At 42.4% G+C, this 121,896-nt stretch overlaps 2 protein-coding genes across 2 annotated transcripts; both read right to left on the reverse strand.

The window, feature by feature from the left end:
• Positions 1-3,715: 3,715 nt before the first annotated feature.
• On the reverse strand, positions 3,716-17,165 carry LOC124132455 (visual system homeobox 2-like). The gene is made up of 5 exons (XM_046496364.2): positions 16,688-17,165; positions 14,688-14,778; positions 13,378-13,501; positions 5,723-5,903; positions 3,716-4,770 (listed from the first exon to the last, which is right to left on the reverse strand). Exons 1-5 carry the CDS (start codon positions 17,019-17,021, stop codon positions 4,523-4,525), a joined length of 978 nt encoding a protein of 325 aa, XP_046352320.2. The 5' UTR covers positions 17,022-17,165; the 3' UTR covers positions 3,716-4,522.
• A 20,304-nt stretch (positions 17,166-37,469) lies between these two features.
• LOC124132379 (inversin-B-like) lies at positions 37,470-112,760 on the reverse strand. Its single transcript, XM_048403265.1, has 17 exons — positions 112,455-112,760; positions 106,528-108,365; positions 85,648-85,838; positions 81,399-81,618; positions 76,294-76,549; positions 70,952-71,188; positions 67,812-67,886; positions 63,451-63,649; positions 60,063-60,196; positions 52,830-52,996; positions 48,074-49,034; positions 44,552-44,601; positions 43,195-43,284; positions 41,550-41,734; positions 39,719-39,846; positions 39,009-39,218; positions 37,470-37,955 (listed from the first exon to the last, which is right to left on the reverse strand). Exons 2-17 carry the CDS (start codon positions 106,954-106,956, stop codon positions 37,867-37,869), a joined length of 3,621 nt encoding a protein of 1,206 aa, XP_048259222.1. The 5' UTR covers positions 106,957-108,365; positions 112,455-112,760; the 3' UTR covers positions 37,470-37,866.
• Between the last annotated feature and the right edge of the window lie 9,136 nt (positions 112,761-121,896).

Below are 121,896 nucleotides of genomic sequence, written 5' to 3' on the forward strand. Positions count from 1 at the left end.
GCAATTGCGATCGATGATATGCATCAACCAAGTCAGCGAGGTTGACCACCCGATGAATTTGTTCTATAATCTATATTCGCCATGGCTCGGGACTTACAAAATTACCTCAAACGGGATTGATAATTCTTAATTTCCTCGTAGCTTGTAGTTTAATCTGTACCTTATATAGGTATATAGTCATAATACGTATATTTTACCTGCTAATGACACAATCCACTGGACAGTTTGACCACATCGAAAAAATTCGTTGTATATTCAAAAGACATAATCTACCATCGTCTTAACAAGTGACTTATTTGATTTGAAGTTTGCATTAGATACTATGTTGAGCTTTCACTGATCTGAGAGTTTTAAATGAATACATAACTTCACGGTTTAGGAGTTCGTCTTTGGATTGGCGTATTTATAAACAAGTCATACCATGAAAACACACAAATGATGAGTATTTGTTTATTATAATCAAATCACTATTTACATCAACCAAGTGTATAATCACATAATCATCTTAAATATCACAATATATTTACATTCCATTCTATTCCGTGTAAATATGTAGAATTAAATACTTTGACAAAAGAAGTCAATAAAGAAAGATGTTCTTGGTTATCTGACTGTCATATTGCACCTCTCTATCAGTAGATTTCATCAACGTCAATGGAAGAAATGTATACCTTCACTTGAAAGCAAATGCATGTAAGTTAATATTTGAAACCCCGTCCCCAGTCAAAAGAATCTTTTGGCTAAAATCACGTCTTTACAGGGCTAAACAAATGTTGTACATAAGTCAACATAAACCCTTCCAGACACTTCTGCAAACAAGTAGTAGGCTTTCTCCTGATGGTGCAGAGAGATGACGTCAGTGATGACGTCAGTATCATTTGCGTAATGCTTGTAAAGCTTGACAGTCAAATTTGGGAAGAGGTGGAATTCTGACGTTGAAAAATATGGTGAAGACGGAGGATGTTCACTGAATTCACTGCCAGTCATATATATTGCAGCCATGGTGACAACAGACGTAGGGACAAGTGCATTGTCCCGTTGGGAACAACCTTTAGTGGGTTTTCCACGACGTTTAGGCTTAATATTCTTACGCAGGTATCTGAGCAGAATCGCATAATATTGGCTATTAATTGTGTGACCTTTCGGAAGATAGGCCACCAGCAGGATTCCTTTGGAATCCAGAAAACCGAAGCCATTACATTGTCAGCTGATTGAACAGACTTTGACTTCTTCTTCGGAGATGAAAATGTTTCCAAGAATGGTCAACAAATGGCTCATAAAACGACGTAAATTCTCAAAGGTATCATCCACAATCATATTTTATCACCATTTTCCTTATATTGGATCACCTTCTAGTCTCTCTTCTTCTCTTTAAATCATCTTAGCAGTAACAAAGAAAATCCCCTAAAGTTGGCACCGAGTCTGCCTAGATTCCATCAACAGAGCATATTAAGTAACTTTGATACCTGCAGACATATGCTGCCAGGTTGTGTGAGCATGGAACGTATTTTACCCAACACAAGGACTAAGGCTGTACTATACAACCTTCGTAGTTAGGCTCAGAACATTTCAGTCACCACTCCCATACCTTGTCTAAATTTACATACATTTACATGCATTTGTCTCCATTTACAACATTGTAAATTTTGTAAAGGGGGTGTTTTAATCCAATGTGTGTCAGTCATTTACTGAAGAAAGAGGTGATTATTCTGACAAACAAATATACCGGGACATAATTTTGTACACATAATTTAATCTGTTACCAAATAAGTAGGACGATCACGATGTGAGCGCTGTAAAACATGGCGGTATGTACACCTCGCTTTGATCAGATGTATGCAGTTTTAGCATTGCGGTGTATTAGATATACATAAGCTTCCATAAAATGAAAGAACTATAAGAAATAAGCTTTACATGGGTTTTCATACCTACACTGACAAATACGTATCTTCTAATACATTTTTAATAGGTTAATATAAATTGTCATTGCACGAGAATGTTTGCCGAAACAGATTCAGTTTGGCGTAAAGGGCAAAATAGCTGTGGAATTTATATGAATGGACCACTGAAAATCAGTGATGACACAGGTGTTCCCGAAAAGGGTAAGCATGTCCTGCCCTACCGGTAGCACCCGCTATTCACACAATTTACATAAAAGTATTTATTGCCTGACACCGTACAGCAGTACTTCTGCCATGCGACATCAGCCTGTAAATAAACCAGACAATCCAGTGACACGATAGAACCATTACTGATTTTGTTGAAACTAATAAAAACGATGTGGTAAGTTTGAAGTTTGTCTGCTGTGTACAATTGCAGAGTTTTTCCTTCATATAAGTGAAGAAAAACGTTTAAAAAGAAGCCATGATACAATGTATGCTGTACCAAGAGGTGCACTTTTTAGGACTGATATGAAAAGTTAGTTGCAACAGGGAACGTAACGGGTATTATACATGTAGATGTACGGGTAATGTGTATGAACTTTGAATGTATGTTATGAAGGGAACCCATTAACGAATAATCTAATGATCAATACACCTCTCGTGTCCTCGTAAACGAAATGTAAGGATATACATCTTGCATGTTTGAATTAATTGTATATGACTGCATTGATTTGATGTTGCATTAGGTGCAAAAAAGTTCATTAAGATGAAGCACATTTGAAGTAATAATTTAATACGATCTACGTAATGTATATGTAAAGTATGACGTAATAGAAACGTCATGCCAAATGACCCCACACACGATGACGTCGTGTATTGATTGCCGACGTGATATGGCAATAAAAGCATTAATTTTCAAAACAATCCTCAAAAAAGAAGACTTTAATTCATCACTGCAAAAATGCCCCAATCTCATTAAAATCAGACCTCAGTCCTTGCTATCGCTAAACAAAGATCTAAGGACATCCCATTAGGGGTCACGTCAAAACGACCTTTCATCCGACCAATCAGAACGTCGCTTACCAGATTAGGAAAGTGACAGTTGGAATGTGATTTCTAATCATTCAACATCGAAAACTTTAACTCCGAACGATAGTTACGGGTTTAACGACTGAATCCATACAATCTAGACCATCTATCAGCCATTCCAGAATGTTCTTTTGTTCAGGTTTCAAATTTGTAATCGAGAATTTGTCAAAATATGTTTCGAAGCGTAGTCGCCAATTTGAAATTTGTGCCGTAAAGCACGAGAAAGCTGCCTTCTGATTGGTCATTCCATTGGTCGGTCAAAGTTCGTGCAAGGTCGGTCTGACGTGACCCGTAATGGGATTTCCTCAGATCTTTGTTCAGCTGTAGCGAGAACTAAGATATGATTTTAATGAGATTGAAAATGCCCGAAACTATGTGAGTTATATTACAATTAAGTAGGATGTACCCATTAACGGCATACCCAGTCCAAGTGGGTTGGTATCTGTGTGTCGGGTTTCCATGGTTACTACATGTAAAACCTTTAGTCCGGACCGCCTCCATGGTCTAGTGGTAGAGCGTGCGCCCGGAGAGCGGAAGGTCCAGGGTTCGATCCCCGGCCGCTTCATACCAAAAGACTTTAAAAGATGGAACTTGTTGTTACCCTGTCTGGCGCCCGGCATAAAGGGCTAAAAGAAGGACTGGTCGACTCGGAGTCAGTATACTGTGTCTGAGTGGGGTATTCATGTTAAACTGCGGCATGGTATCTCAGTGAGCTAACACTATAAATCGGCATTAGTCCGGACTAGTACAAGCAGCATCACACACACGTACATGCACGTCGCTATATAAGTGCAATAATCTTGGACGCGACGTTAAACCCAATTTTACCTTTTTAGTCCGGAACGACACACCGTCCAGCCAAACAGATGAATAACAGTATGGTGTTATTTACAGTTACACACGATGCACCAGTATTAATCCCATCAAAATCATGTCAATAATATCCTATCAAAGGGAAAATCTGAAAAGTTGCTGTGACAATCTGTTGTTTACCACGAACGTGTTACATCACAGCGTAATCAATTTGATCATGGATAGAATTTATAAATCCTGACACGAGTTCATTTATGAATCTCGATGCTAATCATTCCCAAATGCTGCATATAGCCTCTGGAAAGATAATCCAGGGGAACAGCGTCGGTAATCTTTAAGAATGCCTAATGCTTTTTGGACGAATTCTTATCAGATTTCACTGATCGTTTGCTTTCTGGTTTAGTCCTTGTCGACACCCTGTACAGGGTATACACCGTTCTTCACTCAACAGCTTTACAATAATATACATGTATGTTTTGTCTCAGTCGTGATAAGCGCAGAACGTTTCTTGGAATGTTCTTCAGCCATATGCTATTTTTCTCAGCATAAATAAGTGACATTGAATATATAATATGGCATATTCACTGTGTTACCAGCAAAACACTCGACAGTTCCGTTTCTTCTTCTCAATTATCGATTCTTGTCTGATGCTCCAACTGACACTGTGTCATGGCCCCGACAAGGTATCTCCTAAAACATTGGACCACCAAGAAGAAATTGTTTCTTATAGTATAAAATCATTTCTCCGTATCAGTGCCTGTGGAGAAAGTCCTGAACAGCTTGGCACTATGCTCCTGTGCCTTGGCCCGTAAGGCGTTGATACTGTCTGTGCGAGGGTCAGGATTCAACCCCAGCTCCACGTCAACCCGGGGGTCGGGACTGCCCTTTGTCTTTATAGCGTCGGTAGAATCTGGGGTCTCTTGGTTGGAATCCTTTTCATCCGACTGAAAACTCCTGGCAGCGTCATTGCACTTCCGGTGCATACCTGAAACACGTCATGCGTTTATTAGTTGCCTTATTTGAATATTTCATTATGACTAAAATGATCAAAAGAGCTTTGCTTACAAAGCTATACTGAACTATAAGCGACGTTCCGGTGTAGGTTATAACACGGTTATCAAAGCAACGGTGTTAGAACCTCCACCAAAACGTCGCTCCTAATTGTAATAAAGTAAGTTGTTCATCCATATATCTTATCCTTGCTTAGTACTCCAACTTCTAAATGCCTCTCAAAGAAGATGAGGTATACAGCCCTTCAGGAAGTAGGTGAGGTGAAATGGGGTTTAACGTCGCGTCCAAGATTATTGCACTTATATAGCGACGTGCATGTACGTGTGTGTGTGGCTGCTTGTACTAGCCCGGACTGATGTCGATTTATAGTGCTATCACACTGAGATACCATGACGCAGTTTTAACATGAATACCCCAATCAGACACAGTATACTGACTCCGAGCCGACCAGTCCTTGTTTTAGCCCCTTAATGCCGAGCGCCAGACAGGGTAACAACAAGTACCATCTTTTAACGTCTTTTGGTATGACGCGGCCGGGGATCGAACGCCGGACCTTCCGCTCTCCGGGCGGCGCTCTACCACTAGACCACGGAGGCGGTCGTTCAGGAAGTAACATTGGATCCAAGGCAAAACAGGTTCCATTGACCCAACGATTATGATAAGAACCAGGTAGTGTAGTTTGTAACTTCACTGATTGAATGTCATGCCAACGGCGGATAATTGCCCATGCGGTCATCCAATGGTTGGTATATCCCAGACATATTAGCTACAGGCCGCCATTATATAACCATGATATTGCTGAGTGCGGCGTAAAGAAACTTTCACACACTCATGTTAATAAACACTGAACTATGTATCTATTTTGTACATTTTTTCAAGCATTCATTCAATATGATGAAGACTATGTCGTGTCCATGGTTACTCACTTATAAGCCAAGGAGCGCACGTGTCCAGTGTTCCTTCATCAGCAGCTTTTGCAATGGTTTCCGGAAGCGGAAGTGAGTGTCTGACCATCGCTCCATACAGCCCGTACTCCGCCATTATACTGCTTCGTCCCCACGTCTTCTCCGCTTTCCGCCATTTTGCACGACGATTTTGAAACCAGACCTGAAACAAGAATTATGTACTTTAAAACTGAGGTAGTTAATATTTAATCAAATATATAATTATGATTGTTCAGATCAAATTTGTGCAATATTTTACGCAGCCTGTATTGGCAATCTTGTCAATCGAAATTGTATTTCTATATCATCATATAACAACAGAAACACTGTAGCCAGTGCCTTGTGTGAACTGAAACATTGAAGCGAGTGCCTTGTGAGAAACTGAGACACTGTAACTAGTGCCTTGTGAGAAACTGAGACACTGTAACTAGTGTCTTGTTTAAAATTGAGACACTGTAGCTAGTGCCTTGTGTGAAACTGAAACACTGTAGCTAGTGCCTTGAGTAAAACTGAAACACTGTAGCTAGTGCCTTATGTGAAACTGAAACACTGTAGCTAGTGCCTTGTGTGAAACTGAAACACTGTAGCTAGTGCCTTGTGTGAACTGAAACACTGAAGCTAGTGCCTTGTGTGAAACTGAAACACTGTAGCTAGTGCCTTGTGTGAAACTGAAACACTGTAGCTAGTGCCTTGTGTGAAACTGAGACACTGTTGCTAGTGCCTTATGTGAACTGAAACACTGAAGCGAGTGCCTTGTGTGAACTGAAACACTGTAGCCAGTGCCTTGTGTGAAACTGAAACACTGTAGCTAGTGCCTTGTGTAAAACTGAAACACTGTAGCTAGTGCCTTGTGTGAACTGAAACACTGAAGCGAGTGCCTTGTGTAAAACTGAGACACTGTAGCTAGTGCCTTGTGTGAAACTGAAACACTGTGGCTAGTGCCTTATGTGAACTGAAACACTGAAGCGAGTGCCTTGTGTAAAACTGAGACATTGTAGCTAGTGCCTTGTGTGAAACCGAGACACTGTAGATAGTGCCTCGAGTAAAATTGAGACACTGTAGCTAGTGCCTTGTGTGAAACACTGTGGCTAGTGCCTTGTGTGAAACTGAGACATTGTAGATTGTGCCTTGTGTGAACTAACACATTGTAGCTAGTGCCTTTCGTAAAACTGAGATCCTGTCTCTATGTAATTTGGGCAATGATAAGCTGTTAAATGTATATGCTTTTAATTTTAGTTTGGAGAAAAGTAACGTGATGTTTGAGTAACAGGAATCCCATTTGCAAGGATTACAAATTTCCATGAGACTCCGGGTTCCCTGTGCCACAAGGCTACCCAGTCTCCACTAGTCTGGTCGAGAGAAAAACAGCCTTTAGTCTATCAACTCAATTTATGATTCAAATGCAAAACGCCAACGCGACAGAATAATCGACTATCTACCGAAACACGTCGCATAAGGTTTAAAAGGCAAAATAATGATGAAAACTATATGAATGGATCACGGAAAATCAGTGATGACACCAGGTGTTCGTAAAAAGTGAGGTGAGGTGAAATGGGGTTTAACGTCGAGTCCAAGATTATTGCACTTATATAGCGACGTGCATGTACGTGTGTGTGTGTGGCTGCTTGTACTAGTCCGGACAGATGCCGATTTATAGTGCTAGCTCACTGAGATACCATGACGCAGTTTAACATGAATACCCAAAAGAGACACAGTATACTGACTCCGAGCCGACCAGTCCTTGTTTTAGCACCTTAATGCCGAGCGCCAGACAGGGTAACAACAAGTACCATCTTTAAACGTCTTTTAGTATGACGCGGCCGGGGATTTAACCCCGGACCATCCGCTCTCCGGGCGGACGCTCTACCACTAGACCACGGAGGCGGTCGTTTGTAAAAAGGGTTCGCATACCCTGTAGCACCCGCTACTCACACAACTTTCCTGAAAAGGTAAGCGTTCGTTGCATGAGGCCGCACTCAGCATAAGTCCTGCCAGACGACGGCGGTCTGTGAAGATACTTAAGACGCGAGCAGACAATCAAGTGATTGATATCATGAGCAATGATCCACGTCGTTGGCGTAGGCGGCACGCTGTCAACCACGTCAGCAAGCCAACAACCGATCCGTTAAAGTAAGCGCGAGTGAATAGACTCACTGTTAAAGGTCATGGAATGAGATAGCACACGCGCCATATTGACAAGCAACGTTTGGTAAATTCCTAAAGATTTGGATATGCGTTAAACATGGAACTTTCCCCATTAGGACTTGAACATTGTGGATTCTGTTTCCGTAATGGGTGCTATTGTACTGAACATAAAATGTAGGTCAGTTTATGTATGGTCACAACAAAAATAGAAACTGTATAAGCTTCGTTTGTATGTAAAGGTAAGATGATGCCATATTTCTTTGGATTTAAAGAGTATTGTCACATGTAAGTATGTTTTGTCATACATAATTGGAATACTGATACAGTATGCTTTGCAGCCATTTACTTCAGGGATCAGGTTTAAGTATGTTAATTTCAGTACACAAAATCTGGATTAAAAAATCAAATCAATGACAACATACCCCTAATTAAAGGTAACTTACGATGACGACACAGAATAAGAATTTACCTCTATTACTAATATGAAACATAATTGCCCTGGAAATCAGATAACGAAACAAACAAGAGAAAAACACGTCGTGGAATTGACACATGTACATTTCAGTGATGGCTGTAATTAACATTATTTACTGGAGGTCTATTTCACTGATGATTTATGTGGCTGTCTCTTTGCAGGTAACTCTACCACTACACGGGCCGAACAGATGGGGAGACGAGGAAGAGATCAGTTTCGAGGACTAGTTTATAATGTAAGAGTGTCTCGCCCAACTTCATTAGCAGGTAATCGAAGGACTCACGATACCGAGCTGACGTTTGACATCGGTATCCATCAATCCATTTGAAACCTATAGGATGCTGGACATCTATAGTACATGTTGGCCAGTCCTAGTGGGAGAGACAGTGTTAAGTGTTTTTTATTAATGGACTTAAGACCTAATATGTATTTTAACATGAAACAGACTTTATTCGTGTCTGATAGGAACATGTATAAGACATGTGTTCAGCCAACTGACAACATGCCGCCTCATCAGTATGTTTCGAATAAGGCATGTATTTTAAACTTTAAAAGTCATTAATAAATGAGTGACGTAAATCCTCGGCAATATTCGGATATGCGAGGTTCAAGGCCTTGAAGCCCCCCGCCCCCGTACAGGATGGTTCTATGAGGTCTTGTGGAGTCCTGGTGATAATACGCACTGCTTTGAACTGGACCATTTGTAATTTGTAACAGCGCCAACAGAGTTTCAGGATTGAAACCGCGCTAATATAGTTGTATTATTCCCGAGGGCGCTAATATAGTTGTATTATTGACGACCGCGCTAATATAGTTGCAGTATTGCCGACCGCGCTAATAAAGTTGCAGTATTACAGAAGGCGCTATCATCGTTGCAGTATTGCTGAGGGTGCTTATATGGTTGTATTATTCCTAAAGGGGGGGGGGGGGGGGGTGGGTGGGTTATATAGTTGTATTATTGACGACCGCGCTAATATAGTTGTAGTATTGCTGAGGGTGCTTATATAGTTGTATTATTCCTGAGGGCGCTAATATAGTTGTATTATTGACGACCGCGCTAATATAGTTGCAGTATTACAGAAGGCGCTATCATCGTTGCAGTATTGCTGAGGGTGCTTATATGGTTGTATTATTCCTGAGGGCGCAAATATAGTTGTATTATTGACGACCAAGCTAATATAGTTGCAGTATTGCTGAGGGTGCTTATATAGTTGTATTATTCCTGAGGGCGCAAATATAGTTGTATTATTGACGACCAAGCTAATATAGTTGCCGTATTGCCGACCGCGCTAATATAGCTGCAGTATTGCCGACCGCGCTAATATAGTTGTATTATTACTGATGGCGCTATTATCGTTGCAGTATTGCTGATGGTGCTCATATAGCTGTATCATTGCCGACCGCGCAAATACAGCTGCAGTATTGCTGAGGGCGCTATACTGCTAATAAAGTTGTAGTCTTGCCGACAGTGCTAATATAGCTACAGTATTGCTGATGGCGCTTATATAGTTGTATTATTGCTGACCGCGCTAATATAGCTACAGTACTGACATATAGTCGTTGTATTGCTGATGGCGCTATTATAGTTGTAGTATTGCTGATGGTGCTAATATCGTCGTAGTATTGATGATGGAACTAATATCGTCGTAGTATTGCTGATGGCACCTATATCGTCGTAGTATTGCTGATGGCGCTAATATCGTCCAAGTATTGCTGATGGCACTATTATAGTTGTCGACTGCTGAAGGCGCTAATAAAGCTGCAGTAATGCTTATCTCAATGGTAAAGCTGAGGGCGCTAATATAGCTGTATTATTGCTGAGGGCGCTAATATAGCTGTATTATTGCAGAGGGCGTTAATATAGCTGTATTATTGCTGAGGGCGTTAATATAGCTGTATTGCTGATGGCGCTAATATAGCTGTATTGCTGAGGACGCTAATATAGCTGTATTATTGCTGAGGGCGTTTATATAGCTGTATTGCTGAGGACGCTAATATAGCTGTATTATTGCTGAGGGCGCTAATATAGCTGTATTATTGCTGAGGGTGCTAATATAGCTGTATTATTGCTGATCATGAAGGCGCTAATATAGCTGTATTATTGCTGATCATGAGGGCGCTAATATAGCTGTATTATTGCTGAGGGCGCATTCAATCATGTACTCATGTGGTGCATTCAGCCAAACTATTAGATTAATATCTATACAGTAATTTACAATAGTGAACGTGTTCCCCAGTCCTTAAGATGTTGAAAGTTGAACGGATACGTGAGTTTTTGTAGATTCCTTAACACTCGGGACAATTAACCAGAGACCACCATTGTTACAGGCAAAGTAATCATCGAACGTCATTAGATGATAACGGAGAGTCGTGATTCAGTCGTTCAACTTCCTTACATTTATTTCATCCAATCAATTTCCTCTTTTTAATATACACAACAGCCTTAGCAGATTCTAAGGTAACTCAATGACGTCATCGCACTCGTGCCTGTCGTTCCCATATTGGCAGGTGATGGTGGCAAGCACGAGATTCGGATGACATTTGAATAACAAATCTATTAATTGAAATCACATTAGCGTGCGTAAAATCGCGCGAGAATACAGCTAATCTCGTTCCCAAATTGAAATTTGTAAACACGTTTCTCACTGTGGTCTGATTCGGAATCCGCCCGCCCGTGCTCATCGTGCGTTCTGTCTCTAGAGACTACTTCGCGAATCAATGAAGTATAATTGACAAAACGAATATTTCTTTGGAAGCGTTTGATCTGAAATTAATCAATCTCACACAATAGTCACTCTGAGTGATTAACTCATCTAATATTGAGGCCTAAATCGCTCACGTGCCGGTCTAAGCGCCTGAAATATGTTTCCGCAATTGCTTTATTTGCGTCGTTGCCTTAATCGTGCCTCTGAGACTGCCATGGGGCCCGTTCTCGCTCAATCATTTAGTAAATGTGAGAAAAATCTTGCGATCATTTTCCCGTGTTTGAATAAGTAATGCGAACTTCCATCTGTAAAATTACCCTTGTCCCTCTCAGGGCCGATGAATGTTTTAAACTTGATTAAGAGATGTCGTTATCTCATTTAAAAACGACCCCGGTAAAGGGGGGACGTTTAAAGGTATGGCAAATACCAGTTACTATTAGAGGTATTAGGAGGGAGCGATAGCTGTGGCTAATAGCAGTCCTCCAGTTGATGTAACCTCTCGTACTCCAAGTACGGGCTTTTGGGGATACGGACAAAACGAGCGTTGGTGTGTCGGGGCAAGACGGGCGTTGGTGGGAGGGGAAGAGACGAGTGGTGGAGTGGCGACAAGATCGGCGTTGAGGTGTGGGTGGGTGTGGACAAGTCGGGCGTTGATGGGTGGGGTACACGACGAGCGTTGGTGGGTCGGGACAAGACGGGCGTTGGTGGGTGGGGACAAGATCGGAGTTGAGGTGTGGGTGGGTGTGGACAAGTCGGGCGTTGGTGGGTGTGGGACAAGACGAGTGCTGGGGGTGGGGTGGGGGCAAGACGAGAGTTGGTGGGTGGGGAAAAGATCAGCGTTGAGGTGTGGGTGGGTGTGGACAAGTCGGGCGTTGATGGGTGGGGGGGTGGGGTCAAGACGACCTGGACGGACTTGACACTGGTAATCACTCATAGTCAAAGAGAACTCTAATAAGTAAAAAAGAGGTGGAAACGATAAACGGCATAATCGGAGGTAACGTTCATTAGGAATCATAAACGTTTGTATTGCTTGTCATAGAACAACTCAAATTTCCGATACATTTCTTTTAGGAGTAACTGGATACAGATTAACAAGACTTTTGATTAAAAAATAACTGAACTTTTACAAATCACCAATTTACACGTGTGCACATGTATGTAATCTCACCCGTAAAGATACCAGGGCCCCCTTCCACACAACGATCGTAGCGAAACGACAGTCGTAAGTCTATGTTATGGTATGAGAGTTGAAATATCCTTCGCGCTACGGTAGCCTTGTGGAACGGACCCCACGTTTGTTTGTTGTTAAACGCCGCACTCTGTAAGTAACTGATCTAGTGATTGACATCATGAGCATCGATCTACGTCATTGGGATACGATGACATGCAATCAGCCACGAACCCTACCGCCCGTTCCGTTTAGTCGCCTTCTACTACAAAGATAGGTTACTGGATACCCGCATTCTTACGTGGGATCAGGACCTGTGAAGATCTCGGGTTAGAATAGGTCTTCAGCAACCCATGTTTGCCATAAAAGGCGACTGTGCTTGTAGTAAGAGGCGACTAACGGGATCGGGTGGTCTGGCTCGCTGACTTGGTTGATGCATGTCATCCTATCCCAATCGCGTGGATCGATGCTCATGAGGTAAATCACTGTTTTGTCTGGTCCAGACTCGATTATTTACAGACCGCCGTCATATAGCTGGAATATTGCGGATTGAGGTGTTAAATAACATAGTCATGCAAAGTATGTATTGTTACTTTCTGAACAAATTGAAATTCATGGTCACTATAAGATATATAAAACTCACTGATTTTTTTTAAAACTGGGTTTCTAACTCACAAAGTAAAATCAAATCTGGGTATATGTTTTATCTGCATGTATAGAAAATAAAGCGACAAAACCCTTTCCATATCCAATAGATATCTCTGCATCAAGCAGTGTCGTTTTGAATTCATGTATGTGCAGATAATATTTGTAAAGTTATCGTAATTAAGGTTAGGTTATTTCTTGTCTTAGCAATATTCCAGCTATATGACGGCGGTCTGCAAATAATCGAGTCTGGACCAGACAAAGCAGTGATTTACCTCATGCGCATCGATCCATGCAAGTTGGGATAGGAAGACATGCATCAACCAAGTCAGCGAGCCTGACCACCCACCGTTAGTCGCCTCTTAGACAAGCATAGTCGCCTTTTACGGCAAGCATGGGTTGCTGGAGACCTATTCTACCCCGGATCTTCACAGGTCTTTCTTAATTAAACATCGACATATTTGAGTGGGCGGAATATACCGAAAGTATCTGAAATTACCTGTATCCGATCTTCCGGGAGATCTGTCTTCATAGCAAGGACTTCTCGTGCGTACACATCAGGATAATGAGCCTCTTTAAAAGCCTTCTCTAGTTCATCAAGCTGCTGACTTGTGAAGATAGTTCTGTGTGTAGAATAAAAAGAGTTATGTGAATGTCGGGTGTAGTTCAGACAATGAACGCTTCACAATAAAGTATACAGTAGACTACGGTTATAACGAACTTAAAGGGGCAACTGATTTTAGTGCGTTATAACCGTAGTTAATTAGCACATGTATAGCATGTACAGTAAACTACGGTTATAACGAACTCAAAGGGACCATTATTTTTAGTTCGTAATAACCGTAGTTCGTTATAGGCATATATACAGCATTTATACAACAAATGGTCGGGACTAAAAAATAAGTTCGTTATATCGGTCAGTTCGTTATAAGCGTGTTCGTTATAAACGTACTATACTGTATACAGCAGTGGCCGGGAGAAAATAATATGTTCGTCATATCTGTCAGTTTGTTATAAGCGTGTTCGTTAACAACGTAGTTTACTGTATACACTTTCGTAAAGAAGGTGAACAATACATTAGCCAAAAGAGTAAAATATATAAACTGATAAGCAATGGACATCATATATCGTGTACACTTGCCAATTAATTCATCTGACCATGATAATATTTAATGTCCTATTACAAATTCATATTTTACATATTACTCGCATATCGATTCCTACTTATTACGACTGTAAGATATATGCATATATCGCATGCGCATCAATGCTATGATTGTTCAATATTCTCAGGGCCATGCTGGTTTTTATTCTGAATAAACTCGGTCTGAATATTAAAAAAAGACCAAACGCTTTCTATAATCGTTAGAAATATCTGCTCAAAGCAGCGTCCATTATACGATTCAATTATAACATACGCATGTGTTTATGAATCAGAACAAAAAGTGATGATACCAGGTGAGCGTATCCTGGCCCACTGGTCACCCGTCACAAACACATGCAAAGGCAGGTTAATATTTCACCCGAAAACACGGGGTCACACGGTACACTAAAAAGGGAATAGCATCGGACTTGTTTGTCATTGAAGCTTCAAATTTGGAAACGTCATCCATGTGTTTGCCGTAAATCTTTCGAAAAGGAGAGTCTATGACAACTTCATAACTGATGGCAGTATCAGAGCGGGTGTCTGTATGCACACAATATAGACAGTGCTATGGAACAAACAACCATCACTGATCACTGGCCGGCCTAGACGGAACTGAACTGAGCGCAGTAGTCTGGTAAGGATAAATCAAAATGGCAAATTACCTGTGCCTTCGCTTTTTCTTCCTCCTGTTAGCAAGGAGAGATGAATTGTCCAGTTTATCAACAGTGCTGTCCACTTCACAGTCGGAGGTTTCTGCAAGAAATCCTCTCCGCATAAGTAAATCAATTAATGCTCATAAAATCACGTCCCTACAGCGAAATTTCATAGTTCGCAAAGACAATATTAATAATAATAAACCTGTTTCGAGGCAGATCTTATGATAATCTGGGAAATAAGATTTAGAAAACAAGCCAGATGACAAAACACATAGGATAGCATGCTACAGAAGATGGATAATCGCATTCCAAACCGACTTGGCTATTTCATAAGGGATTAAATGAATGAAATACACCATCGCCCTTGCAGCTACTGTCGTGATACTGTGGTAGTATTATTCATATTATATTCATATATTTGTTCGGGTATCGATGCAGAGCTTCATCAATTCATGTGTCTGATCAATATCTCAATACAATTGCTGTCCGAGTTTATAGTAGCAATAACAGGTCTCAAGCGACCCAGATTGATCGAAACATATTTTTCGTTTCAACACTAAGACCTAAACATTATATTCGAGACTTATTTTTCTCTGGCGTTGACGCTGAATATTTACATCACTTTGTTCGTTTTCTCATAAATTCAATCACCAGTATTAATTATAAATCTAATATATTCTTCACAAAGGATAATATTTTCAGAAGATAATGATCAACATGTAGCGAATCGACAACATGGCAAATAAAGATACAGATTTAAAAAAATATTATATATAAAATATCTTTTCCGCATTATTTAGAAAATTCAAAATAATATCACTTGGTTTCGCTTTATCTTTGCATACACGCTAATGCATGCACGATTCAACCTTCCACCTGAATAAAAGGCGACAAAAACCGTATCAAATTTCCTTTTTCAAGAAAAACAATAGTGATGGCAGGAAGAAGAGTTATATTTCTGCGGCTGCCTCGGGTTCTTCTTCCATCCCGTTGCTATAGCAACGGATACATAAACAAAGACAAAACGCTCCTTTCCCAACGTCTTGGTACCAAACTTGCAGAATGAAGAATAACTTGTACACAGGGCGTCTTGATGTTTTAATCACTATAACCTGTAATGTGACATTTTGTGTGATATTTACTGATATAAATAATTATTTGATTAAATGTATAATTAATTTAGATCATTGTTCTTGTGTACATTTTGTAACTAAGATGTCACGCATTTTTTACAGCGAAACATACTCCATACCACTATATCAGGCATTTAAAGAATAAAATACATACACATCGGATTAATATATCAGGAACATAGAATCATTAGTAGAAGCGTGTTTTATGTTTTCCTATTATTACTGCAATTGTTATCAATATGTTCTGGCGCCAGAACAATCGGTTGTTGTATCTTAGAAACTTATCACATAATTATCTGACAGTGATTGACTTATAGCGTAAGATCAAACCAGATATTTCATGATACATGTTTATAAAGTAAACATGTTCCTAACTGTTTATTTCTCATTCTCGTCTAATATTTATAATTTTTCATCACCCCCCCCTTTTTTTTGCTATTCCGTTGCATGAATTATGACTCAATTTACAAAAGCTTCGTTCAGAGCATAAAAGGATAAATTGTGTTTAAAAAAAATAAATATCATAGATCCATTAGCAAATTGACATAAACATTAACTATGTGCAGTTTAGTTTTTTGAAAAATGTTTTCTTAAATTTGAAAAACTAAACGAAATCATCAATAATCGTGGACCGATATTTTGTTAATTTTTTTGCTGTTAAATTCGGAGATATTAATACTGAAAATACCTGCCAGTTAATCATTAGAAAACCAGACCGAACTTTGCATAAACAATCTTGGAAATAAACCCGCCGTCAATCAAATATAATATATTGATAATTCCATGTCTGAAATCCGACAACGAAACCCATCGTTAAGCAGTGAGACTAAAAGGATTACAAGATTACGGGTTAAAGAGATAATCGTAGCTCACCTGTCTTATCACTTCGACTCGGCGCCAATTTATCCCGCTCATTGTCGTCTGTTGATGATAAATGGGGTTTCCAAGACGGAGCAGACGACACATCTTTGAAGCTCGTGCTAAAAGTCGAAGGTAAAAATGGCGACAGGTAGAGTGACACCGGCGATGGAAGATGTCCCTGGAGAGAATTGTCACGTAAATCAAAATCCTTTCCGTGAAGGAACTGTTTAAAAGAAAAATTACTGCCGCACATTCCAAATCCAGGTTTAAAAACCGGAGCGGGGAAACCGGATGCAAAAGACCGGGCCCCGTTTAGGGTAAGAAACGGTGAAGGTACAAAATTCATGTCCAGCTCTTGTCAAAACGCCCTCTTCATTCACAGAATGGCCGTGGAGAGGCTACAGCCTTTAGATAGTGTCTCTCGCGATAGATTTGAGCGACGGTGCAACTAATGGAATGGTTGTCGCGGGATAATTGTCCCCGCCTCGGTTTCCCGGTCTAAGCATTGTTCCACTAATCAATTCCAACCCCCGATTCTACGACGTGCTCGCGAAAACTGTCACTCATTCAGTTTCCAATAGTCCGTCTGCCATCTGCAATTAGCCATTATAATCACAGCGCTATAATGTGCCTTATTGGGCATAGAGGCTTATATAAATTTTTGTTCGCGAGCTTGATTTAATTTGCGTTAGGCTATGATATTGAAATGCTTTACAAGGGCTCACAATGCCATGAGAACCACAGATTCCATTCATTCCTAAATTGCTAATAATTATTTTTCGCCCGTGTCTTTTTTCTACATATTGGCTCTAATTAAGTTATGCATATTGCCCGTTCGCTCGCCAGGCGCTTTGTTATGACCCGTGCATTATCTTACAAATTATATCTTGTACTGGATTAATGAACATTATTTTTGTGTTCCAGTAGGGTTGAGGGAAACGGGGAAAAAGGCGGAAATTCATCGAGAGGAAAATATTAGTCTGATCCAATAAAACCTTGTTAACATCAAGGTTATTGTAGCAAGGGTAAGATCACTAATATATAGCGTGATCGGAGCCAACACGATGTAAGCCACGCGCTGGGAGAAACACATTATCCTGACTGCCTACCGATATATATAGAAACAATATGCTATACGACAGAATAAGAACGTGCAAGTTATATCTAAAACTATATTTCGCTGATGAAAAATAATGTATAAAAAATATGTTAGTCCAAAATAGTAATTAATGAAACCAAGACTACTACTACTACTACTACTACTACTACTACTACTACTACTACTACTACTACTACTAACAACAACAACGACAACAAATGACAATAATAATAATAATAATAATAATGATAATAATCATAATCATAATAATAAAAATAAAAATAATAATAACAACAACAACACTGCTACTACTACTGCTACTGCAACTGCTACTATTACTGCTACTACTACTACTACTGCTACTGCTACTACTACTGCTACCACTACTTCTACTGCTGCTACTACTAATAATGCTCAAACGAATAGAGTGATTTTCTTCATCTTTACAATGAAACTACTAAATGTTAAACGAATAAAACATAGTGTTTTTTTTTCAAAAATGCTCTAAGTAACAATTAATAAAGTTCATATGAGAATTTGCCAGTACTAAGTATATATAGCGGAATGGATATCATAGCCATTCACGTCTTGCTCAGGACAGTAATGACTAATTGGTTAAATTTCAGAAGGCATAATACCAATCTACAATTTAATATCTGCACGAAACGTTATCACTGATCTTCACAATGTATAGCGTGACTATATTCCCACGATGGTTCTTTCATCTGGTAAGATTTTGTACCGAAATACGAGAATAACGAGAAAATGTTTGCGACATAAGGACACGATCTTCTTGTCAGTGATAGGTATTAATCTTAGATATCCTATTATATACATTCATTGAAAGTTAAAGTACATTACTGATATGTTATATGTATACAGTATAAACAGATTGGCGACGTCTATTCTATTTGGACAATCGAAAAACATGTTTGCAGTAAAGGGATAGGCAAAGGTTTCTACAGTAAGCTACGGTTATAACGAACTCACTCACAAGGGACCACTAATTTTAGTTCGTAATAACCGTAGTTCGTTATAGGCATATATACAGCATTTATACAACAAATGGTCGGGACTAAAAAAAAGTTTGTTATATCGGTCAGTTCGTTATAAGTGTGTTCGTTAGAAACGTACTTTACTGTATCAGGAGACTACCGGAAGATTGTAATGAAAATGCTTTCCGGGAATGTAATCTGTAGGGAGACAAAAAGACAAATGTGGGTTCGGAATGTGTTCGGGTTGGATACTAACAGAGGGATGCTATACAAGATTCTCCAGACTACGAATTCTTGTTGGATACTAACAGAGGGATGCTATACACGATTCTTTAGAGTAAGAATTCTGGTTGGATACCAACAAAGGGATGCTATACACGATTCCTCAGACTAAGAATTCTTTTGGGATGCTATACACGATTCTTCAGACTAAGAAATCTGGTTGGATACCAACAAAAGGATGCTATACACGATTCCTCAGACTAAGAATTCTTTTGGGATGCTATACACGATTCTTCAGACTAAGGGTTCTGGTTGGATACTAACAGAGGGATGCTATACAAGATTCTTCAGACTAAGAGTATTGGTTGGGTACTAACAAAGGTATGCTATACAAGATTCTCTAGACTACGATTTCTGGTTCGATACTAACAGAGGGATGCTATACACGATTTCTCAGACTAAGAATTCTGTTGGAATGCTATACACTATTCTTCAGACTAAGATTTCTGGTTGGATACAAACAGAAGAATGCTATGCACGATTCCTCAGACTAAGAATTCTGTTGGGATGCTACACACTATTCTTCAGACTAAGAGTTATGGTTGGATACCAACAGAGGGATGCTATACAAGATACTTCAGACTAGTATTATTGTTTGGATACTAATTTAATGCTGTACAAGATTCGCCAGACCCATCCCATCATACAAAGATGGAAAAAAAACCTCTGTACCGGACGAAACAGACTAAGGATTGTGTTGAGTATACGACAAAGGATGCATACAATAATTTGTTTGTTGGTGTTTAACGCCGCACTCAGCAATATTTCAGCTATATGACGGCGGCCTGTAAATAATCGAGTCTGGAACAGACAATCCAGTGATTGACATCATGAGCATCGATCCACGCAATTGGGTTACAATGACATGCATCAACCAAGTCAGCGAGCCTTACCACTCGGATTTGACACAGCGGGCCTACCTATATCGCTTAATGCTAACATGGAAACTTGTTGACGTTATATTAATGAAGTAGGTGACAATCTCATCCATTTTGCAATGATATTTGAAAGCACCGCTGGTATTTGTACACAAATGCAACAATGCACCTACAACTGATAAATGTAATCCCTCAATTATAACATCAGTACTGATATTGTACACATAACACAACTCCACATGAGGTGAGGTGAAATTGGGTTTAACGTCGCGTCCAAGATTATTGCATATATAGCGACGTGCATGCACGTGTGTGTGTGTGGCTGCTTGTACTTGTCCGGACCAATGCCGATTAATAGTGCTAGCTCACTGAGATACCATGCCGCAATTTAACATGAATACCCCACTCAGACACAGTATACTGACTCCGAGCCGACCAGTCCTTGTTTTAGCCCCTTAATACCGAGCGCCAGACAGGGTAACAACAAGTACCATCTTTTATGTCTTTTGGTATGACGCGGCCGGGGATCGAACCTCGGACCTTCCGCTCTCCGGGCGGACGCTCTACCACTAGACCACGGAGGCAGTCCAACTCCAAATAGAACAGTGGGTAGGGTTATGTATGATTCGATGACATATCTGTTTTCAAATGAAAGTCTACAAAAAACACATCAGACACAATTCATGGGTCAAGTCTTGCTTGACAACGGCAAAAGGATCTATACCGAAACGTCGCCTTTACAGTATTAAAGAAGTTGTTATCCATAAATTGTGTCTACTTTGTCAACTTCTAAGTAATGCCTATCAATCAAAAATGAAAATTGAGAGAAAATTGAAAAGATCTAAATTATTTGTGGAGGAATTTTAAATGAAGTTATTAAAAGTTTGGACCGGTGTTACCTAGGCGACATCAATGGTGTAACCGTCTACTTGATCTTGGTGTTTGACAAGACTGATGTCAACGCGTTAGGTATCACGTATAACATATAGGCAAGTCAAAGAACTGATGCGATGGGCAGCGTATTAAGCACGTGAACTGACATGGTGACTAGTGATAGACTTAAGAATTATATTTTTATATACCAGCATAAACTTATATACCGCTGATAATTGAGTGACAATATTCATGCTTCTATACGCGTAAGCTCCATTCCTAGCGAAATCCTGGATAAGTAGATACGATAAGATTCATGGATAAGCAGGTTCCAATAAATAACGATATTCCACTGTATACATATATGTTACCGTTTGTAACATAAACGTAAAATGTCAACGCCAGAGAATCACCAGTCTCGATTTTCTGCAGTAACATATTCCAAGGCAAAATACAAATGACACCAGCTGGTTTTCGCGAAAAGGGTAAGCGTGTCCGATATGCACATGTTCGAAGGAAATGACATTTCACTGATCGTATAATTTAATAAGATAGAAAATTAAACTAAATCATCAAATAAATGAGAAAATATTTCCTTGACAAAACGGCGTACAGGAAACCGGCATCTACAGGAAAGGCCAACATGTGACATGTTGCATTCAGAGGATTCTCGTTAACTCGAACTCGATTAATCCGATATATCGTTGTTGTGCATAGCTATGTTCTTAAGTCCAATATCCGCACTCCAAATCTCGAATAAATAGATGTACAGTAAACTACGGTTATAACGAACTCAGGGGACCACTAATTTCAGTTCGTAATAACCGTAGTTCGTTATAGGCATATATACAGCATTTATACAACAAATGGTCGGAACTAAAAAAAAAGTTCGTTATATCAGTCAGTTCGTTATAAGCGTGTTCGTTATGAACGTACTTTAATGTATTGTCGATGGTTTTGGAATTTTAACTTGTTGACGGGTGCCAGCCATGTGGCAGAAAACGCCCACCATTTCGCGAACACCTGGTATCTTCACTAGTGGTTCATAAACACACGCTTATACAGTCGGGACTGTAAATTGGAAAGGGTTTTGTCGCTCTTATTATCCTCAAACATGTTCATTCTGAAAAAATATCAAAATGTCGACCCTTCTGTCACCAAGATTGTTGTATCGTAAATGATGGAATTAAACCATTTCAACAACACTACAGTCTTCCAGGCATATCGAACGTTGTTACATTCGTTGCAGTGAATGTCTTTTCAACATATTTGCACTGATAAGCGAATATATTTCCGTTAATAACACTTTTCGCGAGTTTACAATGACGTGTGTGTCAGTTTTCTTACAATCCATTTGAACTTCAAAATTTATGTTGATTATTTACTAGTATCAACACCTGGTGTCATTACCTGTATTTGAACAGCAAAGAGGATACACTAGAACAGATAATCGTCCATTACGCGCATATGTGGTGTTATTTGACAGATTTGGTATGATTAAATAAATAATTGTGAACACCAGGTGTCTTTAAACATACAACACCATTTTGTAACACAAATGACCAAATACGATACCAATAGTAAAGTGTTGTCACACGTTTCGATAATACCTGTGTCTTAACTGGTGTATTTGAACACTGACACCTTGCAATAATTACAGTTAATTTGAAATGTAAATTATTACGAACACCGGGTGTCATCAATTCTGGAGTGCATGTCCACGTGCCATAAATGCGTTCGGTACATATAACCTTGACCCAAGTTTGAACATGCTATTGATATTTGATAGTGCTATGCTCTTTTCAACGCGAATAAGAGACGCTATCCTTGTGTTTAAAAATGAACCCAATGTTTACTTAGTGTAATTGCAAGTCAGGCGTGTCAGCATGGCAATGGACACTAACTTTTGTCAATACATGTACGTATTGTCCATAAAAACAATTTCTTCTGAAACTCATAACACCTATTTAAAACAACGTGGTCTCGAAAACTTGTGACAGGACCTAACTGGGAAAATTATCTGTATAAATATTTAAGGTCTTTGTCCTGACAATTTCTCGGATCGTTCAATCAAGCATATGCACACAAATAATTATCTGATAAAAGAAATGATTTTCTTTGAAATGGAATAACATTTTCAATCCGGTACACGAAAAAAACAGTGCCTAAAGGACATAGCTAAGACAACAGTAATAACTCGTTTGAACTGTTAAAAAATGAATATAAATTCTTTATTTCTAACTCGTCAACAATTCTTGCATCCTCGGGCTCTGTGCTTCAGCGCAAACGTTGGCCAGCTTTCAGTTTTCAAGAGGGCCGAACGGTTTTCTTTGGCCTTTCATTTGTCAAATTATTCGAGAAAAGGATCGTACTTTTTCCTTTTCTTGGAACAGATTTTACAGTCTTTTTAACCGCTAAAATGGGTGTAGAATCCAATTTGTCCGGCCGGTAGAGGAGACTATATAATGGCTTCTTTATTACATTTGATCGAAATGAAATCAAGACCAAGCTTGTGCCGCATAGTCGATGGTAATGGTATTAGGCGGTGTCAAAAACGGGGCACATGAGACGCTTAAACTAGAGCTAATGTGTAAATGAATAAGCTCTAATCTAATACAAGGCTAAAACAGAATGGATTGTAAACATACAAATCCCTCTCATAGCGCGGTACAGCTCATTTGAGCAGGGAATCGACTCACGGTCGTCCGGATTTCATTTGAGAACGTCTACACGGAAAATGACCTAATCTTTCAAACTATGCCTCATCGAGTTGAGTGAGAATCGTTGATTGTTTCGCCTGGAGCCTGGTCTTGAGGCAAGGGCCGTTGCTACAGTTTATTTGTTGTTTTGATAATTTTCACAAGTTTGCGCATAGAAGGACACTCAATGAAATGCATTTCTGTAGCTTCTTTTCAGCTGATGGCTATGCCAGCATGTCGGTACGACGGGTGAAGACATCTCGGCTGTTTTGGCTCCATGTTTACAGTAGGACACTGCTGTTTGGGCAGATCTAATTTATTTTGATTGAAAAATCGAATTATATTTCATAATATGACTTCTATGAGTGATGACAGCATTCATTTGTGAGTGCATCTTGCCTTTCAATTAGATGAATACTAACCTGGTTATCAAATAAAAATACTGTTCGGGCCATGCATTTCTTTGAGTATTTTCCGGCATAGCCTCGCGAAACACACACAGTTAAATCAGGAACCGGCTTTCTGACATGTGGATACAGTTATCCTGTTATCCCGAACAAAAGGGGAGCTTCGAGGTATACAGCGTTATCTAAATACGTGTAATTTCAACTAATCGAAGTTCGGGACGAGTTTGCTTAGAACCGTGCTGTAACCCTTTATACTGAATATTGGCGCGTATTATGAGAGGTTGATTTCAGGTCTTATACGAGGGTAGATATGGGTTAACTTCGGGATAACCACGTATGAGATTTCAAGATATTGAGAAAACCCTCTGGAAACCGGCCTGATTCTTGAACTTAAAGCCTTGTGTCGTCATGGGTCAATGTGCACTCGACTGTGGCAAGATTGCTTTTGTAATTTGTACACAATTAAATTGTTTAAAGACCAAACAAATAAAATGTACGTATTTGGAGATTTTTTGTGAAAAATATGGAAGCAGGACGATGCTTTCAATGAATTTCTTGCGAAGATGAGATAATGCAATTTTAACGTTATCATGTTTAAATATTTTGATTTTGGATGTACTTGTATAGTGCCACGGTGAGAAACTATCTAAACGATCTGGGTTTTTTCTTTGTTCTTTGAGTCATTGTTTGTTTGTTGTTTAACGCCGCACTCAGCAATATTACAGCTATATGATGGCGGTCTGTAAATGAATCGAGCCTGGACCAGACAATCCAGTGATTGCCATCATGGGCATCGATCCACGCAATTGGGATCGATAACATGCATCAACCAAGTCAGCGAGCCTGACCACCTGATACCGTTAGTCGCCTCTTACGACAAGCATAGTCTTTAACGACAAGCATGGGTTGTTGAAGATCTATTCTACCCCGGTTCTTCACAGGTCTCGATTTATCGAGTTGATTGAAACTGAAACCTTGCTAGTTCAGAAACCCCGTATTGTGGACGATGTTTATATTGAACCTGTACACAGACTTTTACTGGCGTTAATACATACCCATGATATCACTGGGAACGGTGCCTTCCCGATTAAAGTGTTTCACTGTATAACGGTCCTACAATTGCATTCATTTCATGCAGAACAATGATAACATACCACCAGCATTTGCATCAAGTACGAGTCATATATGGATGATTAAGAATCAGTTAACACCGAAACTGTTCTTCTTATCACAAAGTGTGATACCCTGCTCGCGAAACAATGCAGGTCACAGGCGTCACCGCTCAAACTGTCCTTTCCTGCCGCGATGTCATACAGGAACACCAACATTTATATCGATATCCTATAGAAACACCAACTGTTCATATCGATATCCTACAGACATACCAACTGTTCATTTCGATGTCCTATAGAAACACCAACTGTTCACATCGATGCCCTACATGAACACCGGCTGTTCTTAGCAATGTCCTTCCGGAACACCAACAGTCCATATCGATGTCCTAAAGAAATATCAACTGTTCATATCGATGTCTTATAGGAACACCAACAGTCCATATCGATGTCCCACAGAAATATCAACTGTTCATATCGATGTCTTATAGGAACACCAACTGTTCACATCGATGTCCTACATGAACATCAACATTTATGTTGATCACCTACGGGGACACCAACTATTCATATCAATGTCTCATAGGAACATCAACTGTTCATATCGATGTACTACAGAAATGCCAATAGTTCATATTGATGTCTTAAAGGAACACCAACTGTTCATATCAATGTCCCACAGGAACACCACATATGCACATCGATTTCCCATAGGAACACCAACTTTTAACATCACATATAGGCATCAATTTCCTATAAGAACACCACATTCAACAGCAAATATAGACATCGATGTCCTATAGAAACGCAGACTGTTGATCCGATTGTCCTTTAGGAACACCAAACCATGAAGCCAATTTACCATAGTAAAATAATTGACATCCTTGTCCTATAGAAATATCAATATGTAGGCATCGACACTCTGTAGGAACACCACATGTAGGCACCGACGCCCTGAAGGGACACCACATGTAGGCATCGACGCCCTGAAGAAACACCACATGTAGGCATCGACGCCCTATAGGAACACCACATGTAGACATCGACGCCCTATAGGAACACCACATGTAGGCATCGACGCCCTATAGGAACACCACATGTAGACATCGACGCCCTATAGGAACACCACATGTAGGCATCGACGCCCTGTAGGAACACCACATGTAGGCATCGACGCCCTATAGGAACACCACATGTAGGCATCGACGACCTATAGGAACACCACATGTAGGCATCGACGCCCTATAGGAACACCACATGTAGGCATCGACGACCTATAGGAACACCACATGTAGGCATCGAAGCCCTACATGAACACCATATCAAGATATCGACGCCCTATAGGAGCACCACATTTAGACATTGACGCCCTATAGGAACACCACATGTAGGCATCGACGCCCTATAGGAACACCACATGTAGGCATCGACGCCCTATAGGAACACCACATGTAGACATCGACACCCTGTAGGAACACCACATCAATACATCGACACCCTGTAGGAACACCACATCAATACATCAAAGCCCTATAGGAACACCACATCAAGACATCGACGCCCTGTAGGAACACCACATCAAGACATCGACGCCCTGTAGGAACACCACATCAATACATCGACGCCCTGTAGGAACACCACATCAATACATCAAAGCCCTGTAGGTACACCACATCAAGACATCGACGCCCTGTAGGAACACCACATCAAGACATCGACGCCCTGTAGGAACACCACATCAATACATCGACGCCCTGTAGGAACACTACATCAATACATCGACGCCCTGTGGGAACACTACATCAATACATCGACGCCCTGTAGGAACACCTCATCAATACATCGACGCCCTATAGGAAGACCACATCAATACATCGACGCCCTATAGGAACACCACATCAATACATCGACGCCCTGTAGGAACACCTAATCAATACATCGACGCCCTATAGGAACACCTCATCAATACATCGACGCCCTGTAGGAACACCTCATCCATACATGGACGCTCTGTAGGAACACCACATTGATACATCGACGCCCTGTAGGAACACCACATCAATACATCGACGCCCTGTAGGAACACCATATCAAGACATCGACGCCCTGTTAGAACACCACATCAATACATCGACGCCCTGTAGGAACACCACATCAAGACATCGACGCCCTATAGGAATACCATATCAAGACGTCGACGCCCTATAGGAACACCATATCAAGACGTCGACGCCCTATAGGAACACCATATCAAGACGTCGACGTTCTGTAGGAACACCACATCAGTACATCGACGCCCTGTACGAAAACCACATGTAGGCGTCGACGCCCAAAACTTAAAGACACTCTCCAACACATTGTCAGTGGATAACCGGCTTTGGCACAAACACAGTATCTTAAGCGGCATGATGGTGTGGCGCGATCTTTTTATTACCGTCTTCGCCATGCTTGTGGTTTTGACACAGAGGTCCATCCATGGTACGACCCGGAATATGGAGAGGGCGTCATGGAAAATCATTAATACACAATTCTTTGGAATAGGCGCGTATACAGCCTCAGACCTATCCAGGCCAACAAACCGATCTTGTCCTTTTTGATATATTCAATGAAATCATTGATATCATTGAATTATCTGTCCCTATTGACTCTAGTGTGATTGACGAGATTCAGGAAACACATGGCAAATATGCAGACCTCGATTTCGAAAAGTCACGCTTGCATCCCAAGTACCAAGTTGTCCGACTCCCCATTGTTCTGGGTGCCTGTCTGGGCTGCGTGTAGGGGGGGCAAGGGCCCTGAGCTGATGATGAGCCTAACCAGCCTGACTGTGCCAGGATCACCCACAGGTCGAGATACATGATTTCAAAATACGTATTATATTGTTACCAATATTTACATTTCTAGTAAAACAACAAAATAGAACATTGAGCGTGGGTATATACATATATAATTTTGAAAATGTTTGTGTTCATATTAATGCAGTAGAGAATAACATCATATGAGATAACTCGTCATACGAGTAGGTTCATATACGGCCTGCAATTGACATTTTGTTTCAATTGTTAGGTATATATATATACTAATGTATTCGAAAAAAAGACAAAGGACAAATTGCAATAAAGGCAACAACGTCCATGCTGGCGAATATTATTTTGTATCCCAGTGTCAGTTATAAAGCCAGCATTGTTCTTATGCGAGTTAAGTACCTTGTTAACGTACTTGTGACGAAGTGTATATTTGCGGGGGCTGTGCACACTTGATATACCTCTTTGTTCTTATAATGAGGTTTTCTTATCAAACGACCGTGGACTTCAGGCAGAAGGGGCGTTATTCTTAAACTGAATAATTAATCAAATATGTCTTCAATGTGTTCATGCCACATTAACAATATCTCTCTGGGCAATGGTCTCTTCTATATCATATTCTGTCATTATTTGCGGCGAAGAACACCCTTGCACGAAAACCAGCGGACTGGTTTAGAAGGCTGAACCGTTCCTAGCAAGGCAATCTTCACAGTGGCATGGATGTGAGGCTTGTCAATGTACACTTCTTGATTTTTAATGCCCTGTTCACCCCTAAAACTGCCTCAGTCCCGAAAGGTGAGATGGTGTGAGTTGGGGTTCAAGATTATTGCACTGACATAGCGACGTGCATTCAAGTGTGTGTGTGTATGTGTGTGTGTGTGTGTGTGTGTGTGTGTGTGTGTGTGTGTGTGTGTGACTGTGTGTGTGTGTCTGTCTGTCTGTGTGTGTGTCTGTATGTGTGTGTGTGTCTGTGTGTCTTTCTGTGTGTGTGTGTCTGTCTGTTTATGTGTCTGTCTGTTTATGTGTCTGTCTGTCTGTGTGTCTGTCTGTCTGTGTGTGCGTCTGTCTGTCTGTGTGTGTGTCTGTCTGTGTGTGTGTGACTGTGTGTGTGTGACTGTGTGTGTCTGTGTGTGTGTGTGTCTGTCTGTCTGTGTGTGTCTGTATGTGTGTCTGTGTGTGTGTGTGTCTGTCTGTTTATGTGTCTGTCTGTTTGTGTGTCTGTCTGTCTGTGTGTGTCTGTCTGTGTGTCTGTATGTCTGTGTGTGTGTCTGTCTGTGTGTGTGTCTGTCTGTCTGTCTGTGTGTCTGTCTGTCTGTGTGTGTGTGTCTGTCTGTCTGTCTGTCTGTACGTCTGTCTGTCTCTGTGTCTGTCTGTGTGTGTGTCTGTCTGTGTGTGTGTCTGTCTGTCTGTCTGTGTCTTTGTGTCTGTCTGTCTGTGTGTGTGTCTGTCTGTGTGTGTGTCTGTCTGTCTGTCTGTGTGTCTGTCTGTCTGTGTGTGTGTGTCTGTCTGTCTGTCTGTACGTCTGTCTGTCTCTGTGTCTGTCTGTGTGTGTGTCTGTCTGTGTGTGTGTCTGTCTGTCTGTCTGTGTCTTTGTGTCTGTCTGTCTGTGTGTGTGTCTGTCTGTGTGTGTGTCTGTCTGTCTGTCTGTGTGTGTGTGTGTGTCTGTCTGTCTGTGTGTGTGTGTCTGTGTGTCTGTCTGTCTGTGTGTGTGTCTGTCTGTCTGTGTGTGTCTGTCTGTGTGCGTGAGTGCGTGGCTTCTTGTACTGGTCTGGACTAATGACGATTTCATAGTGCTAGCCCACTGAGATACCGTGCCGCAGTTTAACCTGAATACCCCACTCAGACACAGTATACTGACTCCGAGACGACCAGTCCTTGTTTTAGCCCCTTTCCCCGTTCATCCCTAAAATTGCTTCAGTCCCGAAAAGTGAGGCGGGGTTAAATGGGGTTAGTGAGTGAGTTGGGTTTAACGCCGCTTTTAACAGTATTCCAGTTATATCGCGGCGTGTCAGCTTAATATGGGAGGAAAGCCCCAAGTGATGCAGGTCTCAGACGTTTACCACTTCGGTGAAACCCACGAGCACGGGTATGTTGCTGACAAACCTAGAAACATAATCGGGGCGAACCGGGTTTCGAACCCACAATCATAGGTTTCTGGCGTGCCCAAGGGACGCAACTTTGCAAAGCGAATCGCGGCGCCTTAGACGACTTGGCCACTCGTGCCCCCTGTAATGGGGTTAACGTCGCGTTCAAGAGTATTGCACTTATATAGCGACTAATGTCGATTTTATAGTGCTAGCCCACTGAAATACCATGCTTCAGTTTAACATGAATACACCACTTAGACACAGTATACTGACTCGGAGCCGACCAGTCCTTGTCTGAACCCCTTAATGCCGATCGCCAGGCAGGGTAATAACAAATACCATCTTTTAACGTCTTTTGGTATGACGCGGCCGGGGGTCGAGCCCCCGACCTTCCCCTCTCCGGGCGGACGCTCTACCACTAGACCACGGAGGCGGTCTCAGTCCCGAAAAGTATTTTAATTTGTAACTTGTTGGAACTGTTAAAAAGATATTTTTCAAGTCAAATTGTGTTTGCACACCTATTTTAGCAAACACTGGCCGTGATTTGTTTTTGTTTGTTGTTTAACGCCGCACACAGCAATATTTCAGTTATATGACGACGGTCTGTAAATAATCGGGACTCTCCAGTGATTAACACCATGCGCATCGATCCATGCAATTGTGAAACGATGACATGCATCAACCAAGTCAGCGAGCCTGACCACCCGATCCCTTTACTCGCCTCCTACGGCAAGCATAGTCGCCTTTTACGGCAAGCATAGTCGCCTTTAACAGCAAGCATGAGTTCCTGAAGACCTATGCTCTACCCGGATCTTCACGGGTCGTTGGCATTACGGGTCGTTGGCCTCCATAGGCTCAATCCATTTACAGGTGGAGCCGCAGGGGTGTGTCCAAAAAAGCACACATTACGATCAAATTTATTTTTATAGAATTGTAATTTATTTTTAACTGGCCCAATATGAACAATATCTTTAACACTAACTTTGTTTAATTTTTACAGATGGTTTTCATGTCAGATGTTGTATAGTCGGGGAATCCGCGAATAAAATAAATGATTTATTTATCAATGGAACATATATGATTTTTATTCATATTTAGATAATTTTACATAACTGTCATACAAACTTGCAAGGTTAAGATTCAGGACATATAATCGTCTGAGAAAAGCGTTATGGGTTAGTAATCTATATACAGCAAAGTACGGTTATAACGAACACGCTTATAAGAACTGACGACTATAACGAACTATTGTTTTGGTCCTGTCTATTTGCTGACTGAGTGTATATATTCCGTACATTTACTTAAAGCGAACTATGGTTACAACGAATTAAAATTAGTGGTCCCTTTGAATTCGTTATAACCGTAGTTTACTGTACCTGCTTGCTTTCTTACAGTAAACTACGGTTTAAACGAACTCAGAGGGACCACTTATTTATATTCGTTGTAACCGTAGTTCGCTATAAGCAATGTACGGAATATATACAGCAAATAGACAGGACCAAAAAAAAATTCGTTATATCCGTCAGTTCGTTATAAGCGTGTTCGTTATAACCGTACTTTGCGGTACTTATTTAGGGGCAATGCAAAGTGAAATGTAGGAAACGTAAATGCTTTAGTTTTTAGATCAAACAATAAATTTGTTAAAGAAAGGGGTTCGAGTATGTGAAATTAACTTGTTTTAATACATACGATTTGGAACATTTTCAGAGAAAACTTTGACGGCCAAAATTGTTATCTATTGATTTAGTGTCAATCCTACCAAAAGTTCATTTAATAAAATCTTGCGACAGACAAAGAATATGTAAATATGAGAGATCACGTGTGGTATTATTTTCAATCTTCAATTGTAGATAAACTTATTTCTTGTGCCTTATGCGACAGCAAGGGTTGCATACTCTCCAGGAAAGGGAGAATGAATCCTGAATGCACTGACTCGATGAACAATAATGTAGCGCCTTCGGCATTCATTTGGGGAATGGAATGGCGCATTATTAATGGATGATTATTATGATTATGATACTCTGATAGTGCATGTAAGTGAAATGTGTCTGGGGAATGGACCTGAAAGGGTTAAAGAAAGCTATATTAGATCCATACTTTCAGGTGAAGCGTCTTTCCCTTGTTGTGTGATGAAACCATGACTGTCTTGGGGAATACGACTTTTAAGCGTGGCTAGCTTTTGTATTTTGTATCTAGTACTTATGATAAGTTAATATTTGTTTACATGCCACACATGTTGTGTTTTATCAGTTTGGTAGCTTTATGTAAAAAAGCCAACAACGTTCATCTCAAATCATAATCTATCACAACTTTAGTAGAGGCGGTAGGTTAGGTTAGTGGTTAAAGTGTTTGTTTGTCTCTCCAAAAAGCGAGCTTCGATTCTCCACCTGTGAAACCCCATTCTGGGTATTCCAAGCCTTCGAAATTAACGCTAGTTCGCGGGCCCGTTACTACTTAATTGCAGTGAGTACACGTAAAAATCCAATCATAGTACTAGCATTTGACCTGTAGCATTTTGAGGGGCTTTGATTTGAACCAGTTCTTAATGTTTCAATTTTGCTACAAATTGAAACTGAATAGAACTTACAGAAAATTACACATACAACAAAGTACGGTTATAACGAACACGCTTAAAGCGAACTACGGTTACAACGAATTAAAATTAGTGGTCCCTTTGAGTTCGTTATAACCGTAGTTTACTGTAGTAACATTTTTGTCTCTTTCAAGCAGGACTAGCTACAAACTCTGAGGACTAGTTTGTTTGTTTGTTGTTTAACGCCGCACTTAGCAATATTCCAGCTATATACGGCGGACGGTAAATAATCGTGTATGGAACAGACAATCCAGTGATTGACATCATGAGCATCGATCCACGCAATTGGGATACGATATCATGCATCAGCCAAGTCAGCGAGCCTGACCACCCGATCCTGTTAGTCGCCTTTTACGACAAGCATAGTCACCTTTTACGGCAAGCATGGGTTGTTGAAGACCTATTCTACCCCGGAATCTTCACGGATTTCTAAGGCTGGTGTTCTTTGTCGTAGTACGACTGAAATATTTCACATAGTGACACAACATTCTGATCACAAAGCGCCCAAAGTGTAACGACTGTTAGACTTGAACTTAAGACAGTGTTAGCGCTACTGTCGCTTTTTGAAACACGGCCATGCTCCATTTGATCAGTGGTGTGTTTTTACATTGCCGTGAGGTGAATGAAGATTTTAATCTGTTTGTTAACAGTATTACAGCCGCTTGCAACTAGAACCTGTTTATTAACAAACAGCCATAGTTTTCCTAGCCCAGACTTGGCCTCCATGTTTTCGCTATTGGAACATATATGGTTATTCCCCACAGCAAGCTTGGAGGAGATTCTGCCATGAACGAATGCTGAGTGAGGCGCTCGAAGGGAGATAACTCCAACTAGGCCGCTATTGCTGGCGTAGTTGACAGTCGATCAATAACCGGCAGTCGGGAGGAACTCGTAGACAAAATGGGTGTATACAGTGTGGCGATGTGTACTGCTGCACGTAGGCACACGCTCATATATCAAGCAGACAGGGACGGATACTTGACGTATTTACAGTAAACTACGGTTATAACGAACTCAAAGGGACCACTAATTCTACGGTTCGTTGTAACCGTAGTTCGCTATAAGATAATGTACGGAATATATACAGCAAATAGACAGGACCAAAAAAATAGTTCGTTATATCCGTCAGTTCGTTATAAGCGTGTTCGTTATAACCGTACTTTGCTGTATATTATTATTAAAGATTAACCGACCGCGTCCGTGGTCCGCGTCCGACACTGTCTGGCGAGCGGAAGGTGGATTGATCCTCGGCCGTCATACAAAAAGATGTTAAACATGGTACTTGTTGTTACCCTGCCTGGCGCTCGACATAAAGGAGGTTAAAAAAGGACTGGTCGGCTCGGGGTCAGTATTCTGTGTCTGAGTGGGGTATTCATGTTAAACTGCGGCATGGTTCTCAGTGGGCTAACACAATATAACTGGCATTAGTCCGGACTAGTACAATCAGCCGCACTCACACACGCGCATGTACGTCGCTCCATAAATACAATAATATTGAACGCGACAAAATAAACCCATTTCACCTCACCTCTCGAACTCTTTGTTTATAATCAAGTGTATACACGCATGACTATTTCCTTTCTGGTGACAATTAAAAGAGCGTGTGTGTGAGATTGGTTTAACATCGCTTTGAACAGTATTTAAGTTACATCACGACGTTAGCTTAATGTTGGAGGAAATCCCGAAGTGATGCAGGTCTCAGACGTTTATGATGCTGATACAACCAGAAAGGGGAAATCTGAGATATGAAACCATGATCACAGGTAACTGGCACGCCAAAGGGACGCAACTCTACCCAGCGAATTGCGACGCCTCAGACGACTGTGCCACTCATGCCTCGACCGCAATAAAAATCATACAGGAATATTATTCTGCTGTTTCAGTAATCATTTGCAATCGTAATTCATGAACGTCCATTCTTTGTGTGTAGGTGAGGTATAAGGTGGCCCATAAGGGACATGGAGTCTGTTTTTCAATATTTTGATATTTCACTTACTGTTATCGTAACCTTTTGCAAATTAACACGATTTGTCATACAAATATTTGATAAATCATGTATAAAGTAGATACTGAATCGCTGAAAAGTGAAGCGAAAATGTCAAAAACTAAAATGGAAATACAGAAAACTATTTACACCGCGGTGGGAATAGTTTTCTGTATTATCTTATTAGTTTTTGACATTTTCGTTTTTGTTTTTGACTTTTCCATTTTAGTTTTTGACATTTTCGCTTCACATTTCAGCAATTCTATAGCTACTTGAAAGTACATTTTCCATGTTTTCGGTTGTTTTTATACATGATTTATCACATATTTGTATGACAAGTAGTGTTAATTTGCAAAAGGTTACCATAAAAGTAAGTGAAATATCAAAATATTGAAAAACAGACTCCATGTCCCTTATGGGCCACCGTAGAGGTAAGATGTAACGCCGCAGAAAGCAATATTCCAGCAATTATCCAGCAATATCACGGAGGCCTGTAAATAACCCAGGCAAGTACTTGATAGCACGACACACGATCCACGCTGTCGGGGTATCACGTGATGGTAGGTCAGTAGGTCACACGTAACAACTACCCGATTCTCATTATACAGCTTTAACAACGAGAGACCCATGAAGATTCGGGGTAGAATAGGACTTCAGCAACCCATGCTTGTCGTAAGAGGCGACTATGGTTGTCGTAAGAGGCGACTAAGGGGATCTGGTGGTCAGGCTCGCTGACTTGGTTGATGCATGTCATTGATCCCAATTGCGAAGATCGATGCTCATGATGTCAATCACTGGATTGTCTGGTCCAGACTCGATTATGTACACACCGACGTCATGTAGTTGGAAAATTGTTGCGTGTGGCGTTAAACAACAAACAAACAAAAACAAAACTTTAACGACGAGAAAGGGACACTAGGCGTACATTCTTCTCCGTTCATTACATAGGTACAATGTGGGTGATGTTGGGGTTGCTCTAGAAAGTACATGTCGGTTGCGCTGGTCATCGGTAAGATCCTGTCCATCCAGGCTGACAAGGAACTATGCTACATTTTATCAGCAGGCTAAAGGTCAGTACGACTGGACACTCAAGCTATGTCAATTCCACACCTGCAGTTCGAGTTGTTTTGGTAAACATAGCATCACCAGACACTAGACTCGTAGGTGTGTGGGAAAATACATGCGAGTGAGTGAGTTGGGTTGGGTTTAACGCCGCTTTGAACCGTATCGCGTGTCAGCTTAATGTAGGAAGAAAGCCTGAAGTGATTAAGGTCTGATACATTTACCACTTCGGTGAAACCCAAGAGGACGGATATGGGCCGGACAAACCTAGAAATATAATCGGGGCGAACCGATATTCGAACCTACAATCATAAGTTTCTGGCGTGCCCAAGGGACGCAACTCTGCACAGCGAATCGCGGTGCCTTAGACGACTAGGCCACCCATGCCCCCAGAAATACATGTATTAACAAGTTTTCGCAATGACAACAACAACCATTTCATTTGAAATATTGTATTATAAATTAACAGTATGTACAAATATTCGTGATATTACCCAAAAGATATAAATCAAGTGAAATCGGCAATATACATGCAGGGGTATCTCACGTCTTCATACAAATGGCAATGCTATCAAAGTACAGTGTCAATGGTTTGGCTTTTCAGATGTATACAGGGAAAGAAAATAATGCTGACATGCTATATGTATGTAAATATGAATATATGGAGGAAAATGGGTGGAGAATGTTTCGTGTATAACCTTGCGATGGCATAACTAAAGATTTGCATAGCTACCTTGAATTCCTCATCCCGAGACAAGGGAGGTAACTGAATGGAAACAAGACTTTTAACTCAGTTAACTCCCTTGCCTCGAGACGATGCTTTGAATTCAGCAGTACACTGTTGAATAATAACACAAAATAACATCCAACGCAATAACTTACTGACTACAAACGGAAAGTGTCGTTCAGTAGTTGAGTCCGTTGCTAAACTAGAATACTATCAGCTAGTAGGATCGGCCCGTACAGTGAAACATTCGTTAACTCGAAGTAGGAACACTCGAACATGTCTCGAGTTGTACTTCGCGACAAGCAGAGTGTTTATATCACATATGCACGCAGGTACGGATTACGCATGGGTTGTCTTAACCATATCGAGTTAATATAAATTATGGTTAACAAAATTGCTAACAGGTACTGATTTCAAACCCAGAACGCTAATACTGCATGCCTGGTTACAACCAAACAGTTTCAGTTACAGTTTCTTGAACTGGTTTATGGAGGATGGATATCTTTAAAATAGGTCAGAAATCTATAACAGTAAACTTGATTCTAATGTACCACGTGACCTCTTCCGGCAACGCCCTCTGCGGTTCGAAATAGAAGAGAAGGACCAAAGGCCATATTGCCCACTGCAAGGACCCCTTGCGAACAATCTAGAATGGTTTTACGTGTGCAAAAAGTTGGAATCTGGTACAAAACGAAATTTAATTTGACAAACCTAAAGTTTGCATATACGTATAGGAACTAGCCTCAAGTTTGCATATGTAAGTAGGGATAGTTTTGACATGAGTTCTGCAGCCGAGAACAGGGGATCAAATGTCCAAACCAGACTAATGCTATTTCTACTTGGCACCGTTGATGCTGAGAGTGAATCTTTGGCGAGCTAGCTATATGTCTTCAAAGAAAACAACCACATGTACGTAGGAACAGAATGGTGCCAGTCGGGAAACGGTCTTTCGTGAATAAGTTTTAATTGACAGTATGACATATTTATTCAAACATGAAGAAACATTTCCTTTGTGTATTCTTAAGACAGATCGCCTCTAAATGATGAACAGAATAAAAAAGTGGACAGCATCTCAATATTACTGGCCAGTCGCCTCATTTCTGTGAATATTCGGCTCGAATTATCCAAAACTATCAAAATTCATTATCTTAGATGAACAATCTAGCCCCCCCCCCCCCCCCCCTACCCCCATCCGAAACAGAAGCGAATCAAAATTCCATTGAATTGAAATGTAAATGATAAAGGTTCTCACTGTCCACAATCGATAGTCTGTATTGGTCACCACTCGTAACGGAATGGTACGAGTGGACACGGAAATTCACGACCGGTGTCTGCACAAAACATGATTTTTAAATCAGCTGGGTTATCATTTTGTGAAACATTTTCATGCCGTATTTGTTGTTTAAATCTATAAATCATACCACTAACCCTACTACTGATTTGTAAATGAATCATGACGTCATGAAATTCCTTCCACACACTTTCAGACATGGCTGTCACGCAAACAACCACAAAGTTTATCACAGAGATCTTTAATAAATAGTAACAGCAGTACTGCTGGCTCCAAGACACGGTAGAACCAAGAGTCGTCAAACTTCAGACTCCTTTTGGGGAGAGGGTTGATGTTTCCCATTTAGTTTCGTCTTCTCGTCGTGTTTCGTGTCAATCACAGGAAGGACTGAAATGAGAAACAGGTGTGAAAGAAACAAGAATACGTCGAGTGAGTGAGTGAGTTGGGGTTAACGCTGCTTTGAACAGTATTTCAGTTATATCACGGCGGAGGAAAGCTCATGTGATAGGTCTGGCACCTATATTGCGGAAATGTGTTAATCCGTACGAATCCACTCTAAAGAGTGAGTGAGTGAGTGAGTGAGTGAGTGAGTGAGCTAGGTTTAACGCCACTTTAAACAGCATTCAAGTTATATCAGCTCGTGTCGGTTTGATGTCGGAGAAAACCAGAATTGATAGATGTCTCAGACGTTAACGACTTTGTTGAAATCCACAAGCATGGGTATGGTGCTGACAAACCTAGAAACATAATCGGGGCGAACCGGGATTCGAACCCAAAATCATGGGTTTCTGGTGTGCCCAAGAGACGCAACTCTGCGCAGCGAATCCCGGCGCCTAAGACGACTTGGCCACCATTGCTCACTCCACTGTAAAGACGTTTAGCGTCTGTGCACTAGTGTTGGAGATACAGTACACCATTCAATGTATGTAGCGTGAACAGTGCGTTCACCATTTTTTAGGGGGCACGGGTGGCCCAGTCGCCGCAATTCGCTGTGCAGAGTTGCGTCCCTTGGGCACGCCTGAAACCTATGATAGTGGGTTCGAATCCCGGTTCGTCCCCATTATGTTTCTAGGTTTGTAAACATCATACCCGTGCTCGTGGGTTTCCCCGAAGTGGTAAACGTCTTAGACCTGCATCACTTCGGGCTTTCCTCCCACATTAAGCTGACACGCCGCGATATAACTGGAATACTGCTAAAAGCGGCGTTAAACCCAACTCACTCACTCACTCATACACGTAGCGTTCACCATTTTTTGGTCTGGTTTTCGCAGACATTTCGGACAAGAGAAATATCAGTTTAAACCTCCAGAAATGGGCTTCACACAATGTACCAATGAGGGAAATCGCACCAGGATTACGGCTTGATTAGCTAACACTTACACCACTGAGCCACCCAACGTCAATATAAGGTGCGACAGAATTGTATTCTCCATGACGTACCTGTTGGTTCCCCGATGGGGACCTTGCGTGTGCCATAGGGGGTCATGACGGTGGTGGTCGGCCTGGATGGACGTGGCTGACTGGCGGTGGAGCGCTTGGAGTAGACGGACACAGGTCTGGAGGGGGAGGGGGTACCCTGTGTAGACACCATGGTCTTAGACCGGGTTAGACCCAAGGAAGTGTTTCTACCTCGTCCTGAGCCGTCTTTACCTAGGAAACAGATCATGCTCATGCTAAATTCTCTTACAACAAAATGTCATTGTACTTTTGGCCTCATGGCCATACATACGAGATAAATCTGTCTGTATGTCTGTCTGTCTGTCTAAAAAGAGAAAGTGTATGAATACTAAAAAAAGATTATGCTCCTGATGTCAATCACTGGATTGTCTGGTCCAGATTCGATTATTTACAGACCGTCGTCATATTGCTGAGTGTAGCGTTAAACATCAAACAAACAAACAAACAAACAAAACGTGGATTGGACTGATGTTATCAGTCGTTTTAGGTACAGTAAACTACGGTTATAGCAAACTCAAAGGGACCACTTTTTTTAGTTCGTTATAACCGTAGTTCGTTATAAGCATATATACAGCATATATGCAACAAATGGCAGGGACTAAAAATTAAGTTCCTGATATCTATCAGTTCGTTATAAGCGTGTTCGTTATAAACGTAGTTTACTGTACTGCCTCTTGGTGGTAGTGAGTTACCTTTCTGTTCCGGCAAGCATGTCTCGGGTCTGTAGGCCTTCACCAGCAGCCGGTGAAACTCCTCCTCTCTGCGTTTCTGCTCATCTCGCTGTCGTTCCCTCCGACTCTTCTTCGTTTCGTTTTCGCCACTAAAGACAGAGTTAGTCAGGTTTTAAGGGTACCCATAGAGCTGTCTACACGGACATTTTACGGCGCTTCTTAAAGTGTCACTATGATCGAGAGTCGATTAATAGAATCATATGTAAAATCCTCTCCAACACGGGTGCAGGATGTGTGTTTCCACGTTATGCTTTGGCCTTGTTCCTCATTGGATGCGTGTGTATGTCGCCATCGATTCTCTTGAAACACCTGCATCAATGGGCTGGCTCTATTCCACCTTGGTTAACACTAGTGGCATTTCAGACAGCAAATGCCTTAGGCCTTTTATACGTTTGGCCGGAGCGCCATAGTGTTCATGGAATAATCAGTGAGTGAGTATGGTTTTACGCCGCCCTTTTTGCAATATTCCAGCAATATAGTGAGTGAGTATTTTTTTTACGCCGCTTTGAGCAATATTCCAGCAATATAGTGAGTGGGTATTTTTTTTTATGCCGCTTTTAGCAATATTCCAGCAATATCACGGCGGGGGGCACCAGAAATGGGCTTCACACATTGTACCCATGTCGGGAATCGAACCCGGGTCTTCGGCATGACGAGCGAACGCTTTAACCACTAGGCTACACGACCGCCCCTCCAGCAATATAATAACGAGGGACACTAGAAATGGGCTTCACTGATTGCATATGGGGAATTAAACCCGGGCCTTCCGTGTGAGAACCGAACGCTCAAACAACTAGGCTATCCCACCACCCTTTAAAAAAATGAGAAACATTTTGAAATGCTCCTATTTATGTGTTAAATGATTCTGGCACAAGAACCATTATGCAGTCAGTGAGAAACTTGTTTCCTTCATGCAAGCTGCCCCAACAACCAAACATGAAATACCCTGACGTATACTAGTATATGCCCGTTCTGTGGCTTGGTCCCTGTGGTCCCAGAATGAACTATGCCCATTTTATGGCATGGCCCCTGACACCCCTGATCTACCATGCCCGTTCTGTGACATGGCCACGTCATCCCTGACCTACCCATGCCCTTCTGTGGGACCCGTGAAGATCCGGGGTAGAATAGGTCTTCAGCAACCCATTCTTGCCGTAAAAGGCGACTATGCTTGTCGTGAGAGGCGACCAATAGGATCGTGTGGTCGGGCTCGCAATCCCAATTGTGTGGATCGATGCTCATGATATCAATTACTGGATTGTCTGGTTCAGACTGGATTATTTACAGACCGCCGTCATATAGCTGGAATATTGCTAAGTGCGGCGTTAAACAACAAGCCAAACCAAAACCTTTCTGTTGCGTGGCCCATCACCCCTGACCTACCAATTCCTGTTCTGTATCGTGGCCGATCACCCCTGACCTACCTATGCCCGTTCTGTGGCGTGGCCCTGTCACCCCTGACCTACCTATGCCCGTTCTGTGGCGTGACCAAGTCATATCTGACCAACCAATGCCCGTCTGTGGCGTGACCAAGTCACCCCTGACCAACCTATGCCCGTCTGTGGCGTGACCAAGTCACCCCTGACCTACCTATGCCCGTTCTGTGGCGTGGCCCATCACCCCTGACCAATTCCCGTTCTGTGGCGTGGCCCTGTCACCCCTGACCTACCTATGCCCGTTCTGTGGCGTGGCCCATCACCCCTGACCAACCAATTCCCGTTCTGTGGCGTGGCCCATCACCCCTGACCTACCAATTCCCGTTCTGTGGCGTGGCCCATCACCCCTGACCTACCTATGCCCGTTCTGTGGCGTGGCCCTCTTGCCCCTGTTGGCATCCTGGTCAAACGAAGACCTGAGTTCATTGTTCATCTGTCTGGCAGACTGGACGCTGGCCGCCGCCTTGTTGTTGAGGTCAGTATACAGCTGCTCGGTCTGATTGGCCAGTTGTTCCACATCCTTGTCCTTATGGTGTCTGTCCTGAGGTGCAACAACAGGGGAATAGACGAAACAACACAATACATACCGTTCTTTTGGACTATATCACGATCGGTAGTTCGACCAATCGATACACCCAACTCTTGACCCCATTGAGAAGGTAAAAATTAAAGAACTTTCAATAGGGAAAACTTTGCTGGATGTTTCAAGTACTTCCACAACGTGTGATGTCTTTTTAGAAAATTACTTTTACTACCATAGTCGATTCACACATTGGAAGATCGAACTCAGGTCTTCAGTGAGACGAGCGAACGATTTATCCACATGGCTACCTACGTCCACACCTCTTTAAAGGACGAGTAAGATAAGAACATATTTGGAAAATTTATCAAACACATTCATAGACGTGACACCTATATACCTTATTCTTTCTGGCGTTTCACAGTAATGGCTAAGGATGCGAAAATATTTTTCGAATGCCAAGGAACATCTACCTAAGTGCAAAGTTGATCTTTTACCATATGCTTGAACTGGGTTTAAATTAGCATCTCTTCGGAAAGTCAGCTCGGGGCAAAGACTTGATCATGTTTGAATATTAGCAAACCGCGCCTGAATACCTCTTAAATTGGCTTTTGGACACATGACAGTCTTACCTCTACATATAGTTTTGTTAGAAGTAAAAAATATGAAAGCGTCCACTTGAACAAAGTCTAATTTAGATGAATACATCTGATAACTATCAAAACGATTTCTAAATGTTTTACTAATATATGCAGTATGAATAGTATGAAATCCTGCCTTCGAAATTCGTTTTTTAAGAGTATTCCAGAGGACTAGAGTAAATGTTATTGAAGTAGTCCTCGGAGTTTGTAGTTCGTCCTGCTTGAATGAAACAAAATGTTTTCCTTTTTCTGAGTGTCATTTTTATCTAGTTCCAATTTATAGCAAAATTGTAGAATCAAGAACGGGGTCAGAATTATAGCCCTGAAATGCTGCTAGTCAGTGAGGACCAGTGTGAATTTCGTATGGTATCCCTTGCCCGAACTGTGTTTCCACGACATGTACTGGTCTTCTACCCCTAGATGACCGCCTCCGTGGTCTAGTGGTAAAGCGTCCGCCCGGAGAGCGGAAGGTCCGGGGTTCGATCCCCGGCCGCGTCATACCCCCCAAAAAGGTTTAAAGATGGTACTTGTTACCCTGTCTGGCGCTCGGCATTAAGGGGATAATACACGGTTTGGTCGGCTCGGAGTCAGTATAGTGTGTCTGAGTGGGGTATTCATGTTAAACTGCGGCATGGTATCTCAGTGAGCTAGCACTATAAATCGGCATCAGTCCGGACTAGTACAAGCAGCCACACACACACACACACACACACACACACACACACAAACGTGCATGCACGTCGCTATATAAGTGCAATAATCTTGGACGCGACGTTAAACCCCATTTCACCCCACCTCTACCCCCAGATATACATACAAGCGTTTGATTAAAATACTGACCTCGTTGACATTTTGGTTCATTTTCTTTGGCTTCCTCGATGATGGCTGCCTCGCAATGTTGGAATCTGATTTCCCTTTTGCCTTCTGTGCCTGAAAGACGATCAGTGACTTTCATACATAACCATTCGTACTGAAGCCACCTTCTTGGTACAGCAGTCACTGAGTTTAACCAAACGTCTTTCGGGCGACCATAACGGTAGTCAAGTGTCATATTTTAATACCATACTCGGGTGGCCCAGTCGTCTAAGGCGGCGAGATTCGCTGTGCAGAGTTCCGTCCCTTGGGCACGCCAGAAACCTATGATTGTGGGTTCGAATCCCGGTTCACCCAGATTATGTTTCTAGGTTTGTCAGCACCATAACCGTGCTCGTGGGTTTAACCGAAGTGGTAAATATCTGCGACCTGCTTCACTTCGGGCTTTCCTCCTACATTAAGCTGACACGCCGTGATATAACTGGAATACTGTTAAAAGTGGCGTTAAACCCAACTCACTCACTCACTCCGTCTATTAGGCGATCAACCAATTATTTTAGTTACGTATCAACTGTGCAATCCAATGACAGCGACAATGAACACAATGTTCTATAGATGCTGCAAGTTCATCGTCTGTTACAGGGGCGGTGAGATAGCCGGGGGGTTAATGGCCCTGGCTCGAGCCCCCCACGGGTCAAGGGTACAATGTGTGCCCCTGTCTGGTGTCTCTTGCCGTGACATACAGTTGTTGGAATGTTACTGCATAAAACAAAAATCACTTACCGACTCATAGCCTATTAATATTAATAGCTACAAGTTTCTGACAGACACATTAACTGATGATGTAAACAGTGAGTGAGTGAGTGAGTGAGTATGGTTTTACGCCGCTTTTAGCAATATTCCAGCAATATCACGGCGGGGGACATTAGAAATGGGCTTCACACATTGTACCCATGTCGAGAATCGAACCCGGGTCTTCGGCGTGACGAGCGAACGCTTTAACCACTAGGCTACCCGACCGCCCCGATGATGATGTAAACAAGGTAAAGACGTACACAGTCTATACAACAGAGAATATAAACGTTTTGACAGTATTTTATTATAACACATGTTTGTTTGTTGTTTAAGGGCACTCAGCAATATTCCAGCTATATGACTGCAATCTGTAAATAATCGAGCCTGGAAACCAGTGATTGACATCATGAGCGTCGATCTACACAAATGGTATACAATGAAATGTATTAACCAAGTCAGCGAGCCTGACCAACCAATCCCGTTACTTGCCTCATATGACAAGCGTGGGTTGCTGATGATCAATTTTAACTCGGATCTCCACGGGTAAGAAATGTTTGACGTAAACATGAAAAATAAAAATTGTGAATACCTTTCTCGCGTGAGTGTGATCGTCAGTCCGAGTCGAGAACTCCATGTCACCTGCAATATGTTATATCAAGATACAGCTGCATGTTATAACATCGTTATAAACTGATGGAAACGAATAAGGGAACAATGAAAAAATAGGGGAAAAAGCTTCACTGTCAGTACATTTGAAATAGCGCACAAATTCAACACGGCAGAATCGAATGTTCGTGTGCATTGTTTCCGACGCGTATTGGATAGACAAGGCTGGAAACCCATGATTGTCTATCATTTAACTGTGTCTAAAATTAAGTGTTCTCTTTTTCATTTCAATCTGTATATTAAGAGCATCCAGTCTGATCGAACACACAGAGAATACCACTGGCACATAAAACTTGAAAGATAGTTTGAAAACATCGTGATACGTTGTCACTGTAGTTAAGGCAAAATAACTTAAGTGAGTGAGCGAGTATGGTTTTACGCCGCTTTTAGCAATATTCCAGCAAGATCACGGCGGGGGACACCAGATTTGGCTTCACACAATGTACCCATGTCGGGAATCGAACCCGGGTCTGCGGCGTGACGGGCGAACGCCTTAACCACTAGGCTACCCGACCGCACCCCAAATAACTTAAAGATTCGTTTCAACTTGGTGACATTGTGAGAGCATTACTGCCTTCATCCTCAATGATCAGCTGGTGATAGCGGTTATGTACAGAATGACGAAAGGGACATTCTCGCGATCTCGACGTATAAATGCAAAAAGTGCGAAAATGCGAGATTTGAACAAAATTCTCGTTTCGTGAGGTTGAGGTCGCGAGAACGTCCCTTACAGTATTCCATAGTTATGACACGCGAAGTCTACAATGTAGCGGTGCCATGAGCCTCGGCCAAATCAAACTAATCTGCCTTGATGTAACGTACTTTTTCATGTCACAATTAGACCATTTTTAACCATACGAGATTACAAAGTAACTTTTTTATCTATTCACATGTATCCATATTGCATGCTACCCATAAACATGCCACTAATTAATACGACCCTGTGTGCTTTGAAGCTAATGTGCCCTATCGCCTTGCACTGACGGGTCGTGTTTCCTACCCGTATATTACACGCAACCACATGCACCGTGCGGGTCAGTATAACCGTCAACCATGAATGCTGTTGAATCGTGCAGATGTGAGTTGTGTTGTAAGCGCCATCATATAACGTTTCATTTTGGGACGACCGACCAACCCACACCCCTTCCCTTGCGTCAAAGCGGAAGGGCGGTGTTTGTTTGTTGTTTAACGCCACACTCAGCAATATTCCAGCTATATGACGGCGGTCTGTAAATAATCGAATCTGGACGAGACAATCCAGTGATTGACATCATGAGCATCGATCCACGCAATGGGGATACGATGACATGCATGGACCAAGTCAGCGAGCCTGACGACCCGATCCCGTTAGTCGCCTCTTACGACAAGCATAGTCACCTTTTACGGCATGCAGGGATTGCTGAAGACCTATTCTTCCCCGGATGTCACGGGTCGCGTCATACCTAAAGACGTGAAAAGATGGTACTTGTTGTTACCCTGCCTCGCGCTCGGCATGAAGGGGATAAAACCAAATATGTATAAAACCCTACTCCCGCATCTGTATACAACAACCCTATCCCTACTATGCCCTAAACCCACCAAATCTACAACTGTTCTATTTTAGTTACATAACGGCGGGTCAGCTTGATGTGGGAGGAAAGCCCGAAGTAACCCAGGTCATGGAATTCAACACTTTGTCAAAACCCACGACGCTGGTATAGTGATGATAATCCAAGAAACATGATCAGGGCGACATTTGATTCCAACCCACGACCATGGCTTCTGGCCTTCTGGTGCCTCTAAGCCACGCAATTCGAAATATGGCGAAATATGACGTCTTTCACGATTGAGCAGAAGTTCCCTAAATTACGGCTTGACTCTCGTGTACATAGGATATTTCTTCACGATGAATGTAGTATAATGCATTATTTTGTACATCTTCACGAGATTGGCAGCCTTAGCTACTTGTTGTGCCTCGTAACAACACTGACCGATTCGACTTGAACTATGGACTTTACCTGTTGTAACAAGAGCCATGGCTAAAATTCGAATTTGTTCAGATCAAGCAGTATTTGTTGTTATCAGTTGAATGGCAACTGTAGCCTTACTCAAACATGTGACTCTGGTTTCGTTAAGTATTATCCGTCTTGTTTGTTTAGTCTGCGAACTTTACTTGAGTGAGTGAGTGAATGAGTGTGGTTTTACGCCGTTTTTAGCAATATTACAGCAATATCACGGCGGGGGACACCAGAAATTGGCTTCACACATTGTACACATGTGGGGAATCGAACCCGGGTCTTTGGCGTGTCAACCGCTTCCGTGGTCTAGAGGTAGAGCGTCCGCCCGGAGTTCCGGGGTTCGATCCCCGGCCGCGTCATACCTAAAGACGTTTAAAGATGGTACTTGTTGTTACCCTGTCTGGCGCTCGGCATTAAGGGGCTAAAACAAGGACTGGTCGGCTCGGAATCAGAATATATAGTGTCTGAGTGGGGTATTCATGTTAAACTGCGGCATGGTATCTCAGTGCGCTAGCATTATAAATTGGCATCCGTCCGGACTAGTACAAGCAGCCACACACACACACACACACACGTGCATGCACGTCGCTATATAAGTGCAATAATCTTGGACGCGACTTTAAACCCAATTTCACCTCACCTCACCTCACCTCTTCGGCGTGTCGAGCGAACGCTTTAACCACAAGGCTACCCCGCCGCCCTGAACTTTACTTGGAAGTAATATATAAATTAAAGTAGAATTGTTTTGCAAACCAAAATGTTGGGTGCTGGATGCCCAGAATTGTTTTTGTAGTGGTTCCCCCAACTGCCTGGTTGGGCGTGTAGGTTTATTTTAAAAAAAAAATAATTTGTTCCAGAAAATACAAATGTGAGAAATTATACAATTGTTTGTTAGGCTACTCCATTCAGAGAAATAACAATGTATGTTTTCAAGTAGTGACCGAACACATATCCTCTCACTAACAAATGGTTCGTCCCTTATATTAAATGATCCTACCCATCCAATTACATTATAGCGGGATTACTCGGGGTACATGGGGTTGTATGCTTTCCCCGTTCGGTTTTATAACACTCGCCTCCGGCTCGGGACGCATAAAACCCTATGTACCCCGAGCAAATTCAAAATCGATCGAAAACAGCTGAGCTGAGGTTAACTTGTGCTGAGTCACTTGACTTCCACTGACTCGGGGGGGGGGGGGCTTTATTCTTTGAAGCGGGTTATAAGGGATTTCTTCTGCTTCTGAGAAATGCACGTGTTGCCTGTATTGCTCGTGGCGGGATATAAGAGATTTATTCCCCCTCTGAGAAACTTATTACCCGCCAAGGCGGGTTACGCAGTTTTTTTTATCAAGATCACGTGGACCAATCAGATCTCATCATTCTGACATGGAGGTATGATAAGCAATCATATATACGATATGTCAAACAAAACTAACGTGAAGGCTTACCGTTGACATGTTCACTGGACTGCGACATTGTGTAGAAAGTTTGCCTCTTGGCCGGTCGGTCGTTGTCATGGGTACCGAAAGCATCTTCCCTGTTGTTCTGGTGGAAGCTGCTGCTGAAGAGGGCGATGTCGTAGAGCGGGCCGGTGTAGATTTGTGCCCTCCTTAATTGGTGATACTCCCTGACCGCTCGTCTCTCCTCCTCATACCGCCTCACACTCGCCTGTACCTCCTGAGCCAGTATCCTGCTGCTCTTTGACATCCTGGAGCGAGACCTTGGCTCGGACGTATTGCTCTCCCTTTGAGAGCTAGCCCGGTAAAACTCCCCAGAATCCACACTGTTGTGAGAATTCGTATCTGCTGTACCATTGGTGGCAGTGACCTCAGGAACATCCTTCACATCTTTCTTTTTCTGTTTTGTAGGACTCGACCCCATTGGTTCTGCGTTCTCTTTGCCGTTCTCCTTGGTTGATTTCAGAATCCCCTTCCTAGGGGAAGCCGATTTATTGTCAGTATTCACAGAAGCATCATTTCTACTGGGGCTCTTTTTCTCTGCAGGTTTAGTCTCTGTTTTCTTTGAGTCCGTTGATTTCACGTCCTTAATTTCAGGGGTTTGCTTCCGCTGAACCTGTAAATTCACAGTTGCTGACACAGGAGCGGGTTTGGAATCTTCCTCTTTCACATTTTCACTCTCAATATGAATCTCCTCTGTCTCCTCTCTCGGCTCAACCTTCTCTGGGGACAACACCTCTAACCTATTAGAATCCCTTCTCTTGGGGGACTTGACTCTCCTTGTTGAAGAGGTCGGCCTTAGCCTGCTTTTGAGCTTAAGGTTTCTTTGAATGATAATAGCAGCATCGTTGGTGATGAAGCTCCCCTTTTTGCCCCCTTTGGAGATGAGATAGTCCCCCGTCTCCCTATGTCCCTTCAGAAGGGCGGCGTCTGTAGGAGTGTAGTATTTTCCCTGGAAATGACAACATGGTTTATGAGTACCACCATACAATACAACCCTTGCGTTTGGAAGAGAGGAGTCGACAAGGTCGTGTATTCTCCTCCGTTCTGTTAGTGTTATTTGCTTGGTATTTCTATCATGAACAATGAACCATGGTTATTGCATGGCGGCATGACATTATCCATCTGGAACCTGACTCTGACGATGACATGTAGTAATACATGCTACAGCACTGGTCGACTCGATATAAAGGGATACAATGGAGGCACATGAATACGCCATAGAAGGCACGGGAAAACGAATACAACAATCAATCGTGTTGGATAGTCTATTGCTGGAAAGTACTATACTGTTTTGTATTATGTTCATTACAATTCATAATCACCACGAACGATGCTATTCTGAATCAAATATCATGACACCAATGACTTATTTTTAATGCTTTATTTGATGTATTCAGTGTAACATACATTTGAAGCTGCACGCTGAATAACGTGGACTTAATACGTATTCTTACTAGGACACTATATAAATGTAATCGCTTTGAAATGGATCTCACTATACAATTAAAAAGCCATTTAACTCATCCATTGGTGTCATAAATTTCAATTTATATTAAAAAAACGTATAACTGTTATTGTCAGTATTACTAATAAATCATCTGACATAACAATGGACTATTTTTCTTCATCTTATCCTTTATATATTAACAATATCGGTGATGAATTTGGGTATAATTTCCGCAACCATTAATGGTCATTCGTGGATGTTATGAAGCTTGCATAACCCTTGATTAAAAATACATTTAACTACATAACAAATGCATTCTGGCATACTGAGGGGAAATTTAATTATGAAGGAGCAGTATTCTCAGCATTGCTTGCATTGGAATGAAATGCTTGACAAATTGCCTGACATGTGCTTGACAAACACCCTCACTACATGGCCGACCTACATAGATACAATCTCCCACTTCAATCAGCGAATAGTTCCGTTGGCCTATACTCGTCACAGCGGGTAGTTTGTAATCAAATGTGGCCCATACTTGACGTGAAATAACAAAGCATTTTGGTAGACGCACACTCAGACTGCATTCACTAAGGGGTGTGTTTAAATCTTAAGACACACTCCATAAATCAAATTCAGGTTTATGGAACAAAAATCAATGAATACTAGATTGCTTAAGTACAACTCAGTGTAGCTTTAATGAGGAAACCTATTTCAACTTGAGAAGCAGTTTGTTCCAAATCCCAACTTCAGTCTCGTAACAGGTTAAAGTGTTTAAGTGTTTAGCGATTTTAGTAAGCTACATTCAAATCTGCCCCATTTGAACATAGGCATTGGGGATAGCATATGTGTATTTGCAAATAGCAGCAACCATCATGTTTATAATCGATATTTTTCTATTGGTTTCCAAATTGTAACCAATCATATTTTCTTTAAAAGTAGTAAAGGTTATGTGTTTTTCTCAAAGGTGAATTAGTCATACAAAATAATCTGAAGTTCTGTGTTTGAGATTGTTAAAATATGACGATACTTGGTCGAAATGTTGTAACAGTGCCTTGTGTGTACTGGGACTATTTAAGGTAACTAGGGTATTCCTTAATTGATATAATTACATATATAATACAATTTAAGAAACTAAAGTAACCTATAAAAAAAGAAAAGTCCGGAAGTTAATTTAAGGTACCGACGTTTACTACAATATCTGAAAAACTATCGTACCTACTCCAGTCAAAGTTGGTATGAGATTATTAAACAGTCATACATAACTGGATATTACATTTAAAGACAATCGGTGGATGAAAAAAAAATCTGTCTATTTAGCTATCACTATATTTCATCAACAATCAGACCTGTTCGTCACGGGTGGAACGAGCATTCATTGAAACTTCCATCTGCATAATGCTACCCCTGCGTCACAGGGCCATATGACACAGTTGAACCAATCAACTCAACTCGAAAGGTTGAACGGGAATCACGCACGCACGAATACGGTGTTAGCGTTGGGCGTCTCAACGTGCGTGATTCCCGTGCACCCTTTCGAGTTGTACATGTAAGGATTGAACTATGAGTATAGCCAAAGGGTCCACGTTTAGGCCCTCTGAAGAAGCCTTCCAGATGCAATCCTTTCTAACTGTGTCGGTAGTACTCTATTGGAAGACTATTATAAACTTCCAAATGATTTAGAAACACGAGTCGATATCACCTTACAGAAAAAAACAATCAGATAAATACGTATACATCAATATAAAACCAATATTCATCACTAAGGTTTATCAGAAATCGAATGCCAGTCACAGGGACGTAGGGCATCAACGATAAATGATCCCACGCACGAAAATATAATTCGTTGGGTGACAAAAAATGTAAGAATTACTTACACGTCGTAACTGCGAAGGAAAGAAACAAAGTATGGTCTTTTAAATAGACCAGGCATGACCTTAAACGAATCACTCAAGCACCCTCCTTTCTTGCCGTGTTTGGCCCCTGCCTCCTGCCATCGAGTGTGTGTACCAGGCTGGTCGCGGGGTGTTGGTCTTATCTTGCTAGCTCTTTCACTGCCAGTATCCCAACATCGACCTACCATTAATCCGACTTCGTTCGGGGTTATTGTTCTTACAACCTTTGTCTACAATTCTACGTTGAATTATTGATTGGCCTTTGAGTGACAAGATAAGAATTGACAGATTGATGAATTCTGTATGTTTGGTCAAGGGGAGAAAGTTACGAAAGGTCCATTGTAAATGTGTTTTAACCTCCGACATGTTACCGTGTCCATGTTGGAACGATAGTCTACGTTACACCAAGCATTCCTATAATTTCCATAAATATTTTGCCTTTTAAGCCCAAAGAAATCTATTTCAATCGATGATCAAGACTGATTTCTTTGGCGTCAACGTTTTACATTTATTACCCCGCAACACCCATAAATAATTCCCCGACACTCTTCATACGGTTTGAACTTCAAAAACGCCAACAATCTCGGATACAATTTCACCCGAAGTCCATTCTCACCAGGAAGTAAAACGATAATTATATCATTGCGTGCGGATAAAAAACATGCTCTAATATAGTAAAGTGCATATCGATATAGAAACAGGTGTGTTCGCCAATTGATCACTTTCGTCATGGTTAATGTAAACACTTCGTAATCTTGGACAGACTATATGGAGCTACTCGGAGGTTGAGGCAAATTTCAAATGTATATTTCTGATATCTTACAGGGATCAATATTCTTGTAAGTCCAGGTGTTGAACGTGAAATGTTTGCTGATGTTGTCATTCGAATACTATTTAATAATGTCTTGTAAATGATATAGTTCAGGTTCATATTAAGTTGAGTTGTGGACTAAACTATACAGCACAATATTTCCCATCTAGATATCAAGATAACTACTACAAGCCTTGGTGACGGACCGTCTCTGTGGTCTAGTGGTAGCGCGTCCGCCCGGAGAGCGTGGGTTCGATCCCCGGTCGCGTCAAACCAAAAGACGTTTAAAGATGTTACCCCGCATTGTGCTCTGCATTAAGGGGCTAAAACAAGGACTGGTGGGCTCAGAGTCAGTATACTGTGTCTAAGTGGGATATCCATGTTAAACAGCGGCATGGTGTCTCAGTGGGCTAGCATTATAAAATCGGCATTTGTCTGGACTAGTACAAGCAGCCACACACATACACACACACACACGTGCATGCACGTCGCTGTATAACTGCAACAATCTTGAACGTGACGTTTTACCCCATTTCACCTCACGTCACCTTGGTGACGTGACAAGAGTTGAGAAAGTGGTTGACGGTGACGTACCTTGCTCATCATGACGGTGTTGACGTTGGCGTCAGCATCTAAGAGTAGTTTACAAATATTAAGGTTGTTGGTTAGCGCTGCTATGTGTAGACAGGTGCGACCGTCGTCGTTGGCTAGGTCCACAACATCGTCATTGCCACTCTGGGCCAGGAAGAATCTCACAATTTCTGTAACACATAAACGTTTGATTATTGTCATGATCATGAACATAAGACGATTGAATCGTTTGGTTGCCTTGGAGTAGGATAGTTACTAAATAGAAACTTGGGTGTTTGAACCGAGAGTGATTGAGTTTGGTTTAAAGCCACTTTAAACAGAATTTCAGTCCGAGTACGGCATTAGAGCTTAATGGGGGAGAAAAACGCGATGTGAAGCAGTTCATAGACGTTTTGCAACTTTGGTGAAACCCACGAGCACAGGTATGGTGTTGACAAACGTAGATTGGTTTGGTTGGTTGGTTTGTTGTTTAACGCCGCACTCAGCAATATTCCAGCTATATGACGGCGGTCTGTAAATAATCGAGTCTGGACCAGACAATCCAGTGATTGATACCATGAGCATCGATCCACGCAATTGGGATCGATGACATGCATCAACCAAGTCAGCGAGCCTGACCACCCGATCCCGTTAGTCGCCTTTTACGGCAAGCATAGTCACCTTTTACGGCAAGCATGGGTTTGCTGAAGACCTATTCTACCCCAGATTAAACATATTTCAACATTTGCCATTTTTAAGTGAATGTTACTTAACGCCACATTCGACACAAATCCAGGTCTATAACGGCGGTCTGTAAATGTTGGAGTCTGTACAATGTAAACCAGTTGTTTATAGTATGAGCAAAACCCATATGAACCCAGTATGAACCACACCCAAACAAACCTACTAAGCTCGACCACCAGATGCTTTGACATTTTCTTAAAGATAAAAAATAATAATTCAAAATATATGCAATATTTGCTTGACAACTTCCTAAACGTTTAGTTTTCGTTCAGCCGTTTCAGAGAATCTCCATGTTAACAAATGGATGAAAAAACGGACAGAAGTAGGAACTTTGAGCTAACACTGAGAGACATTCAGTGCTTCAACGCCTGAGGCTGTCCTATGTCTATTAGAATTACGTCTAGCATCTATAAGTTATGATACACAAGTGTATCAAGAAGTATTGATGAAACTGAATCAAATAACGATTTGACCGATGAATAAAGGTGAAATCTTGACCTCTGATCGATGGATCTGATAGCGACACCTACCGACAGCACAAGTGACATCGCGTCATTAGTTATTTATAATTGTTTCATCTTGGCTTACACACACGAAAGGGTGTATCAAATAGGTGAGGTGAGGTGAGGTGAATATGGTGTTTAACGTCGCGGCCAAGATTATTGCACTTATATAGCGACGTGCATGTACGTGTATGTGTTTGTGTGGCTGCTTGTCGATAACACTGATGGTACTTGTTGTTACGCTGTCTGGCGCTCGACATTAAGAGGCTAAAACAAGGACTGGTCTGCTCGGAGTCAGTATACTGTGTCTGAGTGGGGTATTCATGTTAAACTGCGGCATGGTATCTCAGTGAGCTAGCACTATAAATCGGCATCAGTCTAGACTAGTACAAGCAGCCACACACACACACACACACACACACACGTACATACACGTCGCTATATAAGTGCAGTAGTCTTGGACGCGACGTTAAACCCCATTTCACCTCACCCCACCTCTCCGATTTCAGCTGAAGTGGATGTCCTAACATGCCGCGTACTGGTAACTAGTGCAACGATTCAACAGATATATTCTCAATAATTATAAACTCACAGAGAATTTTCTTCAATAGCAACGGGAGAGCACAAATGGCATAAATCATCACGCAAGGGACCCGGTTTCGATTCCCACATTTCCCACATGTGAATCCCATTCTTTGTGTCCCTTGCCATAATATCGCTGGACTAATGCTATAAACGTGTAAAACTCTACTCACAGACTCTCTACTGTTTCAAAAACGCCTAAACCATCGAAACAAAAATATAACGTCAATCAAATCGCACCAGCCATACAGCCACCCATGTTCGACGTACACGATTCGACATAGGTGCCGGGAGGTCACGTGAACACCTTGTAATCACATCACACCCGTTTACCATTACTTCTCCATGCTTCGCTGACTTTATTAAATACATCGGCGACGACCCCTATTCACACCAGTAGAAATAGCAGCCTTTAGTCCATGATGGTCCACAAATAACCCAGGGCACTGTCGACCAACACCGAGGAACAAAAGTACGAAGACTGTCACACATCAAATGGAAATTGTTTACACTCATAGAATACTGACATCTATTCAATTTAACCTAGCTATCTGCGATCCCCGGCTTAGTGAGGACGGATAGTACGGTATTCACCACCCTTGTATGAATTCCTTATATTGCCAGTGATCATGGTAGAGCATTATCGATATTAGGGACATTCCTTTCAGATACCATGGGGTCGCATACTAGCTCGAGTTATAATAAGAAAGCGGTACTTTTGTACGTAACTTGTGAATTATATGGACAGTCGTAGAAATGCTATCTTTTACATGTATGGCATATGTATGTTAATATATGCTGGGAAAAGAATATTCTGTAGCAGCTTATGTACTTAGAACAACTACAATAAACGAACGGTTATAACGAACTCAAAGGGACCACTAATTTTAGTTCGTTATAACCGTAGTTCGTTATAAGCATGTTTTAAGCATACATACAGCAAATGTCCGGGACCTAAAATATGTTCGTTATATCCGTCAGTTCGTTATAAGCATGTTCGTTATAAACGTAGTTTCCTGTAATACGACTTCGGCAATAAAAACGTATAATATTTGATAAGATTCCTTTAAATTCCTGTAACTGGACAATTATGCATCTCGATAAGTCTTCCTGATAAAGCTTCCAGTTTACCACCAATTTACCGTTCCGCTAAAGTCGTAGTTTCGCGAACACCAGGTGTCACCACAATAAGAATTTGTTGCAGCAATGTGTTTGCACCTCTGAGGTTTAGGTGCCCTGATTGGTTAAACTGTTACTTAACGTATTTTTAAGATGCAGAAATGAAACTATCTCATTAAATTCAGATCTTAGTTCTCGCTGCCGCTCAACAAAGATCTGAAAACATCACGTGTCGAGTCACGTCAGAACGACCTTTCATCAGACCAGACAGAGAGTGGCTTACCAGATCATGAAAGAGACAGTCGGAATGTGTTTTCTAATCATGCAGGAGGGTTGGATAGCTTAGTGGTTAAAGCGTTCGCTCGTCATGCCGAAGACCCGGGTTCGATTCCCGACATGGGCACAAATTGTGAAGCCCATACTGGTGTCCCCTGCCAAACCAATACTCACTATAAAGCTTCCATGATAGGCCTGTTGAGTAGCGTTGTGGTTAAAGCGTTCGCTCGACACGCCAGTGAACACTGCGGTTCGATTCCCAAGATGGGTACAATGTGCGAAGCCCATTCTGGTGTGCCGCCGTGATATTGAAAGTGTTAAAAGCGGCGTAAAACAACACTCACTATAAAGCTTCCACGATAGGCTCGTGGATTAGCGTAGTGGTTAAAGCGTTCGCTAGACACGGTGTGTGCGGTTCGATTGCCAACATGGGGATTTTGCAGCGCGAAAACCCATACACTCAACCTCCACACTGTATACACGTGTGCATGCCATACTACTACATCTGTAAACATCATAAGTCTCCAGACACATATACAACCACGTTAAGCTGCCCTCAGTGTAGTAATTGCTATAATGTGAACTAGAGATGTGTAGTGCTTAATCACATAACGTAAATCTCAGTTCGACTCCCAAGATTGTACCGTGTGACACGCATTCTTTGGGTCCACCACCCATTGTATTGCTGAACGTATTAAAAGCCAATTAATTGAAACACACTTTCATCCGTATAACTGATGTCACGCACCTACTCAAATTTGTTGGATACATTCCTTTTTGGCAGTCATCCACAAAAAACTAGTATACAGTAAACTACGTTTAAAACGAACACGCTTATAACGAACTGACCGATATAACGAACTTGTATTTCAGTCCCGGTCATTTGTTGTACATATGCTTATAACGAACTACGGTTATTACGAACTAAAATTAGTGATCCTTTTGAGTTCGTTATAACCGTAGTTTACTGTACCTTGAACCAAGGGGTCATTGGTAGGCAATACCGGCTCTTTCTAGTATCAGGTCGTGACTCTCGCCATAGCCGTACACTTAAAACAAATATCTTTAGAGATATGGACGATCAAAGGCGTCTATTTCACAATGTCAGTTTTGAATATGTAACGGAACTACTTTAATTCAAAGATATTTAGAATAATATAAGTTTAGTTAAAAATTCTTCTTCACATGTCGCCTATCCAATTTCGATATGACTGAAAACATCGAAGTGTACTTACACGGGTTAATGGACCGATGATGTAAATTTCTGGATTTTTGTTGTTGTCAGAAAACGATTATTTGTACAGTCGCTGTACAAACTTATTTCTATAAAAACGGAAGATTCAAGGACTGTTGGGGCCAATAACCCTTGCTTTAGACAGTCAGTGGATAATTATCTTTTTGGAATAAATCCAAATTACGTTTTCATGGCCACCCTTGGTTATCAAATGATCGGTCCCTAAGATCGTAAACAACTTGCATGTCGCAGTCAACATCGTTACAACACTCACGAATCACTGAGATCAATCAACTCCGTTTTTTCCCTTTAACGTGTGTATCGTGTTTCGTTTAAATATTTGCTCTTTGCGTGCACAAAACAATATTTATGTTTACTTTCTCAAGTGCATGCAAATGTGCACACTCTATTAGGAATATTAATATTGATTTAAGCATTATTTTCCTACATGTTCTTGTTATGTGAACACTCAGCTCGGTGATTGCGCTTACAAGAAGAAACCCTTAACGGGTCTGTTGAACTTACAGATTCGCGTCATGATAACGCACGACACATGTTAAAAGCTTTATATACGCACTGAATTTCCACGCTAACAATAACTTTGTTGTGTATTCAGAGAGAAAAAACTTGGTAGTGCGTTGTCTCGATGTAAAACATACGGTGTTAGATGAGATAGTTAACTCACATAACGTGACCGGCAGTGCACCCAGGATCGCTTTACACACTCCGACCTACTGCAATGTTTCGTGACGACCGATGGGCGCTCTGATACTATAGAATTGTTTAACGATATATACCACCCCCTCCCCATCGACAGGTTTACTGTTATATGGGGGCTTATTGGTGTTGGGATACACTCCGTGTCAACGTACAGTAAAGAGCAAATATAATGCAGGGATAAATTTGGGTTATATGGCAACACGAACAAACGAGAATTGGGGGGCGTTCAAGTGAGCGGGGGGGGGGGGGGGGGGGGGGGGGGGGGGGGGGGGGGTAATAAAGGGTGAGGCGAGGGGTCAGGGATATTTAAAAGTCTAACTACACAAACTTGAAGCGATTTGAAAATATTTGATCAGAGATATCGATTGAGGTAGTTGAGGGTTGGAGCGAGCTTATATCGATTCTCAGGTGTTTGATTGACGTATTAAGCTTCCAGTTAAACGTCCTCAACAATCATTTCAAAAACAATTTAAAGAACATTTTAATTATACGTATCAACTAGGGCTCGGGAGAGTCCAAATGTGCTACCCGGGTTCCCACCCCTCTATTACCCGACCCTACCCGGGTACCCGCTGGAGGTCTCAAGAGGTAGGTACAAACTGTCCGATTGGAAAAAGTATGACCGTAGGTCTGGTACAATGTGTTGAGATACATGTATGAAACGATCTGGTGTATACACTGAAGTTAGCTGAAGTTTTATTTTTATTCAAACATATAAAAGTCAGAAGGAATGGGCGTAGTGGTCAGGAAGAACTGCGAACATTAGTGACTTGTACTTTAAACATAGAGTTTTAGATACTTTTTGTCATTAAACAATATATCACGTGTCTAAACACGGGCCCGGGTAGTCCTGTAGGTACCCGGATCCTACTCAGTACCCAGTAGACCCGAGTACCCGAGTTACCCGTCTCAGCCCTACACACACACACACCTCCAAAATATTTAATGTTCTGCAACCCTGCTTCCCTACCCACACCACGAATATTACATGCTATAAGCCATTCCAGAATGTTCTTTGTATTAGTTTTATTTTTTTTAATCGAGAATACGTTAAAATATGTTTCGAAGCGTAGTCGCCAGCTCGAGAAAGCTGCCTTCTGATTGGCTAATGTCGATTTCTTGTCAGTCATTTCATTGGTCGGTCAAAATTCGCGAAAGGTCGTTCTGACGTGACCCGTAATGGGATGTCCTCAGATCTTTGTTTAGCGGTAGCGAAAACTAAGATATGATTTTAATGAGATTGCGATTCGCTGCGCAGAGTTGTGTCTCTTAGGTATGCCAGAATCCTATGATCGTGGTTTCAAATACCGGACTCGCCCTGATAACGTTTCTAGCTTTGTCGGCACTATACCAGTGCTCGTGGGTTTCACCAAAATGGTATCACCATGCCTACCAAAAGAATTAACCAGAGAGCATCCAACCAAACTATGAAATATGTACACACTTTACGTAAAAATAGACACACAAATTACAAACAAGACACAATCCTCATAAAGTGTGCCCGTTATGGTTAAAACCCGCCACATTTTAAATGGATACCGCTTGATTATTTGGTAGGGATCACTTCTGCACCAAACATACACGCCGTGATATTCCTGAAATTATGTTTTAGCGTTAACTAGACTCACTCTCTCGCTAAATCTTTCAACAATTCTAAGTAAATGAACACTTCCCAATATCAATTATCCATTAAATATCAATGTACCTACAGTTTTCGGTTTCATATCAGATTCTGCTACAAGCTCTACACATCGATCAGACACGTGTATCAAAAGGCAAATACAAACTCGACAGATGCACCAACCAGCGACCCGTGAAGATCCGGGGTAGAATAGGTCTTCAGCAACCCATGCTTGCCGTAAAAGGCGAATATGCTTGTCGTAGGAGGCGACTAACGGGGTTGGGTTGTCAGGCTAACTGACTTGGTTGATGCATGTCATCGATCCCAACTGCGTAGATCGATGCTTATGGCGTCCTTCACGGGATTGTCTGATCCAGACTCGATTATTTACAGACCGCCGTCATATAGCTGGAATATTGCTGAGTGCGGCCTAAAACAACAAAAACCAAACCACTTACCAGCATGTCCCCCGTGCGTAGCCTCGTGTATAGGGTAGTTCCCCTGTTGACTTGGTGACCACAGATCAGCTTTATTCTTCAGAAGGACCCGAAGAGCTTCTTGAGAGCCTTTAAGGGCGGCACAATGGGCTGGACTGGAACCAAGGAATCATAGAGTCAGTTAGAAAACATTAAACACAACTTGTCTGAAATCTCCAATACACCACACACTAGTGACAATGCTTGCCGTCAAACGAGGCTACGCTGAGATAAGGGCAGCCTGTAGATAAGCTCTCCACCACACCAGGAACGATTGTATGTTCACAACGTCATGCCAAGAGATCTGGCTAACACGACTCGATTTGGGTAGCTGATCGGGTCGACTCACCGAGTCGAGGGAGTGAGAACGAGCCTAGATGTGTGATAAATATCGCTTCGGTTGTGCCCGAGAGGCGAATAAAGGGGGTCTCGTTGCAGCGGTGTTCCCAATGAAATCCTAGCCGCGTTTCTGTGCAATAAATAACGGTAACCTGAAGAGATACAAGCTGGCAAGGTCGGAGCGGCGTCACCCGCGAGATTTGTGACAAAAGGGTTTCAAAGGGTCTTTTCGTCTCCCCGTGGGTATGCGTGTCGTTCTGTGCCACTATGGCGACCATGAAAGGCGGACGAAACAGAAACGGGAATGGAATCCAATGTATGGTCGCCTCTGTTTCCAGGTCGCAATCTCTCGGTTACGCGGTGACTTTCAGTGGAGTCGTTGCATAACGCCACCGGGACTCTGCAGTGGGTTCGATATTTAAATATTTAAACAAGCTATGAAGTAACAGCCAGGCGGTATGTGTGCCATTGTGACTTTTGTCTAAGTCATTCAAACAACACTTTATAAGCTATAAAGCTTCATGAAGTAGTTCCGTTAACTTGAGGCTGCAGTGTTAAACTAATAGGGACCGGCCATTTAATACTCTGGAGTGAGTGAGTGAGTGAGTGAGTGTTGGTTGGCTGGTTGGTTTGTTGTTTAACGCCGCACTCAGTAATATTCCAGTTATATGACGGCGGTCTGTAAATAATCGAGTCTGGCCCAGACAATCCAGTGATTGATTTCAAGTGAGTGAGCAAGTTTGATTTAACGCCGCTTTTAACAGTAATACAGATATATCGCGGCGTGTCAGCTTAATGTGGGAGGAAAGCCCCAAGTGATGCAGGTCGCAGACCACTTCAGTGAAACCCACGAGCACGGGTAATGTGCTGACAAACCTAGAAACATAATCGGGGCGAACCGGGATTCGAACCCACAATCATAGGTTTCTGGCGTGCCCAGGGGACGTAATACTCTGGAGGGAGAGTGAGGATGGGGTGTGTTAATTTTGTTGTTGCTGCTTTATATTTAACAGTATCAAAATTTATCTGTTTGATTGATTATTTACATATTACTTAATAAGGTATAAGGTATTTCACATTCTTTAAAGGATAAAGGCCCGTGAAGATCCGGGATAGAATAGGTCTTCAGCAACCTATGCTTGCCGTAAAAGGCGACTACGCTTGTCGTAAAAGGCGACTAACGGGATCGGGTAGTCAGGCTCGCTGCTTTGGTTGATGCATGTCATCGATCCCAATTTCGTGGATCGATGCTCATGATATCAATCACTGGTTTGTCTGGTCCAGACTCGATTATTTACAGACCGCCGTCATATAGCTGGAATATTGCTGAGTGCGGCGTTAAACAACAAAACAACCAACCAATTAAATGATAAAGCTTAAAGGTCCGCATGGTCATCTGGCTTCTGTAGCAAGGCGGGCTGTAGTCAGCAACACTACATCTACAGCCAGGCGGGCTGTAGTCAGCAACATTACATCTACAGCCAGGCGGGCTGTAGTCAGCAACATTACATCTACAGCCAGGCGGGCTGTAGTCAGCAACATTACATCTACAGACAGGCGGGCTGTAGTCAGCAACACTACATCTACAGACAGGCGGGCTGTAGTCAGCAACACTACATCTACAGCCAGGCGGGCTGTAGTCAGCAACATTACATCTACAGCCAGGCGGGCTGTAGTCAGCAACACTACATCTACAGCCAGGCGGGCTGTAGTCAGCAACACTACATCTACAGACAGGCGGGCTGTAGTCAGCAACACTACATCTACAGCCAGGCGGGCTGTAGTCAGCAACACTACATCTACAGACAGGCGGGCTGTAGTCAGCAACACTACATCTACAGACAGGCGGGCTGTAGTCAGCAACACTACATCTACAGACAGGCGGGCTGTAGTCAGCAACATTACATCTACAGACAGGCGGTCTGTAGTCAGCAACACTACATCTACAGACAGGCGGGCTGTAGTCAGCAACACTACATCTACAGCCAGGCGGGCTGTAGTCAGCAACATTACATCTACAGCCAGGCGGGCTGTAGTCAGCAACACTACATCTACAGCCAGGCGGGCTGTAGTCAGCAACACTACATCTACAGACAGGCGGGCTGTAGTCAGCAACACTACATCTACAGCCAGGCGGGCTGTAGTCAGCAACACTACATCTACAGACAGGCGGGCTGTAGTCAGCAACACTACATCTACAGACAGGCGGGCTGTAGTCAGCAACACTACATCTACAGACAGGCGGGCTGTAGTCAGCAACATTACATCTACAGCCAGGCGGTCTGTAGTCAGCAACACTACATCTACAGCTAGGCGGGCTGTAGTCAGCAACACTACATCTACAGCCAGGCGGGCTGTAGTCAGCAACACTACATCCGTATAAATGTAATAGAAAGTGCAATCAGCTATATGATTCGTATTTAGTCAAGGCAGAAAGCAAAGATTCTACATTGTCCTTTAATCCGGTCTAAGTGGAGAGTTGTCTTTCTTAGATATCAATCATAACTACATTTCATATAAGCAACAGTTAAGGTTAATGTCATTTTCGACAAATATTTGGCGAGATAATAAGTGATAGAGTCACTCCTAAAATCATCGTACTACCTCTCACGGCAATGCCCACAACAAAATGTGCAGCTAACAAAACACTGAATTTAAACAGAGTGCCCATTCTGAATTTCGTTCTCAAATCTCATCACACGAGCGTTAAGAAAAGCAAATTGCGTTTCAGATCTTTCTACAACAAGGCTGATTGAGTTTTTACTTCCAACTCATTATACACCGGAACTGAAATCCTATCAACTCTATTCATTCTCTGAAATCAGATAGTGACAACTTCAACCGCAAATGAAAACTGTCAGACTGAATTAGCTTAACGGCAGAACAGGAAAAATCAATTTAAACACCTTTTAACGCATGAAGCTAAACAAGGCATTTTAGACTTTCCTGAGGCGCAGTGGCCCCAGAATGGCTTGTAAACATGATATGCACGTGCTACTTCCGATCTGCACGGGCTATCTGTGCTACTTACGATCTGCCTTTGTTGTCCACGTGTGCCGTGTCGGCGCGATGCTGCACCAACATCTTCATGCAGTCGATGTTGCCGAGGGTGATGGCGTAGAATAGCGGCGTGCAGTTGTTTCTGTCCTCGGGGTCCACCTTGGCTTTGCAATCCGACAACAGCGTTTCCATACAGGACGTGTGACCGCGACTTGCTGCACAGTGGAGAGCTGAGGAGATTGAAAGGAAATAGCACCTAAATATGCAATCACGTTCTGCATTCATCTGTATTGGTGGTTTTGTTCTTATTCTGAACAGATCTGTTTTTTTCCGCATTTGAGAGCCTCGCTGCTCTGACGTTCGATGTTTTTTTAGCTCAGATCTTTGAACAAATGAGTTTCATCCACCCAGGCAAGCTGCTTGGAAGGATGTTGCAGAATATTCCTACAGGTACAAGCAAGAAGGTTTTGATTAAATCTCATATAGGGGGGCACGGGTGGCCCAGTCGTCCAAGGCGCCGCGATTAGCTGTGCAGAGTGGCGTCCCTTGCGCGCGCCAGAAACCTATGATTGTGGGTTCGTATCCCGGTTCGCCCCGATTATGTTTCTAGGTTTGTCAGCACCAAACCCGTGCTCGTTGGTTTCGCCGATGTGGTAAACGTCTAAGACCTGCATCACTTCGGGTTTTCCTCCCACATTAAGCTGACACGCCGTCATATACTGTGATACTGTTAAAAGCGGCGTTAAACACAACTCACTCACTCACTCACTCACTCACTCACTCACCATATACTGAACCTAATACTACTTTTATGAAGTCCGAGAAAGCCTCTGTTCTAAAAACGGGGAAAATGCATCGGGGAAAAACAGGGATAAACAAATTCCCAGTTGGACATACGACCTGGGCCCCGTTGCACAAAGCGATCTTAGCGCTACGACTGTCGTAAGCCTATGTTATTTTATGGTAGTTATGATCACCTTAGCACTAAGATAGCTTTGTACAACGGGGCCCTGAACGGCTGATAACGTCCGGGGTTTTCTTAATTTGTTTCTTGGTGTTTCTTCATTTGTTTCTTGCTCGTGCTCTGTAGCCAAAATTCAACTAAGACTCTTTATTAGATTGCGTTCATTATTTTCCCCATAATTAAATAGGGTCAAAGTTAGATATGTTTGTCTGCTTTGTTGTATACCGCCGAACTCCGCTATATGACGGCGGTCTATACATAATCGAGTCTGGACCAGACAATCAAGTGATTGATATCATGAGCATCAATCCATGCAACTGGGATACGATGACCTGCATCTACCAAGTCAGCGAGCCTGACCACCCGATCCCGTTATCGCCTCTTACCACAAGCATAGTCACCTTTTACGGCAAGCATGGGTTACTGAAGACCTATTCTACCCCGGATCTTCATGGTTTGTATTTAACATGACAAGTAACTACTAGTATATTTGAACGTTTCCCTTATCTCCTGTGCCTAAAAACCGCTTTCCAAATTCACGCTAGTCCGCTAGCCCAAGACTATCAAATTGTGCTGAGGACAAGTAAAAATCCAATTATTGTATGTAAATATAGCAAACAGTTGTCTTGTTCACTGGGTCTAGCTCCGAAGACTAGTGAAATAATAGATACACTAATCTTTAACAAAACCGAATTTACAAGGCGGTGTCTGATAAAACCCAGATAGACAAAAAAATGAAAAGGTTTTCCTAATTTCAGCCTTTGTGAGCCAGGCATGAGACTAAGCAACAAAAACTGACCGCTGGTGAGATCTGAGAAGGTGGCAGGAGGAACTATCGCAAGTTATGCTATATATGCATGTATGCATTTACGTCAATCCTTGTTCAAATGACACATTCTGCCTTTCTGAGTGTTTCAATAGGAATAGTTCATATTCCGCTGATAGTCCGTGAATAATATTGGATTATGCGTTTATTTGCCATTTTCTCATGAACGTTAACGATTCATACTGGGAAGAGTTATGGATTATGTCTCTTCAAAGAACCCATACATCGCAACATTACACGGTCAATACAAGGTGCGTTACACCTGAGCTATTACTCGAAAGGGGGCGGTCGGGTAGCCTAGTGGTTAAAGCGTTCGCTCGTCACGCTGAAGACCCGGGTTCGATTCCCGACATGGGTAAAATGTGTGAAGCCCATTTCTGGTGTCCCCCGCCGTGATATTGCTGGAATATTGCTAAAAGCGGCGTAAAACCCTACTTACTCACTTATTACTCGAAAGAAGTTAGAGAACAGCCGATTCTTTTATATTACTATAGTTAACCTGTCATACCCTGACAGATTACCTATAGCTGTATGAAAGAACTTTCTTTTGAGTCGTATACATCGATTCTACTGAGACTTGGTCATTGACTTCTTTTGACGTGTCTCCCAACGTGAGGAATAGGGCTCAGTGCCTCATGCTTGTCAACCCGTGGCGAGAACAGGTCTAAGTGCTTCATGCTTCTCTTTCCGTGGCGAGAACAGGCCTAATTACCTCATGCTTCTCTTCCCGTGGCGAGAACAGGTCTAATTGTCTCATGTTTTCTTCCCGTGGTGAAAATAGGCCTAAGTGCCTTATTATGCGATGTGCGTTTTATCACTTTGCACATATACCCGGGGTATGTGTGTGACATGAGTGTGTATTATCGGACCCTGGCGGTGCAGCTCGTTGTCCATGATATGAACCAATGTCAAGCCCACTCTCAACGAGCCGCCAGTACCTGCACCACATGATGCGGCTGAAAACAATACCCACTCACTCACACGACTCCAATCTTATGAGTGAATGAAACTGTATGGTTTTACGCCGCTTTTAGCAATATTCCAGCAATATCACGGCGGGCGACACTAGAAATGGGTTCACACATTGTGTCCATGTGGGGAATCGAACCCGGGCCTTCGGCGTGACGAGCGAACGTTTTAACCACTAGGCTACCCTACCACCTCTTCTTAGGATCGAATCTCTCCAAAGCAGAATGACATCTTTTAAACTTCCCGTGAATCTTACTAAGGCCTGTGCGCATTTAGTAATATTGATATTTCGTCTAAACATACACGTAAAACCTTTCAACGATCCTACGATAAATGGAGCTGATTAAGCAAGGGCTAAAGACGTCAGTCAGAGCGGGCTATTTCTATTATTGTTATAAACATCAATAAAGCCAACGTCAAAACGTAAAAAAACCCATCAGGCCGTGACACTGGCCACGTTGTGGAGATTGTTCTGGAGGCACAATACTTGATGTCTTCATTTCTAATTATTGCTTTAATCAAACGTACATAATTGATGTCCCCTCGGCCCGGTATGGCAAGGCACATGCCCCGTGACTGATCAATCATTGGCATGGCATCACTACGGGCTGTTCCATGGATTAACCCCGCGAGTCCTGCCACGTCTTCATGTTAAGGGCTTCCCTCTTGATCATGACATAGTGTTTGCTCTGACATCGGTGATCAATCGTGGGCCTCTTGGAAGACTGGATGCGTCCCCGCTGGCCTCCTTAACTAAGATGCTTGATTCCTCCAACAAGCCGAACAGGGGGCGGAGTGGATTATTCCGGAGCAATGTCCAGTGAGTGAGTGAGTTTGGTTTAACGCCGCTTTGAACATGATTTTCGTTATGTCACTGCATGTCGGCTTCATATGGGAGGGAAGTCTGATGTGTTGAGGTCTTAGATGTTTACCTCTTTTGGAAAACGACCCGTGAAGATCCGGGTCAGAATAGGTCTTCAGCAAGCCATGCTTGCCGTAAAAGGCGACTAAGCTTGTCGTCAGAGGCGACTAACGGCACCGTGTGGTCAGGCTCGCTAAGTTGGTCGATGCATGTCATCGTATCCCAATTGCGTAGATCGATGCTCATGATATCAATCACTGGATTGTGTGATCCAGACTCGCCCTCATATGGCTAAGTGCGTTAAACAACAAACAATCAAACTTTGGGAAAATCCACGAGAACGGGAATAGTGTTCACAAACCTAGCAATATAATCAGATCGAATTGAAATTCGCACCCACGATCACGGTCATAGACTAGTGGTTAAAGCGTTCGCTCGTCACGCCGAAGACCCGGGTTCGATTCCCTACATGGGTAAAATGTGTGAAGCCCATTTCCGGTGTCCTCCGCCGTGATATTGCTGGAATAATGCTAAAAGCGGCGTAAAACCTTACTCACTAAACAATAACGCTAACCTTGTTTGGTGTGGCCCACGTTTAACAGTGATACGCACTGGTCGCCGAGGCAGTCATCCCCATAAAATGTCTCATTTGATGACACAGCTGAGTTGTCTTTCTAAATGATCACCTTCATCCCCCGTAGCCATTGTGGCCATCTGATTCCCATTTAGACAAACGAATCAGGAAACAGCTCGAGGAAGCTACAATCTTACCTGTTAATCCATCGTTGTCGACGACATTTGGGTCGGCACCAGCCTCAACTAGAATCTTACAAGCAGGGGGATTACCTGAAACACAAGAAATGCGGAATTGCTAGGTAGCGTATTTCAAAGTAAAACCTTTTTTGTCCGGACAATCTGTGACACAATGTTCTTATATTCCACTATTCCGGATAAATGAGGTCACGCTGTTCATGAACAATAGTATGACAATGACTGTTGCTTCATCTCACGAAGAATAAATCAAATATTCGTTTCGTCTTTAAAAGTTTGTTTGTTTTTAAATACAGTGAAACCTCGTTAGTCCGGACACCTCACGTCCCGGGCGATTACTGTTAGGTACATGATTGAAGTGACAAGAACTTCGCAGGCCATGATCCCCATCCGGGTTAGAATTGTTCATCAGCAACCCATAGGTATCGTAAGAGGCGACTAACGGAATCAGGTGGTCAGGCTCGCTGACTTAGTTGATGCATGTCATCGTATCCCAATTGCGTAGATCGATGCTCATGGTGTCAATTACTGGATTGTCTGGTCCAGACTCGATTATTTACAGACCGCCATCACATAGCTGGAATATTGCTGAGTGCGGCGTAAAACAACATGGTACCGTTCGGATAAACGGAGTTTCACTGTATGCGAAAAAGGACAAGGCACAACGGACTATTGGCAATTAGATGACGTTGATAACGTCAATGACTGACGTTGATATCGTCAATGACTGACGTTGATATCGTCAATGATTGACGTTGAGATCATCAATGACTGACGTTGATTATGCCAATGACTGACGTTGATATCGTCAATGATTGACGTTGATATCATCAATGACTGACGTTGATTACGGCAATGACTGACGTTGATTACGGCAATGACTGACGTTTGTCGTGAAAAAGTAATCCCAAAGTGCAAAGTGCACGAGGAATGATACAGCTGCAGCTGAATACGTTTTTTCCTCGAACCTGATGTAACCAGATGTAACCAGACGTAACCAGATATAACCTGATGTAACCTGATGTAACCTGATGCAGACAGCTCACGACCTGATGTTTCTCCCATTTTTCTGAAGGAGTTACAAATACCCTTTGGTATTGATGTTTTTAAGTCGACGTCATTCTCCCATGTGTCAAGGCAGAGTCGGCCATTCTGGCAGACGCATCTCAATACATTGTTACCGACGGTAGGTCCATTACACAGTCAGGTCGAATATGTAAAGTGTGGTGCTGTTATCACCAGCCGTATTAGGCCGGCCTTCTGCGACGGTGATTACACAGAGCAGTTTGTAAGTACGCTAGTACTTGTGTATAGCTGTTATAATGTTGGTACAGATGTACAGCACAACTGCATACTGCATGCAGTAAAACATACGTTAAATACATACACAACAAATATGTGATGATACTGAATATGATGATGATGATGATGATGATGATGATGATGATGATGAGATGATAACAAGAGTCAGCGGAAGTTGACAAATCCCCCCCCCCCCCCCCCCCCCCCCCAAATTCGAAAGAGCATATTATCTGCCTGTTAAGTCCACTTGATGAAGAATTTCTATCCAATCTGTCTGTCAGTGTACAAGAGTAGTTATTGAGCTATCAAAACAACACCATGGAATTGGGACTCGGAACTTTGTACTTCTGTGTCAGGTACACAAAAACATGAACAGTCAAAGTCAAACTTGTTGCCAAGGAAACGGAAAAAATATAAATTCTAACAATCCCTAAGTAGCAAAAGGCACCAGATGACAAACTGGCCATATGTGTGCATAGTTTCAAGGAAGAATACCTATTAGTTTTCAAGATGTAGTCAAAGTCAAACTTCTTGCCATGGAAACAGGAAAAAATATCTAAATTCCTAAATAGCAAAAGGCACCACTTCAACCCCTGAAAAATACATGAGCCAACTTTGATTCAACACTGTTGAACAGTTTTTTAGTGCTGCTCCAGAAACGACACCTACCTCCATTTCAGCAAAGTCTAACTTGTGTCCATGGATACACGGAAAAATGAAATTTTGAAACATTCCTAAATAGCAAAAATATTTTTTTTTTAAATTACAAAATAGCAAGAGGCACATTCCCGCATGTGACTGATACATCTTTCACGTTTCGATCAAATATACTGAACGGTTTTCGAATTCTGCCCCGCAAAAGGAAATGATTACGGACAGACAGACGGACGGACAGACAGACTGGCTGATCGCTATATCCCCCCGCATTATATGCCGGGGGATAATAATAATATCAACAACATGAAGGAAGGAGAAAAATTAATAATAATACATAATTTAATAATAATAATAATAATGATGATAATTAATAATGATGGTGATTGTAACAACAAATTGATACAAGTACAGTAAACTACGGTTATAACGAACTCAAAGAGACCACTTATTTTAGTTCGTAATAACCGTAGTTCGTTATAGGCATATATAAAGCATTTATACAACAAATGGTCGGGACTAAAAAATATGTTCGTTGTATCGGTCAGTTCGTTATAAGCGTGTTCGTTATAAACATACTTTACTGTTGTATCCTTATGGTTACTAGTACATTACGATATATAACTCGTATAACTCGACTGCAATTAATGAGTATACAGTCAAAGTGCCAGTCGCTTCTAAACTAAAGAACGAAATACTCTAAAAAAATAGCATGGCACTGGGACATCATTCTCGAGTCGTTTTAGCAGACAAGAACGATTCAGCTTTTGTATCAACTGCTACATCCGATCAACAGGAACTCCGTCAAAGAGACTCACTTCGCAAATGTCCGTGCCATGGTAGGCGTGGGTTTCCATTTCTTTAACATTTTGAAAGTCAACACTATAAAAAAGCATTTGTTTTCAGTCTAGATTGGAATTGTCATCGATCAATATTTTACAGGAAACGTCAAACGCCAGAAGCGTAAACGCCTGCGGTTTGTTTTGTTCTCAGACGTTGACGTTTGATATGGAGGATATTACGTTAACGTTACCCTTGACCCAAGCCAAGCATGTGACCTTGAAGAGAGTTGAAACTGAGATACATATCTTAAATGATATATTGTGTGCCAGAGAGGAATAATCAGATGGCAAAGCATGTTAATATCAATTATTATCACATTTAAAGAGTGATCTATTCTTTACCTGCACTAGCCGCCCATAATAATGGTTGGCGGCCATCTTTGTCGGTGATGTCGTAGGGCACCTGGTGTTGGAGAAGCAGCCTGAGCACCTGGGTACTATCTTCCTTGCCCTGGGTGTTGAAGCCATCCCGAGCTATCTGAGCAGCGTAGTGGATGGGGCGGGCCTTGTGTTTGTCGGGGGTGGAGAGATCGGCGTCGTGGTCGATCAGGATCTCCAGACACTCGGTATGGCCCGTTACTGCGGATGAATTAAAACGTCATTAACTGAGGAATATACGTACTCGTAGCTCTCACATTAATAGTGAAAGATATATAGAAATTAATTACTACTCTTGCAAATCGTATTGAAATTACATTTTGTTTGTTTGTTTCCAGTGATTGATATTGTGAGCGACGATTCACGTTCGCCGTAAAGGTACAAGGACATGGAATCAGCCAAGCCGTGGTTGGTTGGTTTGTTGTTAAACGCCGCACTCAGCAATTTGCCAACTATGTGACGACAGTCAGTGAATAATCGAGTCTGGACCAGATAATCCAGTGAGCATCATGAGCATCAACCAAGTCAGCAAGCCTGACCACCCGATCCCGTTAGAAAGCCTCTTACGACAAGCGCAGTCGCCTATAACGACAAGCATTGGTCTGTGAAGACCTATTCCTACCCGGATCTTCAGATGTTCATTGAAATTATAATACAATAAGGAGTGTAACGGGTGGATGAAGGTTTGGATCATAATTCATCTTGCCTTTGAAAACATTTTAAGACCATAGAGGTCTAGGTTATAAGTTTCGGTAGTTATTTGAAGACAGACAGACGCTCCGAGAAAACGCTCTACCATTAGACCACGGAGGCGGTCTTATTCTCCTCTGTATGCTCATGATCAAACCAGACCAGGGTTAGAAACTAACAGTTTTTGTCCACTAGTCCTTATAATGATAACATATGGCAAAACCCTTAAATGGGCCAATTTCTACTATTCCTAAGGATACCTTTACTATTGGGCAGTTTGGTAAGGACTACAGGACTAGTGCCAATTTCAAACGCTGCAGAGTATTTGCGTTTATACGACGAACTATTCTGTCTTGTATATTCATGTTCTAACAAGAGTATTGATTACAGCTAACGATATATGTCTGTTGGACCATACACATCAACGCATTCTCACTGACATTTTACATCAGCAGTAAGATAGAGGTGTACGGCTTACTCACATTTCTTCAACGTGGTAATGGGAAATTTAACCACATAGTTGCACTATTCGAAACGTACAAGATCGGTTATGTGAAAAACTTACGAAGTCTGGTGACGCGTAATTTTGAGGAAGTGTTCAAACTCTTTTACATTAAAAAATCCGCAAACATACATTACGTCTTGTGAGTGGCGTTTCAAAGGTGAAATTTGATTTCTTCACATAACGAACACGGCTTTGTTCTACCACGGACTTGTATATAGGTCCGTGGTTCTACGAAGCGATCATATCGCTTCGACAGTCGTAAGTCTATGTTAAAGTATGGATGGAAGTTACGTTCATCTTAGCGCTACGATCGCTTTGTGAGACGGGCCCTGGGCCCACTTGCACAAAGTGATCTCAGCGCTACGACTATCGTAATCCTTCGTTAAAGAATGGGGTTTACGATCATCTTAGCGCTACGATCGCTTTGTGAGACGGGCCCCTTGGCCAACTTGCACAAAGTGAGCTCAGCGCTACGACTATCGTAATCCTTCGTTAAAGGGTTGGATTTACGCTCATCTTAGCACTAAAATCGCTTTGTGCATGTGGACCCTGATCTTTACAATTATACTTTGATGGGTAATATTTTGAAATGGGAGTGATCCTGACAAACGAGTCGATGAAAATAAACTGTTGTGATTTGGGTTCAATGAGGCTTACACAATATTTCATCTACATTACGTTGAGTCAGCATAATGTGGGAGAAAAACCAGAAGTGACGTAGGTCTTGGACGTGTACAAATTTAAGTGAAACCCACAGCTGGGATAGGTACAGAGCGAGGATCGTTAACGATCGGTTATATTTGGGATTCGAACCGATATGATAAAGTTAGTCGAAACCGAATGGTGTAGTGTTTGTCACCTGCCTTTCTCACAACGTGCATCATGGTACTCTGTGCTGACATTCAATAGCTGCGGTTACCGATCCCCGCATCCTTCATCGTTTAACATCAATCTATCAACTGGAGATATGGATTGTCCCGTCGTCACAAAAGAGTGAACTTTGAATAAGGATTCCAGATCGGAAACAAAAACAAATAGTTTCGGAACCAATACCGTGTTTCTGGAATACTAATTTAAAGTTCAACTTACAGCAAACGTAGTTTGAGGAAAGTAATTCAAATATAAGGGCCAGATTGGTAAGTTTATTTCTAAAATATTTTCTGATTTGTAGCCACGCGAAGATGTAGGAGTAAAGCCTACAGCGGAAAGGGTTAGACTTTTCAAAAGGGACGATCCGAAGCCACTAGTAGGGAAAAATTGATATTAAACTAGGAACGGATGAGAGGATACGATAACGGTAGCTGACACTTCATGCAATGTGTTCGGTGCGTGAAGACCGTGCACAAAGTCCCTGTGACTGATCTGTATACTACCCAGGGAGCTGAGAATGATTGTTGAGTGCACACTGATCCAGTGACTGATATCATAAGCAGGATTTGAGCATGTCACTGAGTGGTGTGGAAATATGCGCAATATAAATGGTCTATTATTAGTAGTAGTAGTAGTATCTGTGGAAACACTTCAATTCTGTTAGTCGCCTGCACACGCAACTCTGGTCTAGGGTTTTGTTTGTTTGTTGTTTAATCCCCTGAACGTGCAGGGGGATATCATTGTCCTCCCCCTTCAATCCTCACTTTGAAGTCGAATAAAATTCAACTTACATCACGCACACATCAGTATCAAGCGGGTTAACGCCACACTCAGCAATATTCCAGCTATATGGCGGCGGGCTGTAAATAATCGGGTCTGGACCCGACAATCCAGTGACTGACATCATGAACATCGATCCACGCAAATGGGATAAGACGACATGCATCAACCAAGTCAGCGAGCCTGACCACCCGATCCCGTTAGTCGCCTCTTACAACAAGCATTGTCGCCTTTTACGACACAGCTTGCTGAAGACCTATTCTTCCCCGGGTCTTCACGGGTCTGGTCTAGAGTGTTGTCCTCGATACAATGTGTGTCAGTTAGAAACTGTAGACTGAGGAATTAGAAAACGAGACGCCAATGTGACAGTGCATCAACACCCGGTGTTCAGACTCTTACCATTAATACCCCTGCACAGAGTTCCCCTATCTGTTGAAAGACATACGAGCAATCAAATACGTACAAGCCCCATCCTCGGTGTGCCAGGAGATTGTATCTCATTCTATCATTATAAATACCCTGTTGCCGCCTATGCTTCGTTTTGAGTCAGGTTCGAATGAACTCCTATATAAATCTGTCCAATCAAATTCCTCGTTCTTTCACGTAGAAACAAGCGGTAATATCACCAGTACTTAACTCATGAGTGTGTGAGTTGGGTTTAGCTCCGCTTTTAACAGTATTCCTGTTATATCACGGCGTGTCAGCTTAATATCAGAGGAAAGCACGAAGTGATGCAGGTCTCAGACGTTTACCACTTCCGTGATACCCGTGCTTACAAACCTAGAAACATAATCGAGGCGAACCGGGATTCGAAACCACAATCATAGGTTTCTGTCGTGCCCAAGGGACGCAACTCTGCACAACGAGTCGCGGCGCCTTAGACGACTGGGCTACCCGTGCCCCCACTAGACACATGACACTTTGACGCATGCCGTGTCAAAACAAGTGAGTGAGTCTGGTTTTACGCCGCTTTTAGCAATATTCCAGCAATATCACGGCGGGGAACACCAGAAAAGGACTTCACAGCGGACACCAGAAATTGGCTTCAGTCACATATACATCTGGAAACGCCTGATAGGATAGGACTTCCTACCTCATACCTAAATACTCGAGAGAACAATTTTGAAATTAGATTTGTTTCGAACTCTCATTCAGGTAGCTATTTTGACTGGTTGTTGAATTCAAGCTCATGAACAAGAGAGATTTGGTTTGCTGATAGAAAAATGAACGGATGACGTCACTTACAAAACGAAGCTGCGAATGACTTCAGGGTATTTATTCAAATAGAAGGTAGATAAAATACCTTGAATATCGAAGATGAACATGCCCTGACTAACGTGACTTCTAAAGCGCTTCAATATGCGGCTAAGGCGATATATTCAGACTGTTGAGGAATTTAATATTATATATATAGGTGCGAAAGGCATGTTGTGGCTACTTCATGCGTTACTATGGTAACTACCATCTTCGACAATACAAAAACAAAACACAAGAAACAAATTCTGGTAATTCTAGAATACTGACAGTGTAAAAGTCATCACAAATGGTTGCCATGGCAGAAGGTTGTAACAACTGTTCTATATTGTGTTATAAGAATGTTATCAGATCATACCGATCATCACGCTCTGGTAACAATATCAATGTTTAATGTCGAGAACAAAATAGTGTAAAATGCAATATCGTTGATTATTCAGTCTTGAAAAGCAACATGTTTTGCTGCTTCAGTAAACATGACATATTTACCTTTTCGTTGCGAACTAAATGTTTTCAGGGACAATCGATCAATGTACACACTTAAAGGTCTGTACAATATAATGTCACTAATCATGTGTATGCTTGAATGGAGGACATCAGGGCATTGGGGTCGCCATTTATCCCCTCATTGTGGTCGCCATAAAAGGCACAATGAACAAATAATTTATCTGTGAATCTATCTTTCCTCTGTGCCAACTTTTCCATACTCTCCTTTGTATAATGTAGACCATTACAAAATCTGGAACCTTTCCACTCCGCTTACAGACGGACTGTACCGAGTCAATCGGAACGTCTTAGTCTCGAAGGACCTCGGCTATAACCGAGAAGAATCCATTTTGGAATTCGTTTCGTTCACGTGTCTAACCACGTGACACAACCTTGCTGTAGACATGAACCTTGCGTAACCGTTGAAACTTCTTCCGTTGTCGATTTTCCAATTAAGTATAAACCTTATTTCTGTTAAGATCTGTAACACTAGCCTTTCTGTTATAAACGGATGTACAGTATACAAACTCCATTACAGTGAAACCATGCGATTGCAACACCACTTCTCCGTGCTTCCCGGCGTAGTAGCGGAACATGCCGATCGGGTCCGAATGTGTGCCCAGACAGTCTCATTCAGCATGCCGTGACGTCACAATGCAAGTACCCGAGCGTCTGCACATCACGTGGTGTCTAATCTACTCACCATTATTATAATACCCACCTGTTGCCCAGTGAACCACTGTATGCCCTTCCTGGTCACGACATGTCAGATTCGCGCCCTTTTTTAGCAGCAGACGGAGAAAGTTGCTGTTTCCGGTAATGGCGGCCATATGCAGAGGAGTGAGACCTTCCTTATCCGGCGTGTTTAATAACGAGGTGTCCGTTTGAAGAAGGAGCTCCGCACATTCTGTTTCCGTATTCTCCACACAGTGGTGTAAAGCTGTTCGTCCGTACTTGTCATGGTCGGATACCGTCGCCTGCAGCATGGTAAAGGCTTGTGAATATTAGACACGCTAAGCATAAAACAACATTTGTATTCGGGTTTTTAGACTAAGTGTATTTAAACCAATGTGACGGTGTCTTTGATTCAAAGCCCTGGGGATCATTAAAGTTACAAGTATCGAGTGAGTGAGTGAGTGAGTGAGTGAGTTGGGTTTAACGCGGCTTTTAACAGTATTCCTGTCACATCATGGTGTGTCAGCTTAATGTGGGAGGAAAGCCCGAAGTGATGCAGATCTCAGACGTCTACCACTTCGGTGAAATCCACGAGTACGGGTATGGTGCTGACAAACCTAGAAATATAGGGGCGAACCTGGATTCGAATCCACAATCAGAGGTTTCTGGCGTGCCAAAGGGACGCAACTCGTCACAGCGAATCGGGACACCCGTGCCCCCTCATTAAATCAGAAAGACCCCACAAGTCTAAAGAAGATTATGTCCAAAACAAACGTAACATAAGTTTGTACTGAGCGATGCATCGCCCATTTTTAAGTGTTTCCTCATTGATATACGAATAACAGTCTCAATAGAGGGTCAAAGAGTGGCAATTTCAAAATGCATTCCAAAAACCACATACCAAATTTCAATTGGTGCACTTGTAACGGACAAAATGGTATTTTCAGTATGGCTGCCATGTTTAAGATCAGATCGGAATTGTATGAGAACGTTTTAGAGGTACCACAGCTGGGATCTAAGCCCTTGGGGCTTCAGAGGGGATGTCGAATATGTAAAAGAGTTTACGACAGATGGACGAATGGACAGACAGACAGACGGACGCGCCCCGCCATAAACCTGAGTTGAAAGTTCAGGGTCACGCTCCACAAAGCCATCTTAGCTACGACCTGCTTAAGTCTGTGATAAAGTATCTAAGTACAGGAGCTATCGCAAGGGCGTTTGTACGTAGGGAAGATAGCGTTGTTTATACGGAAGATGGTATTGAATTGTACGGACAAGGGTATTTGTACGTAGGAATAATGGCGTTGTTTGTGGGGAAGATGGCCTTTGAATGTAGGAAAGGCGAAATGTGCTCGTATGGACCGAGATGAGAGTAAAATCAGTAAGTATTGTTGTTCACTGGCTAAAAGACAATTAACAGTTCTATCCAAAAAAGTACAGCCCTACTACCCGAGTATAGGTGTCTGATACTCTGGCAGTGCAAACCCCGTCGCTATGTACAGCTTCTACAAGACACTACTCATTGTCCCACTGGGTAATTCTACCTACCATTATTAATTTACCGTGTTGTCTGGGGCGCTGTCGGATGCTGCATGTCATTTCGTTTTCATGGCACTCGCATCTTGCAGCAACATCTGCCCCCATGTACGTTCCATCAGTTTCCATAACAATTGCTTTTGTAAGATATGGTAACGATCAATAGTAGTGGCCGTCGCACTACTCTACAAGGTCTCCCGATCCTGTCCAGGGTCTAGTAATGTCACTGATTGTCAATTTCATTGACAGGAAGAGTGCAGCCCCCCGTTACTGATGAGAACACGTCTAGTTTGTCAGGCATGGAGCACCAGAGACTCAGATGGGAGTTATGTACGAGACTGTTGTCTGATTATATATCTCTGTTCACATACAGTGGAACCTCGTTAAACTGGACAGTACCTTCCCGTTTAATTAGTCCGGAATAATAAGTGTCCGGATTAACGAATTGGGTAATGTTCTGGAAATATACAATCCTTCACTGTCTGAAACTCCGCAGAGTAAACTGAGAGCCTTAAGGGACAGCACATTTAAAAAAACTGTAGGCCGAGTGGAACAACTGTAGGCCGAGTGGAACAACTGTAGGCCGGATGGAAAAACTGTTGGCCGGTTGGAAAAACTGTAGGCCGGGTGGAAAAACTGTAGGCCGAGTGGAAAAACTGTAGGCCGAGTGGAAAAACTGTAGGCCGGATGGAAAAACTGTTGGCCCAGTCGAAAAACTGTAGGCCGGGTGGAAAAACTGTAGGCCGAGTGGAAAAACTGTTGGCCGAGTGGAAAAACTGTAGGCCGGGTGGAAAAACTGTAGGCCGAGTGGAAAAACTGTTGGCCGAGTGGAAAAACTGTAGACCGAGTGGAAAAACTGTAGGCCGAGTGGAAAAACTGTTGGCCGAGTGGAAAAACTGTAGGCCGAGTGGAAAAACTGTAGGCCGAGTGGAGCAACTGTAGGCCGAGTGGAAAAACTGTAGGCCCAAACATTTTAGCTGAAGCAGAGAGACAAACCCTCGCAATATAAACTACAAACTACAACCAGTCAAGCAGAATCTTTTACTGCTTTCACATCGAGTTCCCAGAGACTTGGTGGTGATAGATGAAGCGTACATTTATCAGGATATTATCAGCTTGTAAAATATCTATGCTACTACATATCATACGCCATTTGAAAGGTCTAACCTTACTGTTTATAAATATGACAGTTATGTTTATCACATAATTGCAATAATGCTTCATAAATAATTACGTAAACAAACTGTAAATAAACTGTAGGCCGTAAGGCTTTGCTGAATTTTAAAACTGCCCGAGAACAAATCTGTCAGCCTCGGGCCTACGGGAAACCTTCATTGAAAAGGATAGCTGTTAGCAAATTGTGTCTTTCCATGAGATTAAAATAATCTGTACATACATCTAGCAAATGGGAAATATAGGTTCCTTAAGCTGTAGCTGATGGTATTTCTCCCACCCAGGTGAGCAATGTATGCTGGGGGATGATGTAGCATAGTGGTTGAAGTGATCGCTCGTCACCCAGAAACCTTCGTTCGAATCCCCACGTAGGCACAACGCGTGAGTTGCATTCTAGGTGATGCTACCACAATATCGTTAGGGGATATTACCTTAATAAAACCCTACTCATGGACCAGTCAGACCCCATTCTTCCCCACCCACCCCATACCGTCATTTCTAAGTCAAAGTCGTTGCCATGGAAACTCGAAACATAACACCCTAAACCATCAAAAGGCACCTGTTCACCATTAGACCTATCTATGTGCCAAGTTTGGCCAAGATATAACTCATTTTTTTTAACTTGACGGAAGGACGGACGGACAGCACCCTTCCCTTTATCCCCCTTCCACTTCGTGGCGGGGTATAATAACCAGTCGTGAATCGATATGTCAACTCCAGCAATATATTTGTTTAGATTTTTGTTTTATAAAACAAAACAAAAACAAAAAACTATCGATAAATATACATAATGCTCAATAGTTTCGCATTTTTACAAGATCTATATACATTCGGGAAATGGAATGAGCATCTATTCTATGTTTTATGTATTCGTAAATAATACATATAAAATGTGTTTGGTAGCATTTGACATTTCTGCCTTTCTTATGCGTAAATTAATGTATGAAAAAGCCTCAGCCCGATCTATCATCTATCGTAATGTGTCACGTGGGGAGGGCGCGTCACTCAACGTTGCGGGGGATACGTTGTATTTAGCTCCGTCAATACAAGAAATCGAAATTACGCAAGAAATTTGTTATCAGTAATCTACGATTTCCTCGAACATGGTTTACGATTAATGTGATCGACATTTCCTGACCTGGAACAGCTATGTGACATTTCCTTGTCGGTTATCCCATATCGACAGATCCCGTGTATAAAATTACAATACACAAATGAACCTCTAGACTTTATCGGGATCTGAAAAACATTGTTCAGTAAGACAAGTTCTCGATGGTTATCGATAATTTACGAATGGATCTTAGTTGTTATCGTTTTATATTAAGCCATCATTGTGGACGCTGATCTCAATTGAGCCATAAAACCTCTAACCAACACGACTCTCTGTACGATGCGTGTACATTCAGCGGCGATCGAAAAATGCCTTTCCCTTAAGATCGAACAGTTTTCCTCTGTACATTCAATGCTTATTCAATATTCGTACAAAATGATCAAATATCATGTTCAGACGATCATATTTCGCCTCCCTACGTTCAAAGGCCATCTTCCCCACAAACAACGCTATCTTCCCTACGTATAAACACCCTTGTCCATACAATTCAATACTATCTTCCGTATAAACAACGCTATCTTCCCTACGTATAAACAACGCTATCTTCCCTACGTATAAACACCCTTGTCCATACAATTCAATACTATCTTCCGTATAAACAACGCTATCCTCCGTATAAACAACGCTATCTTCCCTACGTATAAACACCCTTGTCCATACAATTCAATACCATCTTCCGTATAAACAACGCCATCTTCCGCATAAACAACGCCATCTTCCGTATTAACAACGCCATCTTCCCTACGTATAAACAACGCCATCTTCCCTACGTATAAACACCCTTGTCCGTACAAACCAATGCCATCTTCCGTATAAACAACGCTATCTTCCCTACGTATAAATACCCTTGTCCGTACAAACCAATGCCATCTTCCGTATAAACAACGCTATCTTTCCTACGTATAAATACCCTTGTCCGTACAAACCAATGCCATCTTCCGTATAAACAACGCTTTCTTCCCTACGCATAAATACCCTTGTCCGTACAAACCAATGCCATCTTGTCTCTAAAAACATCATCTTCCCTACTGACAACGCCATCCGTAAAATCAAACACCGTTTTTTCCTAAGTACAAACACCATCTTCACCCGCAAATAACGAACGCAACTTCTGACGATCAAAGGCAACATTCACCAATATCAAACACCACCATTCCTAAAATAATCACCTAGCATTTGGCATTTTGGAACAAATCATTTACTGTATTCACAATCATGTTTCGTTCGTCCTAAAACGACAGAGCATTGAATCCACACGTTCACATTAAAAAAAACTCTGACATCAAAGCAACCCGTCTATGTTGTCATCGTTCGTCTGCATTGACACCTACCCCCTGTTCCAGAAGGATGACTAATTGGTCGTAGTTGTCGTTCTGGCACGACAACATGACGGCGGTGTTGCCCTCCTCGTCCGCCATCCTCCACAGAGAGTCTGGAGGAGCCTTGCTCAGCCTCACGACCGCCTCCAGGTACTGCTTGTCTCGTATTGCACTGGACCGGTGGACTATCGTGGTCCCTCGATGGTCAGTTTTCGTCAGGTCCGGATTGTGACTAAGAAAAGATATGGAAGAGGTAATAGTGAGTGAGTGAGTGAGTATGGTTTTACGCCGCTTTTAGCAATATTCCAGCAGTATCACGGCGGGGGACACCAGAAAAGAGCTTCACGCATTGTACCCATGTGTGGAATCGAACACGGAGTGACGAGCGAACGCTTTAACCACAAGGCTACCCCAACAGCCCCGAATAGTTAATAGAGCGTGTCAATTTGAGTTGGTATATATATATATATTTAAAATTATAAGATAATACAACTTTTTGATCGCAGCAGAATCCTTATTTTTTACTGTGGGCACCCCGCTTGACTCAATGGACGCATAGCTCATACGTTTGCTTGTCCCGAATATTTTGAGTGAAAGAGGTTTTACTGAATAGTCCTTCTTTGTAATTGACACGTCACACCTTACATGACAAAACATTCTTCAACAAATTGGACCCTGAAATGAAAAATACCTCAATATGTGGGGTTACAAGACGCTTTGGTGTGTCTGCAACCGTACTAATCATTCTCACTGACCAGCTTCGTCTAATCTCAGCTAGACTGGTTCGTGCTGTTACAAACGCGCCATCACTTTACCAACTACAACTAACCGGTCTTCATGATGGCCGAATGTGATATCCCAGTTAATGCTACAATGTATATGTGATCCGTGATAGGGTACATATGCGTGCAACTAGGTCTCACAAGCATTCTTGTCTCCATGACAACTTCCCACGTTCATCTCGAAGCGAAAAGCCTTTAATGTGAACGGAAATTATAAATCAATCCTTGACTTAAGTCCTAGAAATGTCAAGCTATTTAAACAGAGCCTTAATCTAGGCGATCTTGAGGGACATTTGACAAGAATCTTACGAATTACAAGAATGAGAATAATAATACTCTCGACATAAGGACACCGCCTTAATGTCCAAGACCTGTGACACAAATAGTCATCTACGTTAACGAGCAAGGCGAGATCCCGCGAGATGCGATCTACCGATAGCTGCTCCGTCTGCGACTCAGTCCTATCAGCGCGACAAGGGCGGATAAGCCGTGTAATATACAGCATTCCCCTGTGGAGAGTTACGTCCCTTATGTCCTCTAGAATCATATGATCAGGTGTTCGAATCCTAGAATTGCTCTCATTCTGATTCTTGGAATCGGAACAATACCCGTGGGTGTATGCAGTGGTAAACGTCTAAGACATGCATATTGACAGGTCGTGATTAAACTGAAACAGTGTTCAAAGCGGCGCTAAATCTAAATCATTTCATCTTCCCGAGGCAAGGGAGTAAACGGACAGTAAAAGTCCAGTTTCCATCCTTGTCGAAATCGGCTGGAATCGCTGGGCTCGATCGAAGCGCCACCAGAGGCTATTACAAATTATGTCCCTTCTATGTCCCTCCTATTGACAAATCAGATTCCACCTCTCATATCACTTGCATTTGCTTCAAACAAAATGGCGGCTCAGGGGCAAGCCAATCTGATCGATAATCAAAATCTACATGGTCATAAAACGGGTCTTTCTTCGCGAAGTGCATCAAATCACGTGAGCACCTTGATTAAAAACATGAAAAGATTTGGAAAATATCTGTTGAAGCCGAGTTAGTGGTAGCCATGCTATGCAAATCCTGCAATCGACTGAAATCAACACGGCTGATTACGAACCGGATGTCGATTTCGTTACCCGATTTTGATTGGACTACGCATAGATTCGTTAGTCCAGCCAAAATACCAGCTTCGTTCGGCAAGGTTGGAAACTGGACTTTTATAGTCAGTTGACAAACTTGCTTTGGGAAGATGAAATCGTTTACGCCTATCAAATATACACACCATGCTGATGAGAGGTCATATGATGCGTAGCAGCTGCATCTCAGCTTCAGGATGTCGATAATTATACGTAACGGTGACTCTTATATACACCCACATTGTCCAAGAAAGCACAAGAAAAAACGCCAGCTGTGTCAATGTCACTGTGCCCTAATCCATTTGGAAATCCTCCTCATCAAAATGTATGTATCTTCAAAATCTTCCGAACACTTAATGACAAGTAAAATCCGGTTAGCATACCAAATGACAGCCTCCGAACCAAACTATATATCATCATCCTCAGATGTAAGACTTTTGGGGGGGCCGTGGTCGAGACTAATGGGAGATGCTGTCGCTGATATCATCATCTCTGTATGGCGATGAATTGATTAGCGCACAATGACACTCGCTCAGTAGGTTTCTCCAAGTGTTTCCAAACCAGACCTTATACTCTCATTACCGCTACGGAAAATCGTTATTCCATCGAGTCAATATTGCCATGCGAGTTCGTGCACAAAATGGGCATGGTAATATGTTGTTTTAATGCTCATATAAACTGGTATAAATCATTAGACCGGTGTCACATAGCAATAATTGACGCCGAGCTCCACCATAGGCAATATGCCATAAGGGTTCCTCGCACATATAACCCATTACTGTCCTCAATAGAAATGGTGACCTCATTTCGCGATACAATTTACATTAATAGTCAATATATGCGTCAAATAGATTTATTTTAGAGAGAAGTTTGCAATCGTACAATGAGCAACATACATTAAGTGGAACTAATGCCAACAACAAATGGAACTAATGCCTGCAATGGTCCTCCTGACCAACGAGGAATTACAAAGAATCAATCATGCAATGATCAACCAGCAAGGAATTCAAGTTAACAATCGCGAAATTGGGAACCTACCCAAACAGGGATTCAAGTTAACACTCGCAAAATGGGGCACCTACCACCATAGGAATTCAAGTTAACAATCGCGAAATGGGACACCTACCCAAAGGAAATTCAAGTTAACAATCGCACAATGGGACACCTACCCCAATAGGAATTCGAGTTAACACTCGCGCAATGGAACACCTACCCCAATAGGAATTCAAGTTAACAATCGCGAAATGGGACACCTACAAAAAAAAGGAATTCAAGTTAACACTCTCGCAATGGAACACCTACCCCATTAGGAATTCGAGTTAACACTAGCACAATGGAACACCTACCCCAATAGGAATTCAAATTAACAATCGCGAAATGGGACACCTGCCACAATAGGGATTCAAGTCAACACTCGCGCAATGGAACACCTACCACATTAGGAATTCAAGTAACCAATCGCGCAAAAGGACATCTACCCCAATAGGGATTCAAGTTAACAAGCGCGCAATTGCACTTCTACCCAAATAGGAATTCAAGTTAACAATCGCACAATGGAACACCTACCCCAATAGGAATTCAAGTTAACAATCGCGAAATGGGACACCAACAAAAAAGGATTTCAAGTTACCAACCGCAAAATGGGACACCTACCACAAGAGGAATTCAAGTTAACAATCGCGCAATGGAACACCTACCCCAAAAGGAATTCAAGTTAACACTCGCGCAATTGAGCACTTACCCCAATAGGAATTCAAGTTAACAATCGTGCAATGGAACACCTACCCCAATAGGAATTCAAGTTAACAATCGCGCAAAAGGACATCTACCACAACAGGAATACAAGTTAACACTCGCGCAATGGAACACTTACCCCAATAGGAATTCAAGTTAACACTCGCGCAATGGAACACCTACCCAAATAGGAATTCAAGTTAACACTCGCGCAATGGAACACCTACCCCAAAAGGAATTCAAGTTAACAATCGCGCAATGGAACACTTACCCCAATAGGAATTCAAGTTAACACTCGCGCAATGGAACACTTACCCCAATAGGAATTCAAGTTAACACTATCGCAATGGAACACCTACCCCAATAGGAATTCAAGTTAACAATCGCGCAAAAGGACATCCACCCATTAGGAATTCAAGTTAACCCTCGCGCAATGGAACACCTACCCCAATAGGAATTCAAGTTAACAATCGCGAAATGAAACACTTACCCCAATAGGAGTTCAAGTTAACACTCGCGCAATGGAACACCTACCCCTATAGGAATTCAAGTTAACACTCTCGCAATGGAACATCTACCCCAATGGGAATTCAAGTTAACACTAGCACAATGGAACACCTACCCCAATAGGAATTCTAGTATCTTCAACTTTTTTGTGTACAGTGCGTAATGTAGAGGTGTTCTGAGATTTCTCGTTTCCTGAATGTTGACGTCTGCTCCTGCCTCCACCAGGTGGCGCACTATGTCCTCCTGGTACTGCTGCAGAGCAATGATGACAGGCGGCACACCAAACTCATCTCGTTCGTCAGCCAGCTGAAACAAAAACTTTGGGCTCAGGCATGATCTTAGACTAAAAAGACTGTCTTCGAAAGAATATTTCTTCTTCTGATTTGGTTTGGGCGATGGGGTAGCCTAGTGGTTAAAGCGTTCGTCCGTCATGCCGAAGACCCGGGTTCGATTCCCCACATGGGTACAATGTGTGAAGCCCATTTCTGGTGTCCCCCGTCGTGATATTGCTGGAATATTGCTAAAAGCGGCGTAGAACCATACTGATTCATTCACTCATAAGCTTTGAGTCGGCTGAGTGAGTATTGTTTTCAGCCGCATCATGTACTGCAGTCATGGCGAAGGACTAGTATGATCTGTGAAATATCAGCAAATCTCGTAAATCGGAAAGGGATAGAGTATATTGTATTCGTGTTCTATAATATAACAATATCGTGTTCTATTTATTACCGAATAAGATTTCTACATACAGAGGCGAATTTTAGTGTTTACCTTTAGGGACAGCAAGTCGCAACCACAGCGAAACCACAATTTGTCGAATGACGTCAACAATCTTCAGCCATGACATCGTTTCTAGTGTGACGTCATTCCGACCTCACGTCAGAATAAGAATCGAATGACGTCGACAATGCCGTCCGGATGACGGAAACAATACGCTGTTGTCTCGAGACGTGATATGACCCAAGGGCACATATGGTTTTTATAAACCCCGATATGTTTGCCCACGTAGGTAATAAATTCTGTTATCGAACAGCCGTAAGTGAGTGAGTGTGTTTAACGCCATATCGAGCACTATTTCAGTAGCCTCGGCTTAAGTGATCACGTTTCCCAATTTGCAGAAACCAAAAGCAGATGGCGCTGACAAATCGAACGTGAATCTGTATTCAAGCCCATGATCATAGGATCCCGAAACGCCTAAGGGACATAACTCTAGCGGATTATTGGAAAAGAATGTGTCTATCGGTAACACACAGGATCGTTCACTGGACAGACTGGGTGGTCTGAAAGATAGTGTGTAATAAATGTGCGAAACGCTAAGAATTATTCCGACTCAAACCAACATCACAGATCCCCCAGGCTATTAAATGTGAGGAGATACCCTTGCCCCGGCTAGAATCAGATCCGTGGATATTTGCCCATTAACATTGGTGTGTGATTGTAGACTGTTCCGAAAGCCCCCCGGGGTATCGTCAATGCGATTCAAATGGACGGAGAGAGAGAATGAATATTGTTTTCCATCGTAGTCAGTATCCCGTTTATTCCACGGTGGGAATAGAAAGTGGCGAATTTCGATTCCACATTCGTTGAAACGTTGAACTTGTGGCATTTATTTGAAAGCAGCCACTTTCTAATTTTCGTAATTCAAACTTATTTTGACCCTTCAGACTCATCTCATTTCATCACCGACACTCTCTTCACATTGTTCCCCCATTGTCCCACGTGGGCATTCGGAAAGAATGTGTGGCAGCTCGTGGTCCTGTGCACAGCGCACAGGTCAAAATCAGATGAAGCTGAGCAACGTCGGTCGCGGTGAGTCCTTGGATGGGTGACCACGTTTCGGCAGCTAGGCTCCTGAGAGTTTCTAGGGCTTCGGTCCTGCCCCACACTGAAGCACATGTACCACATGTGGCGTCTCCTTGTTCAAATGACTTTGTTCGAAATGTGACCCGGCAGTAAATGGGTACCCGGTAAGATGAGATGGCAATGTGGTTGTTTACCTTCTTTGGCGCCTAACAGACAGCTTGGGTTGGATACTCCCCAGGGAGCTGAGAATGATTCTTGAGTGCACACTGATCCAGTGACCGGGGAAATAATAGCGCTTTAAACATGCCCCCGAGTGGAAACATGAGCCAATATAAATTGTCTTTTATTATTTTAATTGGACGGGTACAGCATAAGTATTTGTGACTTTTACTTTGTTGCGAGCGTTCAGCTCTGAACTCCAGATTTTCTTCAGTCTACATTTGTACTCTGCCCGAAGTTTTTCCTTGATATGGGCATTCTGGAGTTTGTCCCTAATCTGCATCCCTAATGCTAGGCCTGACCTTCCACGAGATGGTCAATAACTCCTCCTCCAACTAAACTGACTGATCCTCGCTCTTCTACCTTGCCACGTTTCAGATGAAGAATGTTGCATTTGTCGAGCCCAAAGGACAAGCCGATATCATTAGAAAAGGACTCGACAAGGAGAATCTGTTTTTATAGTGTGGATCCTCCATTGGCAATAAGTTCAAGGTCAATTTTTATTATTGTTAGTATTATTGTTGTCTTTAAATACCACTCAAATAGAACCGGGAGATCACGGTGTGGATACCATTGAGAGTATTGACCACCAGAGAGGACCACCACACCAATGACCAGATTATTTAATTTGGTCTACGTCTCCCGACGGCTCAAAACTCACCACAGCGATAGCCCCTGCTCGGAGCTCTCCCAGCTCCCGACTGTGCCAGGCAGATACAACCCTGCTGTTGAGCTCCCAACCGTAAAGGGGAATGTACGAGTAACTCTCCATTCCTTAAAAATAATGGAGCAGAGGCCCCGCAGGGGCCGAGGCCCATTATTTTTTAGGATAGGAGAGTTACGAGGATATTCCCCTACTTAAAACTCATCCCTACTTTTACACTTTGACAATATATTCTGTAGTTGAAAATATTTGAAAAATTCAAATGCTGCTTCAAGATAATGTACAGTTGACAAGCAACTCTCCATTCCTGAAAAATAATGGAGCGTTCAAACAATAGAATGACGTCACAGATGTGCTTTAAAAGCTTGCGAGGACTGTCGTGACGCCAAATACGTTTCTTTCCTCTTATATTTCTTGTTTGTTTGTCAATTTAAGATTCGATTTAATTATACTAGCCATGTAGTTAGTGGGTGAGAATTTAAGGGAGAACTAATCTTAAACAAACGAAAGAACATTCTTGTGTGAAAAATGTTTTCACAACTGACTTCAGTGACACTAATACAGACACACACACACACACACACGTGCGCACACGCACGCACACGCACGCACACACACACATACACACACACGCACGCACGCACGCACGCACGCACACACACACACACATGTTCACTGCCCTTTGGGGTTGATACCTGGAGTATCCGTCAAGATCCGGGTAAAAATAGGTCTTCAGCAACCCGTGCGTGACTTAAGAGGCGACTAAAGGGATCGGGTGGTCAGGCTTGCTGACTTGCTTGATGCATGTCAGCGTATCCCAATTGCGTAGGTCGATGCTCATGATGTCAATCACTGGATTGTCTGGTCCAGACTCGATTATTTACAGACCGCCGTCATATATTGAATATTGCTGAGTGCGACGTTAAACAACAAACAAACAAACAAACAAATGCCACCTGGAGGATAACGAAGGTGGCACGTGCTGGGATGGAGCTTGCCTTCTTTTCTACGGTTGAAACCGCCCGCTCACCGCATTAAACATTACGAACCCGTCCAGCCTGCAATCCCCTTAATTTGAATTGATGGCAGACACGCACCGTAACTATAGCTGTAAAGTCAAATATTTCAAGACATGATGGTTGACGTCAAAAGCTCAGATCAAAACAAGGCATAAGGTTGACACACTCAAGTTTAACAAAACAGTAACTGTTCCCCAGATCACTGTTACAACTTGGCATCTGAAAAAACGCATGAAAAAGCATACTTCTAACGACTGCCATTCAGGGAGACTGAATCAATATTATCAAAGGAAGTTTGGTTACTTGGAAGAAGAAAACGATGAGTTCTATCAAATAATATTTCATCATTTTCCAATCTTGAAGCCCCAAGAGTCGTTTGTTATGGTTTCACTAGCAAATGGATTCCTCATGCAATCGATTCTCGCTGACAGAACAGAATAACGGTACGTGAAGGTCACGCTCGGCTATTTGAAAAGATCTCCACACATGCAGTAAACAGAGAATTCCGTTAGATTGAAAAAAGATCATTTGATTGTTTGCAGGTAATTGCACTAAAGCCCACAGACGTATGTTATTGAATGTACATGTGATAATCACTTTCATATTTCAACCGCATCGCCCGATGATAAATCTAAGGACGTCGTGAGATAAACGCAATTCTTTTCAAAGGATCGTTATACACTCTCTCACTCACTCACTCACTCACTAACTCACTCATGGTATACAGGTAGAGCGTTCGAGAGAGCGGAAGGTCCGGGGTTCGATCCCCGGCCGCGTCATACTTGTTGTTACCCTGTTTAGCGCTCGACATTAAGGGGCTAAAACAAGGATTGTCGGCTGGGATACAGTATACTGTGTCTGAGTGGGGTATTCGTGTTAAACTGCGGCATGGTATCTCAGTGAGCTAGCACTATAAATCGACATCAGTCCGGACTAGTACAAGCAGACACACACACAGACGTGCATGTACGTCACTATATAAGTGCAATAATCTTGGACGCGACGTTAAACCCAATTTCACCTCACCTTATCATTACACAGTTCTGATTCTTTGTGAAGCGTTTTGTGATCATCTGATGTCGTATCAGTACGCTGTGAACAACTATAGATGGCGTGCCATGAACTAATGTCATTAGAGCAGATTCGCTTCTATTCTCCGTCTACCTCTGTGCACACATAACCCACATCCCCCTACATCTTTTACCAAATAGAAGTAAGGAACAATAGCGAACAATAGCGATTACTCTGAATTACGACTGAAGAATAATTTCATCATTAGGCACAAACAACCTCCATTGTCCTCCGTAATCCTCGAGAGAAGAGAATAACAAAATACCCTACATTCCCAATATAAACCAAATCAACAGTAATCAAAAGCATTAAATCAAAAGTTTGTCACAATGAGAATTCTCGCCCATTAAGCGCCTAAAGGCGATCACGTGTACACATTGGGTATTGCTTACTCTCTACACTGCAGAATTTTCCATACGAGCATATGGCATCAGAACCCCGACCAGATCCATTATTCTACGAGGACAATGAGTTACCAGCACCAAACTAAATAGGCACGGTGACCGGTTTATTACAAAATACTGTAATACATCAATTACATGTTTTTTGCTTTCATGTCCACTACAATAGGCCTCGCTCAACCCACACATACACATCACTCGAGTTCCTACAAATAGCTACAATACGCCAGGCGAGGCCGTTGCAGTCGTCAATGGTGCCGGACAATAGGTGCTGCTGCAGAAGCGTTATTGAATTTGTTGGCTGACTAACAAAACCAATTCTTGGTTCTACCTGGCACCATTACAAGCCTGTCATACAACAGTGTTCTTATTGGTTGCCAAGATGCAACAGCAAGATTTCTTAGACATTATTCCAGTCGACCAAGATCGATACTACGAAATGACTAAACCTTGTTCTTTACAACTGGTTTATGTCTCTGGGCTTCTAAGATTTTAATCTGGATCAGACTTTGTTTTTTATGGTCAGACTTCGTAAAAATGTTTTCAAGGGTTCGTAGTTTCGTCAAACCGACAAGCATCATATGCTGACGGCCGAACTTTCCCATAGTGGTAAGCAATCTCCGTTGAAACCAGACGCCATTGTACAATTCCGACTATATCACAAGCATGTGTCCATGCGTATACTGCTCCACCGATGGTACCCGTCACAAACACATGCAAAGGCAAGTCAAGTGTTCACATGAACAAATACGGGATCATATGGAACAAGTCAGAATAAAGAATTGCATCGGACATCATTTGGGTCACTGATGTTCCAAATTAGGAAATGACTTTCACATATCTACCATAAAACATTTGTTAAAGTCTAGCCCTGTTTTGAGCAAGAGTCGTATGGCGCTCTTGAAAATCTTGGTAGAAAGGGCGTACTCGATTGTACCTCAAAAGCCGTGAAGTGTGGACGTTAAGGTTGGGGCTGCTGGAGTATTGCTCGACACTAATTAAGGTACATGTAACTATTGGAAAGTTGAAGTCCTCCCTCTTGTGACATGTTGATATATTGTTTTTAATCTGATTCCGTTTGCTCAGAGCTAAATTTGAAACAAATGAGAGGTTTCACTGGTCTCTTTCATTTCCAACTTCATGTGGGTAAATCAGGGGAAAGGAATTTGCTGTGTGACCATTTTTGAATGATTTCAGGGCATCGATATACTTCAGTTGAACTTCTTGGTTAAATTCCCGAGTTTTGATTTTGTAAATCCGAGCAGTTCAAACATGTTCAAACCGGAAGTACCTTATATTGAGTTGATAACCATGGTTAATAATATGATAAAATGATCACTTGCCGGGAAACGGAATACATAGTTTGGGAAACTCGATTGCATCATAAGATGAAAGTTCAGGACTTTAGTTCAAGCACCGTGTGATCTTTATGACATCAAAAGTTTGTTGATACGGCTGACTATCTATGAAAATGAAACAAATCGTTTTAAATTCTTCGGCATCCGCGCCCCTCCCAACACTCTCTCTCTCTCCTCTCTCTCTCTCTCTCTCTCTCTCTCTCTCTCTCTCTCTCTCTCTCTCTCTCTCACTCTCTCTCTCTCTCTCTCTCTCTCTCTCTCTCTCAACACACACACACGGATGGCAAACGGTATTAAGAGGAATACTGAGCAATAAAAATTAAATCGGAATAAAGTGTCCAGAAGGTGAAACAGGTCCTTCGATGTGTAGTTTGAGCGTCTTCATATTGGATATAAATTGTTAGTTAGTATTGCAGACCCCGAACTCATGGTATGAAAGCGTCACTTACTATAATTCCCAAGCCGGCGTTGGGATACTTATATCATCATCAATATCAACCTGAACTCCTCGTTACATTGATTCACTCCTCTCCCCCAATATTTACTCTGTATAGCGGAAGTAGTTCAATGCCGGTATATTTCAGTAATTGTGTATTGACTTAATAGGTTCATTAAGGAAAGTGATCCTTCACTGTTTAACGAGAGGGTATATTTATGATGTAAATGTGTACGTTGTCAATATCATTGACATACAGATTTCGATTCGAGCTCATATTCTATGAGGAATACCACTTGTTTGTCAGAATTATGTAGATTAAAAACAAAATAAATGAATAGATGTAACGCTTGGTTTCCTAAATCCTTTTTGTTTTATTTTATATATGCTGGAAAAGTTTCTTTTACTAGTCGTGGGGAAAAGGGTAGCTCATTCAGCTAGGAAGCAACACATCGTTTTTGCAGAGTTGCCTCCCTTTGGTGTGTTAGGATTCTATGATCTAAGGTTTGAATCCCAGTATCTTTGTTTAGTCACAATGATGCCCGTGATCACAACATTGGTAAACATGACATGCATCACTTCGGGTTTTCCTCCCACAATAAGCCGACACGCAGTGATATAACGGGAACGTTGTTCTTTTTCAAATCGGTGTTAAACCCAACATAAACTCATAAACACGTATACCCTTTTCGCGAACACCTGGTGTCATCACTGATTTGTACTGATCCATTCATGTAAAGTTCATCAATATTTTGCCTTTTACGCCCACAGAAATCTGATTATGTTCTTGCGTTGAACCTTTATTGTTTGTTTGTTGTTTAACGCCGCACTCTGCAATATTCCAGCTATATGACGGCGGTCTGTACATAATAGATATTGGGCCACACAATCCAGTGATTGATATCATGAGCATCAATCCACGCAATTTGGATACGATGACATGCATCAACCAAGTCAGCGAACTTGACCACCCGATCCCGTTAGTCGCCTCTTACGACATGCAACTGTCGCCTCTCACGACAACCATGGGTTGTATTGGGGAAGACCTATTCTACCCACGATCTTCACGGGTCTTCGCCCATATCGGTAAGCCTCAATCGCGTAATGCATTGTATTGCATATATTTCATGACCACAAGCCACGACAGAGCTTGTAAATATTTTGCACACGTAAAGGCTTTGAAATGTAGGGAGTTTAATTGTGCTACAGACTATTGAAAATGAAAAAGTCTGCCACAAAAATTATATTGTTCCAAGGTGTTTTTCTTTAAAAAAAAATATTTAGGCCAGTTGTTTAAATTAAGAAAATATATGGTGTTGCGGCTGTAGCTGAAACATATCTTATCTCCAGACAAAAAAACAGCGCCCTCGCCTCTCAGAATATAAATGGTCGGCCCACAATTACCGAAGTAAATTACTTCCTGGTCTTCATTGTCGATGACAGATGAATAGTTGTATAAAAGCGAGTTTTCATCAACTAATGGCCTGCGTATATTCCTCTATCCAATAAACATGTATTGTAGTTTTGCGTGACTTCTGAATGATTTATTTTACCGTCGCCGTCGCCTAAATTGCCAAAGTAAATTTTTTTCATACACGATGACACGAATATCGCTCTGTCAGTACAATATATATTCATTAATTCTTTTATCCAACAAACTTCATCATATAACTGTGGCATATGGTCGGGCCGTCGCATGAACTTCTTCACCAAATATAAATGGTAATTTCATATAATGGACAGTGCTATGGATACGATTAACCATCTTATATTCGTATTAATAAATATGCAAATGAGGTCACTTAGTAGCCTGGCTCCCTGGGTATGCTGCGCTGGCGCTACACTGTAGCGCCAGCACAGCATACCCAGGGAACCAGGCTTGTCACCTAACAGGAAGTACTTCTGGTAACCTGCATACATCGATGTGATGCGTATTTGCTCAATTGACAATCGCCTGGTGTTCCCAATATAATAAGGTGTTCTCGATGTGTGAGGACTTCTGTAAACATACATGGATACAAATCATTTGGCTCTGCATAATACAAGGGGTTCGCGCGGCATATATTACTATGCAGCTTCTATACTTATTACAGTGAGAGAAAAAAAGTCTTAAATTTCGATTATTATACGATTCATAGTTTTAGACTGTTATATGGCTGTGTATTTTTATTGTTAAACAATGATTGTAACTGTATTACATTGTTTCTGTTTAGATTCGGTAGAAGCACATTGCATTGTATTTGGACAGTGGTTAGTTGTCAGGAATGTTATACTTTTTAATGTAAGCAGTTTTGAGGAAATTACTATAATATTATTTAGATGCTAGTGCTATGTGTAAACGTTCGGTATACCGTGGACTGAGAGAGAGTGTTATAGAAACGTGTAGAATATTTCTATGTTGTGATGGCACATGATGATGTAGATATTCCAGTAGCTAGTACATTTGATTACATCAAGACCATCTTTCGTGTGAAGATCACTCATCACCCCGGATTCTCTGCCTTTGCTTTTCTCGGAAGCTTGACCACTGTCGCCGCTGGTTGAATATAATATTATCACTGACCTTTGCTATCACCACTGTATTTTTGTACTTGATACTGACCATTGTCATCATATTATAAACTGCCATTGGATATTATACTACCACTCGATTGTGTACTACCATTGTAATTGCTGTGCAGTTATTTTATTGATTTGTAAACCTAGTTAATTTTGTAATATAATTGTCAATTGTATACCATTTGTTGGTTTCACAATGAGTTCTTTTACGTAGAGATTTCTAGGTTAACATATTGTTTCAATTTGGGAATCGATACCTAACAAAATCTTCGCGTGTTTCCATATCGTAAATATATATATGGAATAGAAATAGCAATATGTGTGCGTTTGGTACTCACTAAACTACTAATCAAGTATATTTCCAATGAAACAGGGATGTGGTATTTCAGAGGTATATTTAACAAGGCAACATATCTTTCAATAAAAGCGATAAAACGCTTTCCATTATCAGAAAGGTATTTACATAACCATACCCTCAAGTTAGAGTCCAGGGTAGAATAGGTCTTCAGCAACCTGCGTTTTTTCTTAAGAGGCGCGAGTAGGATCGGGTGGTCAGACACGCTGACTTGGTAGAGGCATCCCATTGTATCCCATGCTTAGGTCGGTGCTCATGATGTCAATCACTGGACTTTCTGCTCAGGACATTATTATTTACAGACCGCCATATAGGCGGAATATTGTCGAGTTCGGCGTTAAACAGACAATGTGATTCCATAATCCTGAAAAGACTTTCTGATACTATCAGGCGTACACTAATATCGCCAAAAGACGTCAATCCTGGAATGTCTGAGTCCTTGAAGGTACTGGCATGGTAGCTTTAGCCTGATAGTGTTACTGATTGAGCGATCAGCTCAGTGAATTATTCAACGCTTTGATGGAGACTAATTGACTCGACTCGGAAGCTAATGCTGTAGCAATGAGACATTCATTACAGGGGATATTTCTAATGTATCACAATATTGATGGAGACCAAAGACATGGCCAGTCGGAATGATAGGAAGACTTAATGAATGCTCCCTGACAGCATCGCGAATCCATTGGTGAAAACATATCTGAAAAATATTCAAGTGAAGAAAACGAAGATGTAGTTGTTTGGTAGAAAAATGCCAGAAAAAATAGAAGAATGCCAGTATCATAACGAATCGAAACGGAGACCCGCACAAGCTCTTTCTGCAAAATGTTGTTGTTTTTTTGTTTTGTTGTTGTTTTTTTTGTTTGTTTTTTTGGGGGGGGAGTGTAAAATAATAGAATCATTGACAAATTCATATGTGGTAATTATTACATTATATTGGTATTATGACTATTTACCTTGACACATTGAGCAATTTTTCCAACCTCTAAATTTTAATATAAAAGTAACATTGTAAATACAATATTATGCCATTAACATTGGATATATAAGGGAATATTGTCCGTTTCAAACGCATTCTTATAATGTTAATGCAGCTTTAGCTTACGTGCGTCGCAACATATGGATTAACACTCTTGTCGTTAATGTATAACGTGTTAGTCTGCATGGATTAACCTGAGGTGTCATTCGAGTACATACAAACATGTATGAAGACAACTACATGTGACGTCGTTTGTCAACGAGACCCGAGGTGCCCATATATGAAGGTAAATAGGCGACAGGTTGACGACCCGCAACAAAATGCTCTGGATATTGTTACATACCTGGCTCTCACAATAGTCTTTAGTGCTTGCAGTGTTGTTGGTCGAATGCAGTCATTTCGCGCTCACAACAAAATAATGTTCGTGTGAATAGTGTTTGTAAATACGCAGACATTGATCAATCAGTGTGTTACGTGGATAGAGCATGGTTGGTGTGCATTGTTTGTTCGTCTGTTGGGGGGCTTTACTAACCTGGAATCCCTACGGGGTTGGCGTGGAATGTTTGTTTGGTTGAACTATTCTAACCCGGAATCTCTACAGGGTGGGCGTGGGTTGTTTGTTTGGTTGAACTGGTCTTACCGGAGTCCTTACAGGGTGGGCGTGGATTGTTTGTTTGGTTGAACTATTCTAACCCGGAATCTCTAAAGGGTGGGCGTGGTATGTTTGTTTGGTTGAACTATTCTAACCCGGAATCTCTACAGGGTGGGCGTGGATTGTTTGTTTGGTTGAACTATTCTAACGCGGAACCTCTACAGGGTGGGCGTGGATTGTTTGTTTGGTTGAACTATTCTAACGCGGAACCTCTACAGGGTGGGCGTGGATTGTTTGTTTGGTTGAACTATTCTAACGCGGAATCTCTACAGGGTGGGCGTGGATTGTTTGTTTGGTTGAACTATTCTAACGCGGAACCTCTACAGGGTGGGCGTGGATTGTTTGTTTGGTTGAACTATTCTAACGCGGAATCTCTACAGGGTGGGCGTGGATTGTTTGTTTGGTTGAACTATTCTAACGCGGAATCTCTACAGGGTGGGCGTGGGTTGTTTGTTTTGTGGAACTAATATAACCCGGAATCACTACGGGGTTGGTCGGGACTGTTTGTTTTGTGGAACTAATATAACCCGGAATCACTTCAGGGTTGGTCGGGACTGTTTGTTTGGTGGAACTAATATAACCCAGAATCACTACGGGGTTGGTCGGGACTGTTTGTTTGGTGGAACTAATATAACCCGGAATCACTACGGGGTTGGTCGGGACTGTTTGTTTGGTGGAACTAATATAACCCGGAATCACTTCAGGGTTGGTCGGGACTGTTTGTTTGGTGGAACTAATATAACCCAGAATCACTACGGGGTTGGTCGGGACTGTTTGTTTGGTGGAACTAATATAACCCAGAATCACTACGGGGTTGGTCGGGACTGTTTGTTTGGTGGAACCAATATAACCCGGAATCACTTCAGGGTTGGTCGGGACTGTTTGTTTGGTGGAACTAATATAACCCGGAATCACTACGGGGTTGGTCGGGACTGTTTGTTTAAGTGGAACTAATATAACCCGGAATCACTTCAGGGTTGGTCGGGACTGTTTGTTTGGTGGAACTAATATAACCCAGAATCACTACGGGGTTGGTCGGGACTGTTTGTTTGGTGGAACTAATATAACCAGGAATCACTACGGGGTTGGTCGGGACTGTTTGTTTAAGTGGAACTAATATAACCCGGAATCACTTCAGGGTTGGTCGGGACTGTTTGTTTGGTGGAACTAATATAACCCAGAATCACTACGGGGTTGGTCGGGACTGTTTGTTTGGTGGAACTAATATAACCCGGAATCACTACGGGGTTGGTCGGGACTGTTTGTTTGGTGGAACAATATAACCCGGAATCACTACGGGGTTGGTCGGGACTGTTTGTTTGGTGGAACTAATATAACCCGGAATCACTACGGGGTTGGTCGGGACTGTTTGTTTAAGTGGAACTAATATAACCCGGAATCACTACGGGGTTGGTCGGGACTGTTTGTTTGGTGGAACTAATATAACCCGGAATCACTACGGGGTGGGCGTGGGTTGTTTGTTTTGTGGAACTAATATAACCCGGAATCACTTCAGGGTTGGTCGGGACTGTTTGTTTGGTGGAACTAATATAACCCAGAATCACTACGGGGTTGGTCGGGACTGTTTGTTTGGTGGAACTAATATAACCCGGAATCACTACGGGGTTGGTCGGGACTGTTTGTTTGGTGGAACAATATAACCCGGAATCACTACGGGGTTGGTCGGGACTGTTTGTTTGGTGGAACTAATATAACCCGGAATCACTACGGGGTTGGTCGGGACTGTTTGTTTAAGTGGAACTAATATAACCCGGAATCACTACGCGGTTGGTCGGGACTGTTTGTTTGGTGGAACTAATATAACCCGGAATCACTACGGGGTGGGTCGGGACTGTTTGTTTGGTGGAACTAATATAACCCAGAATCACTACGGGGTGGGTCGGGACTGTTTGTTTGGTGGAACTAATATAACCCGGAATCACTACGGGGTGGGTCGGGACTGTTTGTTTGGTGGAACTAATATAACCAGGAATCACTTCAGGGTGGGTGTGGATTGTTTGGGGAACTATTCTAAACCGGAATCCCTAAGGGTTGGACGTTGTTTGTTTGGAGAATTATTCTAATCCGGAATCCTTTCGGGGTGGACGTGGATTGTTTGGGGAACTATTGTAACCCGGGATCCCTATGGGGTGGGCGTTGTTTGTTTAGAGAACTATTCTAACCCGAGATCCCTACCGGGGGGACGTGGATTGAAATGTATACAACCCTTACATTAGGTAGGACCTGCACCCTATCAACTTTCCTCCCATATTAAGGTGACATGCCGAGATATTGTTCAAAGCTGTGTTAAACCAAATTCACCCACTCTTAAACCTAGCTTAATTAAAATAAGTACTTGGATATTTTATTGTACCCATGTGGGGAATCGAACCTAGGTCTTCGGCATGACGAACGAACGCTTTAACCACTAGGCTACACCACCGCCCAAATCAAATCAGAAGAGGAAATATTCTTTTGAAGACTGGGTGTTAGGAGGGTGGGGGCGAATCCCGAAATATTTAAAAAGGATTTGTTTCATTTTCATTGAAAGCCGTATCAACAAACGCTTGATGTCATAAAGATCACACGGTGCTTGAACTGAGAGAGAGTATGTGTGCTGCTTGTACTGGTCCAGACTTAAGTTGGTTATATAGTGTTAGTGCAATGATAGATAAACTGCAGTTTAACTTGATTTACCCCACTCAGTTGTATCCCCTTCAATGCCGAGGAGTAAACTTTTGGCGTCTTTTGATATGACGCGTCCAATCTGTACCGAAGTGATATAAACAGAGCGAATATATACATTATTTGTTACTTGCTCAAGTATGAAGGTTTTCCTTGGTGAAATATAATCGTATTATTTATTTTGCAAAGGAAAGCTGTTCACATCGTATTTTAAATGTCAAAATTTTACATGTAACATAACAACTAAAACGTTTGACTGGCATTTAGAACACGGTAGAAGACATAGATTTTACTGGATACCTAGTCTCTATAATTTGTACTGAGGTTTAGGGGCTAGCTACTGCATCTTCACATTACTCAGAAACATTAACTGTCCGGTATTTCAAGGTCTACCTATGTGCCATGCACCCGTGAAGATCCGGGGTAGAATAGGTCTTCAGCAACCCATGCTTAATAGGTGACTATGTTTGTCGTAAGAGGCGTCTAACAGGATCGGGTGGTCAGACTCTCTGACTTGGTTGATGCATGTCATCGATCCCAATTGCGTGGATCGATGCTCATGATGTCAATCACTGGATTGTCTGGTCCAGACTCGATTATTTACAGAAAGCCGTCATAGAGCTGGAATATTGCTGAGTGAGTATGGTTTTACGCCGCTGTTAGTAATATTCTAGCAATATCACGGCGGCGGACACCAGAAATGAGCTTCACACAATGTATCCATGTGGGGAATCGAACCCTGGTCTTCGGCGTGACAAGCCAAAACTTTAACCACTAGACTAACCCACCGCCCCCGTCCTCAAGAGAGGGTTACAAGGAGGACAAGTGAAATAAATATGTGAAGAAATGGCAACATTGCCCTTTGATGTTTAATAATTATTTTCTTGGCAGATACGTATTTTTAGCTGGTTGATATTAAGAATTACGTATTACTGATTTCAAAGGACAAGGTATGATGATGTTCCTTTTGGTCTCAGTAAGCATATTTTTATATTTGTACATGGGCAAGTCTTTGTCTCAATCTGATTGTCTAAGGATATGTAGATTAAAACAGTATAATATAAATGCTTTCATCATGGGGTGTCTACACTTAGATTTCTCTATGGGTCGTAGACTTGTCCACAATTAAATTTCTCTATATATTGAGGCTAGCTTTGTCCACACCTAGATTGTCTCTTTGGGGCGTACATTTGTCTATGAGGGGAGAGAGGGGGGGGGGGGGGGGGTAGACTTGAACACACTTAGATTGTCTCTATTGGGCGAAGATTTGTCCATACTTAGATGTTCTCTTTGGGGCGTAGACTTGAACACACTTAGATGTTCTCTTTGGGGCGAAGATTTGTCCACACTTAGATGTTCTCTTCGGGGCGAAGACTTGTACACACTAAGATTGTCTCTATGGGGCGTAGACTTATCCACACTTAGATGTTCTCTTTGGGGCGAAGATTTGTCCACACTTAGATGTTCTCTTTGGGGCGAAGATTTGTCCACACTTAGATGTTCTCTTTGGGGCGAAGACTTGTACACACTAAGATTGTCTCTATGGGGCGTAGACTTGTCCACACTTAGATGTTCTCTTTGGGGCGAAGATTTGTCCCCACTTAGATGTTCTCTTTGGGGCGAAGATTTGTCCCCACTTAGATGTTCTCTTTGGGGCGAAGATTTGTCCACACTTAGATGTTCTCTTTGGGGCGAAGATTTGTCCATACTAAGATTGTCTCTATGGGGCGTAGAGTTGTCTATGAAGGGGGGGGGGGGGGGGTACACTTGTACACACATAGATTGTCTATATGGGGCGTAGAGTGAGTGAGTGAGTTGGGCTGAACGCCGCTTTTAACAGTATTCCAGTCATATCACGGCGTGTCAGCTTAATGTGGGAGGAAAGCCCGAAGTGATGAAGGTCTCAGACGTTAACCACTTCGGTGAAACCCACGGGCACGGGCATGGTGCTGACAAACCTAGAAACATAATTGGGGCGAACCGGGATTCGAACCCACAATCATAGGTTTCTGGCGTGCCTAAGGAGCGCAACTCTGCACAGCGAATCGTTAGGGCTTAGAGTTGTCCACACTTAGACTTTCTCTATAAGATGGAGACTGGCCTATTTGGGGGGCGGTAGACTTGTATACACTTAGATTGTCTCTGTTGGGCGTACGCGTAGATTTGTCCATACTTAGATGTTCACTTTGGGGCGTAGACTTGTCCACACTTAGACTCTCTCTATGAGATGTAGACTGGCCTATTTGGGGGGGGGGGGGGGGGGGGGTAGACTTGTATACACTTAGATTGTCTCTGTTGGGCGTAGATTTGTCTATGAGGGGGGGGGGGGGTAGACTTGTACTCACTTAGATTGTCTCTATTGGGCGTAGATTTGTCTATGAGGGGGGGGGGGGGGGGGGGGGTAGACTTGTACTCACTTAGATTGTCTCTATTGGGCGTAGATTTGTCCATACTTAGATGTTCACTTTGGGGCGTGGAGTTGTCCACACTTAGATTTTCTAGATTTTGCAGTGAGCAAGGTCCTTCTTCCTTCTTTGTCCTTTTTTGTATTCGTTTTGTTGTGCCCCACCTGAGAGTTTATATGGAACTACAATCTTCCCTTATCAAATTGCACACATCACGAGTATGCAATGAAGCTGATAATACAGTAAGTTATATATCATCCAAGTATGCTGTATAGGCACATATCAGTGCAGTGAACATTATAAAATACTTTAATAATAAAATGAAATATTCACACTCTCGAGACGTAGTGTAATATCATTCAAAACATGCACGTGGTCCTTTATGATTGAGGGGCGGTGGGGGAGCCTAGTGGTTAAAGCGTTGGCTCGTCACTCCAAGACCCGAGTTCGATTCCCTACAAGGGAACAATGTGTGAAGCCCATTTCTGGTGTCCTCCGCCGTGCTGGAATATTGCTAAAAGCGGCGTAAAACCGTACTCACTCACTCCTGTATGATCCCAGGTTGGGGTTAACGCAGTCTGAACAGCATTAGTTAATTTAGGAATTTGGTATGGTGCTGACAAACCAAGAACCATGATCAGGCCGAAATCTGTTACTCAAACCCGTGATCATGGGATCCTGGCATGCCAAAGGGACTTAACTCTGCACAAAGAATGTGGCGTTATGGATGACTGGGTCCCTGTGTCACCGGATGTCCCAGGATGTCCCCGGATGCTCTCGGATGCTCCCGTGCCCCATCCTCCCGACACTGTAGAGGGGATGTCTTATATAGGTGTTTCATGGAGTTCGTTACCGACGTGACAGAGCGCCAAGTGACTGAGTGGGTGTCATGGCGTGGAGCATTGCTCGTGCTTTCTATAACGGTTTCTCTGTCTCCATTATTTTCAGACCGCCATGATGCTGCTGAGTGCGGCATTTCACAGCATTCACTCACTCTAGTGACAGTTATGATGTACACGCACATGCTGCTATTGTGAATACCGTGATGCGGATACATACATCTCTTCAATGATCATCATGACCATAAACACAGTTGTCTTTATGATATATGCATATAATGGCATACTTACATTGCATTATTATTATTATTATTATTATTATTATTATTATTATTATTATTATTATTATTATAATAATAATATACCACAGGCATCCAGGTACTAGTATGCGGTTTTATTTGTTCCCAGACCAGTGGATCCGTTTGCATTCGAGTTATCATTCTCGACTCCCTGGGGAGTATACAACTAAAGCTGCATACGGGCGCTAGAGGGTGTTACATCCACCTCCCATATCGGGTACCCATTTCCAGCTGGGTAAAGAGAGGCACATTTGAACTAAGTTGCTTGCTCGGGGTGACACACGTTTTGACACATATAAATGTAAGCACCCTAACAATGGTAGGCGCCAGACTGAAAACAATTACCAGACACGCCCTCCACGTGGGTGTTGTAAGCCCAGCACTGTTACTGGTTGCTATATACATGTACATATGTCCTGATGACGGAAGTCTAGTACTGACAAACTCCATTATCCAGACATAACACCCAACAATTGCCGGGTGGTCAAAACTAATAGTTTTTATCGACTGGTATGTTTATTATAAATGTGGTTTGGTTCAACCTTTGTGATATAATTGTGTAAGGAAACCTGTTTCTATGAAATCGAAAATGTTTTCATTATTCACACAGAATGGATTTCTATCGTTCAAGTATATTAGGAATGCACACAATGCCTAGAGTTGTCTGAACTAATTTCCGCCTGAATGCAATATTTAATGCATTTTTCACAATGTGTAACTTATGTAGCGAGGCGTGTGGGCGTGGGGGTGGGGCTGGGGGTGGGGGTGGGGGTGGGGGTGTGTTGGTTTGGTGGGATGGGTAGCTGCTTGTGCTAGTCATGACTAATACTAATTTTATAGTGAGAGAGTGAGTGAGTTGAGTTTAACGCCGCTTTTAACAGTATTCCAGTTATATCGCGGCGTGTCAGCTTAATGTGGGAGGAAAGCCCGAAGTGATGCAGGTCTCAGACGTTTACAACTTCGGTGAAACCCACGAGCACGGGTATGGTGCTGACAAACCTAGAAACATAATGGGGACGAACCGGGATTCGAACCCACAATCATAGATTTCTGGCGTGCCCAAGGGACGCAACTCCGCACAGCGAATCGCGGCGCCATAGACGACTGGGCATCCATGCCCCCCTAATTTTATAGAGCTAGTCAACTGAGATACAATGCCGCAGTTTAACATGAAATTTGATACCCTAATGAGACAAAGTATATTGACTCCGAACCGACCAGTCCTTGTTTTCGCTCCTTATTTGTTTGTTTGTTTGCTTCCCCAAGTGTATTTTTCTATGAATGGTATTTCGAGTTCAGTTGGCGGTCACATAGAAACGTGTTTTGTTTATTACGTATATACCGGTATACTGAAGAAGTATGTTGAATACATAATTAGATACAGAACACATATATAGCAATATAGGCCATTTGGACAGCTATCAATCCAATAAAACCTGCTTTACACAGAATCTATTTCAGGTTTTGCACGGACGGTTTACCATGTTTACAGACCCGTGAAGATACGGGGTAAAATAGGCCTTCAGCAACCCATGCTTGCCGTAAGAGGCGACCATGCTTGTCGTAAAAGGCAACTAACGGGATCGGATGGTCAGGCTCTCTGACTTGGTTGATGCATGTCATCGATGCTCCTGATGTCAGTCACTGGATTGTCTGATCCAGACTCGATTATTTACAGACCGCCGTCATATAGCTGTAACATTGCAGAGTGCGGCGTTAAACAACAAACAAACAAACCATGTTTACAGTTGTCTCAAATTGCTTCGTACAACCACACATCCCGTCTCTGTTGTAACCTAATTTCGCGAAACCTTCATTCTAGTCTTCAGTTTACCGCTCTTTTGAAACCCAATGATATATACAAGATATATGTTGTGAATGATAATAGAATGTAGACCGACAAAACGTTACGCCTTTCTTTCATTCAACGCCTTAGAGGTTACCAAGTGCAGACTGCTCCGAAATTATGTAGGTTCGATATTAATCAAGGCATTTTGGTGTAGCGCACGAAACACGGTATTCAGTCTTAACAATAGTCATTCAATACGTCTATTATTTAGCAGGCAGACACATCCATAACAAGCGCGTCGACCCTCACTGAGCTCAAGCTTAAAGGGTTATATATTCCTTGCGGTCGGGTATGGAAGGCCAGTCAGGCGAAGCGGGACATACTACATACGTCGCTCTTGTTTTTTAAGCAAATGTCCTCCATACATTCATGGTTGGGACTATTTAGCTTAATCTGCTCATTACAAGGTCTACCTTGGAAGCCGATTACACAGTTCTGCCGGCTTATCCCATCGGTGTTACGTGTTACGGATTAGATCACAGTGTGGGATTAACTGGGGCATGTATGAATACGCTGGCATGTTTTACCGTTGTAGACAAACGCGGGTTATAGATAGGAAACTTTACAATGGTATTTACGGCAACGTTTTTCACGTATGGAGTGGGAAAATCAATGGAACAAGTTCGGAACATTGGTAGTTACGATAAGATGATTTGTTCATCGCGTACCCCCATACGGGCGTTGGATTTAACTCTTCATTTAAAACAGTGTAGAAATGAATACTTATTGAATACCTTATACACATGGACACCTAACAGAACTTATATCAGTACCCACGTGGTTTCTATGTTTTCTGTAGGATTATAGAACAAAGGTAATCAGACATGTCATGATAAAACTAGTATCCCTTTGACCCGAAGGCGACTCAGCGTTTATATATCTAACGTTGAATGCGTCGGTCCCAACGCTTGAAAGTTTAATCCCCTGAGATGGCTGGCGTGACGGTAATCTGATTGTTGCGTAGTTTGTGATCGTTAAATACAGTTAACTTCGGGTGGAAAATAATTCATCACTGTCATATCAGAAGCTGGAAACACATTCATCAATACGGTCGCTAGGTTCAATCCTGGGCTTTTACAACATAGCGCTGAGACAGGACATTGCAAATATCGCCTATTGCCCGAAATCAACCAGACCTTCCCATTAGAAAACACCCTACTTCCGCATTATCGATTCTCATCACACGCGAGTATAGTAGAATGTTCAGTTAAATGGCAAAGGAATAGATCGGAGATCGGCCAGTAATAGCTTAGTTATTAACGCAGCAATCCCAGACCTTTATTTCCCCATAACTCACAATAGGATTTAAATAGTGTTTACCATATCTCATACAACGCTTGTCCAATGACCGTAACACTATGTTTAGTGTTAAGTTTATGTATGAAATTTAAAAAGGTGTACCTACCTGAGGCCGTTTGTCAAGAATCAGTTTCACATTTTCGGCGCTCCCTTCCTTAATCGCTAATTGTAAAGCGTTAATCCCGTTTTGATCCTTCTGGTTTGGGTCAGCCCCAGCTGATAGAAGTATCGCCGCCAGGGTAGGTGTACAACAGGAGACCGCCCAGTGGAGGGCTGTCTGACCGTCCGTCGTCTTTGCCCTAACATTGGCACCGCTCTTAAGCAACAGCAAACAACACTCCGCATAATCCTCCGCATCTCCATCACCCTCCTTCAACGCTTTGGCACACAGAATCAGAGCTGTTGTCCCGTCCTCATCCAGTTCCTCGTTGACTCTCTGGCTGACAGATCGGACAGGGAGGTCCTTGAGTAACTTGGCCAGCTGTTTCGCGTTCCCCTTGGTGAGATATTCCCGAAGTTTATTACGGGCCTCCATGGTTGAGTCCCCCGGTAGCTTGGCGCCCGTCACCCTCACATCCACGTGGCCAACACTCCGACAACACGGGACGACCCCTCCTTGACCATAACACACCTACCCTCGTCGGGACGTAAATATTGACGGGGCCCGAGTTACTAAGACGTGCGAGTGGATCTCTCGCGTTCCATTCAGCCCCAATTGAATTCACTCGGCCGCTATCAATTGTTGCCGCCTGACTATCCTATAACAAGGGTCTCAACGAGCGGGTGATCTAGAAGACTGTTCATATGTATGAATGTCTGTATATCTCGTCTGTGACGGATTGCCTCCCGTGTCTGAAGTTCTAATCATTGTTGCCAAGGCGCTTAACGTTCTTTTCGTCCGGCGAGTGGAGTTCTGTAAAATGAGTTGGTGACGCGCATAGAAGGATTGGAGTCAATAATTTCTATGTCCAATCCAGTGTCAGAGATATCGTTTACCAGATTGGCTTGTTCCTGGGTTGGACAGAGTCCCATGTGTTTGGAAAAAATGTTTTCTCCATTGATCCGCGCATGTGGTTTCCAATATTACCACATTATGCGACCTCACAGATACGGGGTCAGCATGCCATAGCTGCAATCAAAGTGTGATACATATATATGTACATCGGGCAGCACTAAATGAGCAATTCGCCGTGCTGAAGTGAAACAATGTCACATCGTCTATATGGAACCCAACACAGCAATAACAACGCTATAACATTGGCCGTATCTCCTAGCAGCTGTTACCAACATGACCCGTCACTGTATCTCTCCCACTTCCATCAGTACCACAACACCAGACCGTCCATCCTCTTCATCAACCCGGTATCATTGGCGTGAACAACCACATGGACGGCCGTCGGTAGATAGGTGCATAGCAACGACGGCAACGATCTTAAAACGCACTAGTCGCAAGGCGGGTACACTTGAGAAGTTCCAAAAATCAATCAAATCTTGCAGCAGGACTCGGCCAACACAAGGCCCCTCCCGAATCAATCAGCAATTATCCACTTCAAATAATTCATTATGTGGATCTCACAAGTGATCGTGAGTTTACAGAGGCGGGACCTAAGTGTACTCCCGCTTATAAACTGACCGCAAGAGAAAATAGTTCCAAACCTAAAAACACTGACAGGAGTATGCGTCACTTAGGTCTTCCCATGTATGAATTCAGTATAATTTGTCCTATGTGTTTCCGTCGTTGTGATCCTATTGAGAGTCCACCAAAGGTTTAGAGCCTCATGAAGAAAGCTGATTCTCTCGGTTCTATCCCCGTGATCATGATGGAGTGACTTCAGAAGGTACAGTTCGCATCCTTTGAGACCTCGTTCCTTACTTCTTTGACAACGGTGGTGGTCTTGCCTCCCTGCGTTCCTTGTCACACTCAATCTCAATTGTGAGCTGAACCTAAATAGGAAATTAGCAGCTTGTTAGATACAACGAAGGGCACTGATTGGTTGGATTGTGCACGTTGATAATCCCGTTAACGCTTGCGCTTGGATTAAGGCGATTATGACACAAGGGTGGCAATAATAAGTCACAATTAGACGCATTGTTCGTATAACATATTTTGAAACTCAAGATGGGAATAATCAATACATTTGTTTCTAACAAATATAACATGTTTCACGAATAAACAAATATTTCAACGATATACACAGACATTCTGTATAAAAAAATATCTCCTTTGAATATATACTGAACGAAATTTCTTAGGGATCATTGATATATTTGGTGTTATTTTTGTTATGAATACTGAACACACAATTTCATAACTAAGACAACATTGTTATTGATGATCAACTTGTTTATTACAATTGGGCGACGTTTCGGTGTAGATTCTAACACCGTTATCAAGCAAATGCTTGATAATCATTTGCTTGATAACGGTGTTAGAATCTACACAGAATCGTCGCCCAATTGGAATAAAGAAGTTGCTCATCCATAACAATTTTGTCTTAGTTACCATTCCAACTTCTAAATGCCACTCAAAGAAGTTACACAATTTCATGAAAATATCAAACATATTCATGATCTCTAACCTTTCTATTCAGTATAATTCGTACAAACAAAAAACGTGACACTATTATTGCTACAGTCAGAACATAGTGTAGCTCAATAAATGACTGGTCCTGACAGTTTCTGTTTGTCTGTTCTATAGAGGTGGAATTATCTAGAGGAAAAAAATCACAGAACATGTGGATGTGGAAAACATTAAAACTGATTGACGGAATCAATATCCTCCTGGAGACACCGTCGCACAAAGTGACGGTTTAATATTCCATATGTATCGCAATACTGATCCTTTGCGTTGAAAGCCTTTCGCATCGGTCGTAAAATATTGACACAGAATTCCAAGCGCGGGGTATGTCGGGGACTTTGACAACTTTTAACATCCTTCTACAGCGCTGTCGACCTTCAAAGCGAAATAGGAAGACTGGTATTTAGATAGTTTGGCACACAGTCAGTACCTTGGTAGCATGTGTCTGTATGGACTTGAAACCTGTCATAGCATGGAAGAGTGGTAAGTAAAAATCAATACCTACAGTTTGTAAGTACACAAACGATATTGATTCTGGTAATGACTCGTTTGTATTCCCTACCTTCATCCTCGGATTCATAAATAACGTATTTACAAATAATACTCTGAGTGAACGAAAATATTATTTTCCGGGTAAGCTCAGTCGTTTTATAAATAGGTGTGAATATAGCCTCTTTATGAGGGCATTTAGGTAAACGGCCCTGACCTACATGAAGCTGTAGGTGATAGGTAGGTCAAGTGATGGACTTCACACGCGTATTGATTTTTACAGCTATGAAGCGGAGCAGTGGGTCGTTGTGTGAAATGAGTTTGATTCCCTCCAGGGGTACGTGTGTACCCTAAACATACACAATGTGAATTTTACACATCAAGGCCAGAGAATAAACACTCTCGATTATCTAGTGAAACCGATTCCATTGAGCTTCAAAGGCAAAAGGGTGGTGAAAATTGTATAAATGGATCAGTAAAAATCAGTGATGACACCAGGGGTTCGCGAAAAGGATAAGCATGTCATGGCCTGCCAGTGGCACAATTTGCATAAAAGGTGCGTGTTTTTTGTTTGTTGCCTAACGCCGGAACCCCCTAACTCATTGCACAGTTGTGTACTTTATTAATTGAAGTATATAAAAAAATCAGTAGTATTTATTTCTTCAAGCAGTGCATGGGTGACGTCACAATACCGTATTTCATACCATGACTGCGTCAACACGGCGACACAGCATGAACAACACAGCATAAGACAGATCGGCCATTATTGTACATCTCGTACAACTGTACAACATAGTACTACACAGAACATCTGGCACATCAATACACCCACCAAGACACATTACAAGCACCACAGCTTCCACAACTGTACAAGAGTGTACAACGCATAACACAATACAGCTCGTACAACATGGTAAAACACACAGATCACACATATCACAACATTGCACAACACACAACACTGGACGCACAACAGACGCACAATCTGTACAACATTATACAACACACAGCACAACACACACAAGTGTACAACATCATGCATTACACAACACAACACAGGACGCACAACAGTGCATTACACAACGCACACCACACCACGCACAACAGTATAACATTATATAACACACAACACAGCACACGCATCAGTACAACATTATACAACACACAACACAGCCCACACAGCAGTACAACATTATACAACACACAACACAGCCCACACAGCAGTACAACATTATACACCACAGCATACAACACAGCCTGCACATCTGTACACCACAGCCCGCATAAATGTACAACAATATACACCACAGCCCGCATAAATGTACAACAATATACACCACAGCCCGCATAAATGTACAACAATATACACCACAGCCCGCATAAATGTACAACAATATACACCACAGCCCGCATAAATGTACAACAATATACACCACAGCCCGCATAAATGTACAACAATATACACCACAGCCCGCATAAATGTACAACAATATACACCACAGCCCGCATAAATGTACAACAATATACACCACAGCCCGCATAAATGTACAACAATATACACCACAGCCCGCATAACTGTACAACAATATACAACACAGCCCACATAACTGTAGAACAATATACAACACAGCCCACATAACTGTAGAACAATATACAACACAGCCCACATAACTGTAGAACAATATACAACACAGCCCACATAACTGTAGAACAATATACAACACAGCCCACATAACTGTACAACAATATACAACACAGCCCACATAACTGTACAACAATATACAACACAGCCCACATAACTGTACAACAATATACAACACAGCCCACATAACTGTACAACAATATACAACACAGCCCACATAACTGTACAACAATATACAACACAGCCCACATAACTGTACAACAATATACAACACAGCCCACATAACTGTACAACAATATACAACACAGCCCACATAACTGTACAACAATATACAACACAGCCCACATAACTGTACAACAATATACAACACAGCCCACATAACTGTACAACAATATACAACACAGCCCACATAACTGTACAACAATATACAACACAGCCAACATAACTGTACAACAATATACAACACAGCCCACATAACTGTACAACAATATACAACACAGCCCACATAACTGTACAACAATATACAACACAGCCCGCATAACTGTACAACAATATACAACACAGCACGCATAACTGTACAACAATATACAACACAGCCCACATAACAGTACAACAATATACAACACAGCCCGCATAACTGTACAACAATATACAACACAGCCCGCATAACAGTACAACAATATACAACACAGCCCACATAACTGTACAACAATATACAACACAGCCCACATAACTGTACAACAATATACAACACAGCCCGCATAACTGTACAACAATATACAACACAGCCCGCATAACAGTACAACAATATACAACACAGCCCACATAACTGTACAACAATATACAACACAGCCCACATAACTGTACAACAATATACAACACAGCCCGCATAACAGTACAACAATATACAACACAGCCCGCACATCTGCAGAAAACAGCCCGCACATCTGTACAACAATATACAACACAGCCCGCATATCTGTACACAACAGCACAGTTAACAATGCAACAACTCAATTGCACAACCGCTTAAAAACTGACGGACTTGTGTCCTAAAACACAACGTGCCACAACACAAGCGCTGACTAACACATTTCATGACGGATCGTCCACTCAGTCACACAAAGGCAGGTAATATTCAATATTTCATAATCAGAACTTCAAAACATAATACTTCATTCTCCCCTTGACGCGCTTCTCTTGTGTAAATCGAGTAACGCGCTGTGCAGTTAGTATCAAACGACAACATGTCATCAAAATTCACGTGTGCATGTATTTGTGCATCAATACTCACGTGTGCATTTCGTTGTGCATCAATACTCACGCTTGCCTGTCTTTGTGCATCAAGTCAACACAACAGCGACAGACAATAGCACAGTCCCGTGCTATTTGCCCTTTCCATGATGGATCCCCATCAACACACTTCCGTCAACCCGCTTCCGCGGTAAGAATTCCTTGGTTTTGATTTAGCCGTCGGCATTCGCCGTCGTCGACGTCGGAGACACAGATAGGGACGCAGACTCGACAAGTCGTCACCACTCACCTGAGCAATCGCACACGAAAAATTGTCATTTTGTGATGTAACCCAATTTATCGATTTCTCGTGGAGAAACTACGTTCCAATATAGGGTCTATTTTTTACCCTGGCGTATTCTCGTCCGTCGCCGGGCGGTAGCCTCCGGTGAGCCTCCGGAATGTAATCACTTGACGACTGTCGTTGTAGATCTCGTTTACTGGCCTGTTTGCGGATGATTACGAGAATCTTTCAACTAATCTGTTATTCACAGTCATCCCAGCACGGTGTTGTAGAGTCTGGGCCAATTTCCCAACATCCTATGGCATTATGAGCTTGCTGTTCGCTGATGTGTGTTAATTACTATTACGATGATGGCGGGGTCGGCACCAAAGGAACCCAAGCTATTTTCGTGACCTTATATACTGAACCGCAAAAGAAACGTCACAATGCATAGATATATGAGAAACCTTATTTGTTCAAATAATGTAAACATACTTTGAGACATATTAAAAAGATGAAACTTGGCAAAACTGATCATCAAGGTTGAAATTAAAGTGTCAATGTTCTTAAAATGAAACACAACACTAGTTTCTAAGAAAATGGCATCACATGTCAGTATCTCGTGTGTCCGCCATGTGCATTGATGACGTGCAACGTTGATACATGAATGGATGACGCGGTTGAAGAAGGCCATAGGCACTTGAGCCCACACTCTGAAGAATGCCTGACGCAGTTCAGCTGCAGTTGTCGGCCTTGGTCGGACGTCATTCGGCTGTCTTTGAATCTCGTCCCACAGGTGCTCAATTGGATTTAAATCGGGCCGACCCTCTGTGCAAGACCAATTCCACCCTGCTCCGTGATGCTCGGACCACCCCATGGGTCTCTCTCAGCAACACAAGCATTCGAATAACGTTTCTCTCTCTCTCTCTCTGCCATCTGCTGTTGAGATACAGTAGCGGGTCTCGTCTGAGAAGAGAACTCTTCTCCACTGCTGCTGGTGCCAATGCTGGTGCTGTGTTGCCCACTGAAGACGGTCCCGGCGATGACGTGGTGTCAGAATGGGTCTTCGGTGTGGTCTGTGACAGTGGAGGTGTCTGCTCGACAATCATCGACGCACTAATGTGTCGCTGGTGTGTCCCCATGGTCTGTCGAGCAGTTTCCGCAGCAGTAACAAAGCGATCTTGAAGATGCTGTCGCACAATCTGACGATCCTGGCGTCGGGTGGTGACCCTTGGTCTTCCACTACGTGGTCGGTCATTTGTAGTGTTGGTGGTCTTGTACCGTTGCTGGAGCCTGTATATGGTCCTTACGTGGACCTGAAATGCATTGGCTACTTGCCGGGCGGTTGGTCCACCTTGCAATCGTCCAATGGCTTGGTGTCGCTGATCATTTCTTGTCAATCTTGGCATGTGGTAGCAATTCAATAACGAATGAATGTTATCCGATCTGGGTGGATTTTTATAGGGCAAGAAATGGGGGGACGCATGTGCATTTCAATTTGCACGGAACTCACGTGCATCGGGTTACCATGGTCGTTGCCGTGATGCGTTTGGGCGATTGGTTTTATTGTCATCTGCTTTGTTTATTCTCATCAAATTTCATTTTTCCGGACAAGGTAATGATAATTTTAGAAACTTTGACAAAAATTACCCAAATATTTAAATGACAACTTTTCATGCAATGTTACTTGGGGTGACGTTTCTTTTGCGGTTCAGTATAATATCACATCTGAGCCTCAAAGGAATTCATCCCTGTTGAAAATCAGCAAAGGAGTTGGTTGGTTGCGTATGAATATTCGCCGATTTTAACAAGATTGAGAATCGTTGGGACACCAGAACTAGCCTTCACGTGGGATTCGAACCCGGATCTTCCACAGGAAGACATTGAGGGTGGTTTGCATTGTAATGACGGCTGTTATAACGAATATTAATTAATGTAAGGGACCCGTGAACATCCGGGGTAGAATAGGTCTTCAGCAATCCCTGCTTGCCGTAAAAGGCGACTATGCTTGTCGTAAGAGGCGACTAACGGGATCGGGTGGTCAGGCTTGCTGACTTGGTTGATGCATGTCATCGAATCCCAAATTGCGTAGATCGATGCTCATGATATCAATCACTTCTTGGTCCAAACTCGATTATTTACAGACCGCCGTCATATAGCCAGAATATTGCTGAGTGCGGTGTTAAACAACAAACAAACAAACAAACATTAATGTTACGGAACATCAACTTTCACATGGGTTTGACAACGGAAACATACCTTTGCAAGGATTTGTGTTTCTGCAGTGAGGAATTCTTGAAAACGGAAAGCAGTGTTTTTCAGCCTCAGAAAATTTCTAATCATTTCATTGAAGACAGGACCTCGTGAAAATTAACCCACACGTGCATTGCTGAGACCTAGCCCGACGTAAACTCATGGTTAACGCATGCTAGGTTGTTTTTTTATAGGTCTCCCAAATATGAAAGGATATAGGGTTTTTTCCCAGCTTAAATTTTGAACGTAGGTCGTGTTGGGACAGTGAAAAGCCGGTTGTTCGAGCCACATCATACCAAAACAGGTAACGATGGTACTTGTTGTTACCCTGCCTGGCGCTCGGCATTAAAGGTATAAAACTACGACTGGTCGGCTCAGAGTCAGTCTGAGTGGGGTATTCGGGTTAAACTGCGGTATGGTATCTCAGTGGGCTGGCACTATAAAATAAGTCGTGGATGCATGATTAGGAAACACAAGTCCAAACTAGTACAAGCAGCACACACACACACACACACACACACACACACACACACACACACACACACACACACACACACACACACACACACACACACACACACACACACACACAACAAAAACAAAACAAAAACAAAACAAAACAAAACATACATACACTCAAAAACACACACACACACACACACACACACACACACACACACACACACACACACACACACAACAACAAAAAAACAAAAAAAAACAACATACATACACTCAAAAACACACGCACGCACGCGCGCGCACACACACACACACACATAAACACACACACACACACACACAAAAACAACAACAAAAACATACATACACTCAAAAACACACGCACGCACGCGCGCACACACACACATAAAACACACACACACACACAAACAAAAACATACATACATTCAAAAACACACGCACGCACGCGCGCACACACACTTAAACACACACACACACACACACACACACACACACACACACACACACACACCTCCAGAGAATCTGTACACAGTTAAGCGAGATCACTGAGAACCTTGGGCACCCTGACTAGTCAACATCCAGTCATGAAAGCTTTTATCAAACGGATTAAGATATCCCAATGAAGCTGCACGCAAACCCCACTCATTATCAATCTCATCAAAGCATCCCATGTACGGAAATGACAAAAATGGCCACCTGTTTTGCAACTGCACCAATAGTTGTTAAATATCATTCATTGTCGTCTCCATGAAGTTAAATCCTGCATTTGTCATTTTTCTTAATTATTGCCTCTTACCTGTGTGTCAAGTGAGATTGTTTTCCAATTTCCTCCTCTATGAATAATGATAGTCGTCTGCTTGGTCACGTGATGAATATGATTAGAAACGTGGCATATGTCACGTGACACTGTATTCGCGTCACCCGCGTTGAAAACTTGGTTCAGATTAGATTGGGAGAACGTGGATAACTGTTATTATTCAAGCAATTTATCGTTCGACATGGGCAATATTGACTAACACAGTACTAATTTAGTCGCATACCAGACCAATGCTCGATATTAATTCCCCAACACATTTTGCCATGATTAAACCCCGAAGGAGATCAAATTGCTTTACAGTCCATAAATGTTGACGTATATATTCTTCAGTTTTATTGTTCTCGTGTTTATGAAATCATTATCTGTTAGCACGGCGTGTGAATTATTCAGCAGGAGTGTTTGGGGAGGACAGGTGTTTCAGTACAAGCCATTTTCAAATGATGTGTTGGTACCAGGAACATGGTTGATCCGAGGCCAATATCCAATTAAAGACATAGTGTGTCCATGACAAGTTTTGGTACCAGGGACGACGTGGATCCACGGGGGCTTCCAAGGACATTGTGGGTCCATGATCGTTATGTTACGGGATCTATGCTGGACCCAGGGGTGTTTTTGTTCCAGGGGCGAGGTGGATCCGCGAAGGTTATGTTACCAGAGGTGAGGTGGATCCACCGTTGTTATGTTACCGAGGGCGATGTAGATCCACCGTTGTTATGTTACCGAGGTCGAGGTGGATCCACCGTTGTTATGTTACCAGGGACGAGATGGATTCACCGTTGTTATGTTACCAGGGGCGAGGTGAATCCACGGGGTTATGTTGGCACGGGCGAGGTGGATCCACCGTTGTTATGTTACCGAGGGCGATGTGAATCCACCGTTGTTATGTTACCGAGGGCGAGGTGGATCCATGGTTGTTATGTTACCGAGGGCGATGTGGATCCACTGTGGTTATGTTACCAAGGGCGAGATGGGTCCACCGCTGCTATGTTACCGAGGGCGATGTGGATCCACCGTTGTTATGTTACCGAGGGCGATGTGGATCCACTGTGGTTATGTAACTAAGGGCGAGGTGGATCCACCGTTGTTATGTTACCGAGGGCGAGGTGGATCCACCGTTGTTCTGTTACCGAGGGCGAGGTGGATCCACGGGGCTTATGTTACCGAGGGCGAGGTGGAACCACGGGTGTTATGCTTCCAGGGGCGAGGTAGATCATGGGTGTTATGTTACCAGGGGCGAGGTGGACCCACGGGTGTATTGTTACCAGGGGCGAGGTGGATCCACGGGTCTAATGTTACCAGGGGCGAGGTGGATCCACGGGTCTAATGTTACCAAGGGCGAGGTGGATCCACGTGTTTAATGTTACCAGGGGGAGGTGAATCCACGTGTGTTATGTTACCAGGGGCGAGGTGGACCCACGGGTCTAATGTTACCAGGGGCGAGGTGGATCCGCGGTGGCTTCCAAGGACATCGTGGATCCACGATCGTTATGTTACGGGGTGAATGCTGGGCCCACGGGTGTATATTGCTGTAATTATTATTGCTGACTGCCGACCGACATGACGTAGCTGTAATATTACTGACTGCAGACCGACATGACGTAGCTGTAATATTACTGAATGCAGACCGACATGACGTAGCTGTAATATTACTGACTGCAGATCGATATGACGTAGCTGTAATATTGCTAACTAAATGCCGAAAAGATGAAGCTGTAATATTGCTGACAACAGGCCGACATGACGTAGCTGTAATATCACTGACTGCAGACCGACATGACATAGTTGTAATATTACTGACAACAGACCGACATGACGAAGCTGTAATATTACTGACAACAGACCGACATGACGTAGCTGTAATATTACTGACTGCAGACCGATATGACGTAGCTGTAATATTGCTAACTAAATGCCGAAAAGATGAAGCTGTAATATTGCTGACAACAGGCCGACATGACGTAGCTGTAATATTACTGAGTACAGACCGACATGACGTAGCTGTAATATTACTGACAACAGACCGACATGACGAAGCTGTAATATTACTGACAACAGACCGATATGACGTAGCTGTAATATTACTGACTGCAGACCGACATGACGTAGTTGTAATATCACTGACAACAGACCGACATGGCGTAGCTGTAATTGATAACTAAATGCCGAAAAGATGAAGCTGTAATATTGCTGACAACAGGCCGACATGACGTAGGTGTAATATCACTGACTGCAGACCGACATGACGTAGTTGTAATATTACTGACAACAGACCGACATGACGAAGCTGTAATATTACTGACAACAGACCGACATGACGTAGCTGTAATATTACTGACTGCAGACCGATATGACGTAGCTGTAATATTGCTAACTAAATGCCGAAAAGATGAAGCTGTAATATTGCTGACAACAGGCCGACATGACGTAGCTGTAATATCACTGACTGCAGACCGACATGACGTAGTTGTCATATTACTGAGTACAGGCCGACATGACGTAGCTGTAATATTACTGACTACAGACCGACATGACGTAGCTGTAATGTTACTGACTACAGACCGACATGACGTAGCTGTAATATTACTGACTACAGACCGACAGGACGTAGCTGTAATATTACTGACAACAGACCGACATGACGAAGCTGTAATATTACTGACAACAGACCGACATGACGAAGCTGTAATATTACTGACAACAGACCGATATGACGTAGCTGTAATATTACTGACAACAGACCAACATGACGAAGCTGTAATATTACTGACAACAGACCGATATGACGTAGCTGTAATATTACTGACTGCAGACCGACATGACGTAGCTGTAATGTTACTGACTACAGACCGACATGACGTAGCTGTAATATTACTGACTAGAGACCGACATGACGTAGCTGTAATATTACTGACAACAGACCAACATGACGTAGTTGTAATATTACTGACAACAGACCGATATGACGTAGCTGTAATATAACTGCCTGCCGACCGACATGACGTAGCTGTAATATTACTGACAACAGACCGACATGACGTGGTTGTAATATTACTGACAACAGACCGATATGACGTAGCTGTAATATTGCTAACTAAATGCCGAAAAGATGAAGCTGTAATATTGCTGACAACAGGCCGACATGACGTAGCTGTAATATCACTATCTGCAGACCGACATGACGTAGCTGTAATATTGCCGAATAAGCCGTAAAACGCCAAATATACTGAACGACCTTGAAACGACACAGTCATAATGACCCTTTTATCCAGACTGCGTGGCTTGTTTAATATGTATGTACCTTGTCGGAATCAGAAGACATCCAGCGAACAGGCTTCAAATTTGCCCTTTGGGATATGAACCTGATCCATGTGTATAAAAGCAACACTCAACCCCAACACATCCCCCACACACAATACCTGGGGGGCTGTCTGAAAAAAACATTCCGATACGCCATCAATCTCAATCAGCATAGACAAAAACCAGACTCATACTCTGAACCCACTAAAGTTGCCTCGCCCGAGAAGCAAATCCGAACACTGTCTATCCCAACATGAAGTTTTCAGGATGCAACAATCGGTCTGCCTCATAAATTACAAATCACCAATCTACAAGCACGACATGGTCGAAGGTAGGTATAAATAATAAATGAATACGGAATCATTAATCAAAGCGTATCGACGAAGATTCTACTAATTGCACGGCTGCGCCTACTGAATAATAATTATGGGTAAATAATCGGCGACAAACGCATAACTAAACACTTGCGGAATGAGTTCATGATAACTACAGGAACTGCTGCAAGACAAATGGCAGTCTCAGATTTCTGGTAGGCTGAGACTAGGCAAGTCAATTAATTATTCCTTGGTTGTAATTGTTTTGGTCATGAGGATATCGGTCAAGGATAATGTACGGTTCGTAGCTCAGAATATGATTATCTGTTTCCGGTATGTCAGTCAACCATTACAAGAGGAGTGGCTGTATAAGAAGGGTTTGAGGACTGTCATATGTTCAGGTTGTCAATATACGTGGCAACAGGTGGTTGTGTGTTAAATGCAAGTTCCGAGACCATCTTCCCAAGGAAAGGGAGTTAACTGACTATAAAAATCCAGTTTCCACCCTTGCCGAACAAGGCTGGTATCATGGAGACACATTTTGGCTGGACTAACGGGTCTATGCGTAGTCCAATCAAAATCGCGTAACGAAATCGACATCCGGTTCGTTAACTGCCGTTCAGATTTCAGTCGATTGCAGGGTTTACAAAGCATGTGCACCGCCAACACGTTGTGAACAGATATTTTCCAAATCTTTTCATGTTTTTAAAGGTACTCACGTGATTTGATGCACATCGCGAATTAAGACCAGTTTTATCACAATATAGATTTTGATTAGTGATCAGATCGTCTTGATTGCGCGTCGCCATTTTGTTTGAAGCAAATGCAAGTGATATGAGAGGTGGAATCTGATTGGTCAATAGGAGGGACATAAAGGGATATAACTCATAATACCACCTGGTTACGAAACGATCGAGCCCTGAAATTACAGCCAAGTTCGGCAAGAGATGAGACTGGACTTTTATAGTCAGTTAACTCCCTTGCCTCGGGAAGGTATTCCGAGCCTGACAGACAGACAGCTGATGTTGTGTTGAATTGTAAATACATTGTATATTACTATTTGTGTATGTAGCAATGTTTTTTTGTTTGGTTTGGTTTAACGCCGCATATATGACGGCGGTCAGTAAATAATCGAGTCTGGACCAGACATTCCAGCGATTGATATTGTGAGCGACGATTCACGTATGCCGTAAAGGTACAAGGACATGGAATCAGCCAAGCCATGGTTGGTTTGTTTGTTGTTTAACGCCGCACTCAGCAATATGCCAACTATGTGACGACGGTCAGTAAATAATCGAGTCTGGACCAGACAATCCAGTGATTAATATCCTGAGCATCGATCTACGCAATTGGGATCGATGACATGCATCAACCAAGACAGCGAGCCTGACCACCCGATCCCGTTAGTCGCCTCTTACGACAAGCCTAGGTTGCTGAAGACGGATCTTCACGGATACATCAGCTTAATGACCAATGTGGGTTATCATCATCTCTGTAAGAATTGAGCATATACAATTACTTTATCATGAAATCAATTACAAATTATATGTCCGCATCTGTCTTCTTGTTTGTTGCTATATTGATGCACATGACGTTTAAGCGAAATTCATGCATATGCATCGAACGGTGGTTTGGGCGAGGAATATGAATGAATTTCGCTGTGAATCATGTGATTAATGTGTTCAAGTGAATGGGGGGTTACACTGACCGAGATCACAGTACAAGCATGTACCCAAGCTGGCCTCCGCATAGCACTGGAAACACTTGACCAGTCCACGATCCGGTGTTCCAAAGAACAGGACTTGATTTGCTCATTTGATAGCGGAGGCATTCAAACTTGCTAGCGCTGCTCAAATCACCCGTTCTGATCGGCTGTAAGGCTTGCATGCAAGTGTATTTATGTGGTACTAACTCCACCACATGAAATCTTCCCAGAGACGTCCTATATCTAAGGACCTCTTTTAACAATTTTCTAGCAAAAATATCACAGCGGGGTACACCAGAAATGGACTTCACACATTGTATTCATTTAGGTACCCCACCACCATGCTATATTGAAAATCTGAACATACATAGGTAAATCTTT

This window comes from Haliotis rufescens, unplaced genomic scaffold (genome assembly GCF_023055435.1).
Source record: "Haliotis rufescens isolate VD_foot unplaced genomic scaffold, xgHalRufe1.0.p SCAF_3, whole genome shotgun sequence".
Lineage (NCBI taxonomy): Eukaryota > Metazoa > Mollusca > Gastropoda > Lepetellida > Haliotidae > Haliotis > Haliotis rufescens.

Coding starts and splice junctions, on each gene's coding strand:
- LOC124132379 (XM_048403265.1), bottom strand. CDS start 106,956: ATGGAGGCCCGTAATAAACTTCGGGAATATCTCACCAAGGGGAACGCG. Junction 85,839..106,527: donor TTCTTGACAAACGGCCTCAG/GTAGGTACACCT, acceptor TTTTTGTTTCAG/CTGGCTGACGAACGAGATGA. Junction 41,735..43,194: donor TGAACCAAAATGTCAACGAG/GTCAGTATTTTA, acceptor GTTGCACCTCAG/GACAGACACCATAAGGACAA.
- LOC124132455 (XM_046496364.2), bottom strand. CDS start 17,021: ATGAATTTTGTACCTTCACCGTTTCTTACCCTAAACGGGGCCCGGTCT. Junction 5,904..13,377: donor TCCCGGAAGATCGGATACAG/GTAATTTCAGAT, acceptor TTCTTGTTTCAG/GTCTGGTTTCAAAATCGTCG. Junction 4,771..5,722: donor GTGCGCTCCTTGGCTTATAA/GTGAGTAACCAT, acceptor GACGTGTTTCAG/GTATGCACCGGAAGTGCAAT.